Raw genomic sequence first — 144,179 nt, 5'->3', positions numbered from 1 at the left:
CCTTGCACTGCACGCGGTTGCGCTGTGGGAGTAGGCCGCGCTCGGCTCTTGGTTCTCGTGGTCTGCCGGTACAGGGGTGCATGGAGCTGTGCGCCTCTCCTCCGCTCGCGGCTGGGGGCCGGGATTTTTTCGGGGCTGCCCGGGTTCTGCACTGGGGGGCGGAGTAGCAATTTCTCATGCGGGTGTGCTGAGGCCTTGTTTCTAGCGGAGAGCCTGTGCTTGCTGCCTGCTGCTGACCAGGAGTGACTTACTGCATGTGAACGGCAACGCCATTTGCTGGGCGGAAACGAAAAAAGCAGAGATCTATGGTGACGTCTGTCTTCTCCATGCTGTGCTGAGGGGGCATTTTTGAAGAGATGCTGTGCCCTTGCAGCTCATCCCGGTGGTGGAGACCTGTGAGATGCTGTTTTGAATTAGATCTGCTTTGCCTTCCCCCCAACTCCTCAGCATTGCGGTTGGGGGTTACTATGGAACTGTGAGCCATATCGTTGCTCTGGCTGAAATTGAGTCTTTGCGCCCCTGGCAGATTGCTGTATATATTGCATTGCAGCACTGGACTAGCATCGGTCAAATTTCAAAGGCTCCATTGTTCCCCCCACTGCTTTTGCCCGAGAACAGAGCCAATACTTTTTCTTCTAGCAGGCATTTGTCGCTGTGAACGGGCCTGGAGGGCGATTTTGGTGGCTAGTTGAGAGCCCATTGACACAGCCATTATATTATCGCTGGTCCAATATCTCTGTCCTCTCACCATTTCCTCAGTTTCCTTTTTGAGGCGTGTCATCTGACGACGAGGGTCTCATCTCCTTTTTAGGTCTCGCCTGCTAATGCGCTTGCGCATTGCTGGCGAGAGATATAGGGGATTAACCAGAGCTTAACCAAACTGACGATTTCATGCAGTGCCCATGAAAAGCGCGTGCATGCATCAAAGCCACCAGCCTCCCTCCCACAAGCTTCCCCCAGCGTGCGCTCTGCCTCAGGCATTTCTCCTCCCCTAATTATTCACGGCCGGCCGTACTTTCACTTTCACGGCCGCCAGGCCATGTCACGCGTTTCTCCTCCCCCCTCCCAGTGTACTTTTATTTTTTTAAACTTGTTTTATTATATTTCATTTACCTCGTTTAATTCACATTTATTTCCGCTAAATTGGTTGTTTTTGTACTACTGCCACCGTTTTTTTAGATTGACACATTACCGTCATACATTTAGGAAAACACCCCATCGCATTGCGCAATGCATTTATTTAGATTGACACATTACCGTCATACATTTAAGAAAACACCCTATCGCATTGCGCAATTCATTTATCCTTGTCTTATAGTTAGTTTCTTTACCATTTAGGGCTATTGAACGCTAAACACACTAATAATTTCCATTAGTTTACTTTTTGAACTCCGCCATTTTTATTAGCACACCATTTCACTTACTCACTCCCGGGCACTTTCTCTAGTAGTCCTTTTGCCATTTCTATATATGCCGTTGCTCCGATTACAGCAGCGTTTTCCTGATACACGATCAACACCACCGGGACCTCGTGTCTACCATTCATGCTAAATTCGTAGTGCCAGCAAGCGGGTCGCGTTACCGACACGTTTTTCCTGTATTTGAACCCTTTCATGCACCCTTTTCTCAAATTATGTTTTTCTTGGTGAAGGTTACATCACTCCATTTAAACGCTTCTTATTACCAGACACTATCAGTTTGTCACATAACCTACTGAGCACCTCTACACAGCGTGTTATATATTTCTAACAGCTGTCAATTTCTTTAGGATGAAATAGTGCATGGGCACATCGGCCACATTACAGGACGTCGCACTGAATCTTCACTACTTTCACACTAACTCTCATGATTAGAGCTATCACCACTCAGCACCACCACAGCACCACTCAGCAGCACCACTCAGCACCACCACAGCACCACTCAGCACCACCACAGCATCACTCAGCACCACCACAACATCACTTAGCACCACCACAAAAGTAACACTCAGCACCACCAGATTAACACTCAGCACCACCACATTAACACTCAGCACCACCACATTATCACTCAGCAGCACCACAGCACCACTCAGCACCACCACAGCATCACTCAGCACCACCACAGCATCACTCAGCACCACCACAGCATCACTCTGGAAAACTACAGCATCACTCTGGAACACCACAGCATCACTCAGCGCCACCCCAGCATCACTCAGCGCCACCACAGCATCACTCAGCACCACCACAGCATCACTCAGCACCACCACAGCATCACTCAGCACCACCACATTATCACTCAGCAGAGCCACAGCATCACTCAGCATCACCACAGCATCACTCAGCACCACCACAGCATCACTCAGCATCACCACAGCATCATTCAGCACCACCACAGTATCACTCTGGAACACCGCAGCATCACTCTGGAATACCACAGCATCACTATGCGCTACCACAGCATCATTATGCGCCACCACAGCATCACTCAGGGCCTCCACAGCATCACTCAGGGCCTCCACAGCATCACTCAGGGCCTCCACCGCATCACTCGGGCCTCCACAGCATCACTCAGGGCCTCCACAGCATCACTCTGTGCCTCCACAGCATCACTCTGGGCATCCACAGCATCACTCACGGCCTCCACAGCATCACTCAGGACCTCCACAGCATCACTCACGGCCTCCACAGCATCACTCAGGGGCACCACAACATCACTATGCGCTACCACTGCATCAATGAACGCGACAGCATCACTCGTCGCCACCACAACATCACTCCGCGCCATCACAGCATTAATCTGTGCAACCATTCAACAACAACTGGTTCAAATATGTTCTCTCAATGTTTTAAGCTTTATAACAAATGTCACAAAAAGATGATAATATTTCACTTCTGTTCTTGGATTTTCATCACAATAAAATACACTGAACATTATGTTCACAAAAGGTATTTACAAAAGTTTATGCTATTGCCATTATAAATTAAAATCACTATTATTTAAGTATTAATTAATTAAAAAAATTAAAAGCCATTGTTATTTGTTATATCAATACATCTAAGTCACGTAAATACAAAACATGTTGCATTACAAATGCTATAGGTGTCACATTTGCAAAAGTTATAACTATTGGCATTATAAATGACAAAGATATTAACTTAGCTATTTTCAAAACCAACACATAAATAAAAAAATGTCATTTACAAGACCAATAGCTCAAACTTTCCTAATGCGAGACCTATTGCATTGCAAATGCTTGTTTATTTTTTGTCCGGGCTTTGCTCCGACCACTCTAGGCTGACTCGCCGGTATGGGCAAATTTGAGCGTGGCCAGCCGCGGCTCTTGTTTGAGCCACGAAAGAACAGTCGGGCCATTCAGCATGTGGCCTCTGACTCTTAGGTGGAGGCTCCCTCTGATCATCTCACCAATATTGATAAAACTGTTTTAGCTGTGCAGGCTAGTCTGCAGTCATTAGATGGAAAAATTAATCATCTCAACTTACGCATGGATCACATGTCCGCGAAACTGGATAAGAATGCACCGTGCCTGGGAGAGGCGGAGACCCGCAAATTGGATGCGGAGGATGGTCTACAAAAAGTTCATATAAAAGCGGCGTCACTGGAGAAGGTGCTAGCAGTCATACAGGCCCGTAATGATCACTTGGAGGCTAGATCAGGCCGCAACAATGTGCACATTACGGGCCTGTCAGAATCCACGAACACGGGACGACTAGAAACATACGTGGAGAATCTTTTTCGTGAGATTTTTAGGGCAGAACAGTTGTCTCAGGTCCTGATAGTGAAGCATGCACATCGTTCTCTGGCTGCCCGCCCGCCTCCACATGCTCCTCCGCGCCCTATTATTACCCGCCTTTTGAATTATAGAGACCGGAACACTGTGCTGAGGCTGGCACGCGAGAAAGGTTCCAACACCCACCAATGGAACAATCTAGCATTTTACCCCGATTTCACTGTGGCAGTTCAGGAGGCGAGGAGAGAGTATCAACCGGTGAAGAAGCTTCACATCACAGCAAAAATACTGTATGCCATGCAGTATCCCGCACAGTTGCGCATAGAAGACAACGGGAAACAATTGATCTTCACTTGCCCGAAAATGGCGATGACTTTTGCTAAAAATATTACGCGACGAAGTTGCTCTCCGATATCCAATGCGAGGCCTGATGATGGAGGGGGGAACATCCTTTACGACGCAACTTTTACAGTGCAGTGCCTTTACAACGCAGTATTTACAACGAAAACCATTACAACACATTGTGCTGGGGGGTGCTCTAGGATAGGGAATACGTTTAATTTACTATCCAACACCTTCCCTAGTTTCCACGGGGACTGGAGTTGGAATAGTAAATTAAACTATTCACTATCCAACACCCCAAAGCACTATGCGTTGTAAAGGTTTTCGTTGTAAATACTGCGTTGTAAAGGCATGCGTGGTAAAAGTATGCGTTGTAATGTCATACATCCGATGGAGGAAGTAGTGAACAGACAGAAGAGTGATAATGGAAACGGTCCGCATGAGATGTGTCACTTTGTCTATGGTATTATTGCTGAGCTGTATTGCCACATTGGCCTTTACTATCAGTGGGTTACTAACTGGCATGTATTGTTATAACACTTGCACTGATGTATGGTGGAAATATTAGCGTTGTGCTGATGTTCAATTACTGTTCGAGGATGTAACAACTAGGGAGCGGTTTATTGTGCTCAGGCGCCCCCCTCTATGGGTGATCCCAGCAAGTGTTTACTCTATTGGTATTACAACTGGGAACTGTTTTTGGAGTTTTGCGAAGGCTTTGGCATGTTAGGGCTGCTAAAGTGGGTGGGGGGCATTGGTGAGTGGGGGAATGTGGTAAGGTTTGTTCAAGTAGATGACTTGATCTTTCAATCCTCTAACGGCAGCATATATGTTTGTTCAAACATTCGCAGCAGTACTCACTTCCATATAAGGTTGGGCTTTGCAATGTATTGGTCCATATGCGTCTTAGGTAGAATTTGTTGTAATCTGTCCATAGTTACGTAATGTCAATATCTTGTTCAAGGTGGAATGTACAGGGGCTCAATTCGCCCAAAAAAAGTCATCAAGTATTGGCACACTTGGCTCGCCAGGTATTGGCATTGCCCTTCTACAAGAAACTCATTTGACAACAAATACGGATAAGCTGGTGGGGTGTCGCTGGGCTGGATATCGGGTTGCTTTATCATATTCATCATATAGTCATGGCGTCCTCACCCTTGTCAAAAAAGGTCTCCCATTCACGACAATCAAAACATATGCTGATACAACAGGGCGCTATGCTATTTTACATGGGAAGTTGATGGGCTCGCTTGTCACTATTGTAAATATCTATGGTCCCAACATTGACGACCCTCTCCTATATGAGCATATTTTTGCTGTCCTCCGTACACTTCCACAGGCTATAATTCTTTGGGGTGGGGACCTTAACACACACTTGGATCCCACTAAGGATAAATCTAGTGGAAGAGATGGTCAATCTCCTGGAGCAGTACGTGCGATACAAGCAGAAATGTTACACCTGGGGTTGCGAGACATCTTGCGTCATGGACACCCCGATACACTTGAGGGAACACATATTTCCACCGTACACTGCAGCTGGTCCCAGCTAGATTATTGGTTACTGAGTGAGGAGGCGATAGGTTGGGTGGTGGATGTGACTGGACTGCGCGTACACTTCCAGATCACTGTCCTGTCCGCCTTGCTCTCTCTGTCCCGCAAGCTGTCCCTAGGACCTTCACATGGCGCCTGTAGACCTGAGGCACTGTTAGGTCAGGTGTACACAGAGACGATCCGAAAGGCCATAACACAATACTTTGAGCATAACGAGGGGTCTGTAGATAGTGTTGGGATGCTTTGGGAAGGATTTAAGGCCACTATTCAGGGCACCTGTATTAGCTCGACGGCAGGTATGCTAAAAGATTTGAGAGGACAATTGTCTAAGCTTGAGATTAATTAAAAAAAACTAGAGCAGGAATATGATACCATGCCTTGTGAGTCGACCTTGGTGTCCATTAAGGAGATGGTTCTTGAGCATGCAGCATTAGCGGAGGAACAGATGAGGTATATCTCTAAGCGATATAGAGCTCGCACCTGTGGAGAGGATGAGAGGCCGGGACATCATCTAGCTACTAAAATTAAAAACCGCTTGGAGAGGGAGTTCATTACCAAAATCACAGATGAGGCAGGTCAAGATTATTATAGTGTCCCAGATATAGCAAATCAATTTTGGAAATTCTATGAGACTTTGTACACCTCCCAGGGTGAGACTGATGTAGCGGAGCTTGGTGAATACCTCTTACAAACAGCAATTGCCTGGCTATCAGATGGCCAGAGAGAATGCCTGAATCAACCGGTCACGGTGGAAGATATTCAAACGGCAATCAAAGCATTACCCAATAGGAAAGGGCCGGGATGGCTTCCCTTGTGAATTTTACAAGGCCTACGCTTAAGAACTCACCCCCTATTTATTAGAAATGTATGCGGAAGCATATGAGGTAGGCAAACTTCCGTCGGCACTCCAAGAGGCGTTAATCATAACATTACTCAAGAAAGCTAAATCCCCCAAAATTTGCGAATCATACAGGCCTTTGTCACTAATTAATATAGATGTAAAAATTCTGGCGAAGATCCTGGCTACTCGCCTTCAGCCGCTCATGCAAAACGTAGTCCTGCCCGATCAATCCGGCTTTATTCCAGATCATTCTACCTCCCATAATTTGTGGACGTTATTTGCTACACTCCACACTCTTAATCCAGAATTACCACCGGCGGCGGTTATGCTTGACGTCGTAAAAGCATTTGATTCTATCGAATGGGGCTATCTTTTTTAAGTTCTACAGCGGTTGGGCTTTTCACCTATTTTTATTCACTGGGTGCGTCTGTTGTATGCTGGCCCAACGGCGAGAGTGTGGGTGGAGGGCTACACATCGGACCCAATACATATCACCAAAGGCACAAGGCAGGGGTGCCTGCTGTCACCGTTGTTATTCGCTCTGACACTGGAACTCCTATCCTGTCTAATCAGACAATCTCATAAATGCGCGGCTCTCAATTTTTTCCATTGGCCTGTCATTATATCTCTTTATGCAGACGATATGCTGCTGTTTATACGCGAGCCTCACACTTATTTAGCACCAGTTCTGCGTGAATATGTGCGCTTTGCCCGGCTTTCTGGCCTTCATATCAACTCGTCCAAGTCGGTGGTGATGCCGCTGACGGAGAGCACTATACCACACGAACTAGAACTTCCTCTTGTATAGAACACAGAATCGGTAAAATATCTGGGGATTTGGATTCACCGTGACCCGGAGATTGTTTTCCGCAAGAATTATGGGACAGCCATAGGGGTATTGGAATAGCAAGTGGACAGATGGGTGAAACTCCCGCTCTCGCTTGCAGACCGTATTGCGTTGGTCAAAATGGTAGTTCTTCCCATATTTTTATATTTTTTCAGATATATACCGATGGGTGAGCTGGAAGGCCCTCAGGCTGGAATATAATCATGGAGGTTTCTATGTACCATATTTTTATATTTATTATCTCTGGGCACATGCGCAATACGCACACTTCTAGCTCACACCACATGCATTTGTCCCTCACGTGGCTGTGGAACACTGGGATACATATCCCATCCCATTGAATTCTTTATTAACCCATGCTCATAGGCCTACACCACGCAATACTTTCAACACCGTTAACACCACGATTGCCACCTGGCAGGCGCTGGGTTGTGAGGCGGGAAAACTACCATTATACTCCCCGCTTTTACCGGGCATCTTTTATAAACATTTGAAGAACAGTGCACCAAGGCTTCTTTTATAAATGCACAAAGGGCAGTGCACCTATCCATCTTTTATAAACATGTAAAGGACAGTGCACTAAGGAATCTTTAATAAACAACAAAGAATGAATGAATGAATGAAATGTATCTTATCCTGCGCAAACTTTGCCCGATGGGCGTCAAGGCGCCTACTTCAAATAATACAGCTCGCCGAATCAGACAGCATTCTCTCATTGGTAGGCTCTGATGAAGAACCAAGTTTTAAGAGCCTTTTTAAACAAATCAATTGAGGGTAGGGTTTTAATCTCAATTGGAAGAGAGTTCCAAAGCTGAGGAGCGGCTACAGAAAAAGCTCTCGCTCCCCATCTGGTCAGCCTAGTACGGGGCACTACAAGTTGGAATAGGACGGCTGATCGAAGGCATCTTGTTGGAACATAGCGGGTAAGCAAGGTACCAAGTGTATCATCGGGGCCAGCCGTAAGTGCTCTGTATGTCAGACATAGGATCTTAAAAGAGATTCTATACTGGACAGGAAGCCAGTGAAGGTCTCTCCTAGCAAAGAGATGTGCACCAAGGCATCTTTTATAAACACACAAAGGGGAGTGCATCTAAGTATTTTTAATAAACATGTAAAGGACGGTGCACCAAGGAATCTTTTATAAAGATGTAAAGGGCAGTGTACCAAGGCAGTTTTTATAAACATGTAAAGGACAGTGTACAAAGGCATCTTTTATAAACACACATAGGCAGTGCACCTATACATCTTTTATAAACATGTAAAGGACAGTGTAACAATGCATCTTTTAAAAAAAACATAAAGGGCAGTGTACCAGGGCATCGTATATAAACATGTAAAGAACAGTGTACCAAGGTCTATTTTGTAACCATGGAAAAGGCAGTGTACCAAGGCATCTTTTTAAAAAACCACAAAGGGCAGTGTACCAATGCATCTATTATAAACATGTAAGAGACAGTGCCCCAAGGCATCGTTTACAAACATGTATGGGCCAGTGAACCAATGCATCTTTTAAAAACACACAGGAGACTGGGCATCTATGCATTTTTTATATCCATACAAAGGACAGTGTACTGTGGCATCTTTTATAAACACACAAAGCCACATGCCATTACATTGTTTGTCTTTACAATGCGGTTGTAACAATGCAAGTGTTGTTACAACACATTACCATTACAACGCAAACGTTAACTACGCAAATACCTTTACAGCGCCTGCCTTTACAAAGAATTTCGTTTTAAAAGCATGTTTTGTAAAAGCATATGTGTGGTTGAAGTTGTGATTAAAAATATAAGTATTTTACAGGTAAAGATAAATGCTATACAATATAGCTTTATATTTCCCTGTAAAATACTTATAATTTCTTAGTAGTGACATGCATGGTAATGCATAAAAATATATGCAAAATAACACAAATGTACTTACTTTTATCTATGTTTTTATATATTCCACACACAATGATATCTGTTGAAATATATAAACCATGTATATATATGGCGGTATGGTGTAGAGCACAATAAATCACCTTGCACCAGTTCCTGGGTTTGCCTTCTTTTGAAAGCCATTCTTCTGAGGCGTCTGTTTACCATATGTATATATATGTGTATATATATATATATATATATATATATATATATATATATATATATATATATATATATATATATATATATACACATATATATACATAAAGGTGAGAACTTTGTGATATATATATATTATATATATATATATATATATATATATATATATATATATATCACAAAGTTCTCACCTCGCAAAACACCTCCAATCCTGGAAAATGACGATGAGTGGACCCACAAATAGGTTTAATTTTTAAGTGCTTTATTTAATGCATATATATCGCCCAGCAGTCCATCGTTTCCTACCTCGAGGCTTGATCACATATAATATATACATTACCTACTGGCGGTCGCCAGTAGGTAGTTATAGTTAGGACCTAGTTTCCATAGGAGATCCGCAACATTCTAATTGGAATAACTTTGGCGCCGGTCAATGAATCTTCGCGAAATTCTCCAAGAAGATGGCCTGCTCAGTTCCGCTCCTTCCCTGAAAGTGTGGGGGTGATTGGTGAAGCGGGGGCAGAGAAAAAAGGGGGGTCCCAAAACGTGTTTTCCCCATGCAATTTTCCTTTAGACGGGCTACAGCCCGAACTGCTGAAAGGAATTACACCAATTTTGGCAAAGAGGTAGAGTTTGGTTCGCAGATGACGCTTTTTGTTAAATCGTGTAAATCCGTGCAGTAGTTCCTGAGAAAATCAAAAGTAAAATCATAGATATATCTATAGACGAAGTACCGTCCGAGGATTATACGCGCTACATGCTAATTGGCTGTCAACTGTCTGTCAACACCCCAAACCAGGAAGTGTTGGCAGCCATCTTGTGTCTTGGTAGAACCGAGGCATAAGAAAACTGAAAAACAAGTGCGCAAAAGACACAAAGGGGGCAGGGTAGAAATACCCTGAGCCCCTAGGCCTGCTCAGGGGGTCCTACAAGGACACCCAAAGCCCAAAAAAACAATTATTTTCTTTAAAAAAAAATTGCGGGATGCGCGTAGGATACGCATATCGCGTGGAACAAAAAAAAAGGAAACCTGGAGCCCGCTTTAGTGCTAACTAGCCCCAAGGGGGGCCAAGTCCCGGGGGCAATGTAGTTTCTTATAATGGTTGGGGGGCTGTAAGGTGTCCGAAGCCCCAGGGACCACCACTCCCCGGAGCTTTATGTTTTGTTGGAGGGCCAGTTCCAGCAGTGTCCCGGAGTGAAAATTAAAATATACATTAACAATATGTTCCCTCTGAGAAAATGAAAGATATTGTGAAGATGCTTCCGCAGCCCCGAATCATTAACTTGCTAGTAGTTTCTCCGCCCGTATTGATTCTCCGAAATGAAGATAATCATCCCACGGGTGTGGTTTATATACCTTTTGGTTACTTAACAGTCTATGGGATCCATTTATTGCCCCTCCCACTTTTAAGTCACGTTTTGCAGTTGACAGGTGTTCTCATTTGCACTGTTTTAGTGCGTCACGTGTTTATGTAAACGTGCCTCTTTCTATACTTTTTAACTTTCGTATAATTTCTAAAATGCTTTATATAAACTTGTTTTTATTATTAAAGCATTTTGTAGGGGGGGGGGGGACCTTGGACGCGAAAGTGGCGCAAGGGGGTTGTAAATCTGGAACACAGTGTTTTGTTTTACTTTGCTTTCCTTTCTGTCTTGTAGAGGATCCAGGGTAAATATAACGGTTTTTGTACAGCTAGTACCTTTAAACTCTACCACCAAACAGCTTTCTGCCTGTTATCATAGTAACAGTTCATGGAACAGTTTAGTGAGCACAGAGGTTAGAAGTTCACCACACTATGTTGCTAATAGAAATAGTTACTTGGTGGAGTGTTACATTTTTGCCATAGGAACCGTTAGTCATAGAAAAAGTCAGTGGAAAATATAATAAAAATATTAGCAGGGGTTCGCTGGGGCCCTCACAGTCCCGGGGCTTCACTGATGTTGGAAGGGGGGTGCAATAGGCTGTAGAAATAATATCGGGAAAACAATAATGCGGCTTATTGCGTCTTTTCTTTAATATATTGTGGAATAATGCTTATTTATTAGGCAGTGTTCACTTTTGTTACAGATACAGTCACTTTGTTACAGGCAATTTATTAATATGTGTGTGATACACATTTAACATTTAATTGGCTAAGGTGTTCTAACAACAATCTTAATGTTTATTTGGGTGTGAACTATTGAAAGTAGAAGTATTTTCTGTAATTCACTTGTGCTCCGGAGAGTTGCAAGGACATGTAATTGGCTTACATGTTGTTTGGAGGACTTTCCTGAGCTTTATGTTGGTTGGTTGCGAACTATTGAAAGTAGAAGTGTTGTCAGCCATTCATTTCCGCTCTGCGGAGTAGGAGGGACATCTGATTTACTGACTGTGTTAAGGAGGACTTTCCGAAGCTTAATGTTTATTGGCTGTAAACTGTTGAAAGTGAAAGTGTTGCTAGCGATTCCTTCCTGTTCGCGGAGTGTCAGGGTAACGTGTTCCAAGCGGGACCTTACGAAGCTTAATGTTCATTGGCTGTGAAGTATTAAAAGTAGAAGTTTTGGCAGTCATTCCCTCCTCCTCTGTGGAACAACATGGACATTTTATTGGCTAAAGTGTTCCGAGCACAAGTTTGCTCCTTATTGGGTTGGGATGCTTCACTGTTGTCAGTGATTTTGTGACGCACTTCCAAAGGAGTATGGGAAAAGAAAGTAGTAGAGGGCAGGTTAGGAACACTATTAACTCTGTACAGTGCACATAAGGTGGTGGAGAGGGATTATGAGGGATAAAAATGTTTTTATATGATTCTAGGGTCATTTATAAAATTGCCGTGTGCTGTATAAATCACGGCGGAAAAATGACAGTGTCTTGCACTGTTTTTTTTATCAAGTTTGCGTGTGACATACTTCCTAGGAATACTATTTACTTATAATGTGGTGTTTACTTTTCTGATGGGGAGGTGTGGCAGCAAAAAATTCAGTCTAGGTTTGAAACTGTTTTTATTAAGCAAATACAAATAAACTTTCTTCAGAAACTGTCGCTGTATATATGAAAGGGGTGAGAATTAAAAATGGAATTTCATAAAATATCAGTTAAGCGTGGCCACACCCTCCTTTTTTCTGCTACAGTTTGTAAAAGTGTTTCCCCATATTCTTGATAATGTAAGAGAGCATCAGTTACTTTTAGATAAAGTAGAATAGAAGTGCTACAGCAAACACTTCTGCACTACATAATCTGAGGTCAAGAGAACAAATAAAAAAACAGTTAAATACAAGTGACTTCATATTACATAGAAATGTATGCATTATTATTTTTCAAATTTGTAGTCTGTAGAATTCAGGAATGTTCTGTTGTTGTGCTTAGAGGTTGCACACTGTTCCGCTAACAAATCACATACTCACTTAAGAATATATAGGATGGTATTCTTTAGGGAGAAGGTGAATAGGAACCACAAATAAGAATAGAAATGAGAAAATAACATTCAGAAATGTAGGGTTTATTAAATATTTAAAGTAACAAAGTATGCATGATAGCTATATTTTTTATTCTGCAATTTCAGAAAATATATTTTTTTAAATATATACAGATATATATTACAGATGGCACTGAAAAATCTCCTATTCCTCTTCTGTAACAATAGGACAATCTATTACAATATAACGATTGGTACCATTGTAACAGTAAAAAGAAAAGGAAAATACATTTATATATTTAACAGAACATCCATAATGAAATACTTCTGAGTGGTAATTATTTACTGAACTTCTTTTCGCCGGGAGGTGAAAAAGTTTGATCTTTGTGGCGACGAGTCATAAACTCCTCTGAGATCATGACTGTGAGAATTATAATATATATATATATATTCACAGTATATGATCACAAAGGGGAACAGACTAAAAACCAAAAGCCGGTGACGTTGCTTATATATCGTTACTCTTTGTGCCGATGTGTCATGAACTCCACTGAGATCAGCATAACTGTTAATGTTATAATATACTTATTAACAGTATATGATCTCTAGGGGAAAAAACAGTAACAACTGGAAGATGGTGACGTTGATTTTAAATGTTTAGGGTTCACGCCGACGGTCACCAACACCTCTTAAGCGAAGTACAGTGTCAATATTATAATATAGAAAGTCACAATATATAAGCTGAAAGGAGCCAGAAAAAGAGCAATGTTTTTTGTAATCTTTCTGTTTCTGAAAACAAGCTGCTGACGTTACAGAGAAAAAGTGAAAAACATGCAATAACATTTTTTTCTAGATATAAATGGTTAAATATTGACAAATAGCCACAAATTATAACTAAGTACTATGCCTATGCCATATTGAAGCAACTTACAACTCCGGAATATGTTTGTTGACGCAAAAGAAGAATCCGATGCTAGAAAAGGGAACCTGCATCACAGATTGGCGACTCAGAAATAACTCGCGAAAACGAAACTAATTGCACAGTAGGTGTAGTTTATATGGCTTTTGGTTCTTTAATAGTCTATGGAAGGAAGACTTGCACCGCCTATGTAGATGTCACGTTTTACAGTTTGCACATGCTGACTTTTTAACTGTTTTACTTCTGCACGTGTTGGGAAAAGTTACAAACTGTGAAGCTGTAAAGGTTTCGATTTCCATAGTAACACGTCTACGGTCATTATTATCTACATCCATTGGAAGTTTAAAAAGTGTTACTCGGTAAACTGTGTTTTTTGCATTCTCATGATTAAAAACATTTAAATAGAAGACATTAAAAAAAATATTGTTTACAATAGAAAAAAAAGCGGATGAATATTTGTTATTACTATGCTTCTTAATTAAAAAAATGCTAGCATTTGTAAATCGTAAAGCTACCCTCAGAAAGGTGTGCTCGCACTTGGGGTGTTGGGAAGATTAAGCAAGGTATTACATACAGTGAGATAGTGGTAGGCTAAGATGACATAGTGTATAAAATGGGACATGGCTTGAGAACAGATCTCTGCAACGCACCTGTATGGTATTGAATAGAAAGACATGCTTGGCTAGTAGAGACCAGGGACTTTCAGGATTAAAAGAGACTAAATTACTCAACATAAAATACGTCACAGAGTGTGTTTTCAAATACTCTTTCGTATTTAGAAGGACAGGATAAGTTACTGTGTGTAGCTTTTCTTCTCTATGTAAATATGTCCTCATCATACACAATACTTTGTGTTGAAGGGGTGTTCTATAGCCGTTGCTTTTGCTGTGAGTATTTGCAACTTATACAAGCAATGACTAATTTCGAATTATGTTAAAAGGTGAGTATTGGATAGGTGTTTAAGGATTGATATGTGTGAAAACACATGAAGTATTCAAAAACTAGTGTGAGAATGGTACCTATATACACACAGATTCACAGTGTTATTCTAGACAAGCAACAGTATCCTTTGCATTGTACTAAAACACATTTACTAGTTTGGAAGGGGTAAGGTGAATAGACATATTCTACATTTTTTAGTACTGCATTTTAGTATAAACGCCGGAGTCATTTTCCATAGTCATAAGCAGTGACTGGTTTCGAATTTTATGAAAACTTAAGAACAGGATGTGTTTATAAGCAATTATCTATACTACTATTATAAAGAGAGAACACAAACCTTTGAGCCAGGTAAACTCGGGAACCACAGCGCCAATTCAAACACCTGATACATCATTGTAATTGTCAGGGTGTGCAGATGGACATAGGCTATATAAATAAAAAATATATACGTTGTTTAAGAAATTTAAGTTAAATAAAAAGTAGTCCCTCCAAAGTAGTGCCGGCCGCGACGTGCGTGCTGACATCAGGAGCGGCGTACACAAGCGCGAGGAGGAACGGCGGAGATCAGCGCGGGGAGGAGCGGTGACGAGCGGAGGCGCGGGTGCTTGCAGCAGAGAGCGGGAGGAGCGTGGAGGTAAGGCAAGGGCACGTTTGCAGATGACACCGACTGACTGTGAGGATTCTGGCCGACGAGGTCGGAGTCAGAAAACACCCATGTACCTTGTGACGGCTGTCGGACTCTGTATGAACTGTGCAACCTGAGCGATATCCCTGCGATCGCCGCAAAATACAAAAGCAAACGAGAGCGACATGAGACCATTACAAGTGAGCAAAATACAAGAGGTAGCAAAAGATGCATTACAAAAGTGACAATCGTGAGACAGTATGAGGAGCAGGTGCTTGCAGCAGGGAGCGGGAGAAGCGTGGAGGTAAGTAAAGGGCACGTTTGCAGATGACACTGACTGACTGTGAGGGACGGTGCATTACAAAAGTGACAATCGTGAGACAGTATGAGGAGCGGGTGATTGCAGCAGGGAGCGGGAGGAGCGTGGAGGTAAGGCAAGGGCACGTTTGCAGATGACACCGACTGACTGAGAGGATTCTGGCCGACGAGGTCGGAGTCAGAAAACACCCGTGTACCTTGTGACGGCTGTCTGAGTCTGTATGAACTGTGCAAACTGAGCGATATCCCTGCCATCGGAGCATGTAAGATTTGAGTAACACAAGGGATGGCGGTTCTATCTTAGGAAGGCTCAGGGGGGCCCACGGACAATGTCAGGGCGAGCGGGGGCCCTGAAGCCTGATTCCTACCGGACAACGTCGGGACAGGCTGCTAGTATTTATATAACCTTATGAAGTACTGAAACTCTACTGTTGGAATGTTATTAGACAATGGTATTTACATAATATTTTTTTGGGTCAAAATAGTTGATAAACCTACTTTTGTATTATGTACTAAGAAAACTGTTAAAGTGAAGTGTTTATGTTTTTGTGCAAGGACCTAGAACATAACAGATTTGTTATGGATAAAGAGGAGAATATTACCGAAGATACATTGAAAATGAGCAACAGTTTAATTGAAGTACAAAATCTACCTATAACAGGCAGCAAGAATGAATTAGAGGACATCAGTACTGCAGATATCACCTGTGATTTTAAAAATGAAAGCAATAATGCAGATTGTTTTGGAAGCACTGGATCACATAGAGTTACTGGAAGCTATAAACTCTGAAATGGCAAACCAGCAGTATGATCTCGAAGAAGTACCAGATGAACTCCTTTTAGAAGCTGTGTTAAAATATCAGATGTCTGTTTTCTTTTGTCCTCATCTCACCTTTAAAGCTTTATGCAGAATGTTACAGCTGCTCTTCCATACCTGGGCCCCCTCCGGCCGACGGCGCCTGCTTAGGTCCCCAGACCAACTCCTTGTGCTGGAGTTTTAAAGTGTAATCATAGGACTGGGGAGCCATTGCTTTTTTCCTTATCTACACAATCTCAGTTCTTTACCCATAATGGTAAGTGGGTACCAGATGCTATTTGAGGCAGTACCGGCACTGGCCACATCCAGGGGAGCCATCGCAAATGCAGAGTTCAACCAGTCTTCCGTTTTTGGGGGGTTAGGGTCTTTCCATTTCAGGCAAATTTCCCTACGAGCCAACAAGATCAAACTTAACAGAAGGCCTCTGTCCCTTGCTGTGAGAGGTTTTGTTGATACACGGTCATCGGCAAAGAAAACCAAAGTCTTGTTAACTATGATGTTAATGGCAAAAGTCCTGCGAAGATATCTTCCAACTCCTTCCCAAAATGGTACCAGTATTACACAATCAAAAAAGACATGTATATCATTAGCTTTAGGGGCCATACATCTGTGACATTTTGTTTCCGGGCTTGGTGCAAATTTAGCTATTTTAGCCGGGGTGTACTAGATGTGGTTCGTTACAAAAAAGTGGTTTTTCTTTAGACTGGCAGACTTGACAAACTTATAATAGATTTAATGAGGGCTCCAGTAACTCCTCTATTTCTCCTTCAAAGGGAGTCTGTCTCCACACACAGGCCTGAGCTGGAATATCCCTGTCATCTGCTTCTACCAATTTTTTGTACCATATTGATACCTCTCTTTTAATGCGGTTTTCTGACAAAAAGTGGATCTCTGTTTCCCAGTCACCCGTTAAGGCCCCGCTCTCTGCCTCAAACCAGGATTTCAATTGTAAAAACGTACATTTAGAAAACCCCTGGCCTATCTTGGCTTTCAAAACTTGCCACGGATATACCCCATTGCTGTCCCCTAACTCTGACCAGATAGAAACCCCTGCCTCCCTGATAGGGGCAGCCAACCCATCTTTCAGACAGAGTGGAGTTCCTGGGGAATCCTAAATGGGAGTGTGTTCAGAGTAGTACCCTATGTTACACCTTGTCCTTACTTTGTACCAGCATTGTACCAGCATTCTAAAGCGTTTTCCAAGAATTTCTTTGCCCCAAATTTATATAGACACCCTTCCGTTCTGCCCCCTTCGATGTCTCTCGTCTGTTCCCTGAGGAGAACCCCCATGCAAAAGTTGTAGTTTTCGTCAGAAGCATCCTAATGGCTTTAAATTGAAACGCCACCAGGTACCAGCTAATGTATGGAAGAGCTAACCCGCCTTTAAGCAGCCTCTGCCTTAATTTCTTCTAGGACAGTCTTACTCCCTTATCTCCCCAGATGAAACTCCTGATCTTGCCCTGTACCCTGGAGATATCACGTTGTGGGAACTTCAGGGGGACAGCATTAAATATATAAGTTAATTTAGGAAGAGCTGTCATTTTGACCAGGTTCACCTTACCAAAAATGGTCAAAAGGAGATTTTACCACCTCGAGAACAGACGGTCCAGTTCATTGGTTACCCTTTTTAGATTCACAGGGGCAATTCTGTCCAGGTCTTTTACTATTCTGATACCTAAATATTTAAACTCGTTGCTGGTCTGCCCCGTCCAATGCGATATATTCCAACACATTATTTCTGTCTTGGAAGTGTTGGCCAGATATCCAGACATAGATCCAGATTCCCCCAAGAGGGCCTCCCCCCTTGGGATTGTCACTTCTGGGTCTTTTGTGTAAAGAATAATATCATCTGCATATAATGCGATTTTAGATATATATTGCTGTGATATACAAGGCAAGATCTGATCGTCTAACTTTATAGCCTGGGCCAACGGCTCAATGTAAAGATCAAACAGGAGTGGGGAGATAGGACAACCCTGCCTGGTACCCCTTTGGATCTCAAAGCTGGAAGTGAGCGTCCCATTTACCAATATTTTGCCGACGCTCCCTGATAACATTGCCTTAGTGTTTTGATGAATATGGGGCCGAAGCCCATAACCTCCAATACTTCCCATAGGTAGGACCAACAGACCCTGTCGAACACCTTGGCGTCATCTAAAGCGACTACCGATAAGGGTTCAGATCTCACTACTGCGAATTCAATGTTGCCGATATGGAGTTGTGTCTGCTTCTCAATGAAACTCCCACTAATGAATCCCTTTTGGACAGGGATAACAACCCCCTGGGCCAGTTTAGCCAATCTCCCTGCCAAAATCCCCATGAAGATTTTATAATTGGAGTTTAGCAGGGAGATTGGTCGATAGAAATCAGCCCTTAAGGGGTCTTTTCCTGGCCTAAGTAACAAAACAATGGTTGCCTCTCACCAGGAATTATGTATATATTTCCCGACGGGCTATAAACTGAATGGAACAGGGAGGCCATAGCTGGAGCTTATATACTTCGTTCGAGAGAGCATCCAACCCTGATGCCTTCTTATTTTTGGATAATTTTATTTGCCCTTTAATTTCCTCCAATGAAATCGGGGCATCCAACAGATCTCTACCCTCCTGAGTTAGAACCGATAACGATTTAGAACTCAACCAAGACTGGATATAATTTCTTGATGGTTCCAAATCTTCTTTATACAGATCCTTGAAGAGAGAGAGAAGACAGTTCTTTATGTCCTCTATGTCAGTCGATTTATCTCCCCTATCGTTGATAACTAGCTCGCCTATGTCATTTTTTACACGATTAGTTCTAGCTTTCCATGCTAGCAGGGCACCGGCTTTCTTACCATATTCAAAAGTTTTCCATATTCTTATCCAACCATTGGGCCCTGCATTTCTCATCAAGCTTGCATCTATAATCTAATCTGGCATTCGCAAGGGCCTCTTGTATTTTACCAACTCTGTCGGGTGGACCATTCCTCTGCAAAAGAAGATCAGCTTCTAACACCTTAATTTTGTCCTCTCTCAGTTTTAAATTGCGGAATTCAATTTTGTTTTTTGAGGATATAAGACCGTGTAACCTTAAAGGCATCCCTCACCACTCCTATAGATGTTGAACCTATATTAAATTCAAAGAACTCTGAAGAGGAGACTTTAATAGCAAGAGCTATCTCAGGATCTGATAAAATTCTCCTATTAAGGGTCCACCTTGTCTCAACTACCTTCGTTGAACTTTTATATGTAACTAAGATAGGGGCATGGTCTGAAAGATGACTAGGCAAGACAGAAATAACCGAAATTGTAGGCAAGAAATATCTGCTTATAAATATATAATCGATCCTTGAGAAATGATGGTGTCTCTTACTGTGGAACGTAAAACCTGGAACCTCTCCCATCAACTCTCTCCAGACATCGACCAACCCTATATCATGGATCAGATTTTTCGTTACACGTGTATATGAGGCACCCCTACATAGTGGCACTGATTTGACCTATCTTTGTTTGGATCGAGGAGGACGTTGAAATCCCCCCTATGATTATAGGAACATTTTCCAAAATTAGCTTAGAATAAAGCCTAGATAAATATGTTGCGTCGTCTACATTGGATCCATAAAAAGATACGCAGGCCACCTCCCCGCCATCCAACATCAAATGTGCAATAACCCACCTCCCGGACTGGTCGGTCTGAAAAGATTTTATTGAGCACCCTGACCCCCGCTTTATTAAGATTGCAACACCTCGGGTATTGGATGATTGACCCGAAACATAAAAACTCTCAACCCAATAGACACTCGAAAACAATTTTCCGGCTTCTTCCGAAGTCAAATGAGTCTCCTGTAAAATACATATCCGTGCCACAGAAAGTTCTAAATATTTCATTATTTAACGCTGTCTTCTGGGGCACCTCATTCCATTGATATTCCAAGAGACAAAACATCTTTCCCTGCCCTGAGTCTCTACTCCCGCCATAGCATCTGATTTCGCCAAAAAGTCAAAGTCTCAAAGTGAGATGAGTATTTTCTTATTTTTTCCCTCTGCTCCCCACCCACGTGACTCTCATCCCTTAGTGCCCCCTGACTCCCTTGAGGAACCCTCCCTTCCATATAGGCTAAGCCTATTTAGCCTCGCTCACCATCACCTCAAAAAAAAAACATATTTAAGAAAAAAGGGATAGACAATATTGGATCATATCTAGTAAATACTTTTCCTGTCTTCCCTGTGTTTATCACCACTTTTCTACCACTCTACCTTTATCAGTTCCCAGACTTCCCACCTCTACTCTCTTTTATTTCTGTTATGAAATTATCAACATTTTCGGTGGTACGAAACTGATGCATCTTGTTATTGTACATAGCACGTATTTGAGCTGGGGATTTCAGTTTGGCCTTAACCCCAAGCCCTTTTAGTTCCTCTAACCTATTCCCTAGCTCCCATTGCCTAGTAGCTGTGGTATGCGATATGTCTGATCTTATATGAAAAATAATCGGTTCTTGCCCAGTAAGGGAGAATGATATAGAGCCTGCCTTTAGGCCTGCAGACAGTATTTGCTCTTTGACTGAGTAGGAGAGGAAGTTGACCAAAATTTTCCGAGGTTTAAGTTTACCTTGCTTCCTCCTAAATGGGTCCCGATGAACCCTTTGAATCTCTTGAGAGAGATTTATTTCCGGGGAATCCTTTAGTACAGTACCCTGTAACAGAGAAGTTATGAACCCCTTCAGATCTGTCCCTTCGATTGTTTCCGGAACATTTAAAAACCTCAAATTGTTCTTCCAAGAGTGGTTTTCCACTCTTTCTAACTCCTCCTGCAGGGTCTGATTCTGGGCAGCCAATTTTGCCATTCCTGAGGTTGCAGAGCTTAGTGCTTTCTTAATAACAGGAATCTCCACCTCAATACTATCCGTCCTCACTACAACCTCCTCCAATCTCTGGGCCAGCACCTCGCAGGAAGATTTGATTGCCATTTGGTTTGCTATCAGAGATAGAGATAGAGAATCTAGTCGCAAGATCTGCTTGGTTTGTCTCTGAAATCTTAAATCCTGATATCATTTCCCTCTTCATTGTCATTAGGAAATCAGATAAGGAGTGCGATACCCTTGCAGTGTCAGAAACACCCCCTGCTGCTCCGGAGTTTCCAAAATCAACTTCTGTATCTCCGAGCTCGGGGGCTGATCCCAACTCGGGGTCTGGGTCCAGGGCTGGTTCTGGGTCTTTGGTAGCATTCACATCTGTTGTGCCCTGATTTAAAACCTCACCCTGATTTCCTTGAACATGAACCTCCTGGGATTCTGCAAAGGGTGTACTCAAATCCTGAACTTCCAGAGCTTTAAATCTGTTGGACAAAAACACCTCTGAGTGTAACAGTGGCTCGGGGAGGACTGTTATTGAATCTATCTGGCTCACTCCATCAGTAACTGTAGTTTGCTTACCCCCCCTCTGTTTACATTGTTGGAACTGAGTCGGGAGGAGTGATGGGTCTTTATCAATCTCTTGATTTTTTGTTTTCGCCTTGATTTTGGTTTTAACTGCCCCTTTTTCAAGTTCTTTTAATTTCAGCAAAAGAAAGCAGAGGAGGTGTACTACCTCTGAAACCAGGGCGTTACACGTTGAATACATGAGCAGCGCTCCTAGTCCCTAATTTAGACATCACTCAGCCCATTGTGACTCCAAGGAGATCCCCCCCTGTCGTAGAAGCGAAGATAAGGGGTCAGACAAAAGAAGAAACAAGCATTTGCAATGCAATAGGTCTCCTATTAGGAAAGTTTGAGCTATTGGTATTGTAAATGAGAATTTTTTTATTTAGGTTTTGTTTTTGAAAATAGCGAAATTAATAGCTTTGTCATTTACCATGCCAATAGTTATAACTTTCGCAAATGTGACACCTATAGCATTTGTAATGCAATATGTGTTGTATTTACGTGACTTACAGGTATTGATATTACAAATAACAATGGTTTATCATTTTTTTAAATAATGAATACTTAAATAAAAGTTATTGTAATTTATAATGGCAATAGCTTAAACTTTTGTAAATAACATTTGTGAAGATTATGTTTAGTGTGTTTTATTGTGACGAAAATCCAAGAACATATGTCAAATATTAACATCTTTTTCTTACATTTGTAATAAAGCTTGAAACATTGAGATAACATATTTGAACCAGTTGTTGTTGAATGGTTGCACAGATTGATACTGTGGTGGAGCTCAGTGATGTTGTGGTGCCACAGAGTGATGCTGTGGTGGTGCTGAGTGATGCTGTATGCTATGCTATGTTTTGTTTTTCTATCCTATGTTTTGTTTTGCTATTCTATGCTGTTTTGTTATGCTATGCTATGTTTTGTTATGCTATGCTATGCTATGTTTTGCTATGCTATGCTATGTTATGCTTTGTTATGCTATGCTATGCTTTGTTATGCTATGCTATGTTTTGCTCTGCTATGCTTTGTTATGCTATGCTATGTTTTGTTGTGTTTTATTATGCTATGCTTTGTTTTGCTATGCTATGATTTGTTATGCTATGCTATGTTTTGCTGTGTTTGGTATGCTATGCTGTGTTTTGCTATGCTATTATATGTTTTGTTAAGCCATTCTATGTTTTGTTGTGTTTTGTTATGCTATGCTATGTTTTGTTGTGTTTTGCTAGGCTATGCTTTGTTATGAGATGTTTTGTTATGCTATGCTTTGTTATGCTATGCTTTGTTTTGCTGTGCTATGCTTTGTTATGCTATGCTTTGTTATGCTATGCTTTGTTATGCTATGTTTTGTTATGCTATGTTTTGTTATGCTATGCTATGTTGTGTTTTGTTATGCTATGCTATGCTTTGTTGTGTTTTGTTATGCTATGCTATGCTTTGTTGTGTTTTGTTATGCTATGCTATGCTAAGTTTTGTTATGTATGCTATGGTTTGTTGTGTTTTGCTATGTTTTGTTTTGCTATGTTTTGTTATGCTATGCTTTGTTATGCTATGCTTTGTTATGCTATGCTTTGTTGTGTTTTGCTATGTTTCGTTTTGCAATGCTATGCTTTGTTATACTATTCTATGTTTTGTTTTGCTATGCTTTGTTTTGTTATGCTATGTTTTGTTATGCTATGGTATGTTTTGTTGTGTTTTGTTATGCTATGCTTTGTTATGCTATGCTATGTTTTCCTATCCTATGCTTTGTTTTGTTATGCTATGCTATGTTTTGTTATGCTATGCGAGGGTGAGTGAGGGTGGGTGGGTGAGGGTGAGTGAGTGAGGGTGGGTGAGTGAGGGTGGGTGAGTGAGTGAGTGAGTGAGTGAGGGTGGGTGTGTGAGGGTGGGTGGGTGAGTGAGGGTGTGTTAGAGCGAGGGTGAGGGTGAGAGGGTTGTGAGGTTGTGTATCCTATGCTTTTTTTGTTATGCCATGCTATGTATGTTTGCTGATGAGGCTGTATGAGGGTGAGTGAGTAAGGGTGAGTGAGGGTGTATAAGGGGGTGTGAGGGTGAGGGCGAGGGTGTGATGGTGTGTGAGGGTGAGAGGGTTGGGAGGGTGAGGGGGTGTGACGGTGAGGGTGTAAGGGTGAGTGAGGGTGTGTGAGGGTGAGGGTGTGTGCGGGTGAGGGGGTGTGAGGGTGAGGGGGGTGAGGGTGAGGGTGTGAGGGTAAGGGTGTGTGAGGGTGAGGGTGTGAGGTTGAGTGAGGGTGCGTGAGGGTGTGAGTGAGGGTGTGTGATGGTGGGTGAGGGTGTGTGAGGGTGAGAGGGTGTGAGGATGTGTGAGGGTGAGAGGATGTGTGAGGGCGAGAGGGTGAGTGAGGGTGAGTGAGGGTGAGTGAGTGAGGGTGTGTGAGGGTGAGTGAGGGTGAGTGAGGGTGTGTGAGGGGTGAGGGTGTGTGAGGGGTGAGGGTGTGTGAGGGTGTGAGGGTGAGTGAGGGTGTGTGAGGGAGAAAGGGTGTGTGAGGTGAGAGGGTGTGTGAGGGGGTGTGATGGTGAGTCTGCAAAGAAACAGCATGGTTTGTTTTGCTATGTTTTGTTATGCTATGCTTTGTTATGCTATGCTTTGTTACGCTTTGCTTTGTTGTGTTTTGCTATGTTTCGTTTTGCAATGCTATGCTTTGTTATACTATTCTATGTTTTGTTTTGCTATGCTTTGTTTTGTTATGCTATGTTTTGTTATGCTATGGTATGTTTTGTTGTGTTTTGTTATGCTATGCTTTGTTATGCTATGCTATGTTTTCCTATCCTATGCTTTGTTTTGTTATGCTATGCTATGTTTTGTTATGCTATGCGAGGGTGAGTGAGGGTGGGTGGGTGAGGGTGAGTGAGTGAGGGTGGGTGAGTGAGGGTGTGTTAGAGCGAGGGTGAGGGTGAGAGGGTGAGAGGGTTGTGAGGTTGTGTATCCTATGCTTTTTTTGTTATGCCATGCTATGTTTTGTTATGCTATGCTGATGAGGTTGTATGAGGGTGAGTGAGTAAGGGTGAGTGAGGGTGTATAAGGGGGTGTGAGGGTGAGGGCGAGGGTGTGATGGTGTGTGAGGGTGAGAGGGTTGGGAGGGTGAGGGGGTGTGACGGTGAGGGTGTGAGGGTGAGTGAGGGTGTGTGAGGGTGAGGGTGTGTGCGGGTGAGGGGGTGTGAGGGTGAGGGGGGGTGAGGGTGAGGGTGTGAGGGTAAGGGTGTGTGAGGGTGAGGATGTGAGGTTGAGTGAGGGTGCATGAGGGTGTGAGTGAGGGTGTGAGGGTGTGTGATGGTGGGTGAGGGTGTGTGAGGGTGAGAGGGTGTGAGGATGTGTGAGGGTGAGAGGATGTGTGAGGGCAAGAGGGTGAGTGAGGGTGAGTGAGGGTGAGTGAGTGAGGGTGTGTGAGGGTGAGTGAGGGTGAGTGAGGGTGTGTGAGGGGTGAGGGTGTGTGAGGGGTGAGGGTGTGTGAGGGTGTGAGGGTGAGTGAGGGTGTGTGAGGGTGAAAGGGTGTGTGAGGTGAGAGGGTGTGTGAGGGGGTGTGATGGTGAGTCTGCAAAGAAACAGCAAATACCTACAAAACGTACCATTTCTAAATAACAGTTTAGATAAAGGTTGCTCTCCCACACAAAAAATAACCACACCACCCGAACTAGCTTTAGTATTAACTGCAGACATTTGATTTACAAATGGCCACTGAAGCGTCCCTTTATCAGCGCAGCTTAGTCTGCAGCACACATCACGTTTGCACCTACACGCTGGCCTGCCGCTTTTCACGAAATCGCTTTTCTTGGCACGAAAAGCAGGACATATTGTAGGGTGGAGGGAGTGACTGATGGGCTGAGAGCCCCTCCCTGCGAGGAGGAACCAGACCTTCAGCTATTGCAGAAATGCGGTACTAAATGCAGCACTCACTGCTATGGAGCCCGGCATTGCTTTCCCGCAGATCGCTCGCGGTGCACACGTCCATTTTGGACGTTCTGTTTTTGAAGAAATGTATAAGGCACTGCCGCTCACTTAATGTCAGAACAAAACAAAGAAAAAGAATACAATTAGATGGGGTAATACAGGTGAAGCCCCTGGAAGTGGAATGGTGTCATGTCAACATGGACACAGTCACAGTGTTGGCGAGTCGCACGTTTTTTTGTTTGTTAGTTATTTATTTATTTTGTTATCTTAACTAAGGCCGACAATTCAAAGTAGAATGGTTTTCGGTTATTCTCACAAGAAATCACGATGTGATCAAATACCAGATATGCGCCTTCTCCGGGATAATTATTCCCGTTTAAATGGTTTTTAAATAATTTCTGTACATGGCTGTTACAACAATGGCATTTTAGTAGCTAGTCGGATGCTTGAACTAAGTCTTAATTTCTGTCATTTTTTCTCCTACTCACGGCTCTCCCTTGTCCCTTCCTTCTTTATGGAAAACAAGGCAGCGCTGGGAGGGGGGCTGGGCACGATGGAAGGAGAAATGTGAGTCACGGCGGCCGTGAAGTGTGAAGCAGATCCCTTTGAAGCTCTCGGAGGCAGGAACAAATGGTAAGGGGAGGAGAAATGCTGCTGGGGTGAATGCCTGAGGCCAAATCCGGATCGTAAAAGTCAGCTTTGTGGATGGACGGCATTAGGTCTCTCTCTACAAGACCTAAAAAGTCAAGGGAAATCCCAAAAAATAGAGGGAAGAGTAAAAGGAGAAAGGTAGATGTCGCAAAAACAAGAATAACACCCTCGTTGAAAACTTGCCAAAAAATACTGTCCTCCGCAACAAGTCCTAGTAAAACCGTTGAGACAAAATATCAGATGTCTGAAGAATAATTTTATTGCTTAAACTCGACTTTGCCACAATTAATAACATAAATAAGAACATAGAGAATACCAAAAGGTGTACTATCAAGGCAGGGCTAATAAACGCCAGATCAATGATAAAGCATAACACCCACATCGCTTATTTGATCGATAACCAAGAAATTGATTTACTGTTTGTAACAGAAACATGGGCAGATGAAGCATCGGACGCCGACCTATCATTAGCAATACCCGAAAAATACTCACTTTACAGAGTAGATAGAAAAACGAAACGGGGAGGAGGGCTAGCGATTATAGCGAAAGAAAGCCTCAGGATCAAGAGCTCCGAAAAAGGTAGCCACCCTGACTGTGAAACCATGACATTTCAAATTATGGTTACAAACAAGTATACATTCAATGGGATACTTATTTATAGACCACCAAATGCAAAAAAACCACTCATTGAATTACTAAGCCCCTTCCTTGAATCATGTGTAATGAACCAGGATTATACAATACTGGGAGACTTCAATTTACACTTGGAGAAAACCACAGACCCCCGAATCAACACCTTCATAGAGACAATGGGTAATTTTGATCTAGATCAAAAAGTCCATTCAGAAACACATGCAGCAGGACATATACTTGATGGTATATTTACATCCTGCCAAAAACTAACAAAGGTAGAAGTCCATCCGATCGCATGGACAGATCATAAACTAGTATCATTCCAACTAGAGACTATAGAGGACCTGGGAAAACCGACTGAAACTTCCAAGGGAGTCACCTATCCGGATTGGTCAAAAATAGACACTCAAATGTTAGTAGAGGTAATGAACTCCTCATCTCCAATGCTAGAAAGGGACAGCAATATAGCATGCAAGCAATTCAATGACTGGCTAAAAACAGCCACTCAAAGTTCCGTACCACAAAAAAGAGCTACCTTTAAAAGGAAGTCACCTTCACAACCCTGGTACTCGGAAGCCTTAAGAGCACAAAAACAGACCTGCAGAAGAGCTGAGAGAAAGTGGAGATCGCAATATGACCCCAAACTAAAGATAGACTATAATAACGAACTGGCCACATATAAAAATCTGATAATCGCAGAAAAAAGCAAATTCTTTGTAAACAAAATAAATGACTCCAAGAACTCGAGCAAAGACCTATTCACAGTAGTCAAAAAACTTGCCAAAATTGAAAACAACAATCCAGTAGATATATCATCTGACTTCTGTAACATTTTAGGCCACTTCTTCGTAAATAAAGTATCATCAGTGTATGAACTATTTAAAAACAACCAGAATGACCATACAAATCAAAACCCCATAAACAATACAAAACTAGACAACCAATCCAGCGGCACTCCATACTTTAACTGGTCATTACCCACAGTGGAACAAATTACTAAGGAAGTAATGACAACCAACTCAGGCAGTCCTTTAGACCCATGTCCACCGAAAATATTTCAAATATGTCCTGAACAAATAGGACAAACACTTCAAAAATTGTTTGAAGTAATTTTAAACACCAGCATATTTCCAAACGACTGGAAAACCATTTCAATCAGGCCACTACTGAAAAAACCCCATCTAGACAACGAGGTCCCCAGCAATTACAGGCCCATAGCCAGGATTCCTTTTGCCGCAAAAGTGCTGGAGAAACTACTAAATAAACAGTTCTCACGGTACCTACTGGACAACAATTGGCTTGATCACTCTCAATTTGGATTCCGGGAAGGACACGGAACGGAATCAGCCCTCCTCACGGCCACCGAGGAACTTAGAAGTATACTGGACAGAGGAGAAAAGGCCGCCTTGGTGCTATTGGATCTCTCGGCGGCCTTTGATACGGTCAGCCACGAGATACTAATAAAACGTATTAGGGAAACCGGATCCAGTGACCACGTGTGTAACCTCATCGCATCCTACCTCCATGAGAGAAATTTCACAGTTGAAATAGGAGAAGCAAAGTCAGACTCCTTTAAAGTACCATGCGGCGTCCCACAGGGCTCGTCATTAAGCCCAACACTTTTTAACTTATATGTGGCCCCCCTTGCCGAATTAATAAGAGAAAATGGATTTACACCAATATCCTACGCTGACGATACCCAAATCGTCATTTCTATAGGCAAAGACAGTAAAGTAACAGCCAAGAATTTTCAACTATGCATGCTAAAAGTTAGTCAATGGATGCAACAAAATTGCCTCAAACTCAACGGAGAAAAGAGTGAGGTAATGATTCTAGGAGGTAACGCCCATATCTGGTCCCCAGACTGGTGGTCCCCTGAATTGGGAACAAGACCAGAACCCTCAGAGAAAGCCAAAAACTTGGGAGTCATGATAGATACCAAACTAACATACGAAGCCCAAGTAAACAAACTGGCATCGTCTTTCTGGCTGATACTGAAAATGATTAGAAAAATACTCCCATACCTACCTCAAGACACACGCAGAACTGTAGTGACAGCCCTAGCACTATCTCGACTGGACTACGGTAACGCACTGTATGCCGGAGCCAGAGTAAAAATCATGGAAAAAATGCAGCGACTCCAGAATGCAGCGGCACGACTGATACTTGAAATCCCAAAGTTTCAGCCTATCAGTCATAAACTAGAGACACTCCACTGGCTACCTGTAGCCAAAAGAGTCAAGTTTAAATCACTGTGCTTGACCTACAAGGCACTGCAGGGCAAAGGCCCTCACTTCCTGAAAACTCACCTAAAGCACTACGAACCATCAAGGCCTCTCAGATCAGGTGAAAAAAAACTGATAACGATACCCAAGTTCAAACGATCAAACTGGGGAGGAAGAAGCTTCCTCGTGCATGCAGCACGGACATGGAACTCACTACCACTTGACATAAAAAACAGCCCAACCCTGGAGTTTTTCAGAAAGAGAATCAAGACCTGGTTATTCACCGCATAAATTTTAATAACTCCAGACTTGCCCCGGAATCTGGACAATTCATAGCGCCAAGACACCTTCGGGCATTCGTGCGCTTTAGAAATGGACAAATCAAATCAAATCAAATCATTAATAATAATAAAGCATTGAGCACTATCCATTCACTGTACTAAAACTCAAGCACTTATAGATTCACTCAGACACTCTCTTTACAGTATTCTATTGATTCAGTCAGTAGCCAGTACTTATGCAGCGATGTAGGCCTTAAGACATGGACTGCTTCAACCCCTTATACAGTATGCATGCAGTCTTGTATCTACCAAGCACTCTGTCACTGCTGTTCCACTGTTGTAGTGACCCATTCAGCAGTACGTACTAATCCATTCACTGTGCTAAAACTGAAGCACTTACAAATGCAGCCAGGAACTCTCCTTGCAGAACTGTAATCATTCAGTAAGTACCCACGTACTCATGCAGTAAAAGTAGGCCTTAGGGTATGGACTGCTTCAAATCCCTATGCACTATGCATGCAGTCGTGTATCTACCTGCGCACATTTGTCTTTTATACCTTCAATTCCCCAGCCTGTATCCTTCCACTTCCACCAAACACTCTGTCACTGCTGTTGCACTATTGTAGTGACCCATTCAGCAGTGTTTGCTAATTCATTCACTGCATTAAAACACTAACACTTACAAATTCACCCAGACAGATTCACCAGAAGTGCAGAGGGAAGCATAGCCTTGTAACATATTTATGTACATATGTTACATGTATGTGCTTCGGAAGTACTAAAGTATACTTAAGTAAACACCTTATAGAGTTATGCTGTAGCACTTCCTTATAGTTCTGCACTTTCACATTCACCATACACTACTAATGTATTCTTTCATTCATTTATGCACTACACATTCATTCAAAAAAACTTTTACACACTATCATAGCTCTTTTTTTGAGCAGTGAAGTTCGGGGCATATTATCAAGGGGGTTTATCTCCACTTTTTTGGCTTTAAAAGCCAAAGAAAGCGGAGATAAAATTATCTCCCTATTACCTAGCTGTCGCTAACACCAGTTAGCGACAGCTAGTAGGAGATAGCGACCATCTTGGGCCCCACTTTGCATGTCAGTGATATTTATCACTAATGACATGCAAAGTGGGCGTGCCAAGATGTTAGCGACTGGAAACAGTCGCTAACATCGCTATCTCCTATTACCAACTTTTGGAGATATCAATCAATCAATGACATTTATAGAGCGTGCTACCTACCCGTAGGGTCTCAAGGCGCTGGGGGGGGGGGGGGGGCTGCCGCTACTGCTCGAACAGCCAGGTCTTCAGCTTCTTCCTGAAGGAGAGGTGGTCTTGGGTCAGGCGCAGGTCGGTCGGGAGGGAGTTCCAGGTCTTGGCGGCCAGGTAGGAGAAGGACCTTCCTCCTGTAGTCGCTCTTCGGATGCGGGGGACGTCGGCGAGGGCGTGGTTGGCTGATCGGAGGTGGCGTTTGGGAGCGTAGAAGTTGACTCGGCTGTTGAGGTAGCTCGGGCCTTGGTCGTGTAGGGCTTTCTGTGCGTGGGTGAGGAGGCGGAAGGTGATTCTTTTGTTGACGGGGAGCCAGTGAAGTTCTCTCAGATGTCCGGAGATGTGGCTGGTTCGTGGGATGTCGAGGATGAGTCTGGCTGAGGCGTTCTGGATCCGCTGGAGTCTCTTCTGGAGCTTGGCGGTGGTACCGGCGTAGAGGGCGTTGCCGTAGTCCAGTCGGCTGGTGACGAGGGCCTGGGTGACGGTCTTCCTGGTCTCGGTGGGGATCCACCAGAAGATCTTCCGTAGCATGCGAAGGATGTTGAAGCACGCCGAGGAGACGTTGTTGACTTGCCTGGTCATGGAGAGGGAGGAGTCCAGGATGAAGCCCAGGTTGCGTGCATGGTCTGTCGGTTTGGGTGCGGTGCCCAGGGTGGGAGGCCACCAGGAGTCGTCCCAGGCGGAGGGTGAGGAGCCCAGGATGAGGACCTCCGTCTTGTCCGAGTTCAGTTTCAGGCGGCTGGTCGTCATCCACTCGGCTACCTCTTTCATCCCTTCGTGCAGGTTGGCTCTGGCGGCGGCGGGGTCGTTGGTCAGGGAGAGGATCAGCTGGGTGTCGTCGGCGTAGGAGATTATGTTGAGGTTGTGCTGGCGTGCGATGGCCGCGAGGGGGCTCATGTAGACGTTGAAGAGGGTGGGGCTCAGAGAGGATCCTTGAGGGACGCCGCAGATGACTTCGGTGGCCTCTGACTTGTACGGTGATAGACGGACTCTCTGTGTTCTTCCGTCGAGGAAGGAGATGATCCATTCCAGCGCCTTGTCCTGGATTCCGACGTTGCTGAGGCGCTGTACTAGGGTGCGGTGGCAGACAGTGTCGAATGCCGCGGAGAGGTCTAGGAGGATGAGGGCCGCTGTTTCTCCGTTGTCCATCAGGGCTCGGATGTCATCGGTGGCGGCGATGAGGGCGGTCTCGGTGCTGTGATTGGCTCGGAAGCCGGACTGTGAGGGGTCGAGGGATCCATTCGTCTCGAGGAAGGCGGCCATCTGCTTGTTGACGGTCTTCTCGATGACTTTGGCTGGAAACGGGAGGAGCGAGATGGGGCGGTAGTTCTTGAGTTCGGTGGGGTCCGCTGTGGGTTTCTTGAGAAGAGCGCTGAGTTCGGCGTGCTTCCAGCTCTCAGGGAAGGTGGCGGTGTCGAAGGATGTGTTGATGATGTCTCGCAGGTGGGGTGCGATGACAGCGTCAGCCTTGTTGAAGACGTGGTGAGGGCAGGGGTCAGTCGGTGATCCGGAGTGGATGGAGTTCATCGTGCGGATGGTGTCTTCGGTGCTGATCGGGGTCCAGGCGTGGAGGGTGGTGGTGGGGGGTGGTTGTTCGGTCTTGGTGTGCGTTGGTTGGTTGTTGAAGCTGTTGTGTATGTCCGCGATCTTGTTGTGGAAGTATGAAGCGAGGGAGTTGCAGAGGTCTAAGGCTAAGCGCGAATATCTCCAAAAGCTAACACCTGCCCTTAGCAGTTCTTAGCCATGTTATCCAATGGGAGGTGGATAACATGGCTAAGTGCATTAGCTCGGTAATGCATGAATATCGCTTACTTTTCAGCGATATTCATGCATTGCGGCCGATTTTTATCGCATTTGCGATAAACCTTGGTAATACCAAGGTTTATCTGCGCTAAAAATTGCTGCAGCTCAGCTGTAAATTTTTGTCTCTAACCAAGCAATAGCGATAATTATCGCTATTGCTTGGTAATATGCCCCTTAGTTCTTAAAAGAATTTTTTTTTAAAACTTTTTTGTAGTTTTGTATTTTTTTTGATTTTTTGAACAGTTTTTTTTTTAAAACAATTTTGATAAGAAAAAAATGGAATTGCGCAAAGAAAACAGCGGGAGCAACTGTGCTCGTGTTTGCACCTGCAAATTAAATCAATGGACTGTTCGCTATAACATAATGTCTCTTTACAAAATTTGCAAAGAATGATAAGGTCTCCAAAATCGGGATGGATGTCCTGATGCGGACTCGATGGTGCTGTGGAAGTGCTGGCTACAGCTGGTGGAGGGTTTTCCCACAGCCTGTTGCATGCAGCTCTCGCATATTTGCGGGGATGAACAGTCTTCACATGTCTCACCATGCTGGCGGTTCCAAATGAATATTTTTTATTCTGATCACCTCTAGAAAGCATGGTCCCACACACCTTATAGGTGACCTTGGCAGCATTCACTTTCTTTTCTCCTTCTGGAAAGGAAAGAAAATTCCAGATTAATGCCTCCTTCCTCTTCGGGGCTGGGTCTTAATGCACAAATTCATCTTCTGAAGTGTGTTCAGATAAACTTTCATTCTACTGTGCAGCCATATTAAAGATGTTTTGGAAAACACAGAAACTTCGCAAAACAGATGGTTCTTAAGTGAAGGTGAAAGAAGAATGATTAGAATGGGGGGGGTCCTTCAACAGTTAGAATAGGAAGTATTATGAACTAATCAAATCTCTTGTTTTGAAGTCACGTAGGGTACTCTTATGATGCTTACGATGCGAGTATGTACGACATACCCTGCGCTTTGCGGAATTGCTTTTAAAAGTAATATACACTTATTAAAACTAAATGAATATTATTTTTATGATAACCTCAAATAATGTCTTCCCTTAAAATTTACATTAAATACATAAATATATCTTGTTAAGCATTAAGAAAAAATGCGGGGTATGCATAGCGTACGCCGTAGAAATGCATATAACATCACGCGGAAGCGCCAATGCGATGCGTAACGTCAAAACGTTATTCACAATGTATGGTACTCGTACAGTACGATTACAGGTACGAAGGATAATATGAGGACAGTACGTGTACCATACGTTTACCACAAAAAAATGCATTTTTAGAATTTTGTTTTTTTTATTCTTTAACATTAAAAATATGTAATGTAATGTAATTAAAAAAAGTAAAATAGCCAAAAAAATTATTATAAAAAATGTACTAAATTAGTATAAAAAAATATATAACAATTAATAAATATAAACATTGCCATTTATAAAACCTATGAAATTCACTGAAAAAACATAGGTTTCACACATGTTATAATTAGGAATTAGCATTTAAAAAAACTTAGAAATTCACTGAAAAAACCATAGGTTTCACATGTTATAGTTAGCTGGACATTTCACTCATACAAAACCATTGAAATTCCCCCCTTATAGTTATTTCAGCTAACTATAATTCGCGCACCCACAATCCCCTGCTGATGACGTCACATATTACATCACTCATGACATGGTCAGTGACATCACTCATGACATCACTGATGACATCTCAAATGACATCACTGATGACATCATCCTTGTGAAAGAGTAGCAGATCTCCTCCCGCTCTAATATAACCTTTGATACCCACATTGAAAAATAGAAACTCACATTTTCAAAATAATGGAGATATCAATACCAGTTAGAACAACCTATTCAGTAATTCCAATATCTACATACACATCCACTCATTCACCAACAGTTCTATATAGTCACTCATACCTGTACTCACTCATCATATGTACTCACACCCCTATACATCCTGTTACACACCTACACTGATACATAGAGTTACTCAGACACATACTCACACATGCAAATAAACATCCATTTACTTGCATATACAGCTATACACACCCCACTACATGTACTTCTACAGAAACATACGCATACTTACTCTCTTAAACAATCACTTATAGAAACACTTACTTATTTATACAGGAACTCTTCCAATCTCTCTCTCTCATATATACTCTCTTATATACATCAATATTCACATATACTAGTTTAAAACATATGTACTTACTCATAAAGACACTATTGAGACAGCCATTCATTCACTAACACATCCATACACACACTCATCCACCCATACAGTCCTGCACAAATGCTGTCTTCAAAACACATACAAACAGTGAGTCACTCATTCATGCATCTATGCGCTAAGTAATATCCCCCACGAACCATACAGACCCTTATACTGATAATCAAAAAACCAACTAACAACTCATATACACACTCATGTAGCTACTTACCAACCCATGTAGCCACTTATACACAAAGTGAGACACTGATACAGATATTTAAATATTTAAACATTACTTGCTAATACATGTATTCAATAAGATACACTTAATAAGTCAGTTATACAATTAATTTTACAAAAAAACATCCATTTGGACACTTATTTACCCATGTATTCTTCCATCGACCTTTAGATATACATATTTAAACAAGCATTTACAATGCAACGGTTTCGCCTTTGCAAAAGTTAGAGCTATTGGCATTGTAAATGACAACATTTTTATTTATGTGTTGGTTTTGAAAACAGATAAATAAATGGCATTGTCATTTACATTGCCAATAGCTTAATCTCTCGCAAATGTGAGACCTATTGTACGCTACTGGACGAGCTCAGCAGACAGCAATTACTTGCAGACGAGTTCTATAACACAACAGTGACATTGCTAAATCCAGGGCTTCACAACAACTAACACAAGTTATACCGGAAATTAAAATCAGGCGGAGGCCGGAGGCCAATATAAAAGCACTAATCACCGTGTCGCGTGATCGCCATCACACAAGAGAAAAGATCAGGTGTACACAACTATAGAAAGCGAACGCAAACACGGGCAGAGCAAAGGACTTTAAACACCATTTGAAACACAGTCCTCCTTGAGCAACTAACAAAGTCGGAACTGCTTGGAGGTAGAAGCCACCGCTCCCCTCTGTCCCACTCAAACATGGGTAACGACATTAATGGGACACTACAAAGCACACACACCAAATGAATCAAGCGATTTCACCCATGATCTATTGGATCGACATTTAGTTTACAAAAAAAAAAAACAGGCCACCCCGCAATATATTTCGACACCAGCATGTAGAGATCAGCTTACCTGGCGACTTGCATCCAGGAGCCCAGCTCGGCGTCTGTATTCAACATCTGAATCATTATGCGACTTCCCTTCCGAGACATGCTCCAGAGTGAATTAGAAAGTCTAAGGACGGCTCCAAGAGCTGATCGTGGTGAGTTAGCAGCATTCAGTTGACCTCTCTCCAGCTCGGAGGATTCAGCACTTCCATGCAATCTTCAGCTATACAAGAGTCGCCTCTGAAGAATGCATCTGTGCCCTAAAATAAACTGGCCACCGAAAACGTACCCACGCGCACCACCTACCTCCCAGCCTTCCTTGTAAAGCAATATAGGATACGTTACGTACTTGTAAAACCCAAGTTTCTGTAGGAATAGATGAACACTTGGTGAACTAGATAAAAAGTACTTACTAAGCCGCAGATCAAAGTTGGCGCATTGTTATTATTATTATTATTATTAGGGTTTTGTAGAGCGCCTAGTAACCCGGAGGCATCCCAGCGCTGAGACCAGGACAGTCAAGAGGGTGGAGCGGCGAGAAGAAGTGGGGAAGAGGGATCAGGGGAAGAGGTGCGTTTTCAGAAGTTTCCTGAACCGGAGGTAATCAGATTCCATCCTTAGATAGCGGGGGAGAGTGTTCCAAAGGCGGGCTGCGTTCACGGAGAATCGCCGTCCTCCTGTGCGCGCCTTCTTCACTCTGTGAACTGTGATGAGGTGTTCATGGTCAGAGCAGAGGGATCTTGTGGCTTTGTAAGGCATAATGAAGTTTTTAAGGCTGGGGGGGCCTTTATCCTGCAGGAGTTCATGGGCCAGGCAGAGAGCCTTGAATTTAACTCTTTCTCTTACTGGGAGCCAGTGAAGATGCTTCAGAGTTGGTTTGGCCGAGGATCTAGCCGGAGTGTTGGTGGGAAGCCGGGCAGCGGCGTTCTGAATCCTTTGTAATTTATTGAAGGTGGCTTCAGGGGCTGCCAGATAGATGGCATTGCTGTAATCCAGCCTAGAAAGAATGAGGCCTTGGATAAGCAATTTCTGGGAGATGGGAGGGAGTAAGGGCAGGATTTTCCTGACTGATCTAAGGAGCCCGAAACAAATCCCAGTGTTTTTTTTGGCTTGGGTTTTGAATGACAGGTCTTTCTCTATCCAGATTCCCAGGCTCTTAATCTCGGTTTTGGGAACCGGGGGTAAACCCAGACAGGAGGGCCAGATGTTAGGGGGAAGGGAGAGCCCTTTTTGACCAAGGAGTAGGATTTCCATCTTGGACCCGTTGAGTTTCAACGCTGAATTGTTCATCCACCCCTGGATTTTGGAAAGGCAGTTGTGGAGGTTAGATGGTTCTTGGTTGGGATGTGATAGGGACACCACTAACTGGGTGTCATCCACGTAGCTGATGATTTTCACTCCGAACGGGGTGACTACCTCCTCCAATGGGGACATGTAGACATTAAATAATGTCGGGCTTAGTGAAGAGCCCTGCGGTACTCCCCATTGGAGGGGGATGGCTGGGGAGCGGATGTCGTTCTCCCAAACCTGGAAGGAGCAATGGTTTAAGAATGATGCGAACTAGGCCAGGGCAGTGCCCTCCACACCGATGTCTCTGAGTCGCTGGATTAGAACCCGATGGTTGATAGTGTCAAAGGCCGCACTGAGGTCCAGGAGGATCACTGCCACTGATCCTCCTGTGTCCAAAATGAATCTGGTCTCCTCCACTGCAGCCAGGAGGGCGGTGTCCGTACCCTGACCTGGGCGGAATCCAGTTTGCGAGCTTCTGAGCAGGTTGTTAGACTCCAGAAACTGGGAGAGCTTTTTATTGACTATTTTTTCAGTGATTTTACTGATTCCGGGGAGGAGGGAGATTGGCCTATAGTTGGCCAAGCCCAGAGGGTCTAGTAGAGGTTTTTTCAGGAGAGCCTTGACAAGAGCTGCTTTCCAGCTGGGGGGGGGGGCCTTTCCCTGAAGTAAAAATGAATTGATGAGATCGGTAAGAGGGGGGGCGATCATAGGAGCCACTTTTTTGAGGATGCACAAGGGGACCGGGTCGCTAGGGGAACCACTTTTGAATGTGGCGAGCGTGGTCGAGACCTCTTCAATGGTTACCGGGCTGAGGGTGTTTAGGTGGGTGGTGGTTGGGTCAGATTTAGAGCAACCCTCATCGTTGAGGCTGTGGTCGGCTGGAGGTAGGGAGGCGAGAATTTTCTGAATTTTCTCGTCAAAGTATTTAGCCAGCTTGTGGCATTTATCCTCAGAGGTGTTGGGATCTGGGAGTTTCTCTGGCCGAGGGTCTGGGACTTTGAGTAGTTCTTTTAAAATGATGAAGGTGTCTCTAGCGGAGCAGGAGGAGTTTTTTATTCTTTCATCAAAGAATTGGCCTTTACCATTGCGTAGCGCGAGTTTATAATTTCGTAGGGAGGCGCGGAAGGCAGCTTTTTTGGCTGTGGATTTGTCCTTCCTCCATGAGCGCTCTGTCCTTTTGCACTCCTTACATAGGAGGTTAAGATCAGGAGTGTACCAGGGGGCTGGGTTCACTCTTTTGGCTCGTTTCAAGGTACTTGTTTTGGGGAGGAGATCGTCCAGTGAATGAGTGAGCCAGGAGTTAAACTGCATATCTGCAGTAACTGGGTCAGGAGCTGGGGGGGAAGAGTCACCATAAGTGTGAAAGCCCATTCTTCCAGCGAGAGTTTGTGCCAGCGTCTATCGGTGACCCGGGTTTTGGACGGTTGGGGTGGCGGGACAAAAAGATGCCAGTCGATAGGTATCAAGAAATGGTCTGTCCATGGTAGGGGAAGGGGAGTATGGGTTTTAAGGTCGTGGATGTTAGTGAAAATGGGGTCCAGAAGATGTCCTTTATCATGGGTAGGCTCTGAATTCACTAGTCGTATACCAAACGACGTGAGGTCAAGGAGAAGTTCGGAGGCATTTATGTCCTTGGGGTCTAGTAGATGGAGCTTGAGTTCTCCCAGGATTAGAAAGTTGGGAGTTGTTGTTGCCATTGTTATTAGTGCACTCCACGTGACGCTCCTGGGAACAGATCCATCATTTATAATGTAAGTCAGTGCTCTGCTGCATTCTTGGCCATTTTATTAATCAAAAATGTACATCTGTATGGCTACAAATAATATGGTCACTATTCTATACACACATCCTCAGTCACTGTATTACTTTAAACGATTCAACTACGGACATGGATCATCAAACCCAGCCGCAACTGTGCACAGCTCAGCACCTTGACTCTTCAAAAGAGTAAGTAGGTTGGGTAGGCTGGGCGTAAACTAGATGTGCACTTGATGGCCCAATGGAAAACATGTTCCACTTATAGTGACGCCATGCGCCTATTAAGCTTACAAGCCGCTTTGTCTCCAGTAGGCTTTACGCTTACCTACACCACCCTTCAACAGATTACTGTTATGCCTACACAGAAGTGTTAACAGGGTCACGCCAATCAACACATTGGCACGGCCAATAGCTATCACGCACAACTGTGCAAACGTCATAGAGCCACGCATGGGAGTGTCCAGCTGTGATAATGTGTCTGCTACGGAGTAGTCACTGTGCACACATTGGTATGGTGGAGGGAGGCGAAGCGAGAGCGGAACGGAGAAGAGCTGCGGGGAGGAGAGCTGTGGGCAGAGGGAAGGGGGAGGTGAGAACAGGGGGGGCGAGAGCGGGGGGCAAGGCAAGAGCAGAAGGAGGAGGGCTGCGAGAAGGGGGACTTAGGGACGCTGGGAATGAAGCTCAGGTTTTGGAACCACGACTGACTATTATGTGACATCCCTCGGGTGAGATTGTGTGTGAAGTAGACACACGGCAATGCACCATTATTGAAGACACAAGTACACTTCCGGTCGCTTTAAAGCTATGTCGGCGCCACGCACGTGTGTACACGAAACGACAGGACACGTAAACAACAAAACAACAAAAACAGAAGACGGAAAGAATCCACGGACGGAATACACGGAGACGACAGGAAACGGAGGACGTACAAAGAAAATTATAACAAAATGCTGCTTACCTGCTCGGAAATAAAGAAATACATCCCGGCAACTTAAAATCGCGCAGCCCACTCCTGCAAAAGACACGATGGAAGTGTCAAAAACATGCCGAGAAAAAAAAAAAAACACCCGCCCACAGCTGCATGACGTTCGCAAAGGGGTGGAGCGAGAAAGAATCACCGAAACGCCCACAAATCTGCTGCGAGAATTACTGACTGATCTCTCTTCCAATGGCTAGCCTCCATTTATGGAGCTAGCCAATGGAAGAGAGAGGCGGGTGAAAGCCCCTTACTGAAAAACATAAAATTTCGCCTGCGCGACACTGCTTACGCAGTGAACACCAGGCGAAACCTAAAAATATTTATTTTATTTATTTTTCCGAAAGGCACACATTCACTGGATGATGTCAACAGTGATGTCATCAGTGATGTCATTTGAGATGTCATCAGTGATGTCATGAATGATGTCACTGACCATGTCATGAGTGATGTAATATGTGACATCATCAGCAGTGGATTGCTGGTGCGCAAGTTATAGTTAGCTCAACTAACTATAACGGGGGAATTTCAATGGTTTTGTATGAGTGAAACGTCCAGCTAACTCTAACATGTGTGAAACCTATTGTTTTTTCAGTGAATTTCTAAGGTTTTTTAAATGCTAATTCCTAACTATAACTTGTGTGAAACCTATGGTTTTTTTCAGTGAAAATATATATGTGATCAAGGCCTCTTCAGGCTAAAACGCGTTATGGCGGTGTGGTGTAGAGCACAATAAATGTATATGTATGCACCAGTTTTGGGTTTGCCTTGTCTTTTTGTGCTGAATTAGCTGCAAGACGTCCTTCTGCCACACACACACACGCACACATATATATATTTATATATATATAAAATATATATATATATATATATATATATATATATATATATATATATATATATATATATATAAATCCAACAACTGCTCAACCTCTACCCACCATAAACATTAAAATCACCCTTGCCACCCCAAAAACTCTACCCACCCTAAACTCTAATATTATCCTTGCCACACAATTAATCCTGCCCACCCAAAACCCTAAAATTACCCATGCTACACCAAAACCACTGCCCACGCTATACCCTAAATTTACCCTTGCCACCCCTACACCCATGCCCACCCTAAACCCTAAAATTACCCTTGTCACCTCAAAACCCCTACCCGCCCTAACCCTTAATATTACCCTTGCAACCCCATATAACCTACCCACCCTAAACCCTACAATTACCCTTGCCACAGACTACCCACCCTATGCCTTAAAATTACCCTTGCCACCCCTAAACCTATACCCACCCTAAACCCTAAAATTACCTTTGCCACCCCAAAACCCATACCCCCTAAACCCTAAAATTACCGATGCCACCCCAAAACCCATACCCACCCTAAACCCTAAAATTACTCATGCCACCCCAAAACCCATACCCACCATAAACTCTAAAATTACCCTTGCTTCCCAAAAACCCATGCCAAGCCTAGACCCTACAATTACCTGTGCCACCCCAAACCCCCTACCACTCTAAAATCTAAAATCTCCCTTGCCACCCCAAAACCCCTACCCACCCTAAAATTATCCTTGACACCCCTAAACCCATACCCACCCTAATCCCTAAAATTACCATTGCCACCCCAAAACCCCTACCCACCCTAAACCCTAATATTACCCTTGCCACCCAAAAACCCTTGCCCACCCAAAACCCTAAAATTACCCTTGCCACCCCTACCCACCCTACAATTACCACTGCCACCCCACAACCCATACTCACTCTAAACTCTAAAATTACCCATGCCACCACAAAACCCATACCCACCCTAAACCCTAAAATTACCCTTGCCAAACCAAAACCCATACTTGCCCGAAACCCTAAAATTATCATTGCCACCCCAAAACCAATAGCCACCTGAAACCCTAAAAGTACCCATGCCACCCCAAAACCCATAGCCACCGTAAACTTTACATTACCCTTGCCACCACAAAACCCATACCCACCCTAAACCCTAAAATTTCTCAGGGCACTCCAAAACCCATACCCACCCAAACCCTAAAATTACCCATGCCACCACAAAACCCATACCCACCCTAAACCCTAAAATTACCCATGCCACCCCAAAACCCATACCCACCCTAAACCCTAAAATTACTCATGCAACCCCAAAACCCATAACCATCCTAAACTGCAAAATTACCTTTGCCACCCCTAAACCCTAAAAGTACCCATGCCACCCCAAAACCCATACCCACCCTAAACCCTAAAATTACCCATGCCACTCTAAAACCCATACCCACAGTAAACCCTAAAATTACCCATGCCACCCCAAAACCCATACTTACCTAATACTTACATTTGAAATGCTTATCCCTTTACCATACATACATTTCCAATTAAATTCGTTGTAAAGGCATGTGTTGTAAAGGCCTATATGTTGTAAAAAATTGTGTTGTGATGGTCATGCGTGGTTACAATGCATGCATTGTAACGCTTGCGTTGTAAAGGCATGCGGGGTAACAGCTGCAATGTAATGGCTCTTCTGGTAGGGTAGGTAATGAGTAAGGCCCTCAACATGGAGAAGGTACTGGCCCTCATACAGGCCAAGAATGAAGATTTAGAGGCCCGGTCTAGGAGGAACAATATCCGCATGACGGGCCTGCCCAAGTCGATGAACACTGGGAAAATGGAGCAATTCATTGAGACCCTACTCACGGAAATATTTGGCTCCAAGCACCTATCCTCCATGTTTGTAGTGGAGCGCGCCCACCTTTCTTTGGCGGCATGCTCTGTCCCTGGAGCCCCACCTCGTCGCATAATAGCTCGATTATTTAATTACCTGATCAGCCACCTCCTACGAAGTGGGAGGGCAGTACCCTATTGTGTTGTTGTTCTAATGGGGTTTGTTTAGGCATCCTTGGGATGGTTTTGGCAAGTTGGGGCTGCCGTAGTGGGCGGGGGGTTTACTGGGGTGGTGGGGGTTGGGAATAAGAGGGATGTGTTAGACGATCTTGACGACAGGATATGCTTGATTTATTACATATCTTCCTTTTCCCAGTTAGCAGATACTATAGCCTTATAGTATACCGGCTATTAAAGGCCCGCTGAATCGTTAAAGGCCCGAGCCGAAGGCGAGGGACTTTAATAGCCGGTATAGCCCTGCTACGAAGGGCTATAAGGCTATTAGAACATTCTACCACTAGAGGGCAGAATGTTCTAACAAATTAAACAAATGGTTCTCGATGCTCGAGGGGATATAAATCCCCTCGAGCTTCGAGAAGCCTTTGTAGAACATTGGAATGTTGCTCTGCGGGCCTTTACCGGCCCGTAGAAGCAGGGAGCACTCTATTGTCTGCAATGGAGCTCCCAACATTCCAATGTTCTAATATGACGTATGGGTAGCAAATGAAGGTTCCTTACTTTGAATGTTTGTGGTCTTAATAGTCCCAAGAAAATTTGCACTGTGATTGCTTGCCTAGATAGGTTGAATGTTCAGGTTGCCTTACAGCAGGAGACCCACCTTACTGAGATCTCTGAGAAAAACGTGGGTACAAGATGGGCTGGGGGGAGGGTGGCCTCCTCCTATTCCTCTTACTCACGGGGGTGATGATCCTTGTGAAGAAGGGTATTCCATTTTGAGTACATGGAACAGACGTGGATGGCAGGGCCGATTGGCTATTGTACACAGGACGATTGGAGGGCGCATGAATGTTCTTCTGGTGAATGTGTATGGTCCTAATGTGGATGATCGCTCTTTTTTTGATGGTGTGATGCCGTTTCTCTGCTTTTCCTACTGCTGACATTGTATGGGGGGATTTTAATACTTGCTTGGATGTGGATAGAGAGGGTTCTGGGGTGGCGAGACACAAGTTATCTACTGATGCCCTCCTAGGAATATTCGATGCTGGCAATTTGCATGACATTTGGCGCATGCGACACCCTGGCACCAGGGAAAACACATTTATCTCAACTGTGCATGGTACTTGGTCCCGCCTGGACTACTGGCTTATGTCGGAGGCTATGTGGCCCTATGTGGTCAATGTTCAACATTTTCCCAAAACTCTGTCTGATCATTCCCCTGTACTTCTTGAGTTACAAGTGCCCGATTATGCTAGGCCCCCTTTTTCATGGCGATTGCAGCCTTCGTCTCTGACTGATCCGGTATTTAAATATACTGTGGGTGAAGCCATACATAACTATTTCAAGGATAATGTTGGTACGGTTGAAAACATGGGAGTACTGTGGGAGGCCTTTAAGGTCACAATTCGAGGGGTATGTATTGGTGCGCAGGCTGGGGTTTTGAAAGACTTGCGGCATAGAATTGGTAAGCTTGCAGTAGAGATAGTTGCGCTGGAGCGTGAGTATGTCTAGAATACCGCCCCGAACTCCTTTCTAAGATCCGTGAGCTCATTTCAGAACATAACAAAACTGTAGACCAAAATTCTGGCTAAAATGATAGCTACCAGACTTCAGCCTTTAGTCCTTAATCTCGTACTTCCGGACCAGTCGGGGTTTGTGCCCTCTCGCTCCACGTCGCATAATATCCGTACTGTCTTTTGTACACTACACTACTTCTAGCATGATTTTCAGGCAGTGGCAGTGCTTTTAGATGCCGCTAAGGCGTTTGATTCGCTCCAGTGGGACTATATGTTTACTATCTTGCTACGAATGGGCCTGCCACCATTTTTTTAAAATGGATCTATCTTCTGTATACTGCGCCAATGGCACAGATTCGTGTAAATGGCTGGGTATCTGATGCTTTTTCCATCCACTGGGGCACGCGACAGGGGTGCCCCCTGTCGCCCATGCTTTTTGCACTAGCTCTTGAGCCTCTAATGTGTAAGCTGCATCAGAGACATGCATAGGCTGCATTGCGGTTTAGACAGCTACCCCTAGTGGTGTCACTGTATGCAGATGATATGCTACTTTACATCCGTGACCCTGCTATACATCCATCGGAATTGTTGATTGAGTACATCAGGTTTGAAAGACACTCTGGTCTGGGCATCAACTGGGCCAAATCTAAATGTAAATGTAAATGTAAAGTATTTGTAGAGCGCACTGCTACCAAGTGGTTTCGTGGCGCTATTACTCATAACGCTGTGGAACCCTTCCTGGCTTTCACTGTGAAGTGTCCACTCCTGGGCACCCCCAGGGTGAAGCCAGGCATCCTAACGCTGTTGGGGCCGTTGTGGAGATTAAGCAAGCTATTGCCCAGAGTTGCAGCGTTGGACCCATGATTGGAATAGGCACCGAGGCGAGAATATCAGGTCCGAGGAATTTTTGAGCCCGAGACCCGCCGAGGTGGGAATCAAACCCTGGTCCCGGGCCAGAGCTCTGCATCAAGGTCTGCCGCTCTAACCATTGAGTAGGAAGGATAAGGAGGGGCACAGCTGGTTTGTGAAAATCCGTTGGGAAAGGTGTGATGATTCGTGTGCTCTCGAGGGTCGTGGTTCCGTCAAACCACGGCGAATCAATGTGGAGTAGTGTATGCACCGTGATGCAGATACATCCCCTGTAGGAGGCACAACGTAGGAGTTCAAAACAATGATTCAAGAGTTCATTTGAATGTTTTTAATTTCTTCAAGTAAAGTTCAATCCATCGATATTGTCAATCATATCAGGAATGTTAACATTGTACAAGTAAAGTAGCGGTGATGCGGGGGGAACGCCTCCGATGCATTTCGGGCCCGTGGCCCTTTTTCAAGGAGCGCTAGAGAGAAGACAAACTATCGTGAGGGAGCGGTAGTGAAAACAGGAAAAACGGGTATAAACCATTAAAGTGTCTATCAATGGTGGGGGCCAATGTTAAAATAAGGGTAGTGAAGGAAGTGAAGGGTAGTCGGGTAGCGTCAGCGCGTGACGAGGGTGATTGGCGGTGAAGGAGTAGGGTCGCGGGGGAAGGTGAGCACAGGCGGTGCTGCCTTGGACTTACTTCTTAACGCATGTAGTGGGACGCACTACTTCCGTAAAGCTGGGACGCCTGAATAGGGAGGCTGCGAGGGCTGGATAAATGAAAGTTCTAACCATTGAGCCACACTTCTCCATCTACTCTGTTCCCCCTCACAGCTGGCACCAGGGAGATAGATCTTGAATTCCCTCTGAGGTGGTCGACCGACCCCGTGAAGTACCTGGGCGTGTACTGCACAGAGACACGGAGGTTGTGATCACCGCAAATTATGGTCGAGCTGTCACCACGTTACTGAACAGGCTGAGCGCTGGTCTACACTTCTCTCTCTCTTGCAGACTGCATCTCAGTCATAAAAATGACCTTTTTGCCCAAGCTGCTTTACTTGTTTGTCAATATTCGCATTCGCCTGAAAGTCGTGCTGTTTAATATTTTGTAGTCGACCTTATTAACGTTTGTGTGGGGGGGTAAGAAGCCCCGCTGTAGCTGTAGTGTGCTGGTTCAGCCGTTTGAGCACGGTGGGTACTTATGCGCACAGGCGCAGTACGCACATTTTTGGTACTTTCCACAAATATTTCAACCGCACACTGCTATTGACGGGGATTCGGTGCTTCCAATACCTCTGATTGCTGTAGCCTTGTTGAGTGGAGTGGGAAGTTCACATGGGAAAATCAGCCCTGTGCATTGTACGGCCTGGGCATGGAAAACTTTGGCTAAAAGGGCGAATCTGGAGTATCTATATGCCACAATGCTTCCCATCGCTGCACATCCAGGTATATCAGCGGCGCAAGAGCCTGCGGCCCGAAGGCGGTAAGTGAAGTGGGGATTAGACTTTTGGGAGATTTGTATAACCAAGGTCGCTTTCGCTCACTGCCGGACCTCAAGGGCGGGTGTGATGCCGGAATGATGCTGCGTTTCACATATGTAAGTACAAAAAGAGGGGTGGTCCGAGTTGGTTGAATATACTTTGCAATTATTTCATGTTAATACATATCTACAATCACCACAATTGTATTTCACTATGGGTAAGCTTAGCGCATTAAGAGTAACGTATGCAGTATTCAAAGATAAATTGTATTTATTCCATGTAGAGGTGTATTCATTATACTTGTTACTGCATATAATTACTTAGAAACCATCAACATATTATTTCACATATGTGCGGGTGTGACAGGCAATCCGTATGATATATGCAAAAACAACAGTTGATGGAGAGAATGCAGAACATTGTCATACATTCACCTCAGTACAGAGATCTTGGCCTAAATCCATTGTTTTTTTGCTCGTCATGCCATTCCAGTTTGAACCCAGCCATATTCAAATCAGTCTGACCCTGTGCCTCATGGGAACAGTCCAGCCCGAACTACCAAGCCAGGTCCTCCCTGGAATGGAAACAAGCATCCTAGGACCGGTTTCGGGCTTTCAGCCCTCATCGGCCAGGAGAGCTTGATTCCAGTGGCATGGAGAGCACAGGACTCACATCTGAGCATACCCGTCCCACTCGGGGTGACAAATGCAACAACAACAGTTGAAGGACATAATGCAGAACTTGTGTGTTTTGCTGTTCACTCTATGTGGGAAGGGTATGCCCAGATGTGGGTCCCGTGCTCACTACGCCACTGGAGTCAAGCTATCCTGGCTGATGAAGGATAATAGCCAGAAACCGGTCCTAGGATGCTTGATTCCAGTCCAGCGAAGACATGGCTTGGCAGTTCGGGCTGGACTGTTCCCATGAGGCACAGTGTCAGACTGATTTGAATATGACCATGTCTGAACTGGGGTGGCTTGGTGAGCAAAATAAAGATGGATTAAACCCAGATCTGTGACTGGGGGTGAATGTTTTGCCACTGTGCAACATTCTGTCCATTATCTTGTGTGTTTTGCAATCCGTGCGATATACCCAGCTTACCCGACAGAACCGCCCACACTACTGGCACTGCTGGCGGTGCTGGCGAGTGCGGAACTCAGTGATCTTATTACCAAATTATACAATGCATCTCTAAGAGAAACCAATCTTAACGATTCCCCCTCCTACAATAATTGGAAGACAATCTTGGGCGACGCATTCTCGTTAGACTCCTGAAAGTTTTGTTGTACATTAACTGGGCGCTTGACGGCGAACTGTAATCTTTGCATAATTCATTTCAAATACATACACCAGCTATATTATACACCGTTACAGTTGCGAAGGTTTGGGTTGCGGGACGACGCCTGCTGTGTGCGTTGTGGACAGGCGGATGTGGATTTTATGCATCTTGCCTGGAGCTGCATGGGTGTATACACATTCTGGGTGAAGGTCATGGCATACTTACGGCTGTAGTTCTGGAAACTGTTGAGTGTGTACCGGAAGTGGGCCTGTTGGGATGGGGGCAGAAGCTCTAGCCCTGTAATAGATGGCTAGTAGCCATCTCTACCCTGTTTGCCAAACAGGCCAATGCACAATGTTGGGGAGCAAAAACTGTTCAGACTGTACAGAGGTGCATTTGCGACTTGTCCACATGTATGTAGCCGCATGGTACATGTTGACATTCAGACAGCATGGCATTGTGCATTGTGACAGTCTGTAGATCCCAGAGTCATTGTGGGTGTGCACTGTGCTCTGCTTGATTGTGCATGTGTGCCATTGTGCCCATCTCCACCTGTCCCCCCAGAACCTAGTGGTCACTGACTCTGTTGCAGTTGTGTTGTGTCCTGTCAAGCAGTGTCCGATCCCCTGACTCCGGCCACAGTCTCCACAATGATGACTGTCAACACCAGCCCCTCCATGTCATCCAGTTCGAGCTGTGGCGCAGGGCCCTCACCTCCAGTCTGCATTGTTGTCTTCCAGTTGGTGGAGAGTTTCCCCTTGGTCTGCTGCTTGATGTCATTCTATCGCCTCTTGACCTCGTCCATTGTCATCTTGTGCTCCATGACGGCATTCACCTTGTCCACGATGTCCCGTCAAATTCCATTTTTGGTGTCCAATGACACGTTGGAGGTGACTTTCAGTTGTTGATGGTGTTCCATCACCTCCATGACTATGATCCTGTTCACCTGCGGACTGAACTTCATCTTCCTCTTCTTCTTGTCCTTGCCTTCCCTGTCCCCGAGGTCCTGGGCTGGTTGTCCGGGGTGCTTGTGGGGTTGCGCTCGTCCTCTGCGCCTGCTTCCATGGTGCTTGGTTGTTGGTCAGTTTGTGTTTGGGCGTTTTTTTCTACTTTTATGGTGATTTTACCCGCCTGCCAGGTGTGTGTTGCAGGCCTGGCGCTGCTTATCACAGACATTGGCCACAGTTTCGGGAGACTATTGCAGCTACCGCCATTTTGTGAATTCCACGTTGTCACTGGGTTATTTTCCCGCAGTGGACTGCGATGTTGAAAGTTGCATTACTCTACTCTTGCGGTAGTTATCACACGTTCTTGTGAATATACCCCTTAGTGTCTGTGTGATATTAAAATTGGGGAAGTGCTAGCATCTCTGGTCCCTTCTGTAATACCAAGGATGCTTCAGGCATAAAAAGCATTTGCGCATATCCATTGTCCCCTGAGGCACTTTCCATAGCATGGCAACAGTCGTCAAGAGGCGAAATAGGAAATCAAGAGTGTCTATTTGTGAAATTAGGGAGAGTTTCAAAGAGTGTGCATTGTTGCCAAGAGTTTCCTGAGAACTGCCATAGACTCAAAATAGGGTGCTGTGTTAAAAACCAGGACAATTACATTCTGGAGTATTTTGGCCTCCGCAGAAGGTTAAGAAAAATAGCATGGTTCCTTTACTAACAGGTGACTGTGTGGTGCAAACAGTATGACCTTATTTCAGTCATTTTTACATCTCTATGTTGGGGCAAGAAGCAGATGGAGACAAGCATGATGACAAGAAACATGATGGGAGAATTCAATTATTCAAGATAGCATCCCACGGTGGAGAAGATGGTGAGCCATGCGCAAGATGAACAAGATGTTCACTCTTCGTCCTTCAGCGCAACAATAGGAGTAACTACACCCCTGCTTGTCCCAGAAGACAACTAATATTTGGGGGTAAATAATTGTGTGGTGGGTGGCCCGCTATCCTAAAAGATCATCAGAGTCCCTGGCATTATCTTCCCTGGCAGAGGACTGACCATTACATTTACAGACCCCTGACTGCCTGGCAGGAATCCTTGTGATGGAAGAGCAGTTGTTGGTGCAGAAGCTGCAACTTCATCGCTGGCCACCATGAGGAAGCGTCCTGCCCACCATTGTCTTTTTCTTCGAAAGGACAGTCCCCAAAACTGGGGCTGTTGCTGCAAAGTAAAAGACAAATGTCATCAATTTGCAGGGAGTTTTCCCAGATTAGTGCTTGTGCCATGGACATTTGCAGGTTTTTCTTCCCGTAACCGCGATGCCTTGTTTGGCAGCCCTGGGAAGGAATAAACAGTGATGGTCGCCGGACCATAAATACGAGAAAGATCGGCTCTGTAACCTGGTTGCCCAGATGAAGATAGTTTGATAGGTTAAGGGTTTCTGCTGGTGGTGTTTGCTGAGGTACTTTCCATGGAAGCCCAGGGACATATTTGCGAGGGGATTGCGCCACCGGAAAATCACTTTTTACTAAGTTCCGGAGGCGCAATGCCCTGCTCCATATTCACAAAGCAGCATTAAGCCTCTTTGGTTGGCTTAACACTGCTCTGTAAATATCGACCCCTTCCATGCAGGTATCTCCATGAAAGGGGCGTACGATGGGTGTTGCTGTGGCCGTTCCACTGCAGTACCCATTGCTTTTCGAAGCTGTCCCAGATTTACAAGGATGTGTAAATCTATGACAGCATCAAAAGCAAACGCCACTGAATAGTAGACACTAGATTGGTGCAACAAGAAGAAATACTTTTATTACGCTTCATTTTTGGAAATCACCTCTAAAGATTTTTTATTTGCAGAAAGCTGTCCCTTCCTGCACATAAACAACCATTCCCTCAATATAGACACCCTTGCTCCATGGTGCAAGGGTGCCTGCTGTAGAGTGGTGTGGCTCACTGGTTAGGGGCGGCAGACCCAGAAGCAGAGGTCAACCCAGGACCAGGGTTCGATTCCTGACGCGGCAGGGTCTTGGGCCATGGTCAGCGGACTCGATAATTCTCGCCTCGGTGCCTACTCCAACCATGGGTCTCACTCAGCAACTCTGGGCAATAGCTTGCTTAATCTCTACTAACGGCCCCATCAGTGCTGGGGATGCTTGTCTTCACCTTGGAGATGCCCAGGAGGGACCATCTCACAGGGAAAGCCAGGATGGGTTCTCCAGCGGTATACAGCGCCGGGACGCCCCTTTGCTGGGGCAGCTGTGCGCTTTACAAGTATACAACATTTAAAATGTCTATGCTGGGATGATTCCCTGCAATGCAGGCATCCTTGCCCATTGGTGTTGGTGCTAGGCAGCTTTTTTTGGCACCAGCGCAAGGGAAAACACAGGGGTGCGCCATATTCTTGTAAATATGGCACATCCCTGCATTTTTAAATGACATGGTGCTGCAAAACTGCTTGCAGCACCCCTCTGTGCCATTTCCTAGTAAATATACCCCCAGTGTTCTCCACCTACAGGGGGGAAGGAAAATAATCAAATTTGGTGGCTGGAGCACCACAAATTTACGACAGTGCTTCTGCCCCGCCAAACTCTAAATGACACCTTTCGTTTCTGCAGGGGAGTGGCAATAAATCCTGAGTTGGCCGCCTATAAATCTGACTATTCTTGTTAAGTTTTTGCTTCTGCAGGAGATGTATTTGCTGGGTGCGGCTGCCTCTGCGGTATCCTTTCCACAGCCCTGTTTGGCCACTTCATGTCTTTTATCATTTATGTAGAGTGCCACATCTTCAAGGCTCACTGCGGATAAAACCACAAATTACAACTACACCATAAAGTACAAGTACAAATGATGAAAATAATTAGGATTGCAATCAATACCAGTGTAAAACAAATAAAAGATGACACCAGAATATCAAAGACAAGGACTCAAATTCAGAACATTGCATCCTGCCTCTACCGAGACAAGAATGTTTTAGGTGTTTCTAAAGCAATAATGTAACAGACAACCCTGCTGGAGCCGCAGGGGTTAAAGGGATGGGATCATGACATGAACCCTCTGCAAAGCTCCTCACAGGGTTACCCATTGCAGTGATAATGTGGAATACCTTCACCCTACAAACCACTTTTGGTGTGGCTCACTGGTTAGAGGCGGCAGACCCGGAAGCAGAGGACGGCCCAGGACCAGGGTTCAATTCCCGACGCGGCAGGGTCGTAGACCAGGGTCAGCGGACTCGATAATTCTCGCCTCTGTGCCTACTCTAACCAGGGATCACCCTCGGCAACTCTAGGCATTAGCTTGCCTCATCTCTACAACGGCCCCCCACGTACGCCGGGGATGCCTGGTTTCACCTTGGAGATACCCAGTAGGGTCCATCTCACAGGGAAAGCCAGGACGGGTTCCCCGGCGGTCTACAGTGCGGAGATACCCCATGTGGGGTGATTCATGAGCTTTACAAGACATCATTACATTACATTAAAAAGCTTTATCCACATTTACCTGGGCTAAATGGCTGTTTGATCGCCCCCTACCACCATCCCTCTCTTCTGCAGAGATCACTCCCCGCCATAGCTGAATCCCACAGTTTCAGACAGCCATCTACCTAACAAACCAAAACATGTCAGATGGTAAACTTTTCAGAAACTGGGTAAGGAAACCAACGACACATTCTAAACGTGGTCTTCTTCTAAGCCTGATCTTTGCTGCTCTGCAGAGCAATCAGACTTTCGAGCTCAACGTTGGTGCTTCCCAGCAAGGTCTGGGTTGTTGTCTTGTCAGAAGAGTTACCCGTGGAAGTCCAACATTTGCTTTGAAAGAGACTACGCTGTTGACTTTTGGTAACTTGGGGCCCTGGATTCTTATAATACCTCCTCCAGCAACTGATTAAAAATTGTGTGATTCTGGGGAATTCCCTTAGGTCCTGATTTAGGTCTTGGCGGATCTGGTCCTGCCATCACTTTTTCAATGGTTTTATCTGCCGCCTAATTGGCGGTCCGGCCACTCTATTTAGGTGTTGGCTGGTCTACGGACAAAAGACAGTCTGAGGGCCGCAGTCTCTGCCAGATTTTTTCACCCACGTTGGCAGCCTCAAACGCAAAAGCAGCTGTCGGAGGTAGTAGAGCCAAGAACTCCTCCGGTCCGATCAGAATGTGCCTTTCCATACAGGGAACTGTGGCGGGGATACCTCCTACTTTGAGTTGGCAGAATAAAAGGAAATGAGGTAGAAACTAACCTTTTTTCTGTTTCCCACTTCCGTTTCCGTCTTGAACTCCATTGCCCAGGTTGTTCTTTTGCTACTTGTTCTTGACCACGATGCTAATCAACTCCTTTGTTGCCGGGATCAACTTTCACACTTGTCTCACTATGAATAGTGTGTTGACATATGCTTTAGCCTTGTGTATTTTTACATTGCTCCTCCGTGCAATTTTTTTTCTTATGTGTAATGCATTCGTGTTTGTTTTCTAACTTATCAAGGCAAAATGAACACACCTGTTTTGACACTTTAAAAAAAAACATTGTGGTGGTGGTTGTGGGTGTTGTGCTTGTGGTGCCTGTGGGTGTGCATTCAATAGTGTGTGTGTGTTTGTGTGCTATGCAATATGTAAAAGAAGGGGAATTACACAATACTTACATATATTTTTGAAGCAAACACAAAATATATATGTACTGACACATTAATAAGTAGTACTTAACAGTCTCCACTCCTGCAGGGACTCACTCTGTCAGCAAACTGCTGCTAGGGCAACGCCAGACAAGGGAGAAATCTAAATAGACTTGGCGCAAACCTGCCGACCTGACGGAGACAGAGTAGTGTTAGACAGCAGAGGAGTCAGCCGCGTTGACGAAGGTGCACCACTTACGCGATGGGAAACAGTGTGCTGATGTGAATCGCAGTTCAGCCAGCCACATCTAAATACAGCAGGTGGGATACCCTCAGCTTGGAGGAATACTTGTAAACTCCGCTGGCGAGGGACAACAGGCGTCCCGTCAAGCTCTAAATCAGGCCTTAATCTCCCTTTGTTAATAAAATTGTAAAAATCTGAGAAATGGAATGTCGATGGACAAGCCAAAGGTGTGAATCCCTCTACCCCTAAGGAACGTATAACATCCCTTGCAAACTAGCCAAGTCTGTGGTATGTAAATACCAAGACATAGATTATGTCTGGGTTTTTAATTTTTTATGTAATCTGGTTCTCCTTGGCATCCAGTCCTTTTAGCCACCTGCCTCTCTTGTCAATATCAGGCGATCACCCATGCAGCCCACCGGGGAATTGCCTGGTGCCCGCTATGGCCGATCCTGCCCTGCTTCTCCCCAAGACAAGTGGAACTGACAGTGGAAACAAAGAACATTTCAGTAGGCACTCAATCCCATGACTGACATGGAGTAAGCTGCTAGCAGTGACCGCATATATCAATGTTTTACATTGTTTTTGTATCTAAAATTGCATTCCCTACTTTCAGCTCCGTGAAGCATCAGAAAGGTGGAAAAGATGCTGTTTGACACCTAAAGGTGACATTAATTGGAAAAATTGTATTAGCAGATCAATCACATCTTTAATAAACTGCTCCACCTGGGGCCTCTTCACAAAGGTAAGTATACACATATATATTAACTTAGGTGTATATTTACTACTACACCCAGTTGTAACTCCATAGTTTTTTCTAGTGATCATTTCTGAGAGTAGATTTACACCTAGTTGTAGACTTACACCTCCGCCCATTCAATCAGAGTATGGTACCTCCAACAACAAGTGTAAGTTTACTTCTAGTAGCTTTGCACTAGTATCTGAGGATCTCGGCAACTACGGAGGAGATCTCCACACACAAAAGATAGACAAGGCGGAGGCGTGGTCTCTGCACATCGGTTTGTGAGTAGGATTTTGCTGCACATATATTACTATTTTATGTACAATAAAGTGGGATATGTCTATAGGCAGATTTATTTCAATATTTAAGTGATTTACTATTGAGTTTGTAATTATGTTTATTAAATAAAAACAGCATCAGCTATGAAAATCAGAATGAAAAACCACTGAGTGTTTTTATTTTTGGCACAACATTCCAATATTCCTTACATGGGAAAGGAGGCACGATTTCCGATAGCAAAATAACAACTGTTCAGCTAGTTACACTTGTCCTTTAATTAAGGCTCCCGGTTTTCTGTTTTTACTGATTTTTACAGATAAATACAGACAGAAAACCATTTATTTTCTGTTCTGTATTTATTTCTAAATGTGGAGAAAAACGGAAATCGGGTGCTTTTTGGGTGATTCTAAATACACTTTGCCATGTCTGCCAAGCCAATAACTGTGTAGATTGATAGTAAGTTGGTAAAAAAACGCGATTTTAGTAAAGAGGCTTAAACAGCAGTAAATATGCACAAGGCGGATACTGAAAAGTGCATATTTTCATATAAGTACATTGATTTATCTTCTGCAGGTCTTCATATCACTGAAACCTGGCAGGCATTCAAGCATGACTGCATATTTATTGGTTAAATAAATGCGGAAATGTACCCGTTTCAGCTTTATTTTTTTCACAAAACCCATAATAAATATGGATAAATACAGGTAAAGCTAACAAAATAGAAATATGGATAAATATAGACGGAAATGTCCAAAAAATAAATACCATAAAACCGGGAGCCCTACCTTTTATTTACCATAAATCTGAGAACGAATTTAGCAGAATACCCAAAATGTTTGTCCCATAAAGTTATAAGGAAAGATTTGAAAACAATTCTCCCTACCTATGAATATTTTATTATCAAAATCAGACTCATTGCAAGTGTTTCCCTGACACATTAAAATATATTTATAAAAAAAATATAAAATTATGAAGTATATTGGTTAAAAAAAAAAATCAGCTGGCTCCTCTACTCCTTAATCTGTACCCCTGTACTTTATGTTTGCGCCCTACAATGAAACCAAATTGCAGGCGCCTACCGATGAAATTTCAGGGTACGTTTCATCCGGAGCTGCGGCTCCTCTTCAGAGACATGTACCTCCATATTACAGAATCACCTGCTCGCTCTCCTCTGTTTATCATATTGTCATTTTTCACAAACTGATATTTTGAAATCAGCATGAGCTGAAAAGCTGTCAAGCAGCTGAATGGGAGACAAAGCGCTGTCTTCGGCGTCCACACAATGGAGACGTGTAACTCATTCGACTGCTTAACAAGAGGGTGAGGGCCCAGATATTGTCAATTACAGCAGCCCACGTGCAGCAGGGAGGAGGATACCGGCCCGGGTAACACCGGATGTGACAGCTGCAGCGCGTGACATTCTGGGAAAACAATAAACAGAACACGGTCCCTGAACATAGTGCGAAGGTGATAGGGATAGAAACAGAAAAAATACTCTCATTCATTGTTTCCTCTGACAATTGAGCCATGTTACATCCAATGTTGAAAGATTCACAGCTCTGAGATTAGGTATGTTTGTACTGATTATTTTTAATTACAATATGGGAATGTTGAGAGCTCTATTGAAAACAATGGAGTGCTCTGGATTTCTAATGGCCGGTAGAACCCCGGAGCATCAACATTCCAATGTTTGTTGACAGCTGTTGCAGTCAACAAAAGGCCTCATGTAGCCCGAGGGGATTTCAAACCCCCTTGGGCCTTTGTTTTACAAATTAGAACATTCTGCCCCCTAGGGACGGATTGTTCTAAAAGCCTTACTGCCCTCCGTAGCAGGTTCTACCGGCCATTAAAGGCCCGATCTCCTGTTAAATGCTGTCGCCTTCGGCTTGCTAGAGTGGGCCTTTAATGGCCAGTAGAGGCTCCTACGTCAGGCTCGAAGGCTATATTATGTGCTCCTAGCATATCAGCAGTATGGACAGTGAGGAATTTATCTTTGCTAAGTTTTTTAATTGCCACACCCAACCTCAGTCCAAAGGACCCAGTTAGCATTTTACTGGGTGCAAACATTTTATTAAGCCAAATGCAAACAAGCATTGTCAAAACCAATAGGCCGCGCCTTGCCAGGCTGGTGCAATGGTTGTTTTTAATTTTTTATTGCAAGCGCATGCCACAAAATTTTATTTAAAAAAAAGAACACATATGCTTGGAGCACTGGTGTGTCCATTTTGCATCTGGTTGAGAATGTGTTTGTTTTAACAAGTCTTTCAGTTATGGCTTGTGTTTTATTCTTTTTATTTGTAAAGTAGACAAGAATAAATCACCACCTAACCATGCCCTCAAATTGCAGGCGGCAACACAGTTACAATGACATTTAAATACTTTATAGTGTGAAGTATTAAAAGGAGGCTTTGCTTGGCTACCGGAGAGCAAGCAAAATAAATAGCTAGTGTTTGAAGTCAATGTTAAAAAATTAAAACAAACACATTTTCAACCAGATGCATCACTGAGGAGAAAGGGACTTTTTTCAGTGTATGGAGGCAATGTGCACAGGATTTCTGTGTTCACTATAAAATAAAGGGAGTCAGTGGGCAAAGGGGTGAACCGTTGTACCGCAATGTATACGGAGAGGGAGGGAAACAACAGAAGATTGACAATTTACCAACAGACCAAAGTATGAAGCACGCGGACCAAAAGCCATCTCTGTATGTGTATTATGTATGAAGGTTTTTGGAAAACTGTAGTCTGGTGAGACTTCTAAAGCTGCCTCAAAGGATAGATCAAAAATACAATAGCACAGAGCCAGGAGAAAGGGGTACACGTCCTGCTCCTAAGACAGTGTATACATTTTAAAAAGATAGAATTTTAGGTAATATTTAAGGGTATGGCAGCTTCAAAACTATTTTCTCTTGGGAATTTCATGTAATTATCCAGAATACTTTTTTTATCAAAAGAGAATCCTTTCTGTGTATTAATCTTTCGTATGGTGACCATGAGGCCTACGCATTCAAGTCAATACCTTTTGCTTTGTGACTATGGTGTTACATTGATATTAGGTAAATATTAGTACTCCACACTAGAAAATCATTTTTGTTACTCTCAAAAATTTATTATAAGGAAACATTTATATTAAATAAAACCATTGTTAAAATTGCAAACAATTAGTATTATGAATAGGGTGCTCTGGTACAATCTTATATACTGTCTAACAATTCCGATTTACGGTATCTATCTCAGAGTCACTCCAAATTAAAAAATCATACACTTTTGTGCTCACAAATTAAATACAAAATACATACAAATCATATACTTTAAAAGTCCCACTGTCGACGCGTTTCGGTGCGTTGATTACAATTATGGCACCTTCCTCAGGACGGACGAGTTTAAAACCAAAGAAATATTTACTTCTTTCTAAAAAAAGAGAATGCATATAATTAATACATTGTTCCTATAGAGAGTTCATACTAGTTGTGGACTAATCTAGTGAAGTTTGCTATTTGCATGTTAACTGCCCTTACTTGAAATATAGGGATTACGGTCCTTCTATTAATTTTCAGGACGACAGTATCTCCTTGTATAGTTGCAGATAAATTCACTCACTTCAGGGTCTTTTTGGGTCATTGACTTCTACAAAAAAGGAGCATGGAATTATATACCATACTGCAGAGACTTGTGGCCTGTTTTTGCATTTTTAGGGACACTTACTCATAAAATTCTGGTTGACACTTTATTCAACGGTGTCTCTCAAAGCAGGTGCATTTTTTGATAAATGCCGTCTAAATTAGGTTGTATTGCCGTGCCTGTAAAGTACACGAATGTTACTGTCTACTTTGAATCATGGATTTGTAACTAGTAGATATGTATAGGGATAGCAAGCTAATACCTACCAATTACTTTAGCGTCTAATGCTGACAATCAGGCTGTTCTTCCCTTCACCCTCTCCAGTGGTATCTTTGTACCTGTACCGGAAGGACATGACATTCATGTTTTGGTGCGTATATATATATGGGAATCATAGACGCTCATTTCCCTATCTACTGACTCATTGTTGCATTAAAGAAAGTTTTATACATACCGATTAAGGGCTGTAAAGTCCCTTTATCGCCTGATCTGCAGCGTTCTCTCCTTTTCATTAAGCGTTGTCTGCTGCACTGTGGGGTGGGGGGTATTTTCAAATCAATCTTCTCCCAACCTAAGCGGTAAGTAAGTCATGTTTAGGGTGGTATCAAGAACCATTCCCAAGATTAAATTTATTGTTACCCGTACGTATTCTTTTAATTCCACTAGTATGCCACACTTGCTGCTGGCAATTGTGATCTTACCTAATACTAGTGTATATTTGGGATAGCAGTAACCTTGGCATACCCCAGTTGGAACCCTAATCACAGTAAGAGCTAAAAGCAAAAAGCTGCATTTTACTCATTTAGGATATGAATTAGAGTTTGTTCCAGTGCAGCATATGGCTGTTCTTACTGCTGGTTAAACTCACAGAAACTCTATCCTCCTCTACAAGATGACTCCCAAACACCCAGGTCCTTTTACAACGAAATGTGTCCTTTTTTCGAGAATGTGAAGTGCTGGTCTCGATTTATAGACGATATCTTCTTCATCTGGGATGGTCATGAAAAAGAATTAGACACCTTTCTAGAATGGATCAATTGTGGGGATCCTAACCTTAAATTCACCTCTAACAAAAGCCAAGTAGCGGTAGACTTTCTTGATATTAAGATCCACGAAAAAGAAGGAGTTCTTAATGTAGACTTGTTTGTAAAACCTACAGACCGTAACACTCTACTCCACCATACGAGTTACCACCCCAAATGTCAGAAAGATGGGATACCCCTCAGCCAATTCCTACGAGTTAGGCGCAACTGTAGCGATAGAACCAGCGATAGAACCAGCTATGAAAAACATGCAGCTATCCTAAAAACCAAGCTTGCTCAGAGAGGATACCCAAAGCGCCTTATCAAACAAGCATATAAGCGCGCAAAGTATTATAACCGTGATAGTCTGTTTGAGGGATCCTTAAAAACAAATGACCGCAATGATGGCATTATCATGGTATCTGACTACAACGGTTTCAGCAACAAAGTAAAAAATCTGATAAACAGAAATTGGGGCATACTAAACAAAACAGGGACAACACCTATGGCAAAACCAACGTATGCGTATAGGAGAAATAAGACCATAAGGAATCATCTAGTGCATACCTTTAAAGAACCCAAACGCGGGGAACAAAGAAATGTTGTGAACAACAGTCCCATTAGGGGAAACCTGCCATGTGGCTCTTGCTCACATTGTAAGAACATCATTAAGACCGACAAATTAGAAGTCAATGGTACAACCCATTGGATGAACGAACACGTCAACTGTCGTACTACCAATGTAGTGTACCTTTTGCTGTGCCCATGCAACAAATGTTATATTGGAGAGACGGGACGCGAGATGCGTCTACGTCTTACTGAACATCGATCTGCGATAAGAAATAAAAGAAAGAATGCCCCCTTGGTGGAGCATTGGATAGCCGAAAACCATAACTTTGATGAAATCAAGTGGTTTATTTTGGAAAAGATTAAGATTTCAGTAAGAGGAGGTGACTTAAATAGAAAACGGAAGCAAAGGGAACAGTTCTACATGTCCAAATTTAAATCATACTACCAAGGACTAAATGGTCGTGAGGAATGGGACAGAATGATCAGATGACACTGTATATTCTTGCCTTTTGTATATCACCTGAAGTTATAACTAGCGACTTTTTCCTTCCATATGTACATCGAATAAATAATAAGCGACTAAAATGTCTGAGAACCACCCCCACTGTATACCAGCATGCATATGATTTGAGTATATGCTCATCTAGTTAAGAAAGATGTCAATGAGATTGGTGTTAAATGTAAGAAAAAGAAATGTGAGAAGTTTTAACCTTTTATTGACACAATAAAGTTGTATCACATAGTTGATCTGTATTTAGGCCATTGCTCATATGTATAAAAAGAAAAAAATGGTACAAGACATTTAAGAGACAGCCACAATCATTGCAGTGCAGGTCAAACAAAGGAATATATAGTTTTTGACTCTGGAAAGAATGTTGAATACTGCCATTTATATAACTGAAATAAGGCGTTTTGCTTGTAGCCTCACACTTGTATGTTGGGTTTAATCTATATCAAACAACACTTTGAATAATATAATAAACATCAATAGCGCATACACAAGAGAACGAGGATTCTTCCCGTAATCTCGTAGTTCTTTAATCAGCAATACGTGAGTATGGAACTACAAACATGGCGCCCAAAAACGTGTACTGCATATATACAAACGGCAACCAAATTAACACGGCCGAAATGCCGAAACGTGCAGGGGATATGTAGTAAATAAAAATAATAAACAAGCAAAACGGCGGGAGTTTAATTTATAGATGTAAAGATTACACAACCCTAGGATAGAACCCGCGTCTCTGCCGTCCACATAGGACCATTATCTAGTCTAGAACTACTAAAATGGCGCACATATAAGGGCGCTGCAACCAAGTGGAAACGCGCGAAACCACTAACGAAACGCCGAAACATGTAGGGGTCAGGCAGCAAATAATAACAACAAATAGGAGGACGGCGCTAACATAATTTAGAGACTCAAAGAGCACACAGCCCGAGGTTCGAACCCGCGGTTTTGTAGTCCACATAGGAACAATATCTAAAACTACTAAAATGGCGCTGACATAAGGGCGCTGTAATTAATTGAATAAATGCCAATTAAGTTGGCAATTAACATCGAATTATCAATTTAAAGGAGTATTTAAGGCTCGTGTGTTTCACTGCTCTCACCAGTTGCGGTGAAAGCAGGAAGCCGTCAGGAGTAGGTTCGCCGAGTGTCCGGTCTTGAAGGTAAGGACCTGGGTGTTTGGGAGTCATCTTGTAGAGGAGGATAGAGTTTCTGTGAGTTTAACCAGCAGTAAGAACAGCCATATGCTGCACTGGAACAAACTCTAATTCATATCCTAAATGAGTAAAATGCAGCTTTTTGCTTTTAGCTCTTACTGTGATTAGGGTTCCAACTGGGGTATGCCAAGGTTACTGCTATCCCAAATATACACTAGTATTAGGTAAGATCACAATTGCCAGCAGCAAGTGTGGCATACTAGTGGAATTAAAAGAATACATACGGGTAACAATAAATTTAATCTTGGGAATGGTTCTTGATACCACCCTAAACATGACTTACTTACCGCTTAGGTTGGGAGAAGATTGATTTGAAAATACCCCCCACCCCACAGTGCAGCAGACAACGCTTAATGAAAAGGAGAGAACGCTGCAGATCAGGCGATAAAGGGACTTTACAGCCCTTAATCGGTATGTATAAAACTTTCTTTAATGCAACAATGAGTCAGTAGATAAGGAAATGAGCGTCTATGATTCCCATATATATATATGCACCAAAACATGAATGTCATGTCCTTCCGGTACAGGTACAAAGATACCACTGGAGAGGGTGAAGGGAAGAACAGCCTGATTGTCAGCATTAGACGCTAAAGTAATTGGTAGGTATTAGCTTGCTATCCCTATACATATCTACTAGTTACAAATCCATGATTCAAAGTAGACAGTAACATTCGTGTACTTTACAGGCACGGCAATACAACCTAATTTAGACGGCATTTATCAAAAAATGCACCTGCTTTGAGAGACACCGTCGAATAAAGTGTCAACCAGAATTTTATGAGTAAGTGTCCCTAAAAATGCAAAAACAGGCCACAAGTCTCTGCAGTATGGTATATAATTCCATGCTCCTTTTTTGTAGAAGTCAATGACCCAAAAAGACCCTGAAGTGAGTGAATTTATCTGCAACTATACAAGGAGATACTGTTGTCCTGAAAATTAATAGAAGGACCGTAATCCCTATATTTCAAGTAAGGGCAGTTAACATGCAAATAGCAAACTTCACTAGATTAGTCCACAACTAGTATGAACTCTCTATAGGAACAATGTATTAATTATATGCATTCTCTTTTTTTAGAAAGAAGTAAATATTTCTTTGGTTTTAAACTCGTCCGTCCTGAGGAAGGTGCCATAATTGTAATCAACGCACCGAAACGCGTCGACAGTGGGACTTTTAAAGTATATGATTTGTATGTATTTTGTATTTAATTTGTGAGCACAAAAGTGTATGATTTTTTAATTTGGAGTGACTCTGAGATAGATACCGTAAATCGGAATTGTTAGACAGTATATAAGATTGTACCAGAGCACCCTATTCATAATACTAATTGTTTGCAATTTTAACAATGGTTTTATTTAATATAAATGTTTCCTTATAATACATTTTTGAGAGTAACAAAAATGATTTTCTAGTGTGGAGTACTAATATTTACCTAATATCAATGTAACACCATAGTCACAAAGCAAAAGGTATTGACTTGAATGCGTAGGCCTCATGGTCACCATACGAAAGATTAATACACAGAAAGGATTCTCTTTTGATAAATACTTGATACCCAGTCCTTTCTGGTCCCTGGGAAACTCTCTATTTTTGGAGATTATCCAGAATACTACAGTCGCTAATATCAACCAAGTTTTAACGTCATGAGTAAGCATTTTTTTAAAGTGAACTCATTAGAAAATGATACTTCAGGCAAGATGGCGGCGGCTCACTAGACCGCTGTGAGACACTCTCTCGTGCCGAGCCTAACTAATGGGCTAGGAGGAGGGTTTGGACCTTTGGCGCTCACTGAGGCCCGCTTGAAAGTGCTACAAGCGGCTACAAGCGGCATCAGAAAGCAGCCGTGTTGGAACTACAGTGGCATACAGGGTTAAAGCATGAAGAATGAATGGTGCCTACCTTGATGCATCAGGAGACTCTTCATCCTCATCGGGGCAGTCACGGCCGCTACTCCACTGTATCGCATCAGCCCTCGGCCTTACGGTGTTAAGGCTCTTCATTCAGCTTTGTACCAGCAGAGAATCCCCTGGCGATCAGGACAAGCTTAGAAGTGCTCCTGTTATTGACCTCGTCTCGCAGAACACGCAGAACACGCAGAACACGCAGATGGCTCCGAAGAATGCTGCAGCGGTGGCGGCTGCTTCAAAAACCCGGGGAGCCAAGCAAGCGCTTCGTGATCAGAAGCTGGCGGCAAGGCGCGCTGGCTTCCTGACGGATGAAGCCGTCGGCTCCGATGGGGGACAGGCTCAGTCCCAGTTGAAACACCAGAAAGCGGCAAAAATCACCAACATTCCGGGCCCGGGTCCCTCTGTTGTGGACCTACTTCGAAAAACGCCGGCCGGAGCTGCGCCCTCCCCCTCCCTTCATCACGCAACAAGCGGTCCGCTGATTACAGCACCGCTCGCAATCCCGGTGGCGCCCTCCAGCGCGGATTCGTCGGTGCTAGCAGCGGCGCGCTCCGAGCCTCTCGAGGGAGTGAGTATTCCAGTGAGTATTCCAGCTATAGCTACAGCTACAGTCGACTTGCCCACACCGTCGCAAGGCTTAGCAGTCTCTGTAGAAGGCCCAGGGGGTTTTACTGAAGAGACGGTAGGGGCAAAAATTCTAACAGTACCGGCAACACTGAATTCTCAAGCGCAAGCAGTATTAGCAGCATTAGCAGGGGTGAATGTGCCGCTTCAGGAGCCAGGTCCGATAATAATTGTGCCTACAGCATCAACACCTATCACAAATGAGTCACTGCAAGCAGAGGTCATACAACCGAAGTTACAGTTACAGTCACAGGCCGATGCTGCACTTGCCCCTACAACTGGCACAGGCAACACAGTTAATATGCCCAAACAGCCACGGACTGAAACTCTTTTTGCTCCACTTAACTTGGCTAACGAGGGGGGCAATTTAACATCACCCCCTCCAGTACAGACTTTGGCTCAGGCACAAGGCACTCCGGCAGCAGCCACACTATTGGGGAATGAAAATGAAGAGGGGTCAATAGCGTCTATGCCGGGCCCTATTGGTGGAGCCGGGATCGCTTCCGACACGGACCTAGAACCATCAGAATTTTATACTATCTCTGAAGGCCGCGAGGACCCAGGATGGCACCATGATTTGGATTCCGATTTAGATTCCCTATCCGATTTGCACACAGGCTCTAGCAACAGCACACAAGATAGCAATGCGGATGAGCTATTGGGCGAAACCACAATGGGAAGGCATACAGTGATTAAAAAAAAAAGAAGCCATCACGGAGCGGCAGGTCTTCTCTGGGATTATGCTCCTGCAACAACCTCCAGCTCTCAGGGTCCCTCTTCCTTGAAGGAGCAAAACACTACCTTAACATCGGTAATGGACACGGTGCTGCAGGCAATTGCCTCCCACAGGGAACAAACCTCCAAAGATGGTCGGAAGGCTCAGCAAGCCCTACAAAAGGTACAAGGCGTGGTACGTAAGCTCTCCAAATCTGTAGCGGCCTCCAACGCAAGAATGGCAGACATGGAAGATCGGATAGTGGTCAACGAGGCAGAAGCAACGGTGGTGAAAGAACAGGTCGATGCCCATGACGCAGAACTGACTGATGTAAGGTGGAAGCTCGAGGAGATGGAAAATCGCATGCGCCGCAACAACCTCCGGATATTGGGGGTTCCGGAGAAAAGCGAAGGAGACAACATACGCGTTTTTGTGATTCAACTCTTCAAAGATACATTTCCCGAGTTATCTTCATGGAATTGGGAGCTAGAAGTCCAGCGTGTCCACAGAACCCCGTTTACATTACGGGCTATTAACTCACAAAGCAAATACCCTAGGGCGATACTGGTCTATTTCGGCAACTTTCTTTTACGTCAAGCTATTGCCGAGAAAGCGAGGCCTGATGCTCATCGGTCTCGAGGTGACATCTCATACTTTGTTAGGCCGGATTTTTGCCACACAACTGTGGAGCGGAGATGGCGGCTTCGACAGCTAATTAAACCCTTTTTGGACAAAAAGGCCAAGGTTTATTTGAATAACCCTGCTACGCTCAAAGTTCTGTATAAGGGTCAGGTTAAATTCTTCACTTCTGAAATCAAAGCGAAGGCCTTTTTAGACAGCCTGACCTAAATATGAGATAATGGTACTTTTCATCAAGAACTCTAAGTTCAGTGATTACTATGATTACTATATAACCCCCGGCTGGTGGGTTGTGGTTTATGACATAGGAGGTATAAGTACATTTAATGGAATTATGTAGTCCTAATTTTGCCGCCTATTCTTATCTCTCTGATAGTCACTTAGAGTATGAATATGATGTCTCTATCACTGCTCCAATGATTTATTGTTTGGCACTTATGGGTTTTCTTTTCGCCTCAGCAGGCTCCATAAGGTCCTAAATTGGTTATTCTATTCTAGATTTATCTTTCTCCTGTTTTGTACCTCTCCGCTAGCCCGCACATGTGCTATTAGGTAAACACGGAAGTAATAATATGGCACGGCGCAGGGGGTGTCTCTCCATCACTACAGACTCTAGCTAGAGTCTATATGCCTCAAAGGGTGGTGTATGGGGGGAGTGGTTCGGGGAGGGGGATGGTGGGTAAGGGGGTGAAGGGGGGGGGGGAAATGCAAAAAAATTGGCAAACACAGTCGTAAGTTGAGATGCACACAAAGATCATGGTTTGATTTGAACCAATATAGCCAAAACAAAAAACAAAATTGTAAAAAGCAAAACTGTATTATGCATTTTGAGAACATTGGTGGTGCACGGTTCCAATACATTAAACCTGGGCTAGACTCTCATGTTAGTAAATGGGGAGAATAAGTTTATGCACTTGGAATGTGGCAGGCCTTAATCATAAAAATAAAAGGGCCCAGCTATTTCAATTGACACGTCAGAACCCAGTTGACATAATATGCCTGCAAGAGACACATATAGCATACACAGACAGAGACTTACTCAAATTACCTGGTTATAGCCTCATGGTAACTACATCCCAAACATCCAAAACCAGAGGGGTAGCCATCTTAGCTAAACCTATAATAGGTTCCCCAATTCGTAAATTGGCCGACAAACATGGTAGATGGGTCATAGTTCAGCTACAGTTAGGTATTACTATCTGTGCAATTTATGGCTCAAACCTAGACGACCCTGATATTTTTCGGGAGATCGAAATTGAATTGGCTTCTTGGATTGGCCCTCTGAATCTTTGCGGGGACTTTAATATTGATATAGGGCTGCCCGTAGAGAATCACCTGTCTTTAAATTATAAAGGGCGTAAACCGAAGGTATACAGTGCACTAGGGCGGATGATGAAAAGCCATAATCTAGTGGACGTTTGGGGGCTGATCCGGGGGCCAAACGCAGATGGTTTTACTTACTTCTCTTTCCCCCATAATAAGTAGGTCCGAATCGATTATATTATGTCATCTATAGAGGAGGGGGACATTATAGAAATAACTAAATCCCCGAAAACAATATCCGACCATAATGCGCTGACCTTCATTTTCGATACTGCCAGTATGGTTAAGCCAAAGACTCAATGGACTTTTGACAGGAGGTTACTGTTTAATCAGGAATATATAACCTATATTAAATCATGGGCCCAGTCTTTTTTTGATTGTAACCAGTTTAGTGCGTCCCGTTTAATAGTATGGGACTGTTTTAAAGCAGCATTGAGGGGAGAAACTATTTCATTTGTAGCTAATAAACGAAAGAATGAAAAGCATATTAACACACAACTTATGCAAGAACTCTCTAATCTCGAGACTCATCACGCCTCCCAAATAAATCAGGCTCAAAGAGGTCAAGTAGATTCTACCCCAGATCCTGGAAAAACTTTAAACAAAATAATGATCTTAAAAAATGAGATCAACAGTATGCTCATTCAAAAAGCTGCTGAAACGTATCAGGCTAATAAGACTAGACTGTATGAATCAGGAGAAAACGTGGGGAAGCAGCTAGCATTACGTACTCGACAAAAACAATCACTGGGCAGTATTAAGAAGATCGAATTCGAGGGTAATGAGCATACAACTCCTAAAGAGATTGTTAAAGTATTCCAAAAGTATTATCAAAAACTTTACGGCAGCGATATCTCACACTCTAATAGCGAAATAACAACATTCTTAAACAATTTGCTCCCAGACTAGGCTTTACATAAAGCTATTGATGACGAGACCAAGGCTAATCTGGATAGAGAAATTACGCTCATTGAAGTGGAGATTGCTTTAGCTGAGCTGGCCAACGGTAAAGCGGCGGGTCCGGATAAAATACCATTGGATCTATATAAAATCCTTGGTGATCAAATAACCCCTTTTATGCTTGATCTGTTCCTTGGAGTGCAGTACCACACAACTCCTCCAGAGTCATGGAAGCAAACAAATATAATAATTTTTCATAAAAAGGGCAAACCACCTCACCTTCCTTCTTCATATAGGCCCATATCCTTGATCAACTCCGACTCAAAGCTATATGCTAAAATATTTGCAAACCGGCTGAGTGGGGTCATCGAACATCTTGTGTCCCCGTGGCAACATGGCTTTATCCCCGGCAAGGGTACTACAGACCATACTCGGAGAGCCATAACCCTGTTTGACATCATGGGCGCCACGGGGGGTGAGATGTCGATGATCCTCCTCGATGCCGAAAAGGCATTTGATCGAGTATCATGGCAGTTTCTTTGGAACATCTTGAAAAGTAAAAATTTTGGAAACAACTTTATTAAAGCCATTAAAGCCATCTACATCAACCCCACGGCCAAAATCTCCATAGGCAGCGATGAGTCGGAGTTTATCAAGGTACAAAGAGGCACAAGACAGGGCTGCCCATGTTCCCCGGTTTTATTTGCCCTCTATATCGATCCCCTTATTCAGAAGTTATTAACTTCACCTGCAATTCAACCAGTCATCACCGGGTCTTTCTCCACTAAAGTCATGGCATATGCAGACGATGTCGCTGTCATAACCACCAATCCTTCTGAAGCAATTTTTGAAATCGAGACAATCACTCAGGCATTTGGGTTGTATTCAGGGTACTCTTTGAATAGGGACAAAACGGTGGTACTAGCCACTAATAACACTCATTATGAAGGCACACTCAGGGTTAAACAGGCTACATATTTAGGAGTATGCCTCTCTGCGGAGGTAAGCAAGATTAGCAATCTAAATTATTCCCCCCTTATTCATAAAATCAAAGGTGATCTTAGAAGGATAGATAGCTTGCACCTGTCTATAATAGGCAGGGCCAATTATGTTAAAATGAATATATTCCCACGGGTTTTATATTTTTTTAGAGCAATCCCTTTACTGCCTGGAGAACACTTTATTAAGACAATTGATTCCCTTATTTCAAAGTTTATTTGGAGTTATGGTAAAATAAGACGGGCCCTCCCTCTGCTGGCGCTACCTCAAGATAGAGGTGGCTTAGCTTTACCGAATTTAAGATTATATCTTTGGGCAACACTAGTACAATATATGGACCCTCTTCTGACTGCTAAACCTGGAGTTTTAACCTCTATAGTTCCATATATTCCGTCGGTATATGAGCTTAGCTTGGGTGAGAAATATAAGGGGCTGTTTTTAAGACAGGTAGAACCATCATACTACAAAAAAATCAAATTAAAGACAGTTTTAGATGCACGTGTGGTATGGAAAGCTATCTGTAAACATCTGGATATTCCTACATTTACGAAATATACACCACTATGGCACTGCAAAATCATCTCCCCCATTCTTAACGACATTAGATCTCAGAGGTGGGAGCTCCTAGGTATTAATACAATAGGCGATTTTTTTGGTAACAGCATCCCATCATCTTTTGAGTCTTTCCAAGAAAGATACAACATTCCCGCTCGCGATTTCCTAAAATTCTATCAAATATCGTCCAGCATTTGCAATACTACACCAAAAATTCTACTAGATAATATACCATTACTGGACATTATAGGGAAAACCTCTACAAGAATCGGGGTTCTATATCAGATGTTTATGGCCAACGATCCTGACGACCTTGAACGCACGGAACAATCTTGGGCCTCGAAATTAGTTAACCCCAACGTAGATATAGATCTCTCGCTAGCTCTCTCAGCAAAGTACTTCATAGCTTCTAATTTAAAGGCCCAATATTACAGAATCATATATAATCTATACTATACGCCAGCCAAATTGTTTGCTTGGGGGCTCAGGACTGATGACAATTGTCCTAGATGTAATCAGCCACTTGCAAATCTCTTGCATATGTTCTCTGAATGTCCTGCATTGGCAACAGTCAAGGCTATGATACTGGAGTATTGGGCCCAAATCTTTGGGCATCGGATAAGAGACTCTATAACATTGCACTTATTAGGCCATGACGATTCCCTGGATCACAATAGTGACGAACAGGCGGTACTTTTTCTGGGATATGCTGTACTTCGAATAATTTTGGCAGCTAGATGGAAAGATGTAGAGCCCCCTACCTTTCATATGTGGCTTAGTCGATTTATTGCCATCTATAAACAGGAAATCGCAATTTATGCCACAAGAGGTAGGAAAATGAGGGCAATAGGAAAACAGCTGTGGGAGCCCATTACTAGGTGGTATAATATCGAAAGTGGAAATCATGATTTGGATATATGATTGTGTATTTTGATACTTTGTTTCTTTTCTTCTCCCTTCCTTTTCACCTTTTTTCCTTATTAACTATTTGATCTTCCGTGTTTCTGGCTTTGCATTATGACGCTGTTCGGTATGGTTAAAATGTATATGCTTTTGGTTGCTTTTACTTTCAATCCCTTAGAAAATCTGTAATTCACGGATGTTCCATATGCTTTAGGTATTATATTGGTTACTCACTTCAACATATGACATGCTTGTACGTTGTACTCCATGCATACTTTACTCATCTGCATTGTTTATTTTAGTAACTTGTTTTGCTTGTCTGAATTTGCCAATGAATAAATAAAATAAAATAAAAAAAAGAAAATGATACTTCAATTTTTCTGAGAAACTTAAAAATCACAAGGGAATATGGACAGTCTGTGCGGAAAGCTTCAGATGGGCGTAAACGTAGGAAAAAGTAAATTTTGAGTTCTTTGGGTATGCCAATATTCTGTATACACACAAGACCTCATTTGCCTAATAAACCCTTAATACTTACCAAATACCACCCCAGTCGCCCTCAAGTAAAATGTATTAGTAGGGGAAAGGGCTTTTTTGTTGAACTAAACATCACAGTGGCTTGTCTTCCACTCTGACATAAATGTGTAGTTCTCCCCTTCCTACTTTTGATTTTTTTGTCCTACGGTGCCCTTCATCCCAAGACCACACCATCTACCAACCAAGTAACATTATTAATAGCCTTTTCAAAACCTGTTCACTGAGAGACAAACACTTCCCAGTTCTCTACCTTGAAAACCAAGATTTCTCTGTCCTCTAATTTCATTCACAATTTCTTTGGATCCCCTCAGCTGCGTGAAAGTGTGAAGTGAACACCATATCTGCTCGATTCTCCACCTGGATTGGTGCCAGACTGACCCTTGCACTCTGCCCCTTTACAATGCTGAAGACCACCTCTGGAAAGCCACTACCTCACCATGCAGTAGCAGCCGGCTTCCACTCTCAGAACTCAACGCCCCCCCCCCAGTCTTGCGTAGATTGCACCTTTGCCTTTGACCCTGTACCGGGCTCCACCTCTTTGGCTAGGTTCCCGCTACACAAGCACTACAGATGCACATACAAGATGGTTCTATCTCGGGATTCTTGTGCACCTGAAGCTTCTTCCTCTAATCCTCATATTTTCTGCATCTCTTTTTTTGCAGGGGCTTGACTCCTCACAAAGGCCCATTTAATTCAAGGAAGGACCAGTACTGTCCCCAGTTCTTTGCTCTCCTGACAGCTGGCGGTAGGAAGATGGGGACTCCTGTTGAATTTGGCTTCACGTAGAGAGCCACCATTTTAGTCTTCAGGCTTTCTTTGGAATCCCAGGATGCAGATGTTTATGGCACTCTTCAGATTCTCAAGGACGTCAACTTTATTCTGCATCCAGCCCACTCTTCTGCAACCCAGGAACTTTCGGTGGTGCCAATGACTGATTTGTCTCTTTATTGCTTGGATCCACAGAAGCAATCGTGTTTTCGACCAAAGTCACTTGACTCAATAGATTCCAACCTTGCAATGAGGCTCACAAATCTGTGATCCTTTTTATCCAGGTTGTTTGCATGAAGACACAAGGGACACAATAAGTGCCTTCTACCGTCTGGGGTAGTATACCCTGTCCAGTGTCATCTTAAGGATTTTGGGGGCCCCAGGTGAGAAATAGTTTGGGGGTGCCCGTTTGGACTAAGTACATTTTATTACCCATTTCTTGCTAATTCAAGCCCTTAGTTGGGTAACTATATTAAAAAAATGTTAAAGACTAAGATACAAAAATACACTCATGAGCTACAGAGAAAGTTCACTTTTTTCTAGGACCTCTTAGGAAGGTGGGGCCCTGGGCAGTTGTCCATTTGTCCATGCATTAAAGCGTCTCTGGCTATGTCTTCCTTGTGCACCTCTTCCCTGAGCCAACACTGCTACAAACACATCTGCATCTCTTGCAGCCATTAGTTATTTGCTCCGCTCCCTGGCCATGCCCTTCTCCAGTCCCACCCTGGGCTGTCCAGGAGGTATTGTATGCCCACTGCAAGTATTGATTCTAGGGCTCAATATGTTTTCTTTATATTTGGACATCAATGGAACTTTCAAGCTGGGAGTATCATTTTAATGTCAGTGAAAGGGCATAAAATGTTAATAGGATTAGAAATACAAGTGGTGGGGCAGCATGAGTGTCTGGGGAAAGGAGGCGTCATGCCTTCCAGTGTTGGTGGTCATAGGAAAGGAGAGGGGCAGAGGTCCCCAGCTGAGTCAGTAACCGCTCAGTGATAGGGAAGTGTCCCAGCCTAAAGGGGACTGGTGATTTACAAATGGAGACATGGATAGAGACGGTTCAGAGGGCCTTGAGGGCTCTGCATGTGTTTCAGGGTAGATTCTTACTTTTCCATAAGCGCCCTCTGCTGCTGAGTTGTGAACCACTTTGGGATGGAACCATAGTTGGTCATTTGGCCAACTGATGAAGACAGAATGTGCAGAACCAAGCTGAGAGTTGGTTGTGGGTGAAAGAACCAGGCAATTGCCATTTAAGGTTATTGGAAAGGATTAACACTTGTGGAGACGATATCAGCGATGGACATGACAGTGACCGCTTCTTTTTTATTGTCATCGAGTGTGAGGTGTGCAAAGCTTTTGAGAGGTGGAATGCTGGCTCAGAGGGAGAAGATGTGTCGTCTTGTGGTTTTTGGTGCTACTGCATCTGCAATCCTATAGCGTTGTGGTTGTGCTGCGACCCATCGGTAATGGTGAGCTTTTCAGCCAAAGGCCGAGGGTCGCCGGCCGTGATGAATTGTAGATGATGCAACTGATTTTGAAGATGGTGTGGGCTGGCAATGACAGCCAATGGAGAGCCATTAGTGTGGGGGTTACATGGTCATATTTCTTAGCCCACTGATGAGGCGTGCTGCGGCCTATGGTATGCCCATAAGAGGGAGGACATTGTGGAATGGGTGAGCCTGTAGAGCAGGGCAGTGCCACCATCCAGATGCAAGAGCAGTGAACAACAGGATTTATGATATGGTGGAGCTGAGCTTGAAGTAGGTGCTCGGCCTCTAGCTCTGGATGAGGTGCCAGCATCGCATAAGTGCTTTAAATTCTGGAATGCAGGCGGCATTTGAGTTGTGTGTGACTTCGTCATATTGAGTTTACTAAAACAGAGGAGAGTTAGAGGGGTTATGTGTAGAGGATGAAGATGACGTGGAACAAGATGGATCCTAGAGGACTCCACCAGTGAGAACTTCTGGGCCCCGGAGGTGCCCATGTGAGAGAACTGGTGTCGACTGGAATGGTAGAAGGAGAACTGATGAAGGATGCCACATGGGAATCCTGTTTGAGACTTCAAGGTGTCGGTGAGAATAAAACGTTCGACGGTGTTGAAACGTCTCAGAGGTCCAGTGATATAAAGCAGGGGGACTCGTTTCAGTAGGGCGTCATCTACAGTGTTTAAGGTAACGGTCTCCATGCTGCAGCACGCTGTGACGCCGAAGTAGGAATCATGCAGGAGATTGTTGGCACTGATATGTTCTTGAAGCTGTTCATCAACCACATTTTCGCTGATCTTGCTGTGAAGCGAAAGTGAGTGTTGGGCCATTATTTGCCCCTAATTTGATCTACTGTAGGTATATGAGGAGGCAGGCGTTGACATGCTGTACAATGTTGAGTGTTCCGATGAGGGAGGAGTAGGGAGTGTCTGTTTTTTCTATTCATGCTCGAGTTGTTTGGGAGGTTAGCAAGAATGAATGAGGTGGTGAGGATGTCCAAGAATTTGACACGTGCCTTCTGTACCGGTCCTGTGCAATGTTCACAGGTTGGCGTACACTACACACATGCAAATTCAATTCAGAATAAACTCAAATCCTGAGGGGACTTTCATAGAGGTGGCCAATGACGTTCATGGGTTGTAGAGTTTGCGTTGTAATTGAAGATTCCTTCTTCGTAAGTAGGAGCCAGGTAGCCAGTTCATGTAGATTAACAGGTTATAGGTGTATTGAAGAGGTTACAGGTTTCGTAAGAGAACATCCCACTAAGGGCCGCATCCTCTCTCATCAGCCACTCTCTCTGCCGATCCTTCAGTCACTCACCAGCATTCCATGACATCACAGACTGGCTGCTCAGGACAGGGAAACTGCACACAATGCATCACAACCACAGCAGATTATGACAGTATGGGGCATATTCACAAGGGAAGTGGTTGAGTGAGGCGTTAGCCTTCCTAGCTTAACACGTCTCTCCACCACTTCAGAAATTCGTGGCCCCATAAGGAACAACGAATAGGTCTCACCTGCGACTAATTGGGGTTCGTTCTGTGGAACGGATGGTGATCAGGCGGGACTGGTCATTCATTTGAAAGGAAGCGGATGTGGGCTTTTCGCATATGCGGTTGTAGGTGGGGTTCTACAGTCGGTGAAGTATTGCGATCAAGATGAGATGCAAGGATGAGCTGTGGTCAGGGGATACCTTAAAACTATGCGAACTTATCCGTGCAAAAAGTAGAGACCTGATGTTGCACTGCCCATATTACCTAGTTTGGAGAAGGAACAGTTATCAAGACCTCTCTCACTTTATTGTAAACTAGCAGCCGTCCCAGCGTTGCCTGGGGCAGAAGGGAGCTGGGGGCAGCATTTCCGGATTGTGGCAGCGTTGCCCGGGGCAGAAGGGGGCTGGGGGCAACATTTGAGACTTAGGCGCATTCCCACCCCGGCCCCCGCCAGCCCCGACATTGCCCAGACCGCCTCCCGCCTCCCGCCTCGCCTTTGCCTTACCCCGCCCGCCCCGACATTGCCCAGACTGCCTCCCGCCTCCCGCCCGCCCCCGCCCGCCTCCCGCCCCCCTCCTGCCTGCCTCCTGCCTCCCGCCTCCCCTTTGCCTTTGCCTTACTTGTGCCGCCGCTCTTCCCCGCGCTCCGGACTTCACTGCCACTCCTCGCTGCTCGTCACCGCTCCTCCCCGCCTGTCGTCATCACGCACGTTGTGGACATCGCTAGGTCGCGGCCAGTGCTATGTCGTGTCCGGCGCTACTTTTAGGGGACTACTTTGTTTTTAAAGTTTAATTTTTTAATTTACGTTTTTTTTTATTTTATGCAGCCTATGTCCATCTACACACCCTGAGGATTACAACAATGTATTGGGTGTGTGGATTGGCGCTGTGGTTCCCGAGTTTACCTTGCCAAAAGGTTTCTGTTCTCTCTTTATAATAGTAGTATAGATGACGGCCTCCTGATGAAGGCAGTTTTGCCGAAACGCGTGTAGCTTCCATCTAACACATTGCCTCCATCAACGATACATCGACCACATCTTCAAAAAAAACACCCCCTTCTTCTTTTTGTTGAATTATATATGTTTTTGTTATGAAGGCTAAGGAAATATGTGACCCAATATTCTCTTTCTCTGCTTCTATTTATTGATATTGTACTGTTTTCAATACTCTCTCATATTTATATTTAAAAAATTATGATGAAATGACTAAAAAGACAAAGAAAAGCGCAAATATATATCCAAAAAAATGAGTTACAACTATCATTAAAAGCACGAATATATTTGTATAACTAAATTATAGCCTTGGCCTATTTTTGTGTAATTTCACATGTGGTTACTATTGTTGACTGTTTTTCACCTAGAATAAGTTGGCACATATAACTGATGCTTGCGATAAATTCTTTGCCTACTGAAATGCAGGGCTGCGCCATATTTATAACAATATGGTGCAGCCCTCCGTAGCAGGCTAGGGCCAATGCAGGCATCCTTGCATCATGGCGCAAGGGAGTTTGCATGCAGGGGGAGATTGTTTATGTGCAGGAAGGTGTCCCTTCCTGCACATAAACAATCTTTAAATGCCATTTTGTAACGTCTATGTGCGCTGCTTAATGCAGCACACATGGAAGTTGCTAAACAACATTTTTTTAAATGGTTGTTTATGTGCCGGAAGTGGGACCTTCCTCTACATAAACAATCATTGGCCTTTCGCTGTTTTCATGTGTGCTGTACAGTGCAGCACACAAGAAACCAGCAAAGATGAGGAGAAATTAAACATTTCTCCTCGTTGCACCGGGGCAAGACCAGGTTTTCAATTGTCTTCATTCTGACGCTGTCTCCTATTATGCCTCCCTTGTAAATACGGGGCAGCGTCAGAATCAATGGGTGTTGCGGTGGGAACGCCCACAGAGACACCCGTTGCCCTCCTCTTTCACACTAAGCATAGCGTCAAAGAGGGCCTTATTTACAAGGGAGCGTTAAGCCACTTAACGTGACTTAACGCTGCCTTGTAAATAAGGCGAACTCCCTATGCCACAGGAACGTCGTAAAAAGTGACGTTCCTGTGACGATAAGGGCTTGTAAATATGCCCTTATGTTTGCAAAAATACTACATTTTGGGGCATTGGTGGTGCACGCTGTGCACTTCCTAGATCTGCTCACACTCCCCCCCCCCCCCCCCCCCCCCCCCCCCCCCCCCCCCCCTCGATGCACGAATCACCTTCGGCGCGCGCCGCTTTCTGCTTAAGGCTATTAACATTGGGCGACCTTCATACCCCGGAAAGAAAATGATCATTAGCTGAACCCTCTGACCTCAGAGAAGGAAATCACCCCTCAGCCTGCGCGTGCCTCGATGTAGGAACGTGAGCAACCAAGCCCCCCTCCTCACACACCTCCCACCACGGACGGAATACTTATCAATTCACGAATAAGTCCTTCCTAAACAAATGAAGTGCGCTTAACGCCTTCATTCTCTCTTACTGCTGGGATTTTCATTTTCCCATGTGCGATGTAAAGCGCCGAGCTGCCCAAGTGACGATGTTGGCGCTACATAGCTCCCGTAATAAATAAATAAATATATCATAGTGGCCCTTGCAAAGATACCACGGGTAACGGAATGAAGTGCATAGATTAATCGATTATAAAAAGGGTCGACGTATCAGATTGATTGTGCTTTTTGAATTTTAAGTGTGAGCTTGCACCAGTAATGAACTTAGGCGTGTGTAAGGTAGGCGTTGCGTTGCATTGCCTACGGGCGCGTTTTATGTGCCTACTGTACATATGCTAACGTTTCATGGAAAAGGCGGGTCTCTTAGGAAAGAGCTGCCAAGAATATAATCAGCAAGAACAGAGCCAAGGTGTTCCTCACGCCAGGCAAAATACTAGCTTGCCGCTGGAGCGCTCTTCAGCCACTAAAGGGCAGTTTTCGGGCCTTTTCTTCATGCATAGCGCCACCACGTGGTGGTGCGCCGAGGATGCTGCCTTAACTAGCCCTAAGGAAGTGACAGTCACGGTATCGTGAAAACTTCTTACGCCAGGCACGCTCAGATGCGTAATTTACCATGCGTAACGTACTCATCCCCTCGCCCCTCTCCTGACCTTTGTGACTCGACCCCACTTGGCAGGTGAGCTGGAGCTGTGCTGAGGAGTTTGACCTTGGTGTGGGTGTTACGGGGGGGGGGGGGGGCATGTGCAAAGACAGGGAGAGCACCGCAATGCATTATTGTGCGCATGAAAAGTATTCTCTGCTACAGTGTTGCTGCTATGTATTTTCTTAATGGGTAATATGCCTCTGGCTTATAAAATATTCACGTGGCCAGTAAGAGGCACCTCGTTTGTTGACGGAGCCATGCCCGTGAGGATTGGAAAGCGCAGAATGGCTCGGCTCCGCAGAATCACTGTGTACATCCGAGGTCTCGCGGGGCGCCGCGGCGCCTCTCTGCAAACAAGTAACGTATATTAACCAGATCATGTCGGACCCGCCTAGTGCATCCTGGCACGGGGACTTGGAAAGTGCTTAAAGGACCAGACCAAAAAAAAAACACTTTAGGACTTTTTCGAGGTAAAGAGGACAACGTGGTTCATCCTACAAAGGAAGATTTTTTTTTTTAATCTTTTCCCTTTCCCACCCGATTTCCTCACACTTTTTCTTGAGGTGTTTACTCTTTTTGTTGATATTTTAGACGCCCCTCTTGCCTTGTTTGTGAATATAGAAAACATTCAATCACACAATCTTTGCTAATTCTCTTCTGACAGCATGCCGTCTGACCCCCGGTCCAAGTCACGACAGGCGGCTCAGCCCCCGTCTCTGTGACTGGGCAGTATTATTTGTGCCCCAGGGCAGGCAGCGCCTTGGTGAGCGTGTGGGAGCTGTAGTTCAAAGGTCACATACACCACCGAATCAAACCGTCAACATTTGCCACCTTGTCTAGTGAGCGAGTGACCGCTCGCAGCCTCAAACCCAGTGGAGAGCAGTGCGAATCTCATCTTAGAGCGACTTGTTAAAAGCGACGTATGGCACCCAGAAGGCTTCTTGGCGCTGGGATATCACTGCCAAGAGACAGCATGGGAATCACAGGACGGATGCTCCCGATTACTACTGTGGGTAGACTCAGCTGAGAGGCCATGGGTTGAATGATCATGGCGTGTAAAACAAACAGCTGTTAGGCCTTTTATGGGGGTGGGAGGGGAGGAGTACCATCTTCCAAGCATTTTTTCTGCTCGTCTACAATCCCTACAGGTCCGCAGAGCCATGCTGAATTTTTATTGACATAATATAGTCGTTCATGGCGCAGCACAACGCTGTTCTTTATCGAACCGGTTCTGATGCACACTCACCAGGTGTGATGAGCCTCGCTCTTTCGATTTCAGTGCCGAAGTTGTGTCACCTTTTTAGAGCTTTAATCCACGCAGTAGCGCCCAGAAGCGGTTCACCTTCGGCCAGGCACAGTAGGCAGGCCACTTATTTGCCTACTCTTTCAGTCGACACCTTTTACATGTAAAATGTCAAAAACTCCACAGGGGGTCTTCTCTTTGGTAGGAATTTATGAGAACATTAACCTTTTAGATGGCAAGGCAGCTCAGAGGGTTGAGTCACCGCTGCAGAAACCTGCCGGTTCCGTGATCACAGCAGTGCGTTGTGTCAGCTTTTCACCCATTTAAAATAGATGAAATGAGTAACATTGAGATGGGAAATAACTTTGCTTTAAAATGCTGACGATCCATGAATGCCCAGTGTTATTGTTGCACCTGTCATGTGTGGAGGGGGGCGAGAGGGAGGCGGGGGGTGGGGGGGGGGGGGGGTTGTGGGTTGGGGGTGGGGGGAGGGTGAGGATTTGGATACACGTTCACCCTGCTATCGCGGTTCTTCAGAGTCGAGGCAACGCATGGTTCAGATTTTAGTTTCGTTTTATTTATAATGTTCAATTATAGTGCCATAAGCCAAGCTTCAAGACCCAGTAACACAAATTACAAAAGTACAAACTAGACACCATAAAGGCAACAACATAGAGACAATGAAAGAAAACAAAAAATGCTATAACATCATGACAAACCCGTAAACTAGCAACGAGGCACTATACTTGTATTTCTTTTTCCAAATGCGTGCTTATTTTTTCCCTGGCACCCCGGCCCCTTTAACAGAGTAGCTAAACAAGGGCGTATTTATAGGGCCCGTAAATTACTTTATCCCGCGGTGTAATTTATACACAGTGTACATAGATTCCGCTACACTAATGCGGGCGAACAAAGTGCGAAGCAAGCGTAAAGAGACGGCGTCCATCCATCAGCTTCGCTGGTGCGTCGTCGCTTTTTTTAATGATTTGTTTATGATTTTATGACTGCGAAAGAGTCCGCGGTTTTCTATTAATCTGCCCTTTGTTTCCCATCGATCCCCCCGGCGGTCAGCAGCGTCTCCCTCGTTTTTGAAACCGGGAGCTTTATGTGACGTGAACGCGGAAAGACGAACGACCCTCGGAGCGCCACCAGACCACGGGACATTACAGGGGCCAAGGGGGCATTTCCAGACTGCCACGATCTGCGTACTACCCTATACACGCGGAAACGCATGCATTTATTTTGCATCTGTGTTTATTTACTAATTATCTCGAAAGAATGAAGTGGAAAAATCTCAAATAACATATCTGAAATTTAGCGGTGGGCAGTAATGCCAGCGAGATTTTGAGGGGTGGATGCCCCTGCAGGGCCATTATAGCATCATTTACGATGAGTATTATTTATTCGCACCATTACGCTGTATTGTGCAGCGCTCTGCACTTTACACCGACTTTTTGACTCGTTTTAACAAATGTGAATTCACTAGGAACGCAGCTTCCAGCATTTGATGACACCCAGCGTCATTAAGCAGTAGAATGAGACGCTCTGACACCTTCGGGTAATGTTCGCGCTACAGAAAATCGCATTAAATAAAATAAAAATAAATATTTACACTTCGAGGACGCATTGCAGAGTGGCACACGTGGGCCAAGCCCTCGGGCAAACGCGTGGCCGAAAACAATGTTCATCCATGTTCAACGTGCATAAGTGATAAGCCACAGATAACCACGGTTTGTCCGAGAACATGAAAGTGGGTCGAGGATACACTTCAAAATATCTCCACAGCTGAACCACTGAAAACACCACTGGTTTGATGTCCCCCACACACCAGCCGGCGCCTTTACGGCACATTCGGCACTGGGAGGCCTTTATTTTGGGAAGAAATATTCATTTCGACAATATAAGATATTGTTTGTCGCTTCCCATTTTCCCGTGTCGTTAAAATGTAAGTTTTCGGGACAGGCTCCGGGCCAGCCTCGTGTTTTTTTCCAGCAATGGTGTGCATTTCCGGCCCAGAGGTGCTCGGGCGCTAATGTGCCTTTGTTCTGTAAATGGAGCAGGGATGCGAGCCGGTTCACGACCCTAGGCTGCCATCTAGAGGCAGCACGCGGGATGGCAGGCGCAGCGGCGTGGGCTGGCAGCAGGTGTAAGCTTGCTTCCTGCCAGAATAAATCAATCATCGTCAACTTCCTCCCGTCCATATGGCCCTCTGCCTTGCAGAGCAGCAGGAAGACAAGCATCGGTCACGTGGCGCGAATGTCCCGCGCATCTAGAGAAGAATCACGGAAGATCCCACAGAGGCAGTGCTTGAAATGGAAAAATAGAAGTGCAGGTACTCTATTACAAGAATGAATGAATGAATGAATGAATAAAGAGATTTATTAAGCGCACGTACACCAACAGCTTCTTGGCGCTTTGGGCAGCAAGAGAAGTGCCGGTACTCTCCAATTAAACGTATTACGTTTCTCTTGAGAAGTGCAGGTACTCTGTACAAGAGAAGTGCCAGTACTCTCCAATTAAACGTATTACGTTTCTCTTGAGAAGTGCAGGTACTCTGTACAAGAGAAGTGCCGGTACTCTCCAATTAAACGTATTACGTTTCTCTTGAGAAGTGCAGGTACTCTGTACAAGAGAAGTGCTGGTTCTCTCCAATTAAACGTATTACGTTTCTTTTGATAAGTGCAGGTACTCTGTATAAGAGAAGTGCCGGTACTAAATTAAACGTATTACGTTTCTCTTGAGAAGTGCAGGTACTCTGTACAAGAGCAGTGCCGGTGCTCTCCAATTAAACGTATTACGTTTCTCTTGAGAAGTGCAGGTACTCTGTACAAGAGAAGTGCTGGTACTCTCCAATTAAACGTATTAGGTTTCTCTTGAGAAGTGCAGGTACTCTGTACAAGAGAAGTGCCGGTTCTCTCCAATTAAACGTATTACGTTTCTCTTGAGAAGTGCAGGTACTCTGTACAAGAGAAGTGCCGGTACTAAATTAAACGTATTACGTTTCTCTTGAGAAGTGCAGGTACTCTGTACAAGAGCAGTGCCGGTGCTCTCCAATTAAACGTATTACGTTTCTCTTGAGAAGTGCAGGTACTCTGAGGCAGATTTACAAGCCCTTGCGCTACTTTTGCGTCATTTTTAACATGGGAAAAATGACGCAAAATTGGCGCAAGGGGATTGTAAATCTGGCCCTCTCTTTCTCAAAATAAAAAAAGTATTGTCCCATTTAAAGCACTGCACAGAATGGATTTTGCCCGGATTTGGGCGATACCCCTTGCGTTTGCAGGAAGGAGGAGGAACACGGCCTACCTGATGGTGCCTACCTGCTGACAATATCAACGTGTCCCTGTCTGTACATAAAACAGGGAAAATAAACACAAGGAAACAGAAGCGATGTAGATAAAACTAGGACGCAGACCATTCTACTCATATTTCCAGAAAGAACTCGAAATAAAGGTAAATCACAAAATAATTTGCAGCACTTTGTGTCAACACTCTAAACAGTAATCACCCTCTGAAATTCCTCACATTCTAGTCAAGTGGGTTGAGTGCCTGATGCTGAGCCCACTGTCTAACCTGCAGGTTAAACTTGTGAACCATGCTGCAAGTCAGATTATCAGATCAAGAAATATAATCTGACATGAATATTGTATCCTAAGAATCATTTACAACAATATGGTCTCATGGGGTGTACATTTACTATTTATTAACTTCAGCAAGAAGAGAACAGACTTCCCAGTGAGTAGAGCATCTTCTCTACGAGCTTAGATGCATATCTATCTATCTATCTATCTATCTATCTATCTATCTATCTATCTATCTATCTATCTATCTATCTATCTATCTATCTATCTATCTATCTATCTATCTATCTATCTGTCTATCTGTCTGTCTGTCTGTCTGTCTGTCTGTCTGTCTGTCTGTCTGTCTGTCTGTCTGTCTGTCTGTCTATCTATCTCTATCTATCTATCTATCTATCTATCTATCTATCTATCTATCTATCTATCTATCTATCTATCTATCTATCTATCTATCTATCTATCAATCTAATAGAGAGAGAGAGAAAGGAGGAAAAAGAGACAGCAAAGGTTTATAAACCTACAAAGTAATCAGAATAAATAAACACAGTATGAAGGGACAACATGAAAATGTGACTGTCAGAAAAGTATTACAGTTGTCAATGCCCACAATTTACAATTATCATGGTGTGGCAGTGCCTTTAGGTACTCTGGCATGATTTTTGAAATGTTTTTATCGCAGACTGAAACCTGGTTAGGTTTTAAATAGACGTGTGGTCACTGTTCTAAAGAAAACTCAAAGTAGTATGGCTAGGTAAAAAAAATGGATTCACCAGCAGGGCCGTGGTTAGACTTGGCCAATAATCTGCTTGGATTTAAGTCGGTGGGTCCTGGGGACGGCTTTAAGCCGGTCGATGCCCACCGCCCACTCTGAAAGAAAAGAGAGATTTAAGCAGGTTTACATGTTTTCAGTGTTTCCTTTAGGACAGACTGGAAGCAGACAATAGGCCATTATATATTGTTTTCTTTCGCACAATGTAGGATATGCATGTAGGTTACCAGTAAACAAGCATTTGCAGTGCCTATTGCTTTTTCTTCATTTATGATATGGTGGACCGCAACCAGCTGTGGAGTATTCTGCTGGCTATGGGGGTCCCACCATATATATGTTTTCAGCTTAAACAACTCCACGAAGGTACCTTTGCTAAAGTAAGGTATGGCACGAACGGCCAATTGACGGCTCCGTTTCCTGTGGCAAGGGGGTTAGGCAGGGTTGTGTGCTTGCGCCGACCCTTGTTTCCCTCTTCCTAAACGGGCTGATAGAAGACCTACTTGCCATTAAGTAGAACATGAGCAATGGGACCCCCTCAAACAAGTAATTTATGGCCCAGGAACCGAGGGGAGGAGAAAGCACAAAACTAGAAAGATGTTCCTGCAGTGGCCGATCATTCAATAATATGTGTACATCTCAAATTTAATCAACACAAATAGTGACAGAAAAAGGAGAAGTGCAAGTGAGGTTCATTAAAAAAAATATATATATTTTTATTTACTTATTATATTTTGTTTTTGTATGAATATAGATACATATAAGTTAAATTCTTAATCAACGAATCGTCTTTTATAAAGTTCATAGACAATACATGAAATGTTTGAAAAAATTCAAAAAAGACACAAGGACAAATCTAAAATCCATAACAATTAAACAGAAATATCCCCTGAAAAACAATCATACACAGCAACTCACTCACGTGCTAACAGACATTCTACATTCATACTACATACAGAGATGGAAAAAGGAACTGGATCCCTATTAGCGAGATGGTAACGCTAGTGTGGTAAACGGTCAACAAGATGTCGTTGTTGGCCCTTATGGCGGGTCTACGCGCGTTTCGGTGGGCAAGCCACCTTCATCAGGACCTTGAACATCGGATTGTGCACGTAACAGGGGATCAGACAAGAGAGAGATTGGCCTGAAAGGGAAAGACAAATCTGTCACTATCACATATACAAAAAAATCTGTAACCAAGTAAGCGTTAGTACATCCACTGTTGAGTCAACCCCATGGTTCATTACTCTAATAAGAGAAAAAATCTCTCAGTGGTGAGAGCACAGAAATCTGATCATATAAAATCAAATTATGGGCACAAAGTGAAAGGTCCTACTATCATTTAATGAATGTGCAGTAAGTTAATTTATTCTGCACAAGCCAACAAAAAGGTACTGCATATACAGAGAAATGTAAGCATTAAGTAGTACTTACAGGGTGATAGGTAAGCTATCACTCCAACTTGGTCTCTACGAGAGTAGATAAGTCGGGTCACGAGAATGTCGCTGCATCTATAAGGTGGCCAGAGGAAACTGTTACAGTCGGTTTCTAAAATGGGAAAATTCCACGATATACATACAAAGTCCCTATTGATGAGGCTTACCCGAAATGACAAGTCGGATGTATTTAGTGATCCTCAAAATTTCATATTGATGTCTAAAATATCAGATTCTGTGTTGGAGGCTGGAAAGAGAAAATTGTGAGATCCCAAATCAGAGTTATTTCTGGGGGACACTAATCCTCTGAGTTAACTGAACTGCTTCTTAATAGCACTATAGAAGAAGTCATACCAAAATGCGCCAATAATTTCCATTGATATGTGGGTTCTGAGGAGATACTCCTATTATTTAGAGGGTCCCAGGATACTGTAGTCCGCGTAGGGCGTCCACTCCTATGTTATTACGATCTCTAATGACATATAAAGTGATACCAACACATATGTAAGGCACAACATGCATGTTATTGAATTGTTCTACACATGCAAGGTTGGAGATGCTATGCTAGAAACTTACAATATTTAGTGGTGATCATTGTTCATAACAAACAGGCATTCTGCGAGGTGATTTAGTACTGTAACGTCACCGCGACCCTGCAAGGCAAAGGTAAACTATATGAGTTCCGATTCCTTGGTCACATGAAAGGGCACAATAACGTGCACAAACTCAGTCCTATGGCTGGAGACTAAAACGGGGGACTTGTATACTCGAAGGATCAATGCGGATGATATTATGAAGTGAGCCCTCCAAGTATGTGGGCAATTGCCTGGAAATGCCAAAACGGGGATCTGAAAGGTCTAAACTCAGTGTGTAACTACACGGCGCTATCACAAGGAACAGCGTCTCTGAGTATGACCAAAAGGGTGCTCTGCGTTCGTATCCCGCTTACCTTTCATTTCGGCGAGTAGCGTTCAGGCATCTACGCGTCCCCGGGACCCTCCGTCGGGCATTGTTTATATGCGCCCAAATTTATACTTAGATGTTCAGTTTAAAATATCGCGGAAGAAAGAAAAACCGCGAGAGTAACGTAGTGTGGAGATAGGCAAGGGACTACAACCTGGCGGCCATATTGCGTGTACACAGTCAGTCGGATTGCCGAGTTTGCGATCTAAAAGAGGAAGACGGCTGTGTCTAGGAGGATATAGTCGTCATGATCTTAATGTGAAATAAAGGTTGTATGATAAGTCAAACGAAGCCCTCAATGAAAAGTGTCTAATAAAAGAGCAGACAGTTAATCGGATGATGCAGGCTGAAAAGTACCAGATTGTCAATGATATTCAGGTTACATATCGAAAGTGAAGAAGGACTACTAGAGATAAAAATTAAAAAAACAACTAGAAAAGTATATCCAGAAAGAGTCCTATACAGTGCCGATAAAGCGACAGACAGCCATGGTCAAGAGATCAGAGTTCTTTACTTGGTAACAAACCAAGATATCTCTTCATTAAGGCCTCGCTTGACACTGTCCAATAAGAAAATCCAGAAGGTTTCACGTTTTTTGCGTGTGACTTCGATGGGCTCACCCATTTTTGAAGCAACTTTTTCCAGGATGGACCATTTGATCTCATCCTCTTTGTGTTGCTTCTCAATACAGTGTACTACTAATGGGGCTGAAAGTTTTTTAGTCCTAATGGCGGACTTATGTTCGCTGAAACGTACGCGAAACTCGCGTCCTGTTTCGCCAACATAAGCTAGGCCACAGTCGCAGAACAAGATGTACACTATATTGCTGCTCCGGCAGTTAGTGAGTTGACGTAGTTTAATCTTTTTTTCATTATAACTTACCACGTCAGAGGTGAGTGCTGAGTTACAGGCATGGCAGCCGCCACACCTATGGTTCCCCACAACTGCAGGGAGACCAGTGAGTGAAAGTTGGTTATTGAGGTAGGTATTTTTGGTCAAGGGTCTGGCATGCACTAGCATGTCCCTTAGATTTCTGTTTCTTCTGTAGGCTAGCATCGGGAGGGGAAGTGCAGTGCAACTTTCATCCACGTTAAGAATTTTCCAGTTTTTATAAATGATATTTCTCAACTTGTGATTCAGGGTAGAATGGTTGATCACGCAGGTGATCCGTTCATGTTTCTTTTGGGGTTTGCCCTGTAAGAGTGCGGATCTATTGAAATATTTAGCCCGTTTATAGGCTTGTCGCACTAGGCGATGTGGATAACCTCTTTTGAGCAGTCGCTCAAAAGAGGTTAATGAAGAGATATCTTGGTTTGTTACCAAGTAAAGAACTCTGATCTCTTGACCATGGCTGTCTGTCGCTTTATCGGCACTGTATAGGACTCTTTCTGGATATACTTTTCTAGTTGTTTTTTTAATTTTTATCTCTAGTAGTCCTTCTTCACTTTCGATATGTAACCTGAATATCATTGACAATCTGGTACTTTTCAGCCTGCATCATCCGATTAACTGTCTGCTCTTGTATTAGACACTTTTCATTGAGGGCTTCGTTTGACTTATCATACAACCTTTATTTCACATTAAGATCATGACGACTATATCCTCCTAGACACAGCCGTCTTCCTCTTTTAGATCGCAAACTCGGCAATCCGACTGACTGTGTACACGCAATATGGCCGCCAGGTTGTAGTCCCTTGCCTATCTCCACACTACGTTACTCTCGCGGTTTTTCTTTCTTCCGCGATATTTTAAACTGAACATCTAAGTATAAATTTGGGCGCATATAAACAATGCCCGACGGAGGGTCCCGGGGACGCGTAGATGCCTGAACGCTACTCGCCGAAATGAAAGGTAAGCGGGATACGAACGCAGAGCACCCTTTTGGTCATACTCAGAGACGCTGTTCCTTGTGATAGCGCCGTGTAGTTACACACTGAGTTTAGACCTTTCAGATCCCCGTTTTGGCATTTCCAGGCAATTGCCCACATACTTGGAGGGCTCACTTCATAATATCATCCGCATTGATCCTTCGAGTATACAAGTCCCCCGTTTTAGTCTCCAGCCATAGGACTGAGTTTGTGCACGTTATTGTGCCCTTTCATGTGACCAAGGAATCGGAACTCATATAGTTTACCTTTGCCTTGCAGGGTCGCGGTGACGTTACAGTACTAAATCACCTCGCAGAATGCCTGTTTGTTATGAACAATGATCACCACTAAATATTGTAAGTTTCTAGCATAGCATCTCCAACCTTGCATGTGTAGAACAATTCAATAACATGCATGTTGTGCCTTACATATGTGTTGGTATCACTTTATATGTCATTAGAGATCGTAATAACATAGGAGTGGACGCCCTACGCGGACTACAGTATCCTGGGACCCTCTAAATAATAGGAGTATCTCCTCAGAACCCACATATCAATGGAAATTATTGGCGCATTTTGGTATGACTTCTTCTATAGTGCTATTAAGAAGCAGTTCAGTTAACTCAGAGGATTAGTGTCCCCCAGAAATAACTCTGATTTGGGATCTCACAATTTTCTCTTTCCAGCCTCCAACACAGAATCTGATATTTTAGACATCAATATGAAATTTTGAGGATCACTAAATACATCCGACTTGTCATTTCGGGTAAGCCTCATCAATAGGGACTTTGTATGTATATCGTGGAATTTTCCCATTTTAGAAACCGACTGTAACAGTTTCCTCTGGCCACCTTATAGATGCAGCGACATTCTCGTGACCCGACTTATCTACTCTCGTAGAGACCAAGTTGGAGTGATAGCTTACCTATCACCCTGTAAGTACTACTTAATGCTTACATTTCTCTGTATATGCAGTACCTTTTTGTTGGCTTGTGCAGAATAAATTAACTTACTGCACATTCATTAAATGATAGTAGGACCTTTCACTTTGTGCCCATAATTTGATTTTATATGATCAGATTTCTGTGCTCTCACCACTGAGAGATTTTTTCTCTTATTAGAGTAATGAACCATGGGGTTGACTCAACAGTGGATGTACTAACGCTTACTTGGTTACAGATTTTTTTGTATATGTGATAGTGACAGATTTGTCTTTCCCTTTCAGGCCAATCTCTCTCTTGTCTGATCCCCTGTTACGTGCACAATCCGATGTTCAAGGTCCTGATGAAGGTGGCTTGCCCACCGAAACGCGCGTAGACCCGCCATAAGGGCCAACAACGACATCTTGTTGACCGTTTACCACACTAGCGTTACCATCTCGCTAATAGGGATCCAGTTCCTTTTTCCATCTCTGTATGTAGTATGAATGTAGAATGTCTGTTAGCACGTGAGTGAGTTGCTGTGTATGATTGTTTTTCAGGGGATATTTCTGTTTAATTGTTATGGATTTTAGATTTGTCCTTGTGTCTTTTTTGAATTTTTTCAAACATTTCATGTATTGTCTATGAACTTTATAAAAGACGATTCGTTGATTAAGAATTTAACTTATATGTATCTATATTCATACAAAAACAAAATATAATAAGTAAATAAAAATATATATATTTTTTTGAATGAACCTCACTTGCACTTCTCCTTTTTCTGTCACTATTTGTGTTGATTAAATTTGAGATGTACACATATTATTGAATGATCGGCCACTGCAGGAACATCTTTCTAGTTTTGTGCTTGCCATTAAGGACATAGACTCCACGAAACTGACACTTTGTAGATTTCCCGCATTAATGTTCGCGGACGATACCCTGCTTCTTTCGAAGTCGGCTATGGGTATGCAGCATGTGCTAAACGAATTGAGCCAGTTCTGCAAAAAAAGGAACCTTGTGGTTAATATTAGTAAAACCAAATACATGGTCTTTAATGCTAATTCCATTAATTGCCCTCATCCGATGATGGAGGATAGGCCCCTGGAAAGGGTACCTATTTTTGATTACTTGGGTCTCTCCTTGAATGATAAAATGGGGTGGGGCCCTCAGATGGATAAGGCCAACTTAAAATTAACGCAGACTGCTGGGGGAATCTTAAAAGTTTATAAGAGTTGTGTTTTAAAGATTACAAGCCCACCACTTGAAATATATAAAGTTCAAGAGAGTCAGCATCCCTATATGGGGCGGAACTGTGCGGGCATAGATCTTCTAACGCCCTCACATTAACCGAAAATTATTTTATCAGACAAATTCTGACCCTGCCGTAAAACACACCACTAGTACCGCTAAGGGTGGATCTAAATATTCTCCCTATTGCCAACCTTATTGCGACACGTCCGCTGCTTTATTGGCAGCGGTTGTGGAGTATCCCCGAGTTGGGCTGCCATAGGGAAGAATTAAAAGCGGTAATGACATCACTAGGGGCCGGCAGTACACCCTGGCTTTCATATGTAAGGCACTCTTTTAGTGCAATCGGCATGGAGAACCTTTGGATTAATGCAGAAGTATCCTGCCCAGCCATTTCTAAGAAAACTTTTGTAAGTGCACTAAAAGAGTATAAATTGACTAAAATCTTGCAGTTAGTAAGTTCTACAACCATTACTTATGGGTTTCTGGATTTTAAGTCTCATTATGAATTTGAGCGGGTGCTGGATTCTATACAACCGACGTTAGCAAAGAAGTTATTTCTCCAATTTAGATATGGAACTCTGCCGCTATAAGCGACTACAAATAGGTGGGCGGGAGTATCCAATCGCCTTTGTCCTGGTTGCCATGTGGAGGAAGAAACTGTAGTTCATGCAACGCTCTTCTGCGTGGCGTATAAACAGGCTAGGCTGAAATGGATTATTCAACTCTGTAGGAACTTGGGCATTAGGAACTACCTCGATTTTTTTAGGATCCTAAAAACAGACACTGACCCGGTGTGCGTGGTTGCAATATCAACATTTTTGTTTTCCATGTTGTCCATCCGAAGGAAGTTGCTACAAATGGAGCAGACCACAAGTAATCCACAGCACCCTCTCTTTTCTATTCCTGGTATTGTGATAAACTTTTGGAATTTTTAACTTTAGTATGAGCTGGAGGGAGGCAAACCCAAATGAGACATAGTAGTATGTATTTTGGGATCGGGAGACGAGTGCGGCATTTTTAGAATTTTATGAATTTGTATACTTAATTTATATTTTTATAGTGTGTTTTAAATTTATGAAATTCCCATAATGATGATTCTTAAATATTGGTACTATTTTTATTATACCTAGATACCAAAGTACGTTATGATCTTGTAATCTTAATCTAGCTTGAAATTGTAATTGTCATATTTTGATTGTGCTTTTATGGCTATAAACAGCCGCAATAAAGAGTATTTTTGAATTTTTCTTCATTTAGCAAGCTTCAGTAAGATAGTGCATGCATGCATGGTCAGAAACAGTGCCAGCTTCCCTTGTCCACGAGCATCTTAGAGCTCCCATACTTAATAACCTCGAGTGGATAAGCAATATGATATGTCTGCGTTGACAAGCAGAGGAACGCTGGGATGTAGAGGAAGAGGTGGACGGCACCGAGAAGCAAGGCGTTTTAACCACAGAGCAAATCACTGGGAAGGTTATCTGGAATATTGTGTTGCATTGGAGAAGCCCCATGGCACGTGTAATGCAATGACCCATTGTGTCTGCTTAATTAGGCGAATGTTGCATTCTGGGACTTGTAGTTTCAGTTTTTTATTGTACGTATGGGCTATATCCTAAAAATCAAGGGGTGTCTGAAGGTATCAAACATCACCCGAGACCACGCGACAAGCTGTGTGCACGTTGTAATTGGCTGTGTAAAGATTTTCTCAGTGTATTTGTTCAGGGAACGACTGGCTTCTGGGTTCTCTTGATTGTGAAATCAAACAATTTGGATTGTGATTTCAATTTACAAAAACCCACAGAACACTGGCTGCTACAGAAGGATATTCTGCCTCAGGGCAGGTTAGAGCAGAGGCATTGTATGTAGCACTAATTCAAAAATGTAAGTGTGTTTATAATAATGTTCATTTGGGGAGACCTTCTTCAAACATGCAAACAAGTACAATATACACAACAATTTGAATACGGTAAAAGTAAATGCATCTCAATTCGTTTGAAAAATATTTGCCCAGTTATTTAAAATAAAAAATGCATTCGTTACATAAATAAAATATCTTAAACCCTAAGTGGTATCACTTAGTGAGTGTGTACTTACGTATACATAGATGCACTCTCGATCGCTCTCTCTCTCTTCTTAAGGATACACAGATGCACTCTGGGAGCTACTTTTATGAGGCCCTACCGGCACTTTTGCGCCGCCGTAACGTCACCTTTTTTGATGTTCTGATGGTGCAATGTACCGGGGCACAGTTACAAGGCCACGTAAAGCCCCTTTAAGTGGCATTTCATGGCCTTGTAAATATGCTCTCCTTTCACGCAGAGTGCTGTGTGAAAGGGGCGTTTCAAGGGCGTTGCTGTGGGTGTTTCCATGGAACACCCATGGAATCTGAAGCACGCCAGATTTACAAGAGATCGTAAACCTGGGAATGCATCAGATTCTAACGCCACCCAGGGGTGGCGTGAGGGAGGTGCAACCAGGAGAAATCTTTTAATTTCTCTTCGTTTTTTCCTTTTTGTGTGTGTGCTGCATTCAGCACATGTAGAAAGTGGAAATCGTCTGAATTGATTGATGTTGTGCAGGAAGGTCTCCCTTCCTGCACAAAATCAATCAGCTCCACACGCAGGCACCCTTGCATCATGGCGCAGGGTGCCTGCGTTGGCGCATGGAAGCCCATTGAGCGCCAGCGCAGGGGGAAAGGGCAGGAAAGAATGGTATCTCATAGATACAGCAAACCCCGGCCGGTGGTGGGAGTACCTGTCGGGCAGTGATGTGGGGAGGGGGAGGGGCAGGGTGGAGGGGGGTAGTAATGTATGGATTACGGAGTGTAACAGGTAAGTAAACATATAAATAAATAAAACGAATTTCGATGCGCGCACTGCATCGTATTTGGTGATGCAGTGTACGTAATAAAATTCATTTTTTTAATTTATATGTTTACTAACCTGTTACACTCCGTAATCAATATAATACGACCACCCACCCTACCCCGCCCCCTTCCCACGTCACCGTCCGGCAGGTACTCCCACCACCGGCCGCGGCTGGATACGGCACATTCCTGCCCTTTTCTTTTGACGCAGGGCAGTGCAGCAAGATTCATGCGGCGCTGCCCCGCGCCAAAACCTCATCAATGAGGCCCTCAATCTTTCTCACTCTCTCTCTCTCTCTCTCTCTTTTCTTCTCACTCTTTCTCTTTCTTCTCGCTCTCTTCTCTCTCGCTCTTTCTCTCTTCTCTCTGTCTCTCTTCTCTCTTCTGTCTCGCTCTCTCTCTCTCTCTCTCGCTCTCTCTCTTCTCTCTCTCTCTCTCTTCTGTCTCGCTCTCTCTTTTCTCTCGCTCTCTCCCTCTTCTCTCTCTCTCCTCTCTCTCCTCTCCTCTCCTCTCTCTCTCTCTCTCTTCCCTCTCGCTATCTCTTATTTATTTTTTTATTTATTTATTAAGAGTTTTGTATAGCGCGAACAAGACCCTTGGGTATCAGAGCGCTTCACATTACATGAGGTAGTTGTAGTCCTGCATTGTTATCGTGATTTTCACTATATTCTGAGGTAAGTACATATCTGATACACAAAGCGAAAATATCAGTAAATTTCTAAATTATGATGAGGTAGGTACATATATGATACAACAGCGACAGTATCAGTAACAATTTTTACAAAGAGTAAATAGCATATAGTATAACACAGATTCTAGTATATAGTAACATATAAAGTGTAATAAGTCATCCTAACTGTCCATTTCTTGCGTATGTTTCAGCTCCAGTCCATAAACATGAATTCTGACTTTGCGTGTCTCGTCTCTCTCTCTCTCTTCTCTGTCACTCTCTCTCTTCTCTCTCTCTTCCTCTCTTCCTCTCTCCCTCTCTCTCTCCCTCTCTCTCCTCTCTCTCTCTCTTCTCTCTCTCTCTCTTCTCTCTCGCTCTCTCTCTCTCCTCTCTTTCTCTCCTCTCTCTCTCCCTCTCTCTCTCCCTCTCTCTCTCTCTCCTTCTCTCTCTCTCTTCCTCTCTTCCTCTCTCCCTCTCTCTCTCCCTCTCTCTCCTCTCTCTCTCTCTCTCCTCTCTTTCTCTCTCTCCCTCTCTCTCTCTCTCTCTCTCTCTCTCTATATATCTGTTCCTCGCTTTCGTTCTCACTCTCTGCATGTGTCTCAGCTGAGCTGACTCTTTGCAAAGCTTTACACTGTTTGACATTCAGTAAGTGATGGAGGACACTGCCCTAAATACTACGGGGAACATTTACAAGCCCCTTGCGCCACTTTTGCGTCACTTTTCACATGGGAAAAGTGACGCAAAAGTGGCGCAAAGGGCTTGTAAATCTGCCCCTACACCGTCACCCCACCAGTATGGCCAATTTACTGTGCTTAGAAAGATGTCAAGGAGTCCTGGCTTTTGGTATCAATACTAAATCTATTGAATCAATGAGGGCTTCAGACAGTGGCGGCTGATCACAATGCAAAGTGGCGAGGCAGTGCAGGGGAACTACAAAAGTAAAAAACTCAGACAAAAACATTGAAAAATATATAATTGTGCTTACCTGCCGCTGCGGCCACCGCCTTGCTCCTCTCCAGATCCTTGACTCTCAAGGCTGGTGCACACTGTGCAGACTCCCGTTGCCAATCCCAATGCTGCTCTCACGCTGGGAACACTATCACCCAACGTGAGAGAAGCACTAGGATTGGTCCGAGCTGCCTAATATGGCGCTCAGGCAGGGCCCGGGAGCCTGGAGAAATGCTAAGTGTGCATGTTGGTTTGGCCATCCTAAAACGGCAGTTAGCAGAGCCCGTCACTCCTCCCTGAAGCTCAGGATGGACCGCCCCATCCTATGACTCGGTTGGCTCAGTGAAAAATAAAATTATAATGAAATTGTTTTCTTATCATTCTATTTTTCACTTTTGGCTCTGCTGGCCATCAACAGTGGGGCCACTCTCCTCTGCCATAACACCGAAGCCGATCCTGGTTTGCGAGGAACCATGAATACATTAATTCACAAATCTATACATTCAGCCAAGGGCTCCTTGGTCAAGACAATTTTCCAGAGCTCAGGTCGACACTGGCTCAAAGCTGTCTATTCTTCCCGACAGGGACAAATTCCCAAATGATCTATAGAAAGACCAGGATAGCCCAATGCCAACAAGTTTCCAGTTGACCCATGGACGGAAGAAGCTATCACCCCTTAACAGGCCTCACAAAATCTGCCATGGAACCTTTTTGTCTATCCACAGCACGATTGGGCCACCTCGAATAAAAGACTGGCCCTGGTGTATTGACGGTAATTTGTGACATGCTGTGGGGATCTGTGGAATGATTGCCCAAGTATGACATTCTGGGGCATGTGTACAAGCCCCTATCGCCACCACAACATCACTTTTAACGATGTTGCGGTGCCGATGAGGGCTAAGCCTTATGTACAAGGCAGCGTTAAGCCACTTAACATGGCTTAATGCTGCCTTGTACATAAGGTCCTCTTTCATGCTATGCTTAGCGTGAAAGGGGTGGGCAGTGGGTTTTGCAGTGGGCGTTTCACCGCAACACACATTCATTTTGACGCTGCTCCCTATGTACAAGGGTGGCGTACATAGGATGCAGCACCAAAATTAAGACCAGGTAAATCCTGGTCCTAATTTGGCAAAACGACAAGAAATGCATTTTTTTTCCTCGTGTTTGCTTTTTCCATGTGTGCTGCCTCGTGCATCACACTTGGAAAAAGCAAAATGCTATGATTTGTGTATGTACAGGAAGGGGTGCCTTCCTGTACATAAACAAACTTTAAAAAAAATGCAATTTGTCACTTTTATGTGTCCTGCATGAAGCAGCACACACGAAAGTGACAGAATGGCATTTTTGGATTGTTGATGTGCTGGAAGGGACACCTTCCTACACATAAACAAACCTCCCCTGCACACAGACACCCTTGCACTCTGGTGCAGGGGTGCCTGTGTTGGCGCTAACTTGCTAATCCTAGCGCCATTGCAGGAGGAAACGCAAGGCTGCACCACATTCTTGTAAATATGGTGCAACCTTGCTTTTCAGAAGTGGCGGAGCGGGTCGTTTAGCCAAGAAGGGTAACAACACTCTCTGCCACATCCTTGTACATATCCCCCTTTGTCTCACCAGCCCATTCCATTATTATTGAACATCAAACATAGGGGGATATGTACAAGGAAGTGGCAGAGCAGAATATAAATATTTATAATTAAAGGCTTACTGTTCACCATGAGTCTAATGCTGCTGTGAATTTTTCCTGCTTTCCATGATCCCGACACAGATCGAGGGGATCTTCGGGTTTAGGGCAATTGCCTGACCATTGCTATGTAATATCTGGATTTAACCGCGTCACCTTTGAGAGAACCTTAGGTGCCAACAAGGACAAGGGTTGTGAGGTTGAACCCGATCAGGAGAATGAGTAACATGCAGGGTATTGGAACCCAATGCTTTCTGGGTAGTATTTCACGATTGGGATCCACAATTAGCAGAAAAAATATTTTTTTATCTGGACCTGGAACTCTGTAAGTGCTAGAAACCTTCCTCTAATTATTCTCTACCTGTTTGGAGCTCATCGGGGAATGATGTATACTGTGGAGAATTCCAGGTCTGGTGGAGTCTGATCTCGCCGCGCAAGGCGACTGTTTCATGAGTATCGCAAACTTAGTACATCCACCACGAATACAGTAGGTTAGTGGCACATCTATTCTGCCCCCCCCCTTAATTAAAAAAAATAAAAGTATAGTCCCTTAGAGTCTTTGGATGCTCTCAAGGGTGGGGGAGCGACTGGCGAGGGGCCTTCTGCACAGAGAGCGACCCTCTACTAACTCCAAAAGCCAGAAAGCCTCAGTGTTATCTTTGACATGGACCTCACTTGACAGTCAAAAAGAGAGGAGATACCCAAATGTGCTGATCTGCACATCCCATCCTTACAAACGTCCAGTTCTAAAAACTTTTCCTGCCTATGGAATCCGAGATACCGAAAAATGGCGTCTGCCAGGGCTTTAAGTGGGATGAAATAAATGGGGCATCTCTCAAAGGGGCGTGGCCATTGTAATTAAAGGCGTGGCTTAAAAAAAAAACTTAAGATAAATATCTTCGCTTAGCATAGTGCGCCACCCGACTGGTATTTCGCTGTTTCTGGTATTGCATCCAGATATATGATAAAACAAGTAACATCATGGTTGTTAGTTGCATAGGATAAATAAGCAGCAACTATGGCTTGTTATATATAATATTGAAAACACTTCCACTTAAAGCCCTGGTGACACCACAACAATGTTGCTGCTCCTGAGTTCAAAAACAAAAACAAACAGAGAAGGGAAATCCAGAGAGAAAATGACTTTCTTTAAAGGATTTCCCTTTCCCTACCACACTCACCTGGCATGACTTTGTCGTAACTCCTCCACTAGTGAGAAGTGACCAGTGTGAGCAGCGTACATCGATGTGCCTGTGGTCACGGCAGTCCAGATAAAAACGGACGTTTGTGTCAGGGCACCAAGCAGAGCCCGATAGAGACCTGTTTCGAGGCCCCCTTTAAAAAATTGACGGTGCTCAGACCCGGTGAGACCCGGCCCACTTAAAGCCCTGGCATCTGCAGATTCCGCTGTCCTGTCTATCGTCTGATTTCTCAGTTACCTGCCATCACCAAAATGTTGGAAAGGTTTGTTAATGCTCAGCTGTCTAACTATTTGGAGGCAAATAACTCCTTTATCGTACTTCATCGGGCTTTCGTCCACATCGCAGCACTGACACTGCCCTCCCTGAGGTGATGAAAACGATCAAACCTTCCTTGAATGAGTTGAAAGTGCTGCTTTGATTCTGCTTGATCTGTCTGCGGCTCTCGATGCTGTGCCCCACACGGTCCTATTGCAGCGGGTGCTGGAGAATGGTAGTGGGCTCTAGCCTGGTGTTGTCTTCCTTGAAGGAAGAGAGCCAGAGATATAGCTTGCCACCCACTCCACCTCTGGGAAGAAGCTTGTGTACACAGTGCCACAGGGCTCTTTTTTGAGTCCTACTTTATTTAACATCTACATGGCACCTTTCGCCAAACGTATCAGGTAGCATGGCCTCGTGACCGTCTCTTATGCAGATGACACCCTGCTGTTCCTCTAATTTGACCATTCTGGCACTGACAAAGTTTCGTCATTTGTTGCTTGTCTGAAGGATGTTCTATATGGATGCATAAGAGCTGGCTTCAGTGCAATGCAGACCAAACAGAGATTTGTTTGCTTGGGAAAGTCAGAGACCAGTGGATTAACAGAGATCCAGGGAATCTCACCCCCATCCCACACTTCCTTCTCCTACTCCAGGTACTAAGAATCTGAGTTAAAATAGATAAAGTGTTGTTATGTTAACAACTCTTGTAGTGCTCACAGCTACTCCAAGGAGTGTCCCGGCGTGTGCCCTGCGGGGATGATTAGACGGATCACAAAAGACTATTTAAAAAGTAGGGTCTTCAGTCTCTTTCTGAAAACCTTTGGACCACTCAGAGCGCAGAGCGCCACTGGGAGTTGATTCCAGCCCGCAGCCCCCATCCGTGACAGAGATCTTCACCGGCCTTCCATTTGCAGAACCCGGAGACTCATGCCATTAGCATGGTAGAAGAACCTAGTAGTCTGGCCAGTGAGTAAAAGCTAAATCTTGCTTTCAAATAGATCAGACCATGTGCATAGAGGGCGGCGTGAACAATTACCAGGGATTTAAACTTCACCCTCTCTTTCACTGGCAACCAGTGTAGGTAACCAAGATGCCGCCTTTTAGGGAGATTAAGTAATAATCTGGCAGCTGCCTTCTGAATCGCCTAAAGTTTATTTAGGTGGTAACCAGGCAGGCATATAGCGCATTGGCATAGTCAATCACGATGTGATCAAGGCTTGGGTGTCAGTTTTCCTAGTATTAGTATTGTGCAGCGGTAAGAATATTTGTAATGCCTTCAGGATACCAAAAAATGTGCCCGATAATTTTTTGATCTGAGTGCCAAAGCATAGTTTTTTATAGACCCAAATCCCCAAATTTTTTATTGGACCACCATGGGGAGACGGCAGGGGGGACTCGTCTGGCCAGAAAGAGCACCAGTACTGCAGGGGGAAATTTCTGAAAAGGAGTATCTCTGTCTTGCCCTCATTACATTTCAGTTGGGCTAGCCCCAGCCAATGAAAAACTGCCACCAGGCAGGTTTTGACATGGGCACAGTGAAACACACTTTTATTCCAGGATTAAAGGCGCTGTGTATCATCTGCATATGAGATTACTTGGGCTTCAAGTTTGTCTGCTACCTGAATGAGGGGAGACTCATCGATGGTAAACAGCAGGTGTCTCAATACCGAGCCCGGAGGGACCACCATGGCCATTTCCTGGGGGGTGGCCACAGTGGGCGAGATCCAAATTTGCTGGGTTCTGTCCCCCAGATAGGATTTAAGCCAATTCCAGGCTGACCCTACCACACCGATTTCCCAAAGGCCGGCCAGGAGCAGGGTATGTGGGACTGTATCGAACACAGCCGATAGGTCCAACAAGACCAGGGCTGCCCTGCCTCCTGAATCGAAGGTTCCACGTATTGCCTCAGATATTTCAGTCAGCGCTGTTTCAGTGCTGTGTAAAGATCTGAAGCCCAATTGAGGTGGAAGAAGAAGTTCATGCTGTTCCACAAAACCCGATAATTGATTGTTAACTTGCTTTTCCAGGACCTTGGCCACTGCTGGGAGAAGGGAAATGGGGCTATAGTTAGAAGGTAGCACAGGATCCAATGAGGTTTTCTTGAGCAAGGAAATAATCATGGCCTGTTTTCAGGCAGAAGGTACCCTAGCTGAGAACAGGGATAAGTTGAGCACCGGGATAAGTTGAGCAATGTATTAACCGCAAGGTTGATAGCCTTTGCTGTCAGTAGTGTAGTCTGGCAGGGACCAATTGGCGAGCCAGATTTAAGAATTGTTAGGGCTGACATTGAGTGGTTAGACCACAGTTTGTACCTCCTGTGTTGTTTTTAAATAACCTTCGTTTTTTACTATTTTAGTTGTAATCAGTTTCATTAGCTTTTAACTTCTTATCCGGTGATTTTACACTGTGGGGTAGGTCAGGTGCATTTCGCTGCCTCATATGTTTATTTTACGGACTGCTTGTTGAACCAGTATTATATTTGTATTTGAATTTGATTTGTGCCGGGGGTCTCTGCGGGAACGATCAAGCCCCACCTGGGTTGGTTGAAGTCTTCCGGGTTGGGACGACTTGAGACGCCATCTTGAGTTTGTGCGTGCTCTAGTCGTCGAGGGGGGAATGTCAATAAAAACACTTGCTGCACAGACGCACCACTGGCATACCCCTGGTACACCTAAGTAAAGCCTGTCTGCACCTGTCAGCATCCCGGAAGCGTCCAGTGCCAGCCACACTGCCCGTGGTTCAAGAAATAGTAAGTTACTGCCATTAATGTGTAGCCCTAAGGAGCATTTACTATTAGCCCCCACTAACTGCACTGGAGATGGCGGCTGGGATTTGGTGGGGGAACACGCGCTGAAGTGCAGCAAATGTCACTTCAAGCTGGCCCCAGGGCTTACGCTTTCAATACAACCAAGAATGACGCCTCAAGCTAGTCAGCACAAGCACACGTTTAAGGCAGCTCCGATTAATTCACGCTCTTTTCCTAAGCATACACAGGACATCTTTGATATGCTTAACACCTTGGCTGCTTGAGATGATCTTCTGCTGTGCTGGGCCATAATGGAAATGGGTGTGGTCATGAAGAGCTCAGCTCGTCATCAGCACACGAGCACCGTGCCTCATGACGAGCTGAGCTCGTCATGAGCACGGAAGGGGTTAACGAGGAGCTTCTTGATTTGCTCTTTCTCACCGAAACTTGGCTGTCCGAGACCTCTGGTCCAGTGACAGAGATGGATATCCTGGACGGTTTCAAAATCGTCAGGGTGAATCGGAAGCTGGGGCGTGGTGGGGGAGTCGCAATGGTGTTAAGGGAACACCGGAATTGCTAATGGAATGAGTTAGCGGAACTGGTGTGTGCTGAAGCACTGGATTTTTGTATTATCTTCTCCCCTCAGTATGCCCTGGGGGGAGTCCTGGTTTACAGGCCCCCTAGTCCAGCCGGCACGTTTCTTAGAGCCCTGGACAATGTGAGTGCCCCTCTGGCGCTTCTCTACTCTCATTTTACCTTCCTATGTGATCTCAATATTCATGTGGACAATCGAGAAGCTGGGGATACACTGGAGGTTCTCGATTCTATGAGCCAAGCTCACCTGGAACAATTTGTCACACACCCCACTCATCGACATGGCCGTATTTGGATCTAGTGTGTTCTAATAAGCCACGATGAGTAGGGGACCCTTTTCCGGAAATTTGGTCAGACCACTACCTGATTAAATTCACCCGGCAAATACATAATAAGCTGGTGCAGGCTACTATGGGCAATATGCAGCAGGGGAAAGCTGTCAATAAGATTAACCCTGAGGAATTTAGAAAGGCATTAGCGAGCCTACTCCCATGCTATCGGGTGAAATCGAGGAAGCACTAGGGAGCTATAGCAGCTGGATCAATAAAGTGGTTGACCAAGTCACCCCCTTGGTCCAGTGTAGTCGAGATAGGAACTCCCCCTTGAAGCTTTGGTTTGTCTGATCCCCTAAAACTGTAGAGACAACAGTGCAAGAAGCTAGAATGCAAATGGAGGCAGAAGTATAGTAGAGAGATTGGAGAGATCTTCAAAAGGACCCAAAAGAATACTATGCCTTCATTTCCAAAGCTAAAAGCCTCTATTATGCGGAACATATTGCCCATTCTGGCAACAATGCCAAAGAAATCTTTGCAATTGTCAAATGCGTTCTCTCCCCCAAAGCTGAGTTTCGTGAACATGTGTTATCTCAGAAATGGTGTTATGAACTAACTTTGGTGCCTTTGCTAGCCAGAAGTAGGTGATGGAGTTCCCTCTTGTTAGGATCCCTAACCCACAGGCTAAACTAGAGACATTTGAAGCCATATCCTGGTGTTACTCCTTTGCAGCCCTAAAAATTCTTACATTTGTCTCGCCAATTTATCCCTACCTGACTAAACTGCTGACAGGCGCATCAGAGGCTATTAACCCTGTGGTTAATACATTGCTCAACTTATCCCTGTCCTGAGCATTATCTCTGAATTCCCAAACACTGTCAGTGGTAGATACCTGTTTTAGCTTGCTCCGGTCAGTGAGGACATTTTTGGACATCTTACCGTCAGAGGCACACAGAAGGGAAGTCCACACACTGATAACATCAAGGCTGGACTATTCGAAATGCCTATGTCTTGATGTGGAGAAGTGTGGCTCAATGGCTAGAGTGGCAGACCCTGATGCAGAGGTCTGGTCCGGGACCAGGGTTCAATTCCCGCCTTGGTTGGTCTTGGGCTCAATTTCCTCGGACCTGATAATTCTCGCCTCGGTGCCTATTCTAATCATGGGTCCCACTCTGTGACTCTGGGCAATAGCTTGCTTAATCTCCACAACGGCCCCAAAAGCGCTGGGATGCCTGGTTTCACTCTGGGGGTGCCCAGGAGTGGGCAATTCAGAGGGAGAGGCCAGGAAGGGTTCCTCAGCGGTATGCTTACTGCACCTTGATGGCACGTCTGGGGTGATACGTGCGCTATACAAGCAACACTACATAAGATCAGAAAACTCCAAGGGTGCAAACTCAGTGTCTCATCTCATTTTAGGCATACAGAGCAGGGAATCAGTCTCGGAGACTTGCATGGGCTTCCCATTAAGAAAATAATTCTATTCAAGATGCTGACGATTATTCATCGAGCCTTCTACAAGCGTGGTCCCATAGATTTCTAGGACGCTGTATTAATCCTCCCAGAACTCTCAGTTCTGTGGCAATGCTGCTTGTAGAGGTACTTAGATTCCACCTGGCAAGGGTCAGTGGTCGATCTTTCTCTGTACTTACCTGTACAGCTTGGATTAGGAATCTCTATACAGGAAAGAGCTTAAAACTCATCTTTTCTCTCTCAGCTTATAACTTGGATAGTGAGCCATCCTTTACACATGTAGGTCAGGGACAATGCTTGGAGCAGCTGTGTGCATTAATAAATTGCTTCATTCATTCATTCATTCATTCACTATTCTATGCATGAGAACTACTGACAAAAGTCCTTGCACATCAGGAAAACCACAGGCTCATGACCAAGTATGTCCAATTTAATCCATGTAGCAAAATGTTGACTTCAGAAGGAAGAAGACATCAATCTTGGAGTGCAAAGCCCAAGTGCACAAGACACTTGGAGTCCCAGGATGGAACCAGAACTAAACCCTCCTGGATTTAGAAAGTTTATAAAATAAATATATTTTGGCCACTTTTGACTATCTTTAGACTGCAAAAAATGAGTGGTTAAGGAGAGCCTGGGCCATATCACCAACCTAGAACCATTGCTGGCCACAGAAAGTTCAGCATCCACCTTAGCTAACTGACAATCAGTGCTAATTGGTAACCTCCTCAGGAGAAGAGAGGACAGGCCTTAGGTTCATGCTGTCTGAGGTGCATGCACAACAGTCATACACTAAACAGAGGCAGGATTATGCAGCTATCGACAAATGGCAGTTCAGGGACCCAATGCACAAAACCCAACATTGAGTAATGTATATGTTCTCCTCCAACCCTACCACTCCCAGTGTGAAACAAGCATTGGAATAGGCAACATGTCAAACATTGACTGCCAGCCTTTTGGCGTTGTCATTGTTTTTTTAATGTTGGAGAAGCTGGTAGGCTCCATCAATCTAAAAAGAAAAAGGGTTATCAACAAAACATGTTTTTGATCTAAAAAAGCACAAATTGTCATAGTAGACCCAGGTACTCAAGGGACCGACTCTGGTTGTGGGTGTGCTCCTTGTGAAATGGCAGAATGCGGTCACTTACAGTGGAATATATGATGTTACAACGCAAACAATTGCAAAGCATGCTTTTACAATGCGGTTTTTACATTGCAACTGCCATTACAATACATAATTATACAACACGTGCCATTACAACGCATTTTTCAAACTACCAATACAACACATTCCAGTACAACGCATACCATTACAACTCATACCATTACAATGCATAATACTTTTAGGGCAACAGTAGGGTAAGTGTTGGATAGTGTAGGAGTCAAAATTCCTATTCCCACTTCAGTGAGTGCAACAGTAGGGTAAGTGTTAGATAGTGTAGTGGTAAAAAATTACTATTCCCACATACCCCAAAAACCATACCAACCCTAAAACCAAAAAAAACTCCATTACTTACCTTATAATGCTTTGTAATGGCATGCGTTGTAATAGTATGCGCTGTAATGGAATGTGTTGTAGTGACATGCTCTGTAATGACATGCGATGTAAAGGCAGTTGCGTTGTAACAGTTGCATTGTAAAAGCAGTGCGTTGTAATGACTGCGTTGTAATGAATGTTTCCCCTTACATTGAAGTGAGCCAGCAGCCAAGGTAGGCTGATCTAATTCCTCATGCTGTCTGATGTAGTGGGTGTAAGAACAATGTCCATGACACAATAACAGACCGATGGGTGCAAAAGGCTGACTGAATACCCCAATTAGCATATTATACATCTCATTTTATTCTGCTCAAAAAGATGTTGGCTACCGCCAAACCTAAAAATAAACCGCAAAAATTTGTTTTACAAAAAAACATATACTCCAAAAAACAGACTTCAAATTTTAGACCAAATCTGTACACATTGGATGGACTTATCTACTTAGGTGTGCTATTGGCTACATCACAATTGATAAATTATATCAACAAATAAAATTCCAGAGTACTGGTCTTCGTAATACTCGGTTGGTGGAGTTATCACTAACTTAGTGGCATATTACCAAGGATTTGCGATAAATCTCGCAAAGCGCGCTTAGCGCTGTTATTCTTATCGCCGGCTATCGCTGGATTTAATCGCCGAAATAGCATTGTATTATCACCGATTATCTCAAAGGCGATAAGAAATCCAGCAATTGCAGGGTTTTCCATGGAACATCGCTGGTTTTCCCCCATGTTAGATATGCATTAGTCAGGAATTTAACGGACGTTAAATTCCTGCGTTAAGGCAGAGTTAGTGCGATTAAAATTATCGCGGCAACTCGTTGGTGATATCACGAAGCTGCCTTTGCGATATTTACCTGTGTTGTTTTGACAACCACGCCGACTTTGCATCTCTTTAGCGATTAATGGTAGGTGTGCTGGAAACGTGCTCTAAGTAAGGAAAACACGCGCTAGCGTGTCCTTGATGATATTGCAATATAATTATTGACGCTTTTCACCCGAAAACGGACGCTAAAGCAGTGATAATTATATCGCTAGCCCTTGATAATATGCCCCTTAATTCCTTAAATTGCAGTGTGAAGATGGGGATTCTAATCTCGGTGTTAGCACCTGACCAAAATGGTGTGATTCTGAGCAAATCATGTTATGTCAAATTACCTCAAATTGTAAATATGTGCAATATAATATATATGCACTGTGTGCAAATCCAATTTTTTTGTAAGAAAAAAACTACTATGCGTTGTCTAGAACTGTCCTAATGACCCTTTATATCAGATCAGTCGTTCTATATGTTAGCTTCAACAGGATCCCTTCTACCATAGTCCACTAAGGGGAACAGACTCAAGTTCGAGATGCTCCTTATGCAGTAAATATATCCTAAGGTATATGCTACTCTGCTACTTGGAACTAGGTTGTTGCAATGTCCAGCACCTAAATGGAAAAAGATCATAAATGCAGTATAGCTGAATGATAAAGAACTTATGATCTAAACCAAACTGTTTTAAAAATAATACAAATGTATTAAATTCAGCGGTGAAAATGGGAGGAATCTTCATAAAAATATACTTATTTGTTTTTATAGGGTATGAAAAGTAATGATCTAAAGCATCAAAAATAATCAAATTGGGATAAAACCATCTCAACCCGTTTACAAAATGGCCGAAATGTTGAGTTGAGGAGAACTCTTGCTTGTACTTGTTTGCAAAATGTCTAGAGCACAGTGTGTGGGCCCGGAGACGCGGTACATGCTAGACCGGACCACCTTATCAGTGGACTCTACTCTTCCTGCATTGCTCCGGCTCCCATAGCCACTTCATTGTGAACAATGTGACATGGGGCCCGAATCACAGAATGAACTTAAGACTCAATCCTAAACTTACTACTATTTTGGTATTCACAGAATGCACTTACTACTTTTGGCATTCACAGAATGCACTTACTACTTTTGGTATTCACAGAGGTTAGGATTTTGTCTAAAGTTTGTCTTAAGACAAACTTAAGACAGACTTAAGACAAACTTAAGACAGACTTAAGTTAGGATTTTGTCTTCAGACAGACTTAAGTCTGTCTTAAGTCTGTCTGAAGTTTGTCTTAAGTCTGTCTTAAGTCTGTCTTAAGTTTGTCTTAAGACAAACTTAAGACAAAATCCTAACTTCTGTGAATACCAAAAGTAGTAAGTGCATTCTGTGAATACCAAAATAGTAGTAAGTTTAGGATTGAGTCTTAAGTTTTTTCTGTGAATCAGGCCCAGTGTGTCCGCCATGGCAGCCTGGGAGGCCTGAGGTCTGTCTTCTCAAAAAACATGCCTATTTCCCTTACAGGTTGAGAGGTTTCTGTCAGAACAAGGTGGGCATTCATTGCAACCCGTCTACAACAGCTAGGGGTCGGTGGTACAGTCCTGGCTTGGACCAAATCTTTTCTGTCCAGTCGGACTCAGAGGGTACTGATGCACCCATTTGAATCAGAGGATAAACCCCTCCTGTGCGGAGTGCCCCAGGGTTCCGCCTTAAGCCCTTTATTGTTTAATGCCTACTTGGCCCCACTTGCCAAGGTAGTTGAGTCTTGGGGTGTCAGGGTGGTCTCTTATGCTGATGATACTCAGCTTGTTTTTTCATTTAGAGACCATTCTGACTCCCTCTTTTCCAACTTCAGAAACTGCCTTGGCAATATCTGCACATGGATGTCTGCCAATCACCTTGCCCTTAATACTGACAAAACTGAGGTTCTCTTTTTTAGCCAGAAATCACCCCCCCCTGCAACCCTATGGTGGCCCACCGTCTTGAACCCTCCACCTACACCTGTGCAGGCTGCCCGCAACCTAGGCTTCACATTTGACAACACTTTGTCTGGTAAAACCCAGGTCAATAAAGTTGCGGGGGCCTGCTTTAATAAACTGCGCATGATTAGGAAGATTTTTCCCTACCTCCCCCAAACATCCCGCAAAACGGTTGTCCAGGCACTCATCACGGCACACCTAGACTATGCCAATAGTCTTTATGCAGGTGCCCCCCAATATCTTATAGACCGTTTGCAAATCATTCAGAACGCCGCAGCAAGGCTCATTGGAAATATCCCGGCCCGTAATTCGGTCAGAGCTTACCGGGATGAGCTACACTGGCTTCTCATAGCCCGGCGTATCGACTTCAAAATCCTGATTCTTGCATTCCGTGCAATTCATGGAACTGGCCCGACCTATCTGAGCAAACGATTCAAGATATCATCCTCGGTAAGACATCTGAGATCTAACAGCCTTCGTCTACTGAATGTCCCAAGATTCAGGCTTACTCGAAGTGGCGGCAGAACTTTCACCGTCATAGCTGCCAAGCTCTGGAACAGCCTACCTCTTGACCTCAGGTTCATCGAATCTGAGCCAATCTTTCGACGCAAACTTAAAACCTGGTTGTTTACTCAACGCTAATCAAATGCTTCTGCATCTCTTGATTCTTCTCAGATGGACTTGAACTAGGCAACTCTCTCTGGGCATACTCAAATAATCTTAGCGCCGGGACACCCCCGCCGGAGGTAGCCGCGCGCTCTACAAGCTTCTAAAATAAATAAATAAATAAATTCATGCAGTTTGTCTGTCATATCACCCATGGCGGTACCGGGCAGGATGTGGCATCTGATGTGGTCCTTAAGAAGGGCAGCTTCTTGTTAACTTGTAAGTCAGGGACAGTAGATTTAACAATAAAAAATTTAGCAAACAAAGTAGTCCAGCTCCACCAATGTCATTTCCCTGGGTCCCTCCAGGTCTTTCTTTTACCCTGGAGTTGGCAGCGGATCCACCGTTGTGGAAACCATCTCCCCACATTCTAAAGGAGGGGAGATGCTAGCGACTGGTGGACTGTAAAGCGGATAACATTTTGCACCTGTTGCATTACCGGGCCACATCTATCTAGGTTTTACGTGTTCTCAAAGAGCTAGCACCCTCTCACAGGGCAAGCAGGGAAGGAAAAGGCATAAGATGAAGACAATTGTCTTGGGAGCAAAAAATATTTGCAAACCACACTTCAAGTTTAGAGTTAGAGGTAGCTTTTCCTCCATTGTCCCAGTGCAGGGCACTTTGGGGAGTCCAGGCTTGCAGCACCTGATGTTGGTAGCACAATTTTATGTGTTTTTAGCAGGACCTGCTGTGAGTGTCTATCTTACTCTGGGACAACACACCATCAGGCACATGCATCAAGCGATTTTGGAATCGCCAACGGTGGGAATCGCAAAATTCAGCCATTTGCGATTCCAAAATCACTTTTTGGGATGCATCATTTATTTCTCATGTATCGCAATGTAAGAATTTGCAATTTTTTGCGATTTCTCAAATTGCGATAGCATTTAAGGAATCGCAAATTTTGCGATTCCTTAAATGCTATGCATGATTAATTTTAATTTGCGAATTTGCAATTTTGAAGGGAAAAATTACCATGAAGTAAACCTTCATGGTAATTTGCGAAAAGTTTCAAAAATGCAAATAAATGCATTTTTGAAACTTACATGTTACACACACACATGCCCTTGGGACATGTGTGTGAGTAAAATGGACTTACATTACATTCCAGGGGTGCAGGGGGACCCCCCCCCCGTACCCTTGAAATTGCATTCTCATTTTGCGATTCCTTAATTGCGAATTCGCAAAATGAGAATGCCTTCCCATTGATTCCTATGGGCCTTTAGGCCCATAGGAATCAATGTAAAGCGTTTCCTTATTTGCGATTCGCAATTAAGGAATCGCAAAGAAGGAAAATTAAGAAATCGCTAAAACTTTTGCGATTTCTTGATGCACAGGAATTTGCGATTCCTAAATTGCGATTCCTTAATTTTCGCAATTTAGGAATCGCAAATTCCTACAATGATGCATGTGGCTGCATATTTCTAACTTCTCAGATGCTTTCTAACTTCTCGGATGCTGACACATCTGACCCAGGAAGGAGAATTTTAGGAGAAGAGAACTTTATCAGTCGGGCATCATTCGAGTAAAGCACCCATGTTTGTCTAACACAAATTCTCCTGTACGACTTCAACGAAGTAAGATTTAGCATAAATACCAATATTCCGAATGACTATTTCAATAGGCCAACAAGCATTACCTTTAAGAAAAAGCCCTTTACCACCAGCATTCTGCATTTTTGGATATTGAAGAAACACTATTCACACGACGCTGTCCTGGTCCTGAGGAGATCCCAAAATCAGTAGGGTCGAAATGAGTCAACTTTCTTATTCAAAGAGAGATGGGCACTTCAACTCATGAAGCATTACCTTTAAGAAAGAACCATCGTTCTTTAGCGTTCTACCTTTTTGGATATAGAAGAAACACTATTCACATGAGCCAGTCCTCGCCATGTGGAGACCCCAAAAATCAGTAGGGTCGAAACATGTCGATTATCCACATATGGGTAGAAAGGTACCTGAGCTCAACCATTTTGCATATGAAAAGGGATCTGATGATGATCTCACCTTGTCCCATTAGTTCCCTTCCTTTGTAACTCTTTCATGAATCTCTGGAACAAAAGAATCAGCGCAGAACAATTTTCTCAGCTGCATTTCAAATGTGTATGGAGTGAACTCTTACTACAAAAACTATTGCTGTGTGCAAGCTGTATATACTTTCAAACCACTTTTAGGCACTTACAGCTTGCAGCCCAGTCTAACCCATTGGGTGACTGCCTCAATTCATAGTGCACAGTCTCACTTATTGTTAGTCTTGTTTCTTGGAGAGCTGCCTCTTTCATGTGGTGCAAGTGCTAAACCTTAAAGAACAGATTTCTTCATTGGGCATGAATGTGATATCTTGAGACACAGCTGCCCTGACCGGAAACTAGGGTCAAATGTACTAAGAGGCAAATAGTAGGTGCAAAATGTGCACAAACATTTTGTGACCAGCCTGTAATTTTGCAATGCAACCCATGTACTGATAAGCCATGTCACAATATTCCCATACACAGCGTGTGGCAGAATGACCTTCCTAATGAATATTAATTAGGCAATTTGCTATTTGACACCCCCATGTAATTGACTATGAATGCAGGGATTGTGGCCTACAAAGTAAAGTACGTTTAGTAACAATGGGGTAACCCAGTATCCCTCAGAACCTGGGCAGTCATACAAAAGATACACAATTGGTTCTGTCGGGTGATTACTATTTCTTCAAACAATTGACTTGATCAAGAGACTATTCATTAGAGAGACCAATTAATCATAATAACACAAACAAAAAACATAGATGGTATTATCACTGCAGTGGCCGGAATAACACGGAGCCCGTTTCACGTTCGAATATCTTTTAACAAGAACCGGCTTGTTGAATCATTCAACAGTGGATAACAATTCAGGACCAAATTATATCGAATTATAATCAAGCTGAATCTTGTTGCCCACATGGAAGGTCGATCTTAAACACGGAGGCCTTCTTTTCATTTTTTGGACATAAGCCTCACCATTATGAAGACTTATTTCTGGTGTGACAACCCTTGAGTCACTCTGGACTCTTTTAGGCTGCCCTCCCATTGCCCCAGTCCTGATGAAGACACACACTGACCGTACAGTAGTGCGGTACTAGGGTTGAAACGTCGACGAGTATCCCACAGACCAGTTGAAAGACTCTGCGATGAAACTGAGTTATCCAGTCTGCAGTTCTATTTAAAAAACCTGCATCTCTGGCCATTAGCGCTGTTTTTCTCTCCTTCCCCCAAACACTTTGTATATATTTGACACCATCACTGAATCACTGAGCACAACATGTCACCATTTTGCACACTATATTTCTTACATATGTTGTTTTGACAGCCTTATGAAAAATTTATTTTGGGTATTTATGAATGATGCAATTTATAAAAGCTCATATAATACCATCTATGTTTTTTGTTTGTGTTGTTATGATCAATTGGTCTCTCTAATGAAAAGACTCTTGATCAAGTCAATTGTTTGAAGAAATAATAATCACCCGACAGAACCAATTGTGTATCTTTTGTACAAAGTAAAGTAGACACCATCCTGCTGTTCACATTCTCTATTTGGAAAGACTGCTTTTTTTTAAAGCAGCGTGTGCTCATTGAAGGAATAGATGTTGCTTTAATAAGTGCTTCCCTAACTCCCTACTGTGTCCCAAAGTCTGCCTGACAAAATTCCACAAGGGGTAGCTGCACAAAGAATGAGTGACTGCCTCCTTTGAGTAGTGGGTAGCTTCACTGGTTCACACCTGCAATTGTGGTCACAAACCACTGATACATTTATTCATGAATCATGGATAAGAGGGGATGCTACTTTCACACACCCTACTAAGTGTGATTGTCAAGCCTTAGAGTGCACTAAGTATTGTTTAGTTTAAGTTCTTCTTCTTGGTGCCCAATGTTAGTCACTGAGTATGACTCAAACTTCACAGCGCTTCATCACATTCTTTTGGTGTGAGACCCACACTTTGGTGCCCAGCCTGACTCATGTGTTATTAATCTCACACCCAAGAGTACAGGCTCACTCAGTTTGCATGAGTTTCACGTTTTGGGACACAGTCTTTTCATTGAGCATTTTCAGTAGTAACATTGACTTTAACAGAGTGTTTAGCAAGGAATTTGGTACAAAACACCAGAAATCTCATACCCTTACACCCTTGGCATGGACATCTCTACTGCAGCTTTGTCTATGGCGGGTATGGCTACAAGAACATTAGCTTTGAATGGAAAGGGGTGGAACATCCAAAGGATTAGGGGCCAGATAAATAAACACACTGAAACCTATTGAGAAAAGCTATTTTGGGGGTAAAGAAACTAGGGGAAACATCCTTTAAGACGCAACTTTTACCACGCAGTACCTTTACAACGCAGGTTTTTCAACGCAAGTCCTTACAGCGACTTGCGCTGGGGGGTGCTCTAGGATAGGTAATAGTTGAATTTACTATCCAACACCTTCCCTACTATCCACGGGGACTGGAGTTGGAATAGTAAATTAAACTATTCACTATCCAGCACCCCCCAACGCAAGTCATTGTAACGACTTGCGTTGAAAAACCTGCGTTGTAAAGGCATGCGTGGTAAAAGCATGCGTTGTAACAACGTACATCCGAAACTAGTACTGCCTCATGTTCTCCAAAATGCAGTTCACAAACCCCCATCCGGATATCTCCACCCCCACCTCCTCTTTCTTTGCTGAACGGAGATCTCCACGCGGTGGTGGAGGTCTCCGCATATGAGGTATACGATTTAGCAGTAAATGTGGGAGGGAAAAGGGGGGTGTGTTTGAAGAATGGGGAAGAAGTGCTACAAACTGGGTGCAGTAAGAGAAAAATGGAAGCAGGGTTTATGGAGGGACATGACAATACAAAACACACACTCACATAACAGTAAGACAATTGTAATTCACCAAATATACCTTTACATTTGCTATAGTAGCACTACTGAAAAATAGGTTCAAATCTACTCCAGCACAGCCTTGAAGTAAGTCCTGTACCACACAGGCCAACCAGTGGAATTACAACACATACCCATGGAGCTTATGGGAGGCAATAATAATAATAATAATATAAAGTTTGTAGAGCGCTCAGTAACGCCATCACGGCGTGTCCCCGCGCTGACACTGTCCAAGGAATCAGCATACAGACTACCCGGATTATGAGGAGTATAGATGAGTTTTGAGCAGAGCCCTAAACCGCGTTTCGCTGCTCTCCAGTCTCAGTGCAGGGGGAAGTTTGTTCCACTGTTGAGCTGCTTGGAGTGCAAAAGAGCGTCCACCCAATAACATAACACTAACACATAGTGAAAATATGTAAATTAAAATTAAACTTTTTTAAATTGTGGTAAAGTTTATAATTCTTTTTAAATGACAAGATGTTTATGAAGATTTGAGGAGTTCTTTGACCAGTTTACCAGACTCCGGCATCTCTGCGACTCCTCTCATGGGTTTACGGACATGCGTCCGGAGGGCAAGGTCCTTGTGAACGTGCTCAGTCATTGGCTGTGCAACAGGAGGCAGCAACCATGGCACATTTGAAGATATCCACTGCACATCCGTAGAAATTGAAGGTGCGTCAAGATTTCGTACTTGTTTGTATGCTGACGATGCAGCTCCATCGCCACTGTGTTCACATCACAAATACTTCCAGGTTGCAGGGTTAATGGTCATTGCTAGAGCGTGCTTCATTTCAGCATTTGTGGCAGGAGATTTTGCAGGGCTTGTCCACAGCCATCCAAAATTGACCAACATCTGGTGAATACCATATTATAGAGCACGGAAAACACCAGCAGCCGGTCATCTGGATTCAACGGATGCTCTTGTTGCAAATCTGTGGTGTAGGAGCATAAAGCAATGAGTAGAATAATGGCTCTCTGTACAGATGTGCACAAGAAATAAAATACCAGCATTTGTAAAGTGCACAGCTACCACCGGAGAGGTGTCCTGGTGCTGGGGTATTATGCTTTAGAAGACAAGGGTCCTTAGCTTACCAAAATTTAAAAACGATAATGAAATATAGGCCATGATAGGAAGCTATATTTGTCCTCTGTCCAGCCGGACAGGGTATTGTTAGACACAATCGGGAAGATTAAGCAAGCTATTGCCCAGAGTCACATGGTGCTGGGTTAACCTGCCACCGGCGATCGAACCGTGAACCCTGTGGTTCAGAGTTATGCACCCTGGCCGCTGCGACACACCTCTTCCACCTCTTGGTAGTATGATTTGGGCAAAACTACTTGAGACTGTACAGACTTCAACGATGGCAGTGCCATGCTGCAAGCCAGGAGATTATTATTAATACACAGTAAAACATAGTCCTCAGTGTGGGGCACTAAATGGAAAAGGTGAGCCTAGACGTGGTTTCCGAGCTCACTGTGCCCCTGAAAGCTAGTTGCATTCTTCTGATGAGGTCAAAATAGGCCGAAACTGGTCTGAGGTTGCTTATCTTCCGGTTAAGAGACAATCTGGCCTAGCAGTTCAGGCTGGACTGCTTCTGTTAGTGCAGGATCAAAACTTATTTATGTATGGCTGGTTCCTGCCTGAGATGGAATGGTAAGCAAAACAATGTTCAAGAAATAGATGCAGTTACACAAAATGGATATACAACCTGGAGGGTATGGTGGCCGGCCGATTAATATGATAGGATACTTTGCGAGAAAGATTGAGTACAAAAGCAGATATTCAGTATGCAAAGTTTATGTTTCATGTGAAGGAGATAACATTTTAGGATGGCACGCACAAAAAGACTTAGGAGTTTATCTGAATTCCAATGCTGAAACTCAAATACTTATTCAGAAAGTTAACAAGGATGGAGAGGTGGGATCTGATTTTGAGAAAGATTATGCTGAAGTGTTTGCAGAAAAGTTAGGCTGCCTCAAGCAATATGGGCACAAGATAAAATTGAAAGAGAAAGCATTTCCGTTGTCAGCTAAAGTATGTACTAGTCTTTTATTAAGCATACAGAACACATCGAGAGAGGAGTTAGAAAAATTGGGCAAATTGGATATAATAGAACCTGTGGAAGCAACTGAAGGGTTGGCACCTATAGTAGTGGCGAGAAAACCAGACTTCAAGATTCGCCTGGGCCCTCAACAAAGAGGTAGTTGTTGACAAGTTCTTTGCACCAAACATAGCAGAGAGGGTAACAACTGTAGCTGGAGCAAATGTCTTCTCAATGTTAGATCTTACATCCGCCTATTACTAGATTCACCTACACCCTGACTCTCAAGAGCTCACTGCTTTCTTCACGGCCATGAGGTTATACAAATGTAAATGCATACCGTTCGATCTGGTAACAACGGTGTCAGTTTTTCAGAGAGCCATGTCTAATATACTGTATGGAATCCCAGGGGTGTTCTGTTATTAGGACGACGTGCTATTATTTGGGACCTCTCAGTCACAACATAATGAAAGACTTAGACAGGTTGTAGACAGATTCAAAAAGTATGGTCTTACTGTAAGGAAAGACAAATGTAAACTTCAGCGTGCTGAAATAATCTTGTTTGGGCATACTTTCACTTCTGAGGGAGTACAACCTAAAGCAGATCTGGTGTACATCATAATGAAATTAGTGACACCCAAAACCAAAGACGTCCTTTTAAGGAATGATAGCATTTTATAGTAAATTCAAGAGCAACTTTGCCAGCCGAACGTGCCATATGTGCACACTGTTGAAAAAATAGGGTACTGTTTGAGTGGGATGGGCATTGCAAGAGAGAATTTAAAGATGGTAAGAATACCATGACCACTGCACCAGATTTGAAAGCATTTGTTCCAGGGAATAAATCTCCATTAAAACAAATGCCAGTTCAAAAGAGTTAGGGGCTGTACTTGTACAAGAAAGTGAAAAAGGTGTGGAAACAATTGCATTTCCATATCACTTAGGCATTCTGAAGTCAACTATTCTGTAATTGAACAAGAAGCATTGGCAGTGTACTGGGCACTAAACATAATCAAGAACTTTATATGGGGGACTGTGTTCAAGTTAAGGACAGACCTTGAGCTAATCAAAGAGGTTTTTACATAAACAGGGATGGAGGCAATTTCCAGTAGAAATAAACAATGCGTTAATAATCTACCAGAATACACATTTGGCATAAAAAATATCCCTAGTATACGTAACTTTGAAGTAGATTGCTTGTCCCGATTGATTGATGACAAAGCAAAGGAAGTGATTGTCTGTGACAAACAAAGCGAGGATATAGAATTGCACAAAGAAAATGTGTGTGTGTTCATGAAAGAGGCGGTTGGGGAAGAAAATTGGCAAAAAGAGTTAGAAACAGATCCCATTCTAAGAAAAGTATGACATTTGTTAATCCAGGGATGGGATGGTGTATAAAAGAATGAAGATCCGCTGAGGCCATATTGGATGGTCAGAGAAGCATTATCAGAAGTAGATAGATGTCTTTTCAGAGGCACAAAATTGATATCTCCTGAAAAACTCAAGAGAAAATGGATTGCCAGAGCACATGAAGGTCATCTTGGGGTCACCAAAACCAAGAAAAGGTTGAGGTTAGACTTTTAATGGCTTGGGATTGATGTACAGCTAGAAATAAAGAGAAGGAATTGCATAGCCTGCTCCACCAGTGACAAGGTAGCAAAACTGCACACTTCACCATTGTCACACTGTACATGCAGGTCTAGGATGGATGTAGCAGTGAATATCATTGGGCCACTGGCAGTAGAGAGGAATTTTCCATACATTCTAGTTTTAGTTGACTTGTATTCAAGATGGCCAGAAATTGAATTTTTCTCTGACATCAGCTCCACCTCAGTTATACACTTCCGAGTAGGAGTCTTCTTAAGAGAGGAACTACCCAACATCCTTTTAACTGACAATGGTGTTCAGTTTTGTTCCAGAGAAATGAAGAAATATATGCAATGTAATGGAATAACACACAAACTAAGTGTCCTGCATTACCCATAAACCATTGGGACAGTAGAAAGATTTAACAAAACACCCAAAGAGGCCATTCAGCTGGCAAGAGCCAATGGGTTGAGCTGGAAAGAGGAGATGTGGCAGCGAATAGAGACTTATCACGTAACTCCTCATCAGTCAACAGGTATGACTTCCTACAAGTTGATAAAGCGAGGGAAGCCCAGTTTTAGACTGGTACCTGGGTGGATGAAGTGGCACAAAGGCTGGGTGAGTGTTGTGTTAGGCCAACAGTGAAGGAACAAGCATTTGCAATGCAATAGGTCTCGCATTCACAAGAGTTTGAGTTATTGGCCTTGTAAATTACAATGTATGTGTTATTTTTAAAACAGATTAATAATAAGCATTGTCAATTACAATGCCAATAGCTTTAACTCTTGCAAATGCGAGACCTATGAACTGCAAATGCATGTTATTTTTTTTTTTAAGTGTTAGGAAAGAGCATGTCCTGTTGTTGCAGGCAGGACAAAGCTATTTGAGAAAATTTAGCTTGGAGGCTCAAGTTAAAGCCTACAGAGTAACAACACACGTAAAAGGGGTGATGCCATGGGAGGTTACAAAATGAGATAAGGCAGTACTAAGGAGGGACTACTAAGCTTTTGACCAATGAAAAGCCACAGTTTACATTGGACAATGACACAAGCCAATGAAAAAAATGAGCGGAGAGTGGGCGAAGCATCAAGCCCCAAAGTCAATACAGCATGCCTCGCAGAGCAGCGCATGCGCTGCCCATGTTGGACTTTAAAAACTCAGACACAGAAAGTAGTTATGGAACCCATACCTCATGGGGCAGCATCAGAAATTTCTGGGTGTATTTAAATACTCGCCAAATTCGACAACACTCAAAATCAAGACACTGGTGTTGTTGTTAACCTCTCCTGGGTTAAGTTTAGCTCTGGGTAGTACACTATTCTCTCTGTCTTCTGAATTCTATCTTTTTAATTTAGGACTCCAGTCACATCTGCAGTGCAGAGCTAGCATGGCAGAAAGCCAGGATTTAAAGAGACGATATATGAGCGGCTCTGCCCTGGAGGAGCTCGGGAATGCATAAGTGCACTAAAACATAGAAGACGAGGGTGTTTACTCTATCGTCCAGACAGTATCCTGGAGAAAAATAAGCCATCTCCAGTTGTTGCCATCTCAATCATGCATTTGCAGTTTATCCCTGCGGAATTCATCAGAGAGGTCTGTGGATCGAAGGAGATTCATTCTAGCACAGGGTCTAACAAACCCATTGGTCAAGACTTCATCATGTTTTGCAGAATATTGTGATGGGGTAACTTGGTGGAGTCAGATTACGGTGGCCACCTCACTCCACACGAATATGGACACTGTCCCAAAGACTGAACTTTTCACCTACAAAATACTGATTTCAGATGCGTTAATCTCATTAAGTCAACGTCAGAAATGCTTAATAATCCTATAATGGATACTCCATTGAGTGAGGAACCAGGAGACCTCCTTCCGAATTGCACCTTCTCCACTTGTCCAAATTGTGTGATTCTGGGCCATTTTGTCTCCTCGTTCCACTGCTTCCTCATCTGCAGCTGAGTAGCCCCACTGTGGATCAGGCTTTTGTACACAGTGCACACCACCAACCAAGTACCCAAAGTATGTCCTGACAAAGCCAACCAAGAGCCATTTCTAAGTTCTAAGACTTCTCGAAACGTTCCTGTAGGCCACAAGAGGATGGGGCTTGGCCGAGAAGCCGGACTACAGCTTTGGACACTGTCCCTTTGGCTAACTGTTGTTGATTATTTTGTATCGAGTTAACCTCTTATGCAGCATACACCATGATCTGGAAAGTAACCCTTTCAAGTGACTTGTGCTGTCATTGTCCAACTCAATGTTACTTATCGACTTTGGAAGAATGGAAGGCTGTGTTTTCCCTGTTAGGACTTTCAATCAGCTGCTGGCAGTCAGTGCACAGACCTATGACCTCTGTGATGTTGCTGAAACTCACGTTATCAACTGATTGTGGTGTAAGCATTGCAAACAATAGTTGAATATAGTGATACCCACTTGTTGACAATAGGTGACCATGGGCAGGTTAATTAATCTCGCCAGGCCTCATTTCCTTTATGAGTAGAACTTTCAAACTGCCTTTCTAAAATCCTATATCACAATCTCGACATTTACCCTGGCAGGTACAAGTCGTCCTGCGAAGGGCAGGATGACAAAGCTCGTTTCAATATCAGAGTTTCTGCCAAAACCGTGTATGCCGAGATCTGGTGAGCAAACACACTAATACAGACATCTGCACTATTCTCATAATCCGAAGCAGTTAAATCCCCGTCTGCTCCCTCCACACTGCACGCTGTTCCTGTCGGAGCGATATGCTGTACGTGTTTTTTCTGTTCTTTTTCTGATTTGCATTTTTTTCATCCATGGTTGAAATTTCTGATATGTCTGAAGTCTGTGAGTCACCCCGCTCTCAGGAGCACAGCTACAGCTGAGCAACAATTATGCCATTTGCCTAGCCTGGTGACGGGTCCCACCTCTAATTGGTTTACACGGCTTGGGTATCCTATATCACGGATTTCTTGGTTCCTAAAGGCAGAGCATTAGAGAAATCTGATTCTGCAGCTTTTTATGCCTAAATATGAGTTTGCCGCACTTGCAATATAAACCACCATTTGCCACACAATTTACATCGTTTAACAAATACATACTTGTTTCAATCGCTGTTCAATCGCTGTTCAGGGAAGCAAAATCACACCTGACATTATAAAACAAGACTTAAGTTTCAGTCCATCTAGTCCACCACAGCAGACTGTTATCCTTAGCAAATATCTTCGTTTCCAAGTGCATTCATTATTAATTAAAACAGGAGCACTCTAAAAGGAGATAGTCAAGTGTGCTACTTGTACAAAGAGATAGTTACCTTACGTAAAAAAAGAAAGCCAACGTTCTGAAAGTGAATTACGACTGTTCTCACTCCGGAGAAGTGATCCAATCAAGGCAGAGTTGGTACTTGGACAGAGAAAAGGCAATAGAGAACTTTCATTGCATTGATTTTCTCTGGTCTTTGGATTAATAACAGTATTTCAACTAACATTACTTATAACCAGAACTTTTCATAAGCGCCAAAAGTCATTCAGATGTAACAAAAAAAAAGACAGTAAATTACACGAGCAAAACAAAATTTCACAAACAGCACTAACAATACCAACCAGCCGTGAGCCGTGCACTCTCCCGAACTTCCGGTCTCGGGATGTGCACGCTCACGGCAGTCGTGGGGCGGGACTTCCGTCTTTTGGAGAAGCCCGCGCCCACTCTCACAAAGTGGATGGCAGCAGAAGTCAGGAGAGGCGGCTGAGGCGGTAAGTGGGGCTTGGGGGGCTTGGCACCTGTGTGTGAGCGTGTGTGTATGCAGTGTGTGTGTGTGCGCGTGCGTGTATGCAGTGTGTGTGTGTGCGCGGGAGGCTGGGCATGCGCGTCCACGAGGAGCAATCCGCGCTTGTGCACCAATCGACTTCCCTTCAGAGCTAACTCAGTGACAATAGGTCGAGAGCTCGACCTAAAAAGGAATAATAGTTGCAGGCAGCTTTCATGGAGAGGTTTGACAAATTGCATAAGACCGAAGTTATCAAGCTAAAATTGGGTGATTGAGTAAGAGTGAAAGCTCCAACTGGCAACAAACAATGGTCAAAATTTACTGAACCCATGAAGTCATAAAGCTGTTTTGTAATGCATTCAAAACACAGAATGGTAGAATATGAATCTGCGGAGGGTGGTGAAACCTTACTGGCCTTGACACAATAGAGAGACACATGAACACAACAGTGAAACGAGGTCAGAAAGTGGACATACGAATGACAATCCTGTTACACAACAGGGGGAAAACACTGCGGTTCAAGTCAGGAAAACACTGCGGTTCAAGTCAGATCAAGTGGACGGGTGACTCGTCCCCGAGTTTCTTAAAAGATTACTTAGTCAAGAAATATAGTGACAGTTATTACATTGTTAACTTTCCCTTATCTTTGGAAGTGTAATGTGGTAGTTATGTCTAATTTTAACTCTGTGAAGCAAGGAATGAAAATCCTTTCTTAAATTATTTTTATATTTCGCTTGTCTTTTACGAATACGTTATTCATGTTATGGGTTTTTTCATTCTTTCTGGGATGGGAATCTGAGAAAAATATGTTTTGTGAAAAAAGGGAGGTGTGGTATCTGTCCATCGCCCATGTCACTTGCACTCTTGAAAATACCAGAACATTGTAGAATAGACTAGAACAGTGGAACCTTGTGGTCACGAAGTTTTAGAATGTAGAGCGAGGAACCTGCGCGCTCCGGAATTGGCATTTGGTATGGGGTGGCTGAGGTGTATGGAATAAACCTGATGCTTCTCTTCACTCTCTGGTCTGCTTATTGAGCAACCCTCTTGAATTTCATTGGACATACGTACATTTCCAGCACTCACAACAATGCCAGATATTCACCATAGCAGCATGGCCGTACACAAAACTTCTTCAAGAGGCTTCACCAGTGTGCCCCCCTAGGCAGACACCACCTGTTTGGTGGTGAGAGGGGGGCCTCCGGCAGAAATCCTGCTGGTGAAACTGTAAATTAAATTGCAAGACTCAACAGTTCTCCAACTTTATGCTTGACATTAAGTGCTTATTCTATTTCTTTTTCTTCTATTTCTGATACAGAGAATTATATATGGCTAGCTGTGAATAACACAGATGCTATTTACCAAGGGCTTCAGCGTGGCATCAAATAGACTACGGAAGCAAAGTCTGACTTATCTATGGTGTCACACAGAACCCCAGGGTGAATAACAGCCCTGTTTTTCACTTTTTATCCATGTACTTTTTTATGTTGTATATGTCTCCTCATCCAAATTCTTTTTCTTTGCTTCCAACATGAATGTAGGGGGAAAGGAGTACTGGTGTACCATATATAACATGCATTTCAAAAAAGAGAAAAAATCTGGTCTTCTGTCACCCACCTTCTACACCTTCGTAATACTCACTCCTTCACTAAAAGATAGTCACCAACTCCGCCCACCGTCTGGAACCTCCTTTCACCAACTCCACCCAACCCATGTGCACTCCAGACCTCTTCTAGCCCAAAGCCCCACTCTCGCATTGCGAGGGGAGAGCCAGTACCATGCTGACAGTAGCTTTGTGAGATCTGCTTGTTTCCCCTCTCAGTGTGGGTCTGCAGATAAGATAGATACATTGTATTGCACAATTAATTAAAATCATTGCAATGAGACCGAATGAAAAAATCAATGTTTAGTGCACAGTTTCAGAATATTATAAAAAAAAGAGCGTATAAAAAGAATGATTTCAGTTTGTTGTTTTTAAATATTAATAAGAGTTTAGGCACCGGTTAAGCAACTATAAACATGAAAAATCTTAAAAAGCTAGGCACCACATTATGAGTTATAGTTCTGTAGGACAGCTGCGGCCGGTAGTGGGAGTACCTGCCGGGCGGTGATGTAGGAAGGGGGAAGGGCAGGGTGGGGGGTAGTAATGTATGGATTACGGACCTTAACAGGTAAGTAAACATATAAATAAATAAAACGAATTTTGTTGCACACACTGCATCGCATTTGGTACACGCAGTGTACCAACGAAATTCGTCCATACATTACTACCCCCCACCCTGCCCCTCCCCCTCCCTACGTCACCGCCCGGCAGGCACTCCCACTACCGGCCGCGGCTGCTGTAGGATAGTCTGAATTCAAAAGTGCCCTTACTGCCATCAGGTATTTCATAAAGCGTGCCGCCAGCTACACTGATTCGCCTTTCATGCACTCGACCAGGGGCAGCTTGACATGTCTGTATATTTAAAGAGCGCCAAATGGGGCGAAGCCAGTATATTCTTAGTTTGCGGAGTTTCTTGCCGATCATGTGGATATGGATGAAAGATTCCTCTACTGATCTGCAACCTCGGCACTGAGTGGCAACAGTTTCTTTGTACCCTTGCCCATATTTGTAAGCCAAGAATGGAATCAATTCGAACCACAATTTTATTAACTGGCGTTTCAATATTGGTTTTAAGGGGGTGGACAAGTAGTGTGGCAAAGACCTACTATTATAATGTTTTGATGGCCAGCTTCCATGACCTAAGTTTTTCATGGTTTGCGTATCACTGTCGGCTGATAGCAGCTTCGCCTATTTTGCTAAAAGTCTCGCTGCCGCTGGTATGGGTATGGGAGCTGACCATATTTCCTTTGCATCCAGTATCTCAACACAATGCGCTAGAAATGCACACCATGTGGACCCTCTGGTGTTTATCATTGACCAGATGTTTTTCTTTAGTGTGCTGTCCCGGGCTTGCTCTGCTTTTTGACAATAGGCTATGAATCTAGCTTTCAGGATCCACTTTTGGGATGAAAGGTTGAATTGCCTGCGTATTTTGCCATGTGAGGTGGCGGTTGATAGAAAGAAAACTTTACGGAAACAGGCTGGCTGAGCACTGTCCAGCCATGATGTCATCTTATCTTTGAAGGCTATTACTCCGTGGCCTACAGGCGGTAAGAATTTTGCTCCCATTTATTCAGATTAAGGGTGTGAGATCAGGAGAGTTTATGGCTTTCCTTGCTCTACAAAAAAATCCCTCCAAAGATTGAGCTGTACCTTGCATTGCCGTGATGTGTGAGGAAGGTCGTCCTTTATGATCGATTCACACACACAAGGCAGTTTGGAAATCAATGTATGCAAGATACAGAGCCCTGCCTATATTTGCCAATGTTGTCTCGATCAAGTAGGACATACAAATCAGGTTGTCTTTGGTGTGTGATCCCTTTTGAAACACCGTTTTCTTGTGGGGGATCAGTTTACACACTTTGGCCCAAGCCGTCAGTTCTTGTAGTAGTATACTCGCATAGCATTTCCCATCCACATCCAGAAGCGCAATCATTCGATAGTTTTCTGGGATGGATCTTGAACCTTTTTTGTGTAGTGGTACATGAAGTGATCCCCTCCATGACTCAGGGATACTTCTCCCCAACCTATAGTCCCAGAATGAAGGCGCCATGATTATTGCCCATTTATGTGCCATCCCCCTAAAGACTGCAGGCTAAATACCATTAGGGTCCGGCGCCCCTCCAGAACCCATTTTTTCTTTAAGGAGATGCATGACTTTTTGGGGGGGGTCATTTCTTTTCGGTCATGGAGAGGGTCATGTGACTCCGTGATCTACGGTACGTTGTTAGTGTTCCTCATGATGGGAGTTGTGTCCTCATCACTAGATGTCACCACATATAGAACAATTTATTTTTCCCAAACTGTCGGCAAGATATGTGTGATTGTGGGGTAATGAGAGGATCTGCAGCAATTATTCATCCAATTCCAGAAGCGCTTCTGGTCACGTGATTTTATGATTTCATGCGTTTTACACCAATGGTTTTCTTCACTTATTCTCGTATAGGCGAATCTTGCTTTTCTATATTCTCCGCAGATATCTATGCATTTTGCCTTTAGGGATCCATGATCAAACCCCTCTTAGAGGTTTTACGCGTGATATTATTTAGTTTGCATTTTATTGTCTTCATTAGTAATTTTTGTTTTGAGAGGCGATAATTTTTTGGGGGAAATTGTTACATTCTTGAGTTTGTCACCATTAATTTTTCCCTTGTTTCTTTCAGGAGGTGTTTCCATGATTTAATTGGTGGCAATTCACCATTACCCTGGGTTACTTTGTTCAACAGCGATTTCACTTCAGGATTGATTTCTTCTTGGTGTGCAATCACCAACCTTATTTTGTTTATTGGTTGCAGTTTTCCCCCTTCACCAATCAGTTTGATTCTTGGGCGGCGACATTGCGGGCTGTAATATCACAGGTGATGATTGCGTGACCACTTGCTGCAGAGAGTGTTACCGAAAAGTCCTGAATTGCGTGAAAACGGGCAATTGAAATACAGATGTAGTCCAGTGAGACCAATCGAGAATTTGAAAGGTGGATATAGGCGGCTGGCATGTCAGCGGCTGATCTGCCGTTAAAGATTTGAGGCTCAAATGGTTGAGGAAAGCTGATAGTTTGAGACCATGATTATCTTTTTGTTGGAACTGGCAGCCTATGGAATAGATCAGGTGGAGTCGTCCAGGGCAACAGGGGGAATTTAAATCGGAGGCCATTAGATTGACATTGACGTCACCTATTATCATCCATAAGTCATCTGGGCACTGGGAATGGAGGTCACTTATTCTTGGCAACATTCTGCTTAGGTTTGCTTTTCGTTTGATCTTAGATGGATGAAGATAAATGCAACCTAAAATCATAGTTTGTTCAACCGGGACTAGCGTATCTGGTTTTAGCCACTTTGCCTTGACAAAAATGTAGTCTCCACTGCCCTCACATATCTCCGATACCTGAGCGGCCAGATTGTTTCTAAAATAAATGGCCAACCCACCCGAGGCGTGGTCACCGGCTAGAGATGCTGTGGCTTGTGATTAGTAGGCTGTGAAGTCCAGCCATGGTGTCGAGAACAAAGCCCAGGTTTCCTGTATTGCGAAGATATCATAACACTGGAGGTGTTGATTGTGTTCCTTTTGTCTTAATCGACCGTTATGCCCCTAATAGTTCCAGGAGCAAATTTTCAATTTTGAGGCTGAGTTTTGCTTGTTAGGAAGAGACACCGTGATGTTAGGGACAGGGGTTTAAGGCCTGTGGTAGCCAGGACCAATCTTTGCTGATTTTCCCCTTAGTCAAGCACCGGCGTTTCCCCCTTTCTGTGTCCATTGTAATTTTAATTAACCCTTCACTCCATGGTTTTATATTAGGACCATCTTTGATCCCATGCAAGTTGGAACCTGTTGATGCATTTGCTGTCTCATTTTGGTTCACTCTTTCCTGATAGTTTTTATAGTTTGCCTGCCGCATGTTGTCAGCTCCACTCTTCAAAATCGATGGATATTTTATTGTGGCTTGATTCTTAATCCTAATCCCCCCAATCTTCCAGTCGCTTATTGTTTCCCCTTGGAGCGTTAGCCGTGGCTGGATTAGCGAAGATTATTTCTGTAGTCTCGTTAGTCTCAACGGGCTCAGAAGCAAGAACCGCGACGCTAGCAATATCAATAGTTTTTATATTTTCTAAACCCGGGATATTTGAACAGAGCTTCAGAATATGCCCTCTGTTGAGAGTGTTCCACTTCCCCTGCGAGGTATATTCAGGGGTTAGCAGTTTGTTTAGAATTTTAGAATTTTTGTATTGCTCTGCAGTGGGTGATTTTTGTTGGGAACTTGCTTCTGGGACTTCCAAAGCCTCTGTGTCTTTTGGGGTTGGGTTCCCCCCAATGACCGAGTCTTCCCAAGGTGGGTTGGGTCTCACCGCATGTAGATGTATGTCGCACCTGGTCTTATGGTGAGGCAATAATAAATCATCCGTGGGCGTCTGAGTAGATTTCCTTTCTTTGTTGTTTGTATTTGTGCATACTTAGGGACTTTGATTTTCTTGGAATGAGGGCTCCTTGGTGGCTATTATTTGTGTAGGATCAAGTCTATTTATTTTAGTTGGTTTTGCTTTTCCTTGGAGGGTACTCTTTGGGTAGCCCACTTCAGATGCTGGTGACCAGCGTTTTTTTGGATTTCCTGTTGATTTGTTATCTGTCCTTTCTAATTTAGAGATTTCCCCCTTATGTGATCCGATTTGATGGGGCTCATCAGTATTATTTTCTGAGCACTCCCTTTTCTTATGCCATATACCTTCAACTAGTGGGCCTTATGCATTATCCTTTTGTTGCCCAAACTCTGGTGAATTAAAAGTCTGCTTTGTGTTCTGACATTCCGTAAGTCATTCTGGGTCGCAAGAGGTAGCGATTTCATTTTCGGTTCTACCATCCTGTTGCGTTCCTGGGGTTCTATCATCTGAATTTGGATTTTTAATGTCCATGATGTGTTCCTTTTTTTTCCATCTGAAGTCAATTCATGATAGGCCTTTCCTTGTTGCATTTGCTTTTATTTGATTTGTTAATTTTTTTTTTTTTCTTATTTTTTCTAGATTAATGTTGAACTTCCAAAATTGTGGTTTCCGGCCTAGTCGTTTTTTCGGCACTTAAGTTTGGCTGAAAATAGGGTTTTCTTTCAAGTGAGTCTGCAGAAGTTTGTTCTATGGGGAGAAGGTGGTTGGTGCAGGCACAGTGCCCCCCACATTCTTCCGTCTCCCTTGGGTCTGTGGAGACCCATCAGAGACAGGTGAGAAGAACGCCAATTATCATTTCGCCGTCACGATCACGCCTCTGAAGCCCCAAGCGAGGCAGCAGAATACATGGGAAGTGAGCAGTTCCCCCTGTGATGTCACAACTGTGTTATGACATCACAGCACTGAATAACTGCATTCCGATCTGGTTATTCACGCTAAAGGTGTTGAATAAAAGCCAAATACCACAGTGCCACGAGTTTCACACTGGCACACGTGTGCTGCAGCGGCCCTTTTAACTACAGGAGTTTCACCTCCAGAGGAGTGAAGAAAACATATTGTTTTTAATGCCTCAAACACAGCCTGCGTTAGAGAAGTTTATTTCAATAACTTTTTTTGTTAATTTACAGGTTTTAGACAGTCTTTTTATCCAATACATATAAATGAATGCCTCGAAATAGTGCTCTGCTTGAGATGTACCGAAAATGTAATATATGTTAAAAGGGTATTAAATTCCAAGTAGAAATTTACATGGAAATATGACATTAAAATATTTCTAGCGTTCGGTTACCCGGGGGGCTTAAAATATTATAATATAGACAAATTTTATCATTTGAAAAAGAATTAGCATTGCAATATTTCTTAGCTGTATTCACGTTGAGTTAATGCATAAAGATATGAAAATAGCTGGAGGCAGTTTATGCAGATGGCGCGAAAATCGCACAGTGTCAACCAGCTGCCCTGGCGCGACTTCACGCACCACGAGATCGGTGCTTCAATGCAAGGGGCATGTCCCCGGCCACAGAGAGGGCACTGCAAAATGGCCGTTCCATTGCCAAAACATATCTCTTTGCAGATACCCATGCATGCATGTACACAAACTAATGTACGCATATATTTATGTAGCATGTGGAAGATTTTTATGGGTTTCTATTTTTGTGCATTATTAACAGCATGCAGAAGATATTTTCACACTTGATTTGTCTGATATATGTAACTAGGCCACATTTTAGAAAGAAACGCCATCTTGTTCAAAATTGAAGTTCCCCCTGTCACTCGTGTACTGACCGCCCACATTCTCTCCTTGCAAACTCTGCAGGATACAAGCTGAGATGTACTGGTTTCTTTCCACTGTTATTGGTTTTCTGCTTTCTATGTACTTTCAGTCACAACTCAAGCCATTTCCATGATTCTCTGTTGATTCACTGTGTCTATTCATTCATATAACACGTTATTATTTATGTATCTAGTTGTCTTCATGTAGTGGGATAGTGGATAGGTGTAAAGGCAATGTGACGTAAATTGTTCATGTGCTCTGATCTGCTGACGAAAAGCTCAGGCGATACAGGTAAGAGCGGTGGGGTGGGGCGTGGCTGCGGCGGGGGAAGCCGACATTTGAAGGGATAGGAAAAATAAAATAAATAAATAAAACCACTTACCTTGCGCTCGCTGCATCGCCGAGTCGGCAATGCGGCGAGCGCAAGGTTAGTGGTTGTATTTACTTATTTATTTTCCCCTATCTCGTCGTATGTCGACTCCAACTACCCCCACCCCCCGTTCACTGCTGTTACCTGTACCGGCCTGTATGGTATACAACGTTTAGCACGCTTTTTTACCACGCACTACCATTACAACGCATGCATTACCACGCATACCATTACAACGCATTGCGCTGGGGGGCGCTCTAGGATAGGGAATACGTTTAATTTTATATCCAACACCTTCCCTAGTGTCCACGGAGACTGGAGTTGGAATATAAAATTATACTTACCACTATCCAGCACCTCAAAGCGCTATGCGTTGTAACGATATTCGTTGTAAATACCGCGTTGTAAAGGTATGCGTGGTAATAGTATGCGTGCTAACGTCATACATCCGCCTGTATTGGTTCAGAACATGAGTCTGCAGATCCTGTAATTATATATGTGAAAATAGCATATAAAACAACCTTTGATTTTGGGTGGAGCCAGTAGTTTTGAGAAGACGTTTCTGTTCTACTAGGGATGCTATCTGTTACTCTTTCGATTTTGCTGCAAACTTGTACATTTCTGATTGTTTCTTTCGCTGTATAACTCCGCATTGAGAGCCTTCATGGCATTGACTATTGCTTTATTTTTCAGTTCTGTAATAAAACCCTTTAACTTTTCACTGCTCTAGAACTCAGTTATTGAATGGATCCAACCATTTATTAAATTGATTGTATTTTTTCTAATTTTGATGTTTGATAGGTGCCTTAATACAAAGACATATTGCCTCATGAAATTGACGTTCAGCACTGTCTCCATTTCAGTGAAATGCACGAAATCTGACTGAGGTACATTTTCGGGTGTCTAAATTTAAGGATACCTTTTTGCTCTCACAAGAGTTATCTAAAGCTTCAGTTGAAGGGATTTCATGGCTAGAAGGAGAAACTTAAAAACCATGAAAGTCACCAGTAATATTAAGCAGCACAAACATAATTCTCCTGATTCCCTGGTGTTTAGGAGTCACAATAAGTCACAGAAGCGTTTACAAATGACATCGTCAATGGGATCACAGATGACATGGCATATCACATGCCTGCTCAGATCACCAATTAATATCATGGCTCTTACTCTCTAGAATCTACAAACCCACTTTACTCAAACCTTGGCCACACCCTGCATACTCTCAGTTGAGAGTGAAAGATACTGAGCCCGGAGCACACTTCAGCTGTTAGCAGTCAGCCCTCCTGGCAGAGTCCAGCATTCGACTGGGTTCTGCACCTAGGATCTGGAGTCAGGCACCTACACCCATCAATTGCTGGGTATGGCTTTCAACCAGTACTTAATTTGAGCCAGTGGTTTCAAGTGCTCGGCATTAGCCCTTGTCGGCTTAGGCACATATGACAGTCTGCCACATGGTGGTGCTGTTTGTCTAATTTAAAGTTAAGCACAACAAAAGTTGTTTATGAATTCAATATACATTAAAACAATAGTAGAGGTTTTTCGCTACAGATCAGCAAAGAGGGTTTGTTCCACAGTTTGAGCCCAAGTACAGAAAATATTTGGTGTCCGTATAATTTACATTTTGTTTGGGCAAATGTTAATAAGAAAATGTGAGGCGCCCTAGTGTTCGGCTGATTTTTGTCTGAGATATTAGGGAACCAGGCCTTGATGTGGACCTCACTGAACATTACTGAGCACATATCCAACCGCATGAATTTAAATGTGTCCGGCAGGCTTCTTAACAAAATGACCATTCTTTGTTCTGTGAGATCACTACATGTTTCAAAGACAATTGGGAAATGATTTTCAACAACATAATCCAGGAGCAATGCTTGGGATGTGCTTATTGCAAAAAACAAACAATTTCAGAACCGAACAGCAGCTTAGTAGCAATTTACAAAACAATAATGCAGTAACAGAACAATGCTATAAATACTCTGATACAATAATTGCACATTGGGATACATACTCTGATACAATAATGCAGTAACAGTACAATGCTATAAATGCTTTGATACAATAATGCAATAACAGTACAATGCTATAAATGCTCTGATACAATAATGCAATAACAGTACAATGCTATAAATGCTCTGATACAATAATGCAATAACAGTACAATGCTGTAGATGTTCTGATACAATAATGCAATAACAGTACTATGCTTTAAATTCTCTAATACGATAACACAACAACAACATTGCAATGTTATGAATGCTCTGACACTAAAAATTAACAACAGTACAATGCTATAAATGCTCTGATACAATAATGCAATACCAGTACAATGCTATAAACGCTTTGACACAATAAAGCAAAAACAGTGCAATCCTATAAATGCTCTGATACAAAATTGCATAACAGTACGATGCTATAACAACTCCAATACAATAATGCAATAACAGTACAATGCTATAAATGCTCTGATACAATAATGAAATAAAAGTACAATGCTATAATGTTTTGATACAATAATACAATAACAGTACAATGCTATCAATGCTCTGATACAATAAAGCAACAACATTACACATCTATAAATGCTCTGATACAATAAAGGAACAACAGCACAATGCTATATATGCTTTGATATAATAATGCAATATCAGTATAATGCTATAAACGCTCTGATACAATAAAGTAATAATAGTACAAAGCTATAAACGCTCTGATACAAAAGTGCAAAACAGTACAATGCCACAAAACCCTGATACAATGATGTAACAACAGTGCAATGCTCTAAATATTCTGATACAATAAAGGAACAACATTACAATGCTGTACACGCTTTGATACAATAAAGAAATAACAGTGCAACGCTATAAAAACTCTGATACAATAATACAACAACAGTACAAACCTATCAAGATTCTGATACAATAAAGGAACAACAGTACAATGCTATAAATAGTCTGATCAAATAAATCAATAACAGTAAAATTATAATAATTGTCTGATGGATTCACCATTACAAAACTATTTTAAACTAGAAATGACTTTATTGCTTATGTCTAACTTATGGAAGTTCACCTTTATTTGAAGAGAAGCAGACATGCGACATTCAGCCTTGACACAAGGAAGCAGATATGCTGGCCCCTGAATCTCTCAACAGATAGACCCACACCGATCAGGTTTGTCTTCAGTGTTTCAGACAGGCCAGGATTAACAATGAAAGGTTACCCCCTGCCTGTCCAGACACTAACATGAAACTACTGCTGAGGCTTGGACACAGCGAACCCACATAAAGTGGAATCTATCGAGTTCTTTTAACTTTAAGCCAAACTTGTTACCAGCCAGCTCTAAAATATAAATTGCAAGTTGAAACTAAGCACTCAAAACACATATAACTTTCTTATATTTTTTTTGGTATTGCCTGCACCTATCATAAAATAATAGATTGCAAAAACACATTTTAAAATGAAAGCCATTTAATCTTTAATATGAATATAAAGGAACACGAAAAACGTAATTGCAGATTTTTACAGATCTCCTACCACTGAACATTATATTTCTTTGGTGGATACAAGTAGGGGTTATCACCTGTGTTTAGGACGTTATAGGCTATTATTCAAGTAGCCCACCATTATGTGCGAACCTACACTGAGGGTAAATAATGAACAGAAAGGTCAAATAACAGATGTTAATGCCTGACGCTCCACTGTGTTAGAATCTGTGCCAATGACAGTAGTTAATGACCGAGCTTACATTAGCACTCCATGGGCTGCTCTGATATCATTGTTTGGCACTGAAACCAGGTTGAGCTTCTATAATGTGGTGCGTTGGCTTTAGTCTCTGCTATTACTGTGTTGAGGCAGTGAGGGACACAGTGGTGGCACGTTCTGTATTGATCTTGCTAAATTCTTTAGTACATAAGAATTTAAATTTCATGTGAAATTTTTTTTTAATATTGTACAAAAACACAGGACAATCAGCCAAAGGACTTACCGTGCAGAGCAATCGGTGCGACACAATAAGCGCAACTTGGTGACCGCCCACCAGAATTTACAGGTAGATTACCCAGAGAAATTCACGGCAGCGCAATAAATTGTGTTATATCGGTGGTAAATAGATTGTTGCGCATTCACCGCATTTATTATATTGCTTATAAAAGTGGTAAAACTGAATGAAGCGTTTCAAAATTCATGACTCGTGCCAAGAAATCTGTTCCAGTTAGCAGCAGCAATTATCAATATATACATGTTTTTTGGGTTGGGGAGTAACCTCCCTAAAACTGCCAATTTTTTATTAAATCATCCTCAGCCCCTATAATCTCTACCCACTCCTAAACCCTACAATCACCCTTACCTCCCTTCATTTTTACCCACCCCTTAACACTAAAATCACCTTTAACCTTTTACCTCTACACACCCCTGAACCATAAAATCACTCTTACCCTACTGTACCTCTAACCACTTTAACCCTAAAATCAACCTTACCTCACTTTCCCTCGACCCCCTCTTAACCCTAAAATCACCCTTATTCCATTTACCTCTACTATCCCTTAAACTTTAAAATCAACCTAACCTCCTATTCCCAATACCCCGAAAATCAACCTTAACATCCTTTTACCCCTACCCACACTTACCTGCGGATAAAGTACTTTGTGGTAAAGGATGCGTGGTAAAGATTAAAACCCATTAAATATACTGACCTCCATGATAAAGACTGCGGGTAAAGCCCATGCAGAGTAAAGGGTGTGGGCTGAAGGCGACATACTAAGGAAACTATTGAAACCCCAGCATTACGGCGAGTATGCCGACACGCTCTAAATGTGGGCCGCGTCTTTGATTTCTGTTTATTCGCTCACTTTTCAAGTGCCTGACTTGAGAAGGAAGAGACTTTTGATGAGACGCCCCCTGCAGAGTGGCAGACGGTGCCCCCCCTGCCCTATTTGATTAACTCCCTCAAGCCGTGCACCGCGCAAGCTTCCTCTGGAGATCCGCGGAACATATCTAATTCTGTTATAGCCATTCGCGCAGTGGTTCTTCCATCCCTTAATTGATATTTCTTAACTAATTCAGATGGGTTTTTAGTATTTGCCATTTTCCAAACTGCCATCGTCTCTCCCTCCTCCGAAGCCGCTAGATTGCGATATGTCCCTGAAATTGGTTTTCCATCAAAGTTATCAAAGAAAACTTTTTGTTGTTTTTCAGCATTTTTTTTAAATGTTTTCTTATACTATGGATTTCAGTGATTTTTACCCCTGTGGTCTTTTTGCCCTTTTTACTTGCGCCCAGGACTGCTTGGCGCAGAGGAGGTGTGTCACTCACACCTCATGTTGTCATTGACCATCTTGTGAGTCTGGTGTCATTTCTATAATTGACCAGAGGTGGTGCTTGAGTGCCATAGCGGCTAACAGGGCTGGAATGGACGCAGCGAGCAACGGGCGTTTCCCCGGGAGGCTGGAAGGGTGGAGGCCAGTTTTGCAATGGTGGTGCAGTATTGGCCCCCAGTAACAAAAGCCGCAGTGCTTCACACTTGCACTTCTCCTCCCCTCTGGGGATGGTCCATCAAACTTGGCAGGGCTGCTTTGAGTTCCCAGTCCGGCCCTGGTGGCTAATATCAGTTCCCTCTGGGGTGAATGGCATGGTGAGCTCATTCATGCGTGCACTTTCTATCTTTTATGCTTTTATATAGCGCGAACTAGAACAGAGACATCGGTTATCAGAGCGCTTTACAGAGCACCAGTTTGTCACATTCATTTTTGTTAGGCACGGGGAGATTAAGTGATTTGCCCAGAATCACAGGATGTTGAGCGCCGTTGCCGAGACTCAAACCCGGTTCCCCAGCTTTGAGGTCGACCGCTCTAGCCGTAAGACTACATCCTCTCACCTATCTTTGGTCATGGTGAGCTTCTTTGGGGGGAACAGTTAAATGTGTACTTTTTGGTAGCCTCCAAGAAGGGTTTATGGTGGCCGTCCAGTACATAAAGGGGTGGACGCTATCCCTTTGAGCTGAAGGCTGACGGAGGAGGCTAGCGTGTCTCCCGTAATTTTCCGCATAGCAGCGGCACCATCCTGGACCCCACCAACCCCAACTGGTAAAATGTGTAATGGCTGAATGCTACTATATACACTTTCCCCGCAACCTACCAGGGTGCTGCTCAACTCACTGCCTCCCCACCCATCTGGAGCACCCACTCTGCCTCTGAGAAAGCCCCAACACTGTGTTGTATTTGCAGATCTTGGCTGTCTGTCCATGCAGGTCCAGAATGGACTCTGCACTTTTAAGGCCTTAAAGAGGTCTCTCAAGGGTTGAGGGGTGAACATGTGTGCTTCGTTCCCAGTTTTAAAAATATGAACAGAAAAGAAAAAAACACACCCATAAAGCGAAGTACTGCATCTTTAAAAGTGATAAAAACATGTTTTCGTGTTGCAGGTTTACACAAGAGCCTTTATACAATATACTCATGCGATGGTGAACCACGTCCTTTGGCCTTTTTGACACCACCTCTCATTTACTCTACCTGTGATTTCATTTACTCACAAAATGAAATGAAAGAGATGCATAACAGAATACCGACATGAGGCATTTATTACAAAGGGTCTTACATACCATCTTTGTATTTTCATTTGCCTTTGATACGACCTTGAAGGACACGGAACAGAAACCACTGAGGACTTTCCCTGTATCTTAGACCATTCTCTGGTTAGCTCCTTTGATTCTAGGGCACACTTACCGTAATCTTCCTTTCAAAAACCTGCTGTTGCTGCGTTATTGTGAAAAAAACCTATCGTAAACTTCTGTTAAAACGCATCAAAATACTGTTATCAGTTTTAAACGAAAAATGTACCCTTCTTAGTTCAGAAAAGTTTCAAACGGCAACTCTAGCTACTGAAACGGTGAATATGCACCCGAAATCCTGACTTCAGGGCGGGCACTGCACGCCCTAAGAATGCCTGTGCTGGAACGCTTCGTTTCTGCTGCTTGGAACTTTCGCTTTGCAATCCCGCCATCCCTCGTGACCGCTTCAGTGAGATCGCCATTGGTTGAGGGATTCTATTACAGGACCGGAGGCTTCAGATTATGCTTCTCTTTCGTTTACTGTAAAACTCACAGCAGCCAATAAACATACAGTTTATCAATTTAAAACTACATTAACCATCATGCTTGGCCCAAGCCACGCCTCCTTAGCCCTACAAGAGCCCTGGTCATAGTCCCAGCTTCCTCTTTCTTTGCTGCTCACAGCAAGAGATAAGTGCTCCCATTATTCTCACATTGATTGAACAGTGTTTATTCTTATAAACGAGTGTTGTTTATTACATAGTTTTGCTGTATTTACCTCATTGGTGTGCTAGTGTACGGCGCTGCCGTTTATTTGCCGATTTTACTTCACTGGGTTACGGCGCTGCCGTTTATTTGCCGATTTTCCCTTCATTGTGATTTTTTAAGGGCTACGCGCGCCTCGCGCTCTGTGGACCCGCTCCTGGGTCGGCGGTTACATCCGCATTGGTAGCGCTGCTGCGCTTGTGTTGGAGCCTCGCTCCGTTTTTCTCTTCACGCGCTTCGCACGCCTGTACCGGCCCGCCCTGCGGGTGTCTCGTTTCCCCGGCCGCACTCTCCAGGGGCCTGAGGAAAAGCGCAAGGCTGCCCCTAATCGCCTGAGGCGCATAACAGAGCCGCGAACCACACGGCAAGCGCGTGCAGCCCACACCACGTCCATTGGGCTATTCCTAGTAGGATTTGGACTCGGTTGGGCTGCACACGCTTCGTGCTCGTTTTTCCACCGAAATTTACCGCGTTTATTAGTTAGAGCTGGTGGAGGAGACGCCTAACTGGTTGTAATAGCAGTTGCCTTACTTGAGAGTGTGCACACGCTCTATATATTGTATTTTCAACGGCTCTGACGCCCACTGGGCTGCAATAATAACTATACAGCTTTGCTGAGGGGGTCTGGTACAGGACTTCTGTGTGTAGTTGGTGTGCAGTGGGGCTGACCCCCCCCTCTTACTCCCCGTGTGTCTGCCTCATTTTGGTGGTGTCATTCCCACTGTGATTTACAATGCAGGACTGGGTGTATTTTGACGAGGAGGCAGGGGAAGAAGTTTATGGAGAGCAGCCTGCTGCTGCAGTTGAAGACAAAATTGTGGAGGCCCTAGACGCTTCGGTGCAGGCCTCAGTTAACAAGGCAGTCGAGAGCACGGTGCCTTCTACTGTGCATCAAGCATTGGCAAAGGCTCTTAAGCCTATTACTAAACAGTTGGAGAATTTTGCTAAGAGACATGGTTTCACTAAGGACAAGTCCACTAAGACCACTCCACCAGCTACGCGGGCAGGTAACAGTGATCAATGGCCACATTCAAGCGCTCTGCAATCCCTACCAGCCTCTGGGCAGACTCAGACTCTGCAGTTCATACCAGCGTCAGGGACAGAGCACGCATACTCTACAGGGGCCAAGGCCAAGAGCAAGCAACATTATGTGGACACGGACACCCCCACCACTACTGGTACTGATACCACTGATACGGACGAGGAGGCCCCGCCGAAGAAGAGAGCAAAACAGGCCTCACCTTCGGCGTCCGTCCCGAAGGTTGCTACACCTTTCACGTTCGATCCTAACGAAATTGTCCATCCCAGGTCATCTGACTGGGTCCCAGCCGCAGCCGTGGCGGACTATCTGCAAGAGAACATCAGGAAAGGTTTTGACAAAGAGGTGCGTAACCGTTTACGCTCAGAATGCCCTCGACCTGACCTGGCCCATAAGGTGGCAGACACCCCTGAGATCGACGTTAGTCTGTTAACGTTCTTGAAAAAGTTTGCCAAGGATCCAAAAAAGGGCATTGACCGCGCCTGGCGCGGCTGCCAGGATAAACTGTTGGACGTGGTGGGCCCTTTGGCCAAAATCCTTGAGATGGCCCTTAAGGCCAAGGAATCCAACGTTCCCGTAGACCCTGATATCCTGGCTGGATGGACCCAGCGGGCCATCTGTTTATTAGGAAACGCTAATTGCGCTCTTTCCACGGAGCGGCGAAAATCCCTACTGATGCGAATGGACTCAAACCTGACCGAATTGGCATCCGCGGAGCCAGGACCCTTAGCAGAGGGCAACTTGTTTGGTGACCGCTTTGTGAAGGACGTCTCCAAGTACGTGGGGACCTTCACATCGCTGGACAAGGCTCAATCTGGAATAAAAAGAGTATTCCATCAACAGGTTTTCGGCAGGGCCGGACGAGGTCGGGGACGCTCGCCAGGCCGCTTCGCCAATCAAGGTCCCCCCAGAGGCGATTTTGGTAGAGGTCGAGGAGACTGGGACTCTACCCGAGGAGGCACTTTCTACCCCACGAGAGGCAGATTCCACAAGGGAAGGTTCCACGGAGGTGGCAACAGAGCAGGCTTCCACAACCAGAACAATTCAGGTGAGCACACTCGATTGTTTTCCCTTTCCACTGGGGGGTCGCACGAGACACTTCTTTCACAATTGGGGTCTTCTGACACAAGATGCGTGGGTCCTACAAACTGTACAGGGTTTTCAACTGGAATTCTTTCAAACTCCTACGCAGAGGTCTCTCCCGAGAACTCTCCTTTTTTCCCAACAAGAGACGACCTTTATAGACAGCGAAGTGGAAGAATTGCTTCAGAAACAGGCTATTGCGGTGTGCACACACAACCCGCAAGGGTTTTGCAGCAATATCTTCCTGGTCCAAAAGAAGGGAGGAGGTCACAGACTTGTGCTAAATTTGCGGGAATTCAACTACTTCCTAGTATACAATCACTTCAAGATGGAGGGCATCCATCTGTTGGCAGATCTGCTCCGGCAGGGCGACTGGTTGGTCCGTTTGGATCTGAAAGACGCCTACCTCTCGATTCCCATTTATCCTCCCCATCGCCGATTCCTGCAGTTTCAGTGGAACGGACGATGGTTCGAATACTCGGCCCTTCCTTTCGGGCTTTCCTCGGCTCCTTGGTGTTTCACCAAGGTGATGAAGCCGGTTGTCTCCCATCTTCGGGAACAGGGTATTCGGTTAATAATTTACCTGGACGACATCCTGATCATGGCTCAGAGCCCGGATCTGGTGTCGCAACATCTGCAAACGACGATTTCGCTGCTCCAGAATCTGGGATTTGTTATAAATCAGACGAAATCAGCTCTGATTCCGTCGCAGACGACGGACTTTCTAGGATTCGTGATCAATTCACAATCTGCTCAGTTGAGCCTTCCGAAATCGAAACTGAAGGATATCAAGAAGGAGATCAGTTCCCTTCTCGCCCGTCAGATGGTGTCTCTCAGGACGGTCGCCAGGATAGTGGGTCTATTGGCGTCGTCAGTACAAGCAATATTTCCAGGGCCGCTTCATTACAGGGCCCTGCAGAGACTGAAGATACAGCACCTCCAGAGGGGGCTAGCGTACTCGGACTTAGTGCCATTGTCACAGGAAGTGAGGGACGAAATGCATTGGTGGTTGCACCAGGTAGAGGCTTGGAACGGCAGAGCCATTTTTGGTTCTCTTCCCGAGGTGGTCATAGAATCAGACGCCAGCCGTTGGGGCTGGGGAGCGCGCTGTGGCGCGGTTTCCACAGGAGGACGTTGGTCCTCTCAAGAGCTAGATTTACACATAAACTGCTTAGAACTCCTAGCAGGATCCTTCGCTATCAGAACTCTCTCGCCGCATCAGAAGTCTTGTTGCATTCTCCTCAGAATGGACAATGTCTCGGCGGTTCGCTATATAAACAAGTTGGGAGGGACAAGATCGTCCATGCTAGTACAAGTAGCCAAGGAATTTTGGCGGTACTGCCTCAGCCGTCAGATCACGGTTATTGCAGAATACATACCGGGACAGTCCAATGTAGTGGCGGACTGGAATTCAAGACATCTGAGGGACTACAGCGATTGGAGGCTGCTTCCCCGGATGTTTCTCTGGCTACAGGACCTTTGGGGTCCTTGCCAGATCGACTTATTTGCATCCCGGCTCAACAGCCAACTGCCCAGGTTCTTCAGCTGGAGGCCGGACCCAGCGGCGGCAGCGACAGATGCATTTCTGCAGGATTGGACGGGAGCAGTGAACTATGCGTTCCCCCCCTTTCTCCTCATTCCACGAGTAGCGTCATACATTCTCAAACAGAAGGCGGAGGTGATCTTAGTGACACCTTTATGGAAGTCGCAACCGTGGTTCCCGACTCTGTTGGGGATGTGCTGCGACCTTCCACGGATGTTGCCCTGGTCGGAGTCCCTGCTCCTGGGTCCTCTGCAGGAGCAGCATCCGTTGATCTTGTCTCAGCGTCTAATGCTGATGGCATGGAGGCTTTCAGGCAACAATGGTGTTTGCCTGGAGTTTCAGGAGCGGCTAATGAATTCATCAAGCAGGCTTGGGCCCCTTCCACGCGAAAGCGGTACTCTTCGGCCTGGAAGGGATGGTTACGTTGGTGCGTGGAACGGGACCTGGATCCCGTGGGGGCAGGCCTTTCACACGTCGTGAATTTTCTGACTGAAAAGGCGACAAGCGGTTTAGCCTATAGATCGGTGAACAATTTCCGATCTGCTATTTCGGCGGGTCATTCCCACATTGACGGGAAACCGGTAGGAGTTCACCCTTATGCGTGCAGACTCCTCAAAGGGATTCGAGCTGCGAACCCTCCCAAGCCCAAGTACTCCGGGCTTTGGGATGTTTCTTTGGTCATCAAGCTCTTTGATAGCTGGCCCTCTAACGATTCGCTTTCTAGGAAACAGTTATCGGCCAAGCTCGCTATGCTTTTATGTTTATCATCGTGCAGGAGATCTTCGGACGTGCGGGCACTGGACCTTGCAGGTAGAGTATTTACTCCGGAGGGAGTTTCCTTTACTATTACAGGCCGCACAAAAACTATGTCTAGAATGATTGAATATAATGCCTTTAATAGTAATGCTAAACTCTGTGTTGTCCAATGCTTGAAAGCTTACGAGGAGTGTACTCGTTCCCTGAGACCGACTGGTGTAACGCAACTGTTGATTGCGGTTCAGAAACCGTTTAAACCTGTGTCCTCGGCCACCATTGCCAGGTGGCTTAAATTTGTCATGAAAGAGTCGGGAGTTGATGTTCAACTGTTTGGGGCGCACTCTGTGAGGGGTGCTATGGCTTCGAAGTCATACATGTTGGGAGCAAATATTCAGGATATTATGCACTGTGCTGATTGGTCGTCTGAGTCGACATTTAAACACTTTTACTATAAGCCGGTGGGTGACATTTCTTCTGTGGTATTTGATTCCGCTTTGAACTAAGCATAATCTGAAGCCTCCGGTCCTGTAATAGAATCAAAAATTAGCTAGCATTCGCGCCAAGAATTTTCAATTCTATTAAGGACACGGAGGCGAGGATTATCCCACCCGGCTATGTCATGTTATGATCATGCTTACCCACCCGTTGTTATGATTCCTTCTATTTATACAGACATTACGGGTTCTTTTATCTTTATTCTAGGTTCTGACAAGAAAAAAGAGTGATCCCTCTTCTATGGAAGACTGCAGATGGGGCGCCATCATCTATTTCCTCCAGTCGGAGATTTTCTGAAGTCGGAAGTGATTCCGAGTTATTCCACGTTGGAGTTTGTTAAGACTTTTATACTGAACTTATGTTGGATGTTCGTGCAAAGAAAGAGGAAGCTGGGACTATGACCAGGGCTCTTGTAGGGCTAAGGAGGCGTGGCTTGGGCCAAGCATGATGGTTAATGTAGTTTTAAATTGATAAACTGTATGTTTATTGGCTGCTGTGAGTTTTACAGTAAACGAAAGAGAAGCATAATCCTCGCCTCCGTGTCCTTAATAGAATTGAAAATTCTTGGCGCGAATGCTAGCTAATTTTTGATTCACAGCATCACTGCACAGCGACTGTAGAGGGACATGAGACTGGGGCCATGATTTCATCACTTCCGGTTACACGGTCCCATTGTGAGGTGAACACGGGCTCGGCCAATGAGCAGTCCCCACCAACCTGAAGAAGAGAACAATAGACAATGGACTGAAAGTGAACTAGCAGGCTGCAAGGTTAGATGGATCGGTCCCTGTGCAGACATGGAAAAGATGGCGGCCCACAGAACCTTGAATCAAATCATGGCCGAGGTTTGTCAGTGAGGCAAACAAATGTATCCATTAGTGTTGGCGACCCCTCTTTGAAATGCAAATTCTGAGTGTCCCTCTAGAAATCCATATATGGTAAGTCCTTAACTTGTGCAGGTGCTTGTGGGGGTGAACAGTGGAACTCTTTTTTAGAGACCAGGACTCACCTTTAAAAATCAGACTTTGGACAAGAGCAAGAGAGAGAAAGGTAGAAAAGGAAAAAAGCAGGTGGAAAAGAAGGACAGATAAACAGTGACACGTGAATAAAAACATGGGCGAAAGTGAAACTGCAAAAGTGAGATGAAGAGACAGGAAGTGCAGAGTGGTGCAACAAAGAGGCATGAGGTTGAATCAAGACAAGGCAGCCATGGTACTTGGCAACCAGGACCTTCAGCAGCGCCAGCACAGGGCTCCTAGGAAAATCCTTGGTCGCAGGCACTTCTTTTTCATTACACAAATTTAGCATTGCAGATGAGGACAAATGTCAGCGCCTTCACTGCCCCCGCCGTACTCTAAAATGCACATTTTGAAAGAGTCGCCTCTAGAAATTCATAATTAACTTTGCAGTCATGCTGCCCTGCTGCAATATTCTCACAGCCACAAGCCATGTGTCCCTGACCTGCCCTGGGAGTAGGATCCGTGCCTTGGTTGTGCAACAGCAACAGCAAGATGGAGCCCGCTCAACATGCGCGACTCCCTGGTTTGTAAGGCACAGTTGTTTTCAACGTCAGTGTCAGTTTGACATCTGCTCCTTTCCTTCCTGGGCATTAGCTCTGCATTAAGTTTGCCGCTGCGTCCAGAACGCGCCACCTCAGCGAAGCAGGTGCTACCTTCCCAGTGGGCGCTACGCACCTCCATCATTGGCTGGTAACCCAGTGTTTCTTGGAACGCAGCTGCAACTACTTCCTCCCTAATAACCAGGTCACTGCGTAGCCTGGGGGAAGCAACATCTGCTGGCGGAGCCTGGTCCGTCGTGGGCCCGCGCTTCCAACCTTCTCCAGTCAGCGGTGGTGTGCTTGGACGCGGCTGCTAGCCTCATGCTTGATGCGTTCAGCCATGTTGGAAGCCACAGGCCCGCGCATGAGAGATTCAATGTCCTATTGATATACTCAGGGGGTGGGACGAGGCTAATGAGCTGTGGCGTAAATAAAAGTGTCATACCACCCCGGCCTTAAATAGCACGTTTTATGAGGTGAGATGATGAAGAGAAAGCAGGCCTCCTTTGCAACCGAGATGTAAGCATGGGTGGAGACAAGGCATCTGCTTGCTACAGTTTGAAAAATATCTGAGCACATCATTGCTGTGTAGATGAATGTGATAAAAATTTCCATGCCAAATGAGCAGTTCTAGGTTTGTTGGTTAGTGGCAGCTCTCTGCACCTTCGGGTTTGCTGGTTGACCATTCTGCCTGGTGGGCGGCAAGACTACCTCCTGCGGGCCCAGCAGTCGGGATGGTAGACTGCACTTAGCATCGTTCCAGCCTGCTGGTAGATTTGTCCTATTGCGACATGGCCTGGAATCAACAGCCTGTGATCTTAGCGCTGGTTGGTCAACAGTGGTGACCGCTGACCGATTTTAAGAAGCCCAATGACGAATTAGTGGGGGTTTCCCTACAAAATGGACTCTTTTAACTATTCAACCATAGCAAGCGTGATGTCATCATGCATGAAAATAGGAATAGGTGATATTTGAGCACCTCCCCCATGAGTTTGGTGTGTCTAGTGAGCGCTCTTGAAGTAGCACCTTGAGGATTTTTGTAAGCAGCTGCAGAGATTGCTTTTACTGTATAGTAGCTGATAAGTTGCTTAGTTATTAGGTTTATACATCGCTGCTTCCCCCACTAGCGCTCTTCAGAAGCTGAGATGGGAATGCGGACCACATTATTACAGCTAACATTAAAAATCCTGATAAATAAGTATAGGGTAGGACAATGGAGTAAGAAGGGGAAGATTGTTGTGGGGGAGGGTGCTTGCCACAATCTCCCAAGAAGCCACAAAGAGGTAAGTTTTATGGTTCCTGCAGAAGAAGAAAGTTGGTTGTGAATGAATAGGGCTTCTCCGTTGCAACCCTCAAGAGTCTCAAAGACATGACTGGACGCTAGCGAGGAAGGAAGGTTGCCCAGATGTACAGATTTGTAGAAGATGCAAGCGTGATTGACATATACCCTGGTTTCTGGCGTTATCTGCAGGAGGTCTCTTTGGACTAATGCAATGTGGATGGATATTCTCTTCCGGACAGAAAGTTTAGCGGCAGGCTGAAGCGCAGCTTTCAAAGGGCCTCAGACAATTGTGGTAGAGCTTCACCATGGCAGTGACAACCTCAATCAGGAGATAACTTAAGCATCCATAGCTGAGGGAGTTTACTGAATGACAGAAGGTGTTTGAATCTCTGGAGAGCAGGTTTCTGATCTTTGGGGATGTGCAGGTGGGTGATGCGAGAGCCCGTGATTAGGTGGGTTTCCAGGATGAAGGCCACCAAGGGAATGGGTGGTGGTACCCTTACACATCTCAAGGTCATCCAGCAACTTCATAATCCGGACCATTACAATATCCCTGGCAGGAATGGACTGGTCCTACCTTCTGATATGGTTAAGGGCCCTTATTTCTGGTGTACCCTTCACTCTGCAGGTTCCGGGCGACTCACGATTCCCAGCTACAGGAAGGCTACTTAGGGCGGCAGAGCCGTTTCAGTGTTGGGGGATCCACCGTAGGCACTGCCCAGGGCTGCCTCAATGTGCAACCACAATGAAAGACTTTAAGAGCCTCACGGTTACTCCACACCCAAGAAGAGAGCACCCCTCAGCAGCTGCCGCAAGTCAGCAATAGTGGTGCATGGTGTTTCGTCCCTAACACATCCAGCCTTCCCTGCCTAATGATTACACAGTTATGCACATAGCAGGGTGCCTCAGTGTGTAGATGCTCTCTTTACATACATTATTCTACACACAACTAGGATGTCTTCCTTCCATGCAGATCTCCAAACTCTCGGACCAACACTCTGAGGAGCTCAAGAGAATGAGGGTAGTATAAAAGAGTGAAAGTATATGAAAAGTTTCCACTTTAACTTGTCAGAGAAGAGCTCCCACCCCTCACTGACCTCTCAGGCCCTGGCAGCGCACAGTGGGGTCTTTGCCATGGTGTCCACTTCCAAAAGCAGACTGTTGTATTCTAATGGATGCTAACTAGCTTCTCCCTACATGTCCTCCCTTTAATTAAACTCTGAGGTTGGACCCTGAGTGGTGGGCTCTGTTGGTCAAGCTTGTATCCTGATGACTGGACTGTGGGTCACATAGGGATGAGACCGCTGCATAATCTGGTCCTTTATTGTCACGTAATTCCACTGGCCCTGCTTGTTGTGTTTTAATAGTGTCATCCAGTGCTGCAACA

The sequence above is a fragment of the Lissotriton vulgaris genome, chromosome 5, assembly GCF_964263255.1.
Source record: "Lissotriton vulgaris chromosome 5, aLisVul1.2, whole genome shotgun sequence".
Lineage (NCBI taxonomy): Eukaryota > Metazoa > Chordata > Amphibia > Caudata > Salamandridae > Lissotriton > Lissotriton vulgaris.
This window is presented reverse-complemented; position numbering follows the sequence as displayed.